The 114,886-nt window shown below is 38.4% G+C and overlaps 6 protein-coding genes and 2 long non-coding RNA genes across 11 annotated transcripts; 2 read left to right on the plus strand and 6 right to left on the minus strand.

Annotated features, from left to right (window-relative positions):
- The first annotated feature begins 5,360 nt into the window (after positions 1-5,360).
- On the plus strand, positions 5,361-29,812 carry LOC145778739 (uncharacterized). Its single transcript, XR_014290461.1, has 3 exons — positions 5,361-5,448; positions 22,149-22,302; positions 29,102-29,812. It is a non-coding gene; the product is annotated as an uncharacterized LOC145778739 (long non-coding RNA).
- Positions 11,536-14,724, minus strand: LOC145777905 (uncharacterized). 2 transcript variants are annotated; one of them, XM_082589261.1, is made up of 5 exons: positions 14,515-14,724; positions 13,731-13,869; positions 13,208-13,391; positions 12,172-12,300; positions 11,536-11,670 (listed from the first exon to the last, which is right to left on the minus strand). In XM_082589261.1, the coding sequence occupies exons 1-5, from the start codon at positions 14,682-14,684 to the stop codon at positions 11,657-11,659; spliced, it is 636 nt and encodes a 211-aa protein (XP_082445387.1). In that variant the 5' UTR covers positions 14,685-14,724; the 3' UTR covers positions 11,536-11,656. The 2 variants fall into 2 exon arrangements, with proteins under 2 accessions (XP_082445387.1, XP_082445388.1); XM_082589262.1 differs by lacking the exons at positions 11,536-11,670; positions 12,172-12,300 and adding an exon at positions 12,766-12,820.
- Positions 29,813-36,201: 6,389 nt separating the features above from the next.
- On the minus strand, positions 36,202-39,423 carry LOC145778350 (protein FAM200A-like). The gene is made up of 4 exons (XM_082589822.1): positions 39,392-39,423; positions 37,073-37,629; positions 36,896-37,003; positions 36,202-36,221 (listed from the first exon to the last, which is right to left on the minus strand). The coding sequence occupies exons 1-4, from the start codon at positions 39,421-39,423 to the stop codon at positions 36,202-36,204; spliced, it is 717 nt and encodes a 238-aa protein (XP_082445948.1).
- A 4,153-nt stretch (positions 39,424-43,576) lies between these two features.
- On the plus strand, positions 43,577-48,533 carry LOC145778768 (uncharacterized). 3 transcript variants are annotated; one of them, XR_014290463.1, is made up of 6 exons: positions 43,577-43,777; positions 44,810-45,139; positions 45,290-45,393; positions 45,509-45,700; positions 46,874-47,026; positions 48,185-48,533. It is a non-coding gene; the product is annotated as an uncharacterized LOC145778768 (long non-coding RNA). The 3 variants fall into 3 exon arrangements; XR_014290465.1 differs by lacking the exons at positions 44,810-45,139; positions 45,290-45,393; positions 45,509-45,700; XR_014290464.1 differs by lacking the exons at positions 43,577-43,777; positions 44,810-45,139; positions 45,290-45,393 and having other exon boundaries at positions 45,487-45,700.
- A 135-nt stretch (positions 48,534-48,668) lies between these two features.
- On the minus strand, positions 48,669-67,080 carry LOC145778767 (A-type potassium channel modulatory protein KCNIP1-like). Its single transcript, XM_082590343.1, has 7 exons — positions 66,841-67,080; positions 65,338-65,462; positions 59,846-59,915; positions 59,380-59,450; positions 58,460-58,567; positions 56,397-56,564; positions 48,669-48,808 (listed from the first exon to the last, which is right to left on the minus strand). Exons 1-7 carry the CDS (start codon positions 66,992-66,994, stop codon positions 48,761-48,763), a joined length of 744 nt encoding a protein of 247 aa, XP_082446469.1. The 5' UTR covers positions 66,995-67,080; the 3' UTR covers positions 48,669-48,760.
- A 13,240-nt stretch (positions 67,081-80,320) lies between these two features.
- Positions 80,321-80,698, minus strand: LOC145778351 (general transcription factor II-I repeat domain-containing protein 2-like). The gene has a single exon (XM_082589823.1). It carries the CDS (start codon positions 80,696-80,698, stop codon positions 80,321-80,323), a length of 378 nt encoding a protein of 125 aa, XP_082445949.1.
- A 2,035-nt stretch (positions 80,699-82,733) lies between these two features.
- LOC145778701 (uncharacterized) lies at positions 82,734-85,387 on the minus strand. The gene is made up of 2 exons (XM_082590255.1): positions 84,051-85,387; positions 82,734-83,841 (listed from the first exon to the last, which is right to left on the minus strand). Exons 1-2 carry the CDS (start codon positions 84,363-84,365, stop codon positions 83,767-83,769), a joined length of 390 nt encoding a protein of 129 aa, XP_082446381.1. The 5' UTR covers positions 84,366-85,387; the 3' UTR covers positions 82,734-83,766.
- Positions 85,388-86,311: 924 nt separating this feature from the next.
- On the minus strand, positions 86,312-99,021 carry LOC145778553 (uncharacterized). The gene is made up of 5 exons (XM_082590059.1): positions 98,866-99,021; positions 96,086-96,237; positions 90,707-90,787; positions 89,613-89,750; positions 86,312-89,268 (listed from the first exon to the last, which is right to left on the minus strand). Exons 1-5 carry the CDS (start codon positions 98,973-98,975, stop codon positions 87,938-87,940), a joined length of 1,812 nt encoding a protein of 603 aa, XP_082446185.1. The 5' UTR covers positions 98,976-99,021; the 3' UTR covers positions 86,312-87,937.
- Positions 99,022-114,886: the final 15,865 nt, after the last annotated feature.

The raw sequence follows: 114,886 nt of genomic DNA on the forward strand, positions 1-114,886 counted from the left end.
TCTACTCAGTTGATGCCTGACAGCTTAGCAAACCCATCAGTTAATTATCTTGTGGAAAGTAATCACTCATCAAATATTTTATCAACCTTTTATGTTTTCTTTGATCCTACCTTATAATTTATGTGTTTGGTCGCTCTGTGTCCTATGTTTTAGCACAGAATATCGAAATATTATCCTCTTCTTTTTTATAAGTGTTTGTCTTTCAAATTTTCCCAGACGGTTTGGAATTACGTTTGCATTAAAAACATACATTATAACGTCTGTGCATTGTTACATCACGTTATTTTGCATTGATGGTTTGAATAGAATCATCTAACGTAAATTTTAACCCCGAAGACACAAAGATGTTGCAATAATCTACAAAGTCTTGTGACCAAAACACACGTTCACTTTTTAAATACTTGGAAACACTTTAAACTATTGTTTATAGGTCTATTTATTCCTCAAACTGGGGTTCGCTGCATGCAGATCTTCTCAAATACTGTCCAATGTCGACCAAATAATAATAATTATGTTTTTATTTGAGCCCATTGCGATAACACACAGTACACTGCGATCACAGATGCGATACAACAGACGACAGGAAGCAGCGAAGTGACATATAGTCTTCGAGTCAGCTGCTCCCCTTATTTTGGCTCGCCATTAAGTGTCTTTGTTGAGACACAGCCACGTGCTCTGGAGCGGTGAATGGGGAGCGATGAACTGAGCTTGCTCAGTAGGCTACACTGCAATCGCAGATGCGATACAACAGACTACAAGAAACAGCGAAGTGACATAAAGTCTCCGAGTAACTCGGCCCCGCATTCAGATCCAAAAACTTCCATACACGCAAACACACACGATCAGCTGTTAAACATCAACAAAAACAATCTCCTACTGAACTTACTGAACGGCTTCTTGGAGGGTTGCCACGTTGTTTCAAACCCACAAAATTTAATTTTTAAAAGGGATTTATTGCTTCCTTGATACTTCATTTGAAGAAATTGCTGTCTTAAATTTTGTTGAAAAATAATAATTAAAATTTTTTTAATTGTTTTACTATATTGGTGGGATGGCACAGAGGATAAAGCGCTCGCTTTCCAATCATGCAATCTTGGTTCGACTCCCGGCTTAAGCTGGTTGTTGAAAACACCGCTCACCTCTACCCAGGGAGTAATAAATTGGGTGGGCATAGTTGCTGAAGGAAAGGCGGCCGAGAGAAACTGGTCACCTTACTCCCGTAAGTACCGAAGACTTAGTACAATATCTTCTCATACCCGACACTTGAAAGTAGAGGACTCACTTTTTTACTATACACGATTATGATGTAACAATCAAATAAAAAAAATTGGGTTTCACACTTCTCACATCATAAAGTGGACTTTGCTTCAGAATAATTTTTTTCGTTCAACAATTATACATTCTAGCATTCATACTTGCCTTTCTCAGTTTTATTATGTCTTTGGAGTTTGGACGAAACAATATCCACAGAACGAACAAGTTGAAAACTAAAAACTAGCAACGAATTGTACTCACCCAGACAGCAAATCATCCGTTTTTACATAGATTCAACGTCTGCAGACGTAAAAAACTTTTGATTTGCTGTCTGGGCAGCCATCAAAGAATGGTATGCCAAGCGGTACTTGTCTTGTTTAATAACACGAGCATACCCGTGGCGTATTGTTTAAGCCGCACAACAATAAAACTCATTAATACTTGATCAAATCATTTCGAACACGCTTCAAAAAGAATAATAATAAAAATAAATTTATAGGTCTTTTAAGCAATTTTCGCTTTTTTCTAATGTTAATTCAACGACAATGCACATTGTTATTGTATCTTATCAAGCTATTGTGTTACATAAACTTGATTATGACGTGAAGAATTCTCAAGTGCAGCTCAGACATTCTGTGTATCATAGCAACATATGGATTACAAAACACCAATATCCCACTGTACCGACCATTATGTATCTAGCTGCATCGATGCAGGTTTGATTTAGATTGCATGCCAGTTGTAAGATCCCAGAACTAACCGATTCTAACTAACCGATTAAATTGTGTCAAACTAATTTGTCAAACTAACCGATTAATTTGATTCAACATTTCACACAGACGTTGAATCAATGTAAAAATGACGGATTTTGCTGCTTGGGGTGGTTTCTTACGCTTCTTAAGCATAGCAGAATTAATTCTTTCAATGATTATATCTCTTTTTGTGATACTGCAATATTACATCTTTCCCAAGATCGGTTTTGTTGTGATGGTAAGGAAATTTACGATAAGACTTATTGTAACAATTCTATGGCAAAGTTACTGTATTTCAAAAAAATATTCACACCAAGTTTTTAGCATCAAAAGTAGCAACTTTCAAGCTTCATGTAGATCAGAGGTGACGAACCTGCGGCCCGCGGGCCGCATGCGGCCCGTCAAAGAATTTTGTGCGGCCCGCAAACAATTTGACAATCGCTCATGCATTAAAGACAAAAGACATCTCAAAGCTGTTTTATGCCTTCACTGGTACACCTTTCCTTTGCTTTTTTCTTGCCCTAAAGTCCAGTGGTTCCCAACCGGGGGAGAATTCCCCACTATGGAGGAATTTTGCAATTTTAAGGGGGAGTTTGGTTTTAGGATTGTAAACCTTTTAAGCCTAGTAAGTTGGCCTAGATTAGAGCGTTAAAGAGGAAATTATTATTAGATTAACTCCCGATTATTTAAGTGCACTGACAATCTGACATGGATGCAATCCATCACGTAGGCCTACTCCTTTTTCATTTAAATACTCCATGGCTTTCATGATGAGGAAACGTAACCAAACGAGCGTTTGAGCTCATAGACGAGCTTAAATTATTTTTTGACTTTTAAATAAAATTGAAATCTGTTTCATTGCTGAATGATGACAGATGGATTAGATTCCTTTCTTACTTGGTTGATATGTTTGGTCCATTGAATAAACAAAATCTGAAAATGCAAGGGAAAAACAACAATATACGGTATATATTCAATTGCCATCTCTGTTTAAAGGAAATTGCTCATCAACATGGGTTATCTGTATCCATGAGCCATTGACATATTGATACAATGGAAATTTACAAACTATAGGCTACTGCTTCCATGATGGTTCAAGGAAGGTTGGAAGAGAGTGATTGATTTATGTCATCGTCATTTGGAGATTGTCTTAAGGTACTAGAAGCAGTGCCGGTCTTTGGGGTGTGCAAACCGTGCGGTCGCACAGGGCCCGCAAATTAGGGGGCCCGCAATTCACTCAAAAAATGCAATAATTTTTGTCATTTCCAATGGAAAAATTCAACAAAGGAATTAGCAACAAGAAAACATAGAAACTCAACGGGTGCAACCTATTTCGTCCCTGAACATTTCGTACCTTGAAAAGATCAAGAAAAAAAACAACAGAGCCGAAGTCGCTGATCGGAGTTGTCGCAAACATTTCAAAATTTCTCTCGATCTTTTCAGGGGACGAAATAGGTGGAAATCTGATTTGTTACTCCAATTTCAGGGTACGAAATAGGTTGCATGTAGAATCAACATAGAGACATAGCTTTATTTCCTAAAAATGCCTAAGAAAGCATGATCTTATCGTTTTGCTATGCCACCGGACAGCACCATTTTACAGTAATATTCATGCCCAAATTTTTGTTGAACATGCTCTCAGAATGCCCCAAATTCAAATTAATGTTTCAAAATTATCTGGGGAGCCCCCCCAGACGGGCCCCTGCCGCTGGGTGTTGATTTAGGCGAACACGCAGTCTGGCTTCGCCCGCCGACCGTCAAACCAGCCCCCTCCCCTTTCAAAATGCTTAGCTACGCTACTGAATTGGATCATTGTCGTTGGGGCCCGCAAAGCATATTCCGCACAGGGCCCGAAATACCCTAAGACCGGCACTGCTAGAAGGCTCTGCTGTCTTCTTCGCGAGGGGAGTACGTTTTGTCTGGCCTCTACATTTCGACCAGCCTGGTTTGGGTGGCCCTTCCAGGAGTAGCTACCAGTACCGTTCAGCACTTAAAGATGCTTTGGAAGCTTTCACCTGCAAGCTTGATAATAAATGAAAGAGAAAAGTTAGAATGAACGATTGAACATGTTCCCATGTTTAAAGAATTATCATTGGTGCTGGTTGTTGATGGCAAAGAACAAGTTCTTCCAGAGTTGGAAAAAGAATTGACTTTGCAACATCTCACAGCATTAGAATTAGAACTGGAATTCATTCGATATTTTCCTAAAATTTATGACGATGAGCTTGATTTAATACAAAATTCATTCACATTGCTGGTGGAAAAACTTCTCGATAAATTGCAGGATGAATTTTTAGAACTCAAAACGGATTCTTGCCCAAGAGACTTAGTCAGAAAGATATCAATCACTGGATTTTGGCCATTGATGTGTAATTCCTATCCCAAAGTGGCAGAGAAAGCTACTCGAAGTATCCTTCCGTTTGCTTCCACTTATCTATGCGAATCAGATTTTTTACTCTTGCAAATGAAAACAAAACAAAGAAACAGATTAGACGTGGAGAATGATAATCGTTGTGCTCTTTCCAATACTCTTCCACGACATTCATGAGTTATCGAAAAAAATCACAAGATTCACACAGACTGTTAAATGCATTGACTCTTAGAATTTTGAATGCCTATTCTTTGAATAAAATGCTTTTCAGCTACGTTCTTTTTTAATTAAATTATTTTAGTTTGAAAAGGAATATTACCAGCTAAAAAGCTTATTTCTAGTGAAAGTTTACTTTATCTTCCAAAACTTAGATTAAAATATTAATGTAAACGAGTTTTTAACAAACTAAGTTTATAGGGGGGAGGATTTAGATTTGAATATCGACTAAAAGGGTCCACCAGGTAAAAAAGGTTGGCAACCACTGCCCTAAACACTAACTTTCAGGGTTTAAAGTTAGAAAATAGGAAAGTTATAAGGTAAAGGTGTCGTCGTCGTGTGAGCGTCTGGGGCCGAGGGTCTATCCTTTTACCACCCCATGATTCACGATGTTTTCGAAGTAAGGTGTGGTGTGTAAAAGTGTGAAAACACTATTCACCAATTTTGGTCGATTCCAATCTATGACGTCATGGAATTTTGACGATTAAAAAGTTGTGTGGCCCGATAACTCATGTGTAATTGACAAAGTGGCCCGCGACAGCAAAAAGGTTCGTCACCCCTGATGTAGATCAAGCAATTAAATAGGCACTGATGCCTCTCATCTTCTGTTGTGGTTCTTCGGTGTCATTGAGGATGAAAAGTTATACAAGGATCCTTTCTTCATTTATATTTTATCTTATCTGTTGCGTAATCAAGTGCTTTGTTTGATAATAATAACGCTTAGTGCATGTATGAAGTAGAAGTATGATACAACCAGCGAATCAAATCACAGGCCTTCGAGAGCATGCAAGTTTTTGTTTAGCAGAATTCGTGTTCTTTCTCGGCCAAATCCTTTGCCGGATACGGAACTAAAAGGTATGTTCAAGCTTATAAAAAATTCCAAAACAAGACTTCGTTCCTAAACTTTTCGTCAAACTTTCGTATGATTCAACTGATGGTCCAATAGGATGCGCGGTGTGACAAAACATTTGAAATGAAGTAAACGATATCACAACAAGTTAGAAAAAATAATTTATTAATATATAGAGCTTTCGCCACACAAGTGTGGCTTCTTCAGTATATTCTTATTCAAATAGAATCAAATCAAGATCTGGTGTGATTTTGTTTACTTTGTTATAGAAAAATGCTTCAACCAAACACACATCCAGTCGTGCCCAACGATGTTGAAGGCAGGCAATGGATGTTTGTGAAAGCAGATGCTATGGCTTTGTAAACATAATTGTAAGAAGATAAAGTTTATGCTACAGCGCCTTTTTACATTGATGCGACAAAAATAATTTGAAGAATAAAAATGTACATCGAGTGCCCCCGGCTAACTATCCAAGAGTCGAATATATAACTAAGATAATGTACTTTTCTAGTAGTTTTGTAGATGTTTTTTTACTATGATGCACGTTTAGGCAAATAAACAAAATTGAAATTCTTCACTTCAGACTTCCTTAAATTGCTGCTATGTTTCTGCCATCCCAGTGCGTTTCAAACAGCATTCAGTCATCAGAAAGCTTGAAGATTTTAATCAGATTACCGGCTGGGAATATAGATGTTAAGCATTTTATTTGATGATGAACACTCCATCGTTTTAGCGTCAAAGAGCGTTATTCATAACCCACAATATCGCAAGGCGATTGATTTTACCTGTTGTGAGATAGTTTTGCACTTTTCGATGTAATACCTTCCGATATGGTTTATAATCAAATGCCACCATTTTTCTGCCTGCTGGCAAACTATAGTTGTTACGTGAACAAAGCATTCGGCCAATCGCTGTTCAAACCATGTTCGTTGCAGATAATAGGCTACAGTTTTGACATCTTTTTTGGTTCCAGGTTGTCTCTAAATAGTTGCTTATTATTAAATTGCGCCCGTTTTAATCGAAATCCAGCACATTTAATTTCGTTGAATGTGTGAAGCAAATTGAAAAAATACTGAAACGCATGTTCTTCAGGGTGTGCGCAATATTCCTGCCATGGGGGCTACATTCTCATGCCGCATGATGGAGCGACAATGATCGTGTTTATCTTCGACGATGTAATTGTCAACAAATAATTAATTCGCAGCTGTAGTTTTATTGAGTTCAGTGTTGAATTTAGTTCCGCTACGCTTCCGTGAGTTCACAGTGACGTCGACAGATTGGCAAACGATTTAGCAAAACAAATGATGAAATTTGCTGGACATATTTTGAGAGGATCGGCAGGACAGCTACATCAATTGGTTATTGAAGGTATGGTGGAAGGAAAGAGGTGCAGGGGAAGAAGGAGGCGAACTTGGGGAGATGATGTAAAATAGTGGGCTGACTTGTCAAGCATCGGCGAAGCGAAAAAGTAGCTGAAGAACATGAAGTGTGGAAGCAATTGACAGCCAACTGGCTCAGAGACGGCAAAATTGTAGCTGGTCACTTTTGAATCTCTTGTTCTCTGCAGTAGCGTTGACAGGAGGTCCAGAGTACTTTTGGGCTCGGGCTTGAGATGATTAGACCGGTAGCCATTCTAACGGGCTCGGGAATTCGAGGAAACCACCTCGTATTCGTTGGTTTTAAAGCGCTGTTCTTAGAAGTGTCTGGATTTGGGGCCTGACAGTCTCATTTGCACCGGGCCTAAATTATCCTTTCAACGGACCTGGTTCTATGAAATAATTTTTCACACTTTTTATTTTAGAAGCAAACTCTGAAACACTGTACTTGTGCAGCCGTTCTTTGACTTCATCATCCATATAGGCCTGCCGATACAGGAACATATTTTTGGTGTAGGTGCAGCCGCAATGATCAAATGAAAGAAATTTTTATTGTTGGCTTACGTGAAACCAATTTCATTTCATGATTAAACCAAATAATCTTGCTACCATAACCCAAAAAGAAGCTTCAAGATCAAGCGGCGCTGACTCCACTCTCGAGGTGTGCGCTTGAGCAACGCACGTTGTGAACTGCTCTCCATTCAGCAGCATCTAGTGAATGGAATAATTCCCCGGCAATAAGACTTCAACAATCGGAAACTTCACTCTGTCAATCTCGGTGCGGGCCTGCGTCAGTGATACAAAGCCTCTACAAGTATGTACAAAACTGCCAGGATTAAGCTATGCAAGAAGCTTTCCCAGTCCGAGAATAAAGATTCAATCAATCAATCAATCAAACAATATTATTACTGAAAGTTGTTTATCAAGTTCATAATAATCTTTGCCATCATTAAATCTATTGAGGACTAATATGAAGTCAATAATGGTTTAGAATTGACATTTGTGGCTCTTTGTGCGTACGTCGGGGCAATTTATAGACTTCCATTGTTAAAAGTAGTAATTTCCTAAAACTGCGTAAATCACTTCACGATTTGAAAAAATCTTTTTTTGCAGACCTGCCTCGCATGGTAGGCCTACAATTGTGACGTAAACATACCATAATACAGACAGATATGGTCATTTAGAAAGTCTGCTTTGTAAACCGTTGAAAGCAATGCTCATCTGAGATAGATGAATCACGCATTAGGCTAATAGAGCCTATTACTTAACAGATGAGCGTTGTTCTCAACGGTTTACAAAGCAGACAGTGTCAGTGCTGCCGTATAGAAGTGAAGCAAACACTATTCACTGGTGTTTTTATATATTAGCCAGCAACTTATGCTAATCATTGACTTTTACTATGTTCATTTGTAGCCTACATATTGTACATGTACATGTTAAATTAATGCAAAATATAACTTTTTTTTGGCTGAGTTGTTTTGTGTGTTGTTTTTATATCCTAAAAATCGGTACCTGAAGATGATGTTAAGTAAGGTAGAAAATTTTATTGCAAGTTACATTAAGGTTTTAATGTTTCATATCTTTTCAGATATTATCGATTTGTTGCTTTTGCATATTTTTTAGGACCTTCTGATGATCCTCCTTTTAGGGTGAAACAGGCTGTAGAGGTTTTAGAGAGTAGTAGCTATATTTGATGTATTTCACTTTGCTTGGCTTTTTTGCTTGGCATTGAGCACTTTTTGCAGTAAATAGTATTTATTGTTTTATTGTATATCTATATAATGTGTGTTATTTTGATCTGCAATTGTAACTCCATAGCGTCACCAAACGAAAGTTATTGTTTGATTAACCTGTTACCGCAATAAAAACTAAACTGCCACAGGCAGTGCTGCAGTGGGATACCTATCTGTAAACTAATGTCGTACGGTAGGCTATTAGAAGTTATTTTTGCTTGATTGAGGAAACTTTTATCCTCGGACTGAAATAGCTTAATTCTGGCAGTGTCACATAAGCCACTTGCGGGAGCTTTACACCACTGATGCAGATCGGTTATTGAGAATGGAAAATTTTCCGATTGTTGTCGCGTTGTTGTTTGGGAATTATTATGGGCCCATCTCGCCTGTTACATTATCCATCCGCTGAATGGAGAGCAGTAAGTTCTTCAAATGTATTGCACAACCTCACATACCGAAGCCAGACGCTTAACCAAGCAACCAGCTGAGCTGTATGGGCCTGCAGTTCAATTGATTTTGTGGACGATATCAATTATTTAGTGAGAGAAATCCAATTTGCACAACAACTTTGGCAGCAAAAGACCAAAAGGCCACTCAAGGCAGCTGCCTAACAATTAGGCTGCAAAAAAACAAGACAAACAAGGTCAAAACAACAAAACAGAATCGATTGGACGAAAATTTTAATTTTTTTTCAGGTCTTAGAATGTCCTGTTGTAGGCCTATGTTAAAACCAGAGCTAAAGTTGGGTTTGAAAAAAAGCCGATTAACTCCCCCCCCCTCCCCTAGTAATTTGATTTTGATCTTCATTCTTGGACTGCAAATGCTTCCTTAAGAGCTTGATCCTGGTGGTTTCGCTTAGTTGTAAAGCAGGCATGTGCAACTTTTTTTTACAGGCGGGCAGAGTACGAAAATTTAAATGATAACGCGGCTGCATTAAATTATTTACAAGAAAATTTAGCATCATTTTCGTATGAAAGTACTAAATAAGGAAATAGATTTATGTACGTCCTATCTTGTCATCACAACTTTTTTGACGTTTTTGCTCTCAAAAACCTGAAAACTTTTCGAAAATGGTGGTGGCATATGCTCTCTGCACTGCAATAGCAATAGGCTACTCTGACGTCTTTTCATGCAACCATTATTTTAAAAACAAGAAAAAAATCGGGAAATAGCGGAATATTGACTACAGCAAAACATTCTCTATTTTCTAGACCTCTGCTATGTTTGTCATAGGCCCGTATTATTTTTTCGTTGTGATGGTCAGAAATAAAAACAAACTGAACTGATTCTCAAGATCAGCCTCAAAATCAAGCCAAAAAACTATTAAAGCTGGTTGATAAAACCGAAACAAACAACCGCCAATCTGAAAAAAAATTACGCAAACTCAAAAAAATAAAAGCCCAAGTTTGTGGGAAAACTGCAGGTTGGCAACACAGAAATAGAATAGATATTGAAGGCTCATTCCCATTCACGCTCCACACACCGCGATGGCACCACTCGAGTGCGCCCGCCGCCATCTTTGTTAGCACAACCAATCGTGAAAGCCTATTCAACCGGTACCTCTAAATACCCATTCTCAGGCATTGTAGGCATTGTCGGGCATTATCAGGTATTGTCAGGCATTGTCAGCTTTTTGGGGGGTTGTGGAGCATTTTCAGGGGTTGTCAAGCATTTTCAGGGGTTATCAGGTATTGTAGAGTAGTCTAACTACTTTCAGGAATTGTTGGGAATTTCCAGGCATTGTCGATCATTATCAGGGGTTGACAGGCTTGTGAGGCATTGTCGAACATTTTCAGGCATTATCAAACATTTTCAGGGGTTGTGGAGCATTTTCAGGGGTTGTCAAGCATTGCAGAGTAGCTACTTTCAGGCATTGTCTAGGATTTCCAGGCATTGTCGATCATTATCAGTGGTTGACGGGTTTGTTAGGCATTATGGAACATTATCAGGCTTTGTCGAACATTTTCAGGGGTTGTCGAGCATTTTCAGGGGTTGTCAGGCATTGTAGAGTAGCTACTTTCAGGCATTGTCTAGGATTTCCAGGCATTGTCGATCATTATCAGTGGTTGACGGGTTTGTTAGGCATTATAGAACATTATCAGGCATTGTCGAACATTTTCAGGGGTTGTCGAGCATTTTCAGGGGTTGTCAGGCATTGTAGAGTAGCTACTTTCAGGCATTGTTGGGAATTTCCAGGCATTGTCGATCATTCCCAGCAAACATTGTACTTCGGCCCAACGTAGTGTGACAGTTGGTAAAATAATGCTCCTCCGTTGGCACTACGTTGTGGCCGAAGTTGACCCAACGTATCTTGCACCATTCGTCGCAGTTGGGACAACTTCTTTAAAATATTTGGGCCAACGTTATCCCAACTCTACACCCAACGTAGTTAATCGTTGGTACCCTACGATGGCCCAACGTATTTTGCACCATTCATCGCAGTTGGGACAACTTCTTTAAAATATTTGGGCCAACGTTATCCCAACTCTACACCCAACGTAGTTAATCGTTGGTACCCTACGATGGCCCAACGTATTTTGCACCTTTCATCGCAGTTGGGACAACTTCTTTAAAATATTTGGGCCAACGTTATCCCAACTCTACACCCAACGTAGTTAATCGTTGGTACCCTACGATGGCCCAACGTATTTTGCACCATTCGTCGCAGTTGAGCCGACTTATTTTAAAATCTTTGGGCCTACGTAATCCCAACTCTACTGCCAACGTAGTTCATCGTTGGTACCTACGCTGGCCAAACGCACTTCGCACCTTTCGTCGCAGTTGGCCATACATATTTTGCACTAATCGTTGTAGTTGAGCAACGTTGGTTAAACTTAACCTGCAATTTCAAGTTGACACTGTCCTGATGATCCATATGCCAATACGGTGACCATCTTCTTATACTGAGCAAATTTAAGTCAATGATGTAAACAAACGTAAAGTTGTTGAAAAATACATTTATTCGAATGGTAAAATGCACCACCCATGCACAATTGACAGCTACGACAAGACATGCACAAAAGTCTAAAAACACAGTGGACTGAGGTACTTCATGCCTCATCAGAAGACTACGCCTGGATGTTACAACGTGATCTGTGACGGCCTCAAACGCAAGTACCTATAAAACAATATGCAACATATGTAAAGAAAATATACTGTACAGTGCAAATTAGATCGTGTTTACAGCACCGTGAAAGAACAGACTCTAATTGCTACATATCTCATGGATATGTGTATGCAACACCCGGTTATTTTACAATAACAAGCATTTTTTTAATACATCCTAACATTCCTCAGTATGTTTTAATTCTGTAATTCGTAGCCTATACGAATACGATGGGCTGGGGAATGGGTATACCGTTATGTTCTATTAACCTCTAACAATAATGCACATTCGTTAATCGTGTTAATGCAGTTTGCTTTCTCTAACCAGTGCAACTTATTATTGTTATCGTTTGATAGATCTTCGAAGTCAAGTCTCTTAAAATGTGTGCATATTTCTTGAAGTTCTGCTCCAGTAATAAACTAATCGCTGGTTTAGTAAATAAAAATGCTTTTATTGCCCTTATTGAGAGAATAGTAACGATTTGTCAGTGACGGAGAGAACAAATGAACATACCCGCAGTACTTTTTTTAGCAAGACGTTTAAGCCGGCCCCCATCGCGGTCTTCCCACGTCTTAAACCAGTCGCCCAGTTTGTGGTCGATTTCTTGTAGAGTGCATGATTTCGTATTGCTCTGGACAACATCTATAAGTAAAGCAGTTTTGTAAACAAATAATGTTACATCGATTTTTATTTTTACACAATCATCTACAGCAGTGGCCAGCAGCTCTTAACCTGTGGGTAATTACTCAATCTGGGGAAGTTTGAGGTCTTCCAGAGGGCAATGAGCAGGACAGTGCAAATTGTTACCAATTTTTAATCAAACTTAAATCATTGTTGGGTTTGGCTATTCCATTCAATTGATTGCCAAAGACTAATAAAATTGGTACGAATGGAATTAATTTTATGCTGCTGTTTGGAAGTCTTCACGAGAAGATGCAGAACAACATGTTCTTGTCGAAGGTTGCTTATTTGTGCGACTTTTTCTCTGACATAAACGCCTTGAACTGCTTGAAGGGCAAATGGACAAGGTTATGGGATTTAATAGACAAATAATAGATTTAAGATGCCCACCATGCTTAAGTGGGGTAACGGGTCAGAAAAGGTTAAGAAGGTTGCTCTACACTCTACTCTACAGTCTGTTTCACGTGCGTGGCACGAACATCTGTAATGAAAATAAAGGCGAGGACATCACCATAAGCATAGCCGCCGAACCCGGGAAGGTCGGCCTTCCGGAGCTTTTCGCAGAGAAGGCCACCCTTCCCTGCGAAATCGGCCAGATCAACTTTCTAATCTCATCTTTTTTATTGCACACGAGTAAACAGCAGGTGTTTTTAAACTGGATCTAGACTGAGGCATTAATCAGGGATAGTAAACAGCAAATTGACAAAAAAGATTACGAAAAAGGTAAACTTCAGATGCTGCAAAACTTATGTTATATCTAAGGTTGTTATTTCATTGAAAATTAATCATGAACAGTGAGTATATATTCTTTCTGGAGACGATATCATACCAACAAAAGGTGAATACAAAACTTAAACAAACTACTTACCTACGACCATGTTCTTTAAGTTTTGCATGGAATCAAAAGAAAACTTTTTCTCTCCACTTAATTTATTTTTCCCCTTCCCGGTCCGCGAGACGTAACTTGCGACTTCGTTTAACAGCACCTGAGGCATCAATCGATTAACCGTGTCGTATAGGCTTCTTCCTCCTATACGACACAGTGGTTTGAACTGCAATAGAACAGATGGATGTTGAAATGCATAAGCCGAGATCGTTGAAACAGCCCCATCAAACAGTCGCGGTGCGTACCAGGCTACCAGCGTACAATGGCATGAAATTTTTGGATATATATTGGTGTGTACCATGTGATTATGTGCGATGAATTGTGCAATTAGCCTGTTGAGGCAGACATTAAATGGTTTAGAATTTATTCATTCAAGTTTAAACTCATTTTAGGCTAAATAGAAAAACTAACTCCCCACACATACAACTCATGTATTACCAAAAATGTGGGTGACTTTAGATAGGTAATGCGCAGTAAGAACTAAGAACATATCGTGTTCACTAACCACAATCTGATAGGTCTCCTCATTCTCCAGCATGCAGCTTACGGTTTTTAATTCCGCTATGGTTGTAGCAGGAAGAGGAACATCCTCATTTGACGTTGCTCTGTCAGAATTGTTTGAAGATAAGTGAACACTTTTCCTTCTGTAAGCAAACGTAAATCCTGTTACAGTGAGCATCTGTATACTTAATATCTACTAGTAGTTGGGCTTAGATTTGTGCTTGTAACCCAATATTGATAACCTTAACCACGATGTCTGGTTGGCTAAAGCTTGCTTTCCAATACAAAGCACTGTTCTTACTTTTGCAACACAACCGCTGTGAGGACAATCATGGGTTCCACTCCGATACCAAGTTTGGTCAGTTACTCGGGAGATGACAATAGGAAGGGAGACTAGATCCGGGTGAGAATCTTTTTCAAGGTGCCACACATGACGATTAGGATATATATTTAAAATGGACAAAAACACTTTAAAGTTTTCAGAAAAGAGGACAGAAAAACTAGCGACAATCAACAAACAAGGAAGAAATTTTTACAGAAGCAGATAATTCTTTATGTCCGCTTTATCCAGGTCAGCCGTTTTCTTCAGGACTGCAGACTGTGGGGGGAAAAGCACTTTGTTTTTTAGGAGGGCAATGAAACAATGCAACAACGTAATCTGTACTAAGTGTACATACTAATCTGATTATGGTCTAACTTGTTTCATATCGTAAAACCTTATAGGAAGTATTACAACAGTTAATCGCTGTTTCATGTTAACAATTATGTTAAACATTAGATAGACATACCTGTGTTTTCTCTTTTCGTGCAAAACACCTTTGGATGAAGATTGTGATTCATTGTCATCTGTTGATGACAATTCAACATCACTTCGTAATGTGTATTCTTTACACCATCTTTCAGCCCTTCGCAAGTCATCTAATATAATATGTATCAAAATATATGTTAAAGCTTTCATAGATAAAACTAAGTCTCATTATAAGTACTAAGTTCAGGTGTCGTGAGTGGTCAGTAAAGCCCATCGCCGCATGCTTTGTATCCGGGCCACACAGCTACTCGAGTAAGATTACTGCAGCAGTAGCGAGTCACTGGCAGCACGATGTGTGAAACTTACCCTTACTTCATTCTAACACCACACACCTAGCAAGAATGAAGTACCAATTTATCATCTTGGTGTGACTCAGTCCGAACTTGAACCCGATACCTACAAACAGAGGGTGCACATTAGGGTGATGACTAAATTTTTTTTTGAGGAAATCGAAAACGCCTGCTATGGGAAACGATGAACTTTTTTATGTGTACCAAGAATGTGAAATTTTTTTTTGAAAATTTTTCAAAAACCTCCCCCACCAATTGATTTTTCTGACGTCACCTAAGTACATTTTTCTCCTTTTTTACTCCTCATACATTGTTTAAACTTGTTACAGACTCCTTACCATACTAAAAAGGTGGCCCACAGTATGGTGCAGATTTTGGAAAAAAAATTGTCGAAAAAAGTCAAGGGGGTTCAGAGATTTTACCCTTTTTGTCATTATTTTTCGCAACAGCGCCTCTAGCGGAAAATTTTTAATTAGTGTAACTTCAAGAATTCTTAAGGGATTTCGACAATTTTTTTTTGTCAGATGGTTTATTTTTGATACTGGGTGACTTGGTAGTTTGTTAGTTGTTACATTTTTACCACTAGATGGCAGTAATTTGTTTTTTTAGTGTAAAACTTGCAAAATCCTTAAATCGACTGCATGATACCCAAATTTATCGTATATTTCCATGTTCTTTTCTTCATATTCATTCAGGCTTCATATTCATTTAAAATTCGTTCCAATTCATTATAAATATCTTGAGCAGATCCACTTTTGCACTTTAGTATTCCAAGTTTGACCTCATTTGTTTCTCTTTGGAGGCAAACCACCTGAAACTCCTTCCCAGACAACCTTTTCCATCAAAATGGAGACACTAATATTTTCCTTCTTTCAACAGCAACTTTATTTTATCCTTTTCGTTGTTTCCAGCTCTTATAACACTACGCCACACACCAGACTGCGATAGAGTAGGGAGAGTAACCCCTTCTTCATTCAGAGTGGAGCACACACCCGATGCTTTGTGGGTGGACAAAGAATGGCGAACCACCATTTTTGTTACTGACAATGTTGACGATCTCCTCTTCTTTTCAAACCCATCTTCTTCTTCTGATATTGTGCTCTCGGAATAACTGGAGGCCCTGTCACTTTCAGAATCACCATCTTTGCTGGACAATTACGTATTGTTGAAGCAGGAGGAATTTGTAACTTTAGCCTTTTTGAAGGGTGTATTGCAGAGAGTGAGGAAGGTTTCAGAGTGGTGTAGCCAACTCTTCCACGTGACTCAATTTGCTTTTTGTAAAGCTCTTTATCTTCGTTAGACAGCCACTTTCCATCACTTATAGTTATATCAAAAATGATAGGTAAGTCTTCTTTAAATTTTTCGTTTGGCCTTCGTTTGGATTTTTCGTATTGTGAAACCAACTTGTCTAAACGGGCATTGATTACCTGTTTCCTGAGAACTGGAAAACTAAATTTTTGCCACAACTGGGTCAGTTCTTCTTGTATTGTTGCCATTCTTACTTTTTTTTAGCTTTTCAGCTTCCAGCAGCACATGATATCGACCTAAAACCTGGTAATTTGATGGCAGCCGAACACAGGTATTCAAATTCTCCATTCTTGGCAGGTCTCGTCGTTTGGTGTAGCTGGAGGAGGGTAGATTTGCAGCCCAAATTCCTTTTTTCTTGGAAACAGCAGTATTCGACTTCAAAAACGACATATTTTTAAAAGTAGCCTATGGTATAGGTTACAGGTAATTCCTAACAAAACTAAAAATGATAATCTTTTTTTGCCATATAATTACGATATTAACTGCTCTGGACAACATTTACAGCTAATTAACAATCTATAGGCCCATTATTCAATTTCGTAACAGTTGCATGGACAAGGATTAACGAAACATTGGTTCACCATGTTTATTACCATTAAACTACATAAAGAATGAGCTACCGCACAAATGAAAAAGGAGTGGCAGAAATCTATCTCACTCATGATATGCAATCCAAAACAACCAGTTAAGCACCCCCAACTCCAAAACCCAATACCGGTAACTAAAAAACTAACCCGATAACTAGGCTAACGTGAATTCAGTTGCATGATAAATTGCATGAGCGTATTATAGGCCCATTAAATAGACTAGGCTACACTATCAAGATTTTATGTACAGTACAACAAGCTGCTAATAATTAATAGATCAAATGATTTCAATTATTCTTTTAAATTCTCAGCAACTTGCAATGCTATTAAAAACTCTTATCTGGTCTAGCTTTATAGACTATCAGTTCAGATATAAAACACTAGTGCCCTCTAGTGACAAAAATATATCAAAATAAAGTAACAATAAACCTCCTTAGCATTCAAAATGAGCTTATTGACAAAAAAATTTACCGAAATCGCTTAAGAATTCTTGAAGTTACACTAATTAAAAATTTTCCGCTAGAGGCGCTGTTGCGAAAAATAATGACAAAAAGGGTAAAATCTCTGAACCCCCTTGACTTTTTTCGACAATTTTTTTTTCAAAATCTTCACCATACTGTGGGCCACCTTTTTAGTGTGGTAAGGAGTCTTTAACAAGTTTAAACAATGTATGAGGAATAAAAAAGGAGAAAAATGTACATAAGTGACGTCAGAAATATCAATTGGTGGGGGAGGTTTTTGAAAAATTTTCAAAAAAAAATTTCACATTCTTGGTACACATAAAAAAGTTCATCGTTTCCCATAGCAGGCAAAAAAAATTTTTTTTAGTCATCACCCTAGTGCACATGCTAACCACTAGGCCAGACAATCGGTATAAAAATGCAGATAATTCAACTGAACAGCAGTGGACACTGGAGAAAGTGCAAAATAATGGTAAATCAAGCATTTTAACACAATTTGCTATTTTATAGAAAACATTAGAACATAGAGTTCGCAAATTAAACTTCAGTCATATAACATGTATATTGTATAATATATTGAGATGTAGCCCACCTGTTTCATAAAGAATAGTAACACTGTATTCTGCTCAATCACTTTTAAGGGTGGCCATTGATTCCAACAAACCTTTGTAGCGCAATTTCGATGCACAAGGTGGCCATTTTGACAAATGTTTTTCACGGTTTGACCAAAGTGAACATACTTCCACAGGCATGTTCCGCTCTTTACAAAATTGCACAACTTGGTACCGGTACATTGCATTAGTAATTATATAACTAACACCTACAGAAAGTTCTGATATAAACTGAAACACAATATGATGTAAAGAAGTGGTTGTCAAAAGCCGGTCCGCAGAAGATCTTACTTTCTCCAAAGCTTATTTTAATGGAAGTGGCTATTTTTCCACAATCAAGTGTTGCCAGAGTTAGGATTAAAGTTAGGAAGGGTTAAGGTAAAGGTTAGAGTTAGGAATAAAATTAGGATTTTGATCTTTGCCCGGGAATAAAAATTTTTCCAAAATACAAGTTTTTGTTTTACATAGCTTAACTTTTCTCAAATTAGGGCAGAATTTCTTATCTGGCAACACTATTCAGGCTATTATTACACTATATAGTGTAAATATAGCCACAGCCTATTTTAATATGGAGTCATTAGCATATTGTCAAATTGTGATCGTACTGTGAAACATGCACAGCTGTAAAACTGACATGTCTCCATGTAAAATTGTTTGATAATATAGGTGAACTTTTTGATGACCTAATTCTGTGCTGTTAATGATATTTTTGTGACAAATTGTGCGTAGTTTTCAAAAATTTTGAAACACAGAAATACATAACCAAATGGGGAATTTTGTCCTTGATTTTGAAAAATTTCAAAGTCGTTGGTGACGAAAATCTAGAATTAGATAAATTTGAAGTTCCAGGATAGTCAAAGCCTGCAATGGAAATTTGCCAGAACCGGAGTTTGAGAAAGCAAAGATCTAAGTCATATATTTCTATTTGAGGAAAAAACTTGATGTTGTCCAGTGTAATAATTGTATGCACTGGCAAGTAAACACAATGCAAACACACGCCATGTAGCTGACAACTGTTGAACTTCAAATATCACTACTTTTTGTTAAAATATATGCTCTTAAGATCTAAATCAAATATAAGCACTTTTTGTAGTATTAATAGTTTACCCTGAAGAATATATCTGAGTCAACTGAACAAACCTTACCTGAGTTTCATGATGTGCGCTACTTGCGTTTTCCTGCACTAAGCTGCCAGCTATGAAATGTGCAAAACTGCAAATGTCAGCCAATACAAAATTACAAATGTCGTCACGCCGTCAGCTTTGAAGGGTTTTCGCGCGTTTTTTACTATCGCACGTCACAGACAAAGTAGCTTCTGATTGGCTCAAGACACTAACAATGGCGGACATTTTTTTTAACTTTCTCAATCGAGATGCGACAAGCGCAGTCTAGTTGTTATAAGATGTCTATGGTTAAAGTGCTTACCTACCAACACATGGTAAAGGGAACTGTGGTACAATTATTCAGCTCAGTGTTGTCATATTTTGTTTCAAAAATAAAATGAAAAAAACGAAAACAAAAAAAGAACCGAGCACGCAAAAATTGCGAGATGAAACTACAGCCCTGATTTGCGAATTAGTGTTTTTGTTCAGAATTAGTGATCCTCATAGTGATGCATGATTTAGAAAAACATTTCAATTTTTTTTTTCCTTAAAACAATAATGTAAAAAAATTGAGATATTACCGTAGTACATCCGCAAATAATGACGTTGGCCCAACGTTTTGTACAACTGCACACCAACATTAGCAAGACCGACTTTCTAATTCTAAGTTTTTTTGCATTTTCATTGTCCCATTACAATTGTAAAAGGAATACAATAAAGCAAACTTAAATAATTCTTCGTAGGTATTATCAATTAAAATATTTCCAAAGTTGGCAAAGTTGGCAAAACTACACTACCCTCAGCCAACCCGAACAACCGTCAGCCAACGTTGGGCCAAAGAAAAATGTTTACTGGGTTATCAGTGGTTGACAGATTTTTTAGTCATTATAGAACATTTTCAGGCATTGTCGAGCAGTTTCAGGGATGGTCAAACATTTTCAGGGGGGGCGGGAGGGGCGGACCGCCCCGGCGGCACGTCTGGGGGCGGCACTTTCAGACGACGATTTTTGATTTTGATTATAATCTGATAAAAAAACGCATTTCATTTTCACACAGGGCCGGATTTAGCTGATGGGGGGCCCGGGGCACTTTTAGATCAGGGGCCCCCGTGCAAAAAAATTGTTTGTGCCTACGGCGCGAAACACCCCCGCGACGTCTACAGTAGCATTAATCCACCACTGCACAGCATTTTTCAGAAACTACAAATCTAAAAGAAAAAAAAAATAACACAAAATCACACTTTTTTCACGTATGGGGGCCCTTTAAAATTCGGGGGGTCCAGGGTACCTGCACCCTCTGCCCCCTTAGATCCGGGCTGGTTTTGCATGCTTTTTCTTGAAGGGGCGGCAAAACCTGAATCCGCCCCGGGCGGCACATTCCCTAGCTACGCCACTGCCGACAATGCCTGCCAGAAAGAATCTAATGTACTTTACAATGTCTGAGAACCCCTGACACCTAAAAATGTTCGACAATGCTTGAAAATTTCTGACATTGCCCAACAACAAGCCTGTCAACCATTCATAACGATTGACAATGCCTGGAAATTCCCAACAATGCCTGAAAGTAGCTACTCTACAATGCCTGACAGCCCCTGAAAATGCTCGGCAACCCCTGAAAATGTTCTATAATGCCTAACAAACCTGTCAACCACTGATAATGATCGACAATGCCTGGAAATCCTAGACAATGCCTGAAAGTAGCTACTCTACAATGCTTGACAACCCCTGAAAATGCTCGACATCCCCTGAAAATGTTCGACAATGCCTGAAAATGTTCCATAATGCCTGATAAGCCTGCCAACCACTGATAATGATCGAAAATGCCTGGAAATCCTAGACAATGCCTGGAAATTATCGACAATGCCTGAAAGTAGCTATACTCTACAATGCCTGACAACCCCTGAAAATGCTCGACAATCCCTGAAAATGCTTGACAATGCCTGAAAATGTTCCATAATGACTACGGTACCAAACCTGTCAACCACTGATAATGATCGAAAATGCCTGGAAATCCTGGACAATGCCTGGAAATTATCGACAATGCCTGAAAGTAGCTATACTCTACAATGCCTGACAACCCCTGAAAATGCTCGACAATCCCTGAAAATGCTCGACAATGCCTGAAAATGTTCCATAATGACTACAGTACCAAACCTGTCAACCACTGATAATGATCGAAAATGCCTGGAAATCCTAGACAATGCCTGGAAATTCCCAACAATCCCTGAAAGTAGCTACTCTACAATGCCTGACAACCCCTGAAAATGCTCGACAACCCCTGAAAATGTTCGACAATGTCTGAAAATGTTCTATAATGCCTAACAAACCTGTCAACCCACTGATAATGATCGACAATGCCTGGAAATCCTAGACAATGCCTGAAAGTAGCTACTCTGCAATGCTTGACAACCCCTGAAAATGCTCCACAACCCCTGAAAATGTTCGACAATGCCTGAAAATGTTCCATAATGACTACCAAACCTGCCAACCACTGATATTGAGCGACAATGCCTGGAAATTATCGATAATGCCCGAAAGTAGCTATACTCTACAATGCCTGACAACCCCTGAAAATGTTCGACAACCCCTGAAAATGCTCGACCATCCCTGAAAAAGTTTTCCCTCAGCCCTTTTTGAGGCGATTTGTGCAGTTTATAGCTGCACAATAAGGCATTTTGTAAACAATTTGTAGCACATATATCAACTTGAGAAAGCTCCAGCGGTGAATACCATCCATGTGCTAACAAAGATGGCGGCTAGCAAGTTGCGACGGTGCCATATAAAGCGCTCTATGAGCCTTCTATATCTATTCTATTTCTGTGGTTGGCAACACAGTTATGTGTTGGCTACTGTAACGACTAGAACATCACACAACTAAGGCAAAAGAGAAAATTGAAAAAGAAAACTAATCTGGAAATAGTTAAAACATCGCACTCTCGAGTTTTTTGGCGCTAAAAGTAACTACTTTCAATTCTCTAATTTTCGCAAACCATCATTTTTCCCGATTAGATTTCTTTTTTCAATTTTCTCTTTCGCCTTAGTTGTGTGATGTTCTAGTTGTTACCGTAGGCTCTCTCTCTCTCTGTAGGTATCATGGCTGATACAGCCCTCGATGTACAATGATGTTCCAGTTTGATCGATCTCGTGCGTCTTGCCAAATTTTAGTAGGGTTTTTGATTTGTGGTTGAAAATTGTGCAAAAATGTGAATCTTTGAGTTCCTCTTGACCGTTTTCCTATTATTTTTCCACTTAAAGATAAATCTTCAAGTTCGTCTTTCCTTATGCTGTGACCCAAGAACTTCAGTTGCCGCATTTCTATAGATCTCATTATCTGCTGCTCCTGGCCCATCTGTTGGAGAACTGCTCTGTTGGTTCGAAAAGCTGTCCATGGAATTTTAAGAATTCTTCGGTAAAACCACATTTCTGCAGCGGATAGATTGTAGGCTACCGTAGGCTACTGCATTCGTATTGTGAAATTGCAAGCCAACAATTCAATTCAATTCAATTTATTTTTTATTGCTGGCGCGAACATGTAGAGAACGGCAAGCAGCATTATTATATCACAAAACTTCAGCGCAATAGCCTATTACACAGCGCGCGAAAATTTAGACTACACTTGCTTTAATGCGAACCATATCAAAAAGTTTTCACATTTAAGCAAGCGCTCAGCAGTTATTCACAAAGTTTTTACGATTTATTACCCCCCGTTACGATACTACCGCCAAGGATGAAGACAATAAAATGTAATTTGAGAAGGGTATGCATAGCCTACAGCCAGGGATGGAGGAACCACGTGGGCCTCCCGGGCCTGGGCCCACCTACTTTATTTTCTGGGTGGGCCTGGCCCACTCACTTTTGAAAGCCAAATATTTTTGAAAAGGTAGCAAAAGATTTGACCAAGATAACCTGCAGTTTTTTGTGATATAGAGAAAGTAATTTTAGCTGCAGCTAGGGTAAAGGATGCAGCAACTTTGTCTCTAAAAAAAGGCACTTAAACCAGGCTAGATGGGGATATTGATGTTAATTCTTTCGAAAAAACGAACTTAAGCTGTTAAAATAGATAAAACATTTACATGAATCTATCAAAACTGATACAGTTTTACCTGAAAATCCCTATGTTTAACGCTACTGCAAAAAGGTCTTTTTCGTGCCACAGACTGGTGAAAAATTACTTAAAAAGCAGATTAACCCAAGAGCACTTGAACCATAGGACGAACAGTTGAACACATTCAGAAAAACTTGATCGATCAAGTTGATCTCACGACAATTTGCCAAGAATTTATTGCTTTCAATGATCGTATTATTAACTTTTTTAGGAAAAAATTTCAAGTGTAATACAGTAGCAGTCACCTATATAGTGACAGTTGAAGAAACCTTGTTGTTTGATACCAGTAGACCTATTATATTTGTATATTGATGGTGCAGCTGTAAGTTGTGTATGCACATAATACTGCAGGCTGTTACTCCCAGATAACTGTGCTAACTGTTAAATATGTGTAAGTTATATACCAGTTCAGTACCGGTACTCCTGGTATTGAAACTTTGTGGTAATTAGCTGTGCATTGTTGATGCCAGTATTATATATGTATATTGGTGCTGCGGCTGTTACATATGCGCACAGCCTACTGTATAATGCTGCAGATTATTTATCCCAGGTGGTATTATAACTGTGTGTGTATTGATTCTTTTTTATTTGTGTGTTCATCGCCATATTTTGTACAGCACTATAAAGCATAGAAAAATAAAACATAGTAACCTTAGCGGGTTTAACATACTTTATTACACACAAAAAATATAACATAATTAAAATAAACTCAAACATTTTCGACATGCCTACGTGTGTCCTCATCAGGAATTAAATCTGCAATAGCCTATACATAAAATGAAAAATCGGAAGATATATTTGACTTTGCATTGCAACTGTAACGACACTCTGGACCAGGGGCGCGGGAAGTAGGGGTGCCCAAGGGGCTTCAGCCCCCCTGGAGCTAATTCAACCCCCTGGAATTTTCGATAATTGCTTCAGCCCCTCCTAGAAATATCTGACAATTTAAGGTAGGCTACATAACGTTGTAAAGGAGGTGAGGCTTATTGCCGATGCCTTAAACTTCGTTCAAGGTGTTGCAGTTGTAATTCGTGAATCGTATCTTCTAAAGGTGACCTTTTATCGATCTTTATTCATGTCTTTTTTGGTTCCGATGAAGTTGCCTGCAATTTTCTGAGTTTGTGTCCTACTCGTTGGTGCGTTCGTGCTTCTGCCCTCGCTCGTGTTGCTAATTGCTACCCTATCCTGTTGCAATGTCTGACCGACATGGCAGAAGATAGTGCAATGAGAGGAGTTGCACGTGCAAAGATATTCGGCTTGGTAAAACAAGCAAGCACGATGTGGCTTTATTTTGCGATTAGCCTACCTGCAGCGGTGAAGTTTTTCAGCCTGCAGAAGCCGTCGCAAGACAGTTCCAAAACAAGAAGATCTCTGCTTCTACAATCTACAGCTTTAGAATCCATCACCATTCTTCACAAACGGATCAAAAATCTCAGAAAAAATGAATCCATTTCCAAGCTTATGGAAGTAGCGAACATCCTTAGCCTACGTTTGCCAACAATCCAAAGACGCCAAATGATCCCCGAGTGAGCAAAACTCCAGTAAAATTTCGAAACACAGAGGAATCGGATGCTTATTGTCGTCTGCGGAGAAAGAGAGTGAAAACAGCAATAGGCTACACCGAAACCCTTGATTTGGTTCAAGCTGAGCTTGATCGAAGATTCGACCAGGCGGATCTGCTTACAGCAGCCAACAGAGAGAAGGCCCCTCTGAGCTGTGCAAACGGTGAGGAAAGATCTGATAGGCTACTGAGATCAGCTTACCCGATGCCATCAGAAAGATCGCCTAAAAACGGAACTTAGCCTACCTTGCTCAGCGATGTTGTAAGTGGAAAAAGCTCAAACTCCACTTGAAAGGTTGCTGAGATAGGCTATTATCGCAACTAAACCCTCAGACACTAGATCTTTGGTGTCACCTTTCACACAGAAGGGGACCGAATGTTTACTACCAGATTTTTTATGTCCACCTACATAAGGGGGGGCAGAAGCTGACAATACTACGGCAGCTTCAGCCCCCCCCCCCCTAGAAACAAATAGTTCCCGCGCCACTGCTCTGGACTAAAAATCACAAACTGAACAAATGATACGAGAATGATTACGAGTAAATTATGCGGTGGGAAACAGATCACATGAAGTGTAGACAACAGGCATTGGATAAACAATTAGAACACACACAAAAGGAACGGTGAGCCACAGGCAAACAACTGCCGTTTCAGAGATGAATTGTTACGTTTAATTCTTAAGGCTTCCATGATCTTAGTCTAAAAATCAGATGTGTCTCGAGAGATGATTTTAAATTGGCCGATCGAGACATTGTCAGTGCACGTTTCACAAGAGGCGATGTGCTCTTTAATTGCACTTTTAGTTGTTATAGGTTTGGGTTTAAGTGCTCCCCGGCCTTTGTCAACAAATATCTGGTTGACATACCAATGTAGGCTATGTGTTGTTTCCTGATGAGGACACACGTAGGCTACGTGTCGAAAACGTTTGAGTTTATTTTAATTATGTTATATTTTTTGTGCGAAATAAAGTAGCCTATGTTAAACCCTCTAAGCCTTAGTAACCTTAGAGTCTAAGGTTACTATGTTTTATTTTTTTATGGTTCAACAAAGCAAACTCTCTACCAAAGCTTTATCACTATAAAGCAATTTAACAATTTTGCAAATGTTTTGGCCAATCGGGCCCAAAAATGGAAACTTTGCGCTGGTTGGAACGAAAGGTAATCATGAAAACTCAATGTAGGCCATACATGATATAAAGTATTTGGAATGCAGCAATGCTAAGGGGGGTCTGGGGGTTTTTGCCCCCCAGAAGTTGGATTGACTTTGACTGCTGCGCGTCTGGGCCCACCTACTTTTAAAATGGTTCCTCCATCCCTGCCTACAGCATACGCTTTCAATATAATGCTGAGTAGCCTAATACGCGGGCAGTGCAGAACAACACTGCGGCCCACTGCCTGCACATGTCTGTTGTAGAGGCTTTGAAGCACTTCCTACTGTGTTGAAGTGTTGTTGTTGGGGATTTATTCCTCTCACTAGGTGCCACTGAATGGAGTGCAGTCCTGAAATGAGTTGCTCAAGCGCATACCCCGAGAGGTAGGCCTAAACCGTGCACCGCTTGATCTTGAGTCAGGCGTGTAAGCACTGAGCTAACTTTTATGAATAAGAATTCTATCGACTTTATGTTTGAAACCTACAATGTAAGACAGGACGCTAGGCTACTATTTCGACCGAACGGTCTCGTCAGTGCAGTAAATGGTACACTAGAAACGAAAGTTTTGCTACTACATAACTAATTCAGCGTAGTGATTTTTCCAATTCTGGTACGCAAAAAACCACATTTGGGAACTTTTACCCATCTTGCCAAAGTGCTCAAACTGCCAGAGCGGTGAGCACTGAGCATGCGTAATAATAATTTAAAAAAACTTCTACTTTTAATTTGGAAACATCATATACATTTCAGGTCAAGAAGAGTTGCCAGACAAAAAAATCTGCGTCAAATTGAAAAAAATTAAAATTATTGGGGAAGCTAAATTGTGATTGTAATAACTAATAGTGTGGCAGTCTTGAAAAATGAAAATTCAAAGAAAAATTTTAACCTGTAAATGTTTGCGTTTGAGGGAATAATGCAGCAGTCCAGAGGTTAGACGTTAGAGAAGAACTCGCAGAGAAGGGAAAATGCAAAGAAACGTTGATTTAGACCAGTGAATTTGGCAGTCTTTTTGTTGTTTGCATTTTCTGAGTTTGATCGCTTAAATAGATAGCCATTAGCCTGCCTAGTGCCCAACCATAGTCACCTTTTCACCCAACCAAGTTGGTTGGTTTTTAATCTTTATCCTCGGACTGACAAAGCCTTGATAGGTTATTCCTGGTAGTTTCGCATACTTATAGAGGCTCTTGATGCAGGGCCGGTTACCGAGATTGACAGAGTGAAGTTTTCGATTGTTGAAGTCTTGTTGCCGGGGAATTATTCCATTCACTAGGTGCCGCTGAATGGAGAGAAATCCTAAATGCGTTGCTCAAGCGCACACCCCGAGAATCGAACCAGCGCTGTGTGATCTTGAGCCGGGCGCGTAACCACTGAGCTATCGGGGTGGACCCTGAAGTTCAAACCCTGCCCAGGCTTGGTGCTGTAACCATCGACTCAGAGGAACATTGTTTATGACTACCAAATCAAATTTCTAAAGGATTGAATCTGGACTGTTGATTCTACTAGTTTTACAACTCCGTTTTTGATTAATTTTCTTTTGTTGTCCAATAGTTTGTAGTTTTGCACAATTTCAGCTCTATCTGACTGATTTTATAATTTTTGCCTAATTTCCATACTTTATGATGCAACAATAATATTTTTAAAAATTTGACCTTCCAAGCTGTTTCTTCTCTTGTTTTTTTTATTTTGTTTCCCTATTTTACAGTAATTGACGTCTTAATTAGGCTGCTTGATCCTTAATTGCAACAGACCACATTTTCTTTTCAAAGCTGAATATTTTTAATTGTGTAGCATTTTAACCTAATTCATTTGTTTTAATAACACTGTTTTAAACTAAAATTATATGATCAAAGTTTGTCTGAATAAAAAGTACATTAATTACAGGCAGGCTACTAACCACTTTGCGTGTTCTTGCCCTCAATTGTATCTTTGTTTTTAATTTTTTTTCTAAAATTGTGTGGTTGCATTGAGGTGGTTTCCTGTGACTTTATCTTTCGGAGTCTTCTGTTACATTGCAATTAATTTTTGAAATTGCCTTTGAAGACTCTCAAAGTAAAAAGTTAGAAAACTTGTTATTTTTTTACTTTTGAATTATATTTTTCATTTGTGTGGCTGGATATGATTTATTCCTCATCAAGATAAGCAACCTTTGATATGGTTTATTTGGGGGTATCATCATCCATTTGGCCCAGCATTAATATGTGAGACCTGGAATTTGTCCCTGCTAGCAGAGTCTGCCAATTTATGCAGGCCCTTCATTAAACTTCCCTGGTTATTGGTGTTAATTCTATTCGGTTTCATTGAACTGATGTCTTCTCACCAACTCAACTTTATTTATCTTTGACAATGTTTACATTTGAAGTCTTTCATTCTTACCAAGCTTCAGTTAATTTCTGTACATCTTTTGTAAACACATTCATTGCAATAATCACATCTTATGGAGTTGCTTTCAAGTCTTTTCCCCCATAGCCTACTGAGCAAGGATCAACTTTGTCTGGGTTTAATTGTTGCCACTAGTATGGAATGCTTTTGTTTTACTCATGTTGAAGTTTGTTATTATTATAACTTGGTAGCTTGAAAATTATTAAAAAGTTTACCAGTTTTACAAGTGAGTGCTTTTTGGGTTTTTTTTTTTAAAACACAAAACACTCTTTGAATTTCGTTGCAGTTTAAGATGATGACAAGTTAAAAAATAGTAAGGTTTCAAAACGAAATTAGTGGCATTAACTTTGGTAGAAAAAGCACCATGTTTACGTTTTGGATTAATGTTAATTGTTACCCTCCCTCGCTTTAGCAAGTGCAAAATGATTCTAAAATGCAACTCTTGCTAAAGAGATTTTGTGTCTAGTCTGACAAGGTTCAACTGTGAGAATTACTCCTTTGAAATTATTATGGAACTGCATGAGTGGATTCGAAATGTTTTTGATAGCTTGACTTTTAAAGAAAATTTCTATAAGCAAAACAACTGTAAGATTTTATTTTATCACCAAATTACCAAATTTCTATTTGACACGAGGCAGCTATCTTGCGAGCGAGTGCCCAAGTCAAAAAATGTGGTTTTGTAATACAATAACATGTCCTTCACTGAGTTCACTCTCAAAACACGTTATTTATTGGTGTCTTTGTGAAAAAAAGACTGTCAGGAATCAGGATGATTAACCTACAGAAGGACATTTTAACACAAAGTGGAGGATTTTGGACTTTGCGATCTTTCTCTTGTTAGAAGTCTGGACATGTTTTTAACTTTCAGTTAAAAAAAAATTCATGTTGCAGTTTTCCCACGAAACACTTTAGGATTGCTGCATGCTGGTTGCGAAGTATACCAGTGTTTACCAATACCATACATACATTGATATAATTAATTAAATATATAACCTACGCAAAACTCTGTTTAGGTCATTGCAGGAAGCAGTGTTATGAATTTTGTTAGGCGACTGTTTTCAACGGGGAGGAGGCTTGCCACACAAGAGGGCACTAAGAAGCCAGTGATGGGCCGAGCAGTGGCATTTGATATTGGTGCCATTGAGCGGAAGTGGCAGAAGAAGACTGAAGGTTTTCTGGACATATTGAAAGCAAAAGGGTCCTATTGGCTCATGATACCAGGCTTTTTCATCTCTCATCACCTGCAATACGTCAATGATGTTCACATGGTAGCCATGGTCAGATACAATGTGAAACTTTATCCTGAAAAACCGAAGGTAACACGAAAACATTTGTAACGACTTCCTCAATTCTATTGATTTTGGTTCCAGAAATCTATTGACTGCATTTCAGTTCACACTTACTGGACTTATGGCTGAACACATGGTCAGCATCTGAGTGCCATGGTACAACTTTCTGGTTTACATGAAATGTTTTCATTTACAATTGGTTAAATTGTGTTTTCGATATGGTTTGAGCTCTGTGTGTGTGATGAAAAACATCTATATCTTCATCACAGTTGTGCTGTTAATTATATTTTGATCATCACAGTAGCACAGGTGATTGCAAGACAGGAACCGATAGCACCTCAAGATCTGTCTGTATGATGAACTCTCTCCACCTTTGTGTCCATCAGAGGAGTGATTTATATTATTAACTCACAAATACATTGCGTTTGTAGTTGATTTGTTCTCAGTTGGAAGGATTAAGTACAGAGTTAGTTACCTGGGATCTTTCTACAGCAAAGTTTGTATTTTTCTCATTGCGTAGATTGATGTTCATGTAGAATACTATCAGTGACTGGGGGGACCTACATCTCCAACAAAACCCGAAAAGTTCTTGGACGGGCTCGTGATGTGAACCGCCACGTTCTTAGTGTTCTTCCGCAGTCTGGGTGTCCCAACTTCTAGGAAAGTTTTTTATCTTTTTTTTCAACCAGGATTTGGCAGACACCAGGCGCGGCTTATTCTCGCAATGAATCTGCCTGTAGTCACAGGTGAACACTAGAACATGACCATAGAATCGACAAGGAAGAAAGAGAGCATAAGCTGTAAGAAAAAAGTGTGAGTTTCGAAAACGGGAAAAATAAAATTTCTAGTCGTTTCTATGGTCATGTTCTAGTGTTTACCGTAGTCACAAGTGTAGCAGGTTAACGCTCTGGGTGTTATTTGTTTAGAAATAGGAAACTTTCAATAAGTTTCATTCGTTTTATTTAGTTAGAAGCAGTCCGGTAGACATTTCGTGTTAGATTTCTGCTGATTTACAATTTCTTTTGAAAAGTAGTTTCTGTTGAAACGTTTACACTGCTTTGCAGCCTTTAACAAGTCAATATTTATATCTCCACAAATTATGTATTTACATCGAGAGTTTTCTAGTTTATTTAAAGAATCAATTATTTTGTCTTTGAATGCAGAAAAAGCGTAACTATTAGGATGACGATATATGACTCCTACAATAATACTTGGTGAGTTTTTTTGCACAATTTCAACCCAAAGATTTTCACAATTGGGTATATCAATCGAAAGGTCTTTTCGCTCATTAAATACATTGCCTTGTTTTAAGTAAAGTGCAACACCACCAGCACTGCTACAAGAATCCTTATGTAGCATGACATAGCCTGGTAAGGAATAATTAAGGAACGAGTTAGGACCAATTTTTGTTTCTGAAATGGCAAGAATATCAGGAGAATGATTGACAAGTTGAATAAATTCTTCAATGTTTTCTTTGTTTTTTCCTAGACTTCTTGTATTAAAGTAAAACAAAGACAAACTACTTTTGAAACTTGTAACAGTTTCTTGCAATTGTTTATAGTTAAAATATTGAGTATTTGGTTCTGGATTTAATTGGTTTGTTATATTTTTTGAGCATTTTGGTTGATTATCCTCAACATTTGATTCCAGGCAGTTGCTGTCGTGTGATGTGTTGCACTTCACTTCACAATCAACATCAATGTTAATTAGGTTAAAATGGTGGTCATTTATTTCACAAGTGTAGATAAGAAGAAGATAAAAGAAAAGAATTTCATAAAACAACGATAAGCTATACTGACACCAACACCGCTCGTCAATGCACATGACTAATTGACTAGGGAACTGTGTTTCAAAAGCTCGAGAAAAATCGCTACTATCACAGCAAACCCGCAGCATCAGGCTACAACAGATCGTTCTGTTTACACTTGTGAAATATATTAATGATGTATTGAATTGCAATCAACTGCTGGGAGATTTTGAAGGTAAGCTACCCTCCTTGTTGTGACGGTGTCCGAACGCAATTTGCTTAGCCCTTAGGGCAGAGTTTTTTTTAACTTTTTTCACCTCAGGACGTAGCCTAGCCTACTTGCAAACCTCTGAAAATGTGGTAGCGCACCTCTTTTGGGATATAGCCTACCGATGTGCGATGTTTCACTTGAATTGCTAGCAAGTTTTTATTACATAGGCTTCATAGTTGCATTATCGTTAAAGTACTGTGTGGTTAATGAAATAAAACGAAAAATGAAGCAAAAACATGATAAGAAATAAAACTTTTTAAATTTTAATAATCTCAAATTATAAACACACAACACGCCCATTGGTTGAAAAAAATTGCCTCTGACCAACCAAATAGCTATCACACCATTGAATAAAGTGAATTATCTGTTTTAGTGCCTCAGATTTAGATAGCACGCACTTTCTATCCCTAATTGTAAAAATAATACAGATTTTTCCATTTTCCTTGCGACTCACCCAGCGACCTTCCACGACGCAGTAGTGCACAGGTTGAGAAGCGCTGCTTGCGATAGCCTTATCTTCTGACACCGTCGAGAGCAGAGTGCTCAGCGGTTGCAAATGACGTCGAAGGAGTAACAACACACTCCTCTGCTAAGTGCCAAGCAGAAATGAAGTTTAGTGCCATTTTTAAAAGGTCTTTTTATCCTATGGGTAATCGAACCTGCATCTGCCGACACAAAAGCGAGTAGGCTACTCAAACCACTAGGTTGATGTTGCTCTACTAAGTTCAGATCAAATTCATAAAACGATCATGTTGCAATCGATGGCACACCTTCACAAACTCGGAATTAACACTATGGCTCGAACAACAAATATTTGTTCTTTAAACAAGGTTTTGATGAAGAGCACTTTTATTCGCTAGCAATTCTGTTGACTGTTCACAATCATGATCAGACTTTCCACATTTTAGAACTTTGCAATGTTACCCAAACTAACAAACATTTCTCCAATTCTAGATAGTTAAACTAGGCTATAGACCACTTCTTTTTATTTCGTGTTTCTAGCCTACACAATTTTCAAGCGATTAGCTAGCTTGCAATTAAACTCGGTGAAAAGTTCACAATTTTGTAAACAAAACGCTCATTGGTTGGTTAGTTTAAATCTTTATCCTCGGACAGACAGAGCCTCCGACAAAGTCTCAAAGGTTATTCATGGCAGTTTCACATAGGCTATTTGTAGTGTAAAGACTTTGAACCACTTACGCAGAGCCCACTACTGGGATTGACAGAGTGAAGTTTCCGATTGTTGTTGAAGTGTTGTTGTCTTTTCCCACCAGGCAGGGCCTCTGAGAGAAATTTTCACTAGGGGTACGAAGAGTCATTCCGGGCCCCCCTCTCACTCTGGGCCCCCTTTGTCTTGGGCAAAACGTGTGATGTTTGCATAGGCGTATTGCACACCATACAACATTTTACTGCAGAATTGGACATTTGTGCGCAATAATAGTAGCCTATCAAGCTGCAATAAAACTTTTCTTTAATTTTAATAGGCTATGCACAAAAATACTTAATATGAAAGAGGATCAATATGTTATTTCCCTCATATGATATAGGCCTACCCCGCAGCCGGTCGTTTGGTCGACAGGACATTTGGTCGACAGGACATTTGGGTTAGGTTAGAGTTAGGCTAGGTTAGGGTTAAGGTTAGTTAACTAACCCTAAAATAAATCGTTCTGTCGACCTAACGTCCTGTCGACCAAATGACCGGGTACCGGCCTACCCTGCCCTGCTGCCAGATAAGATAAGACTGAGCATCATAAAATACAGGGGAGACTGGGGTTTGTTGGAACATTTTCTAGAAAAGTCCATGTAACAACTTAACGCTTTGCAATTCAAAGTAAAAATTTCTCAATAACCTTGACTAACCTGTTCTCTAACATTGTAATAAAAAAAAATTCATCACACATTAAAACATTTCTCATAAATTTAATTTTACCAACAGCAATCAAACGTTCCAACAAACCCCGGTGCTGGGGTTTGTTGGAACACAACACGGGGTTTGTTGGAACATTACTTTTTCTTTACAAATATTTTACAAAAAGCAGTATAATATTGTATTTTGAATAAAAAATGTGGAAAGGTTTATTATGTTTACACTTAAGGTAAAATAGTACGGTATGATGGATTACCATGGCTTTTGCAAAAAAACAATTTTTTGGTCCAATCTGTTTGAAAAATAAATAATATTGTTTGTTAATGGTGATGGACTGATGGTCTAAGAAAATGAACACAATACAAACACAATACTGAATTTAACAGAATTATTGAGGATTATATCTAGCTAAATCCACAGAAAACACAAATTTTTCTTGGCGACGTTTAGTGCCTTTCAGATTGGAAGGTTTCGGCAACTTAAAAACAATATCACTAAGGTGATGTGTGAAATCAGAATTGTCACTGTTTTCGGAGTAAACAAATGTAGGACATTCATCAAGCACTTTAGATTGCCCACAGCGTCGTAAAAATCGAATAGTAACATCACCATCATCAAAAACATCAATAATTTTTCCAACAAAGTGCTGCAAATGCTTCGAAGTGTTGAATTTGACAAGAACAAATTCTCCTTCTTGAATGTCAGATACTGTTTTGACACTGGTGGTGAGTTCATGAGGACATTCTTCTATGCTTGACAGAGATTTTTCTGAAACATGTTCACATTGTTCAGCAGCAGGTGTCATAGACAATTGCTTACAAGCTTTTGTGACAATTGGACTATCTTTCCTTGATTTTTTAGCAGCAAGTTCTTCAATCTTTTGCTTTTCTGGAGTGTCTGTAAGGATCCTTGTTTTGCCACGCCTTCTTCCACCTGTTTGTTTCCTTGCAGGAGCTTTTTTAAATGGCCTAATGCTTTCAGGTGTTACACTGCTTTCCACAATGTTTTGAGCAGGACTTTGCGCTGTTGAAGGGCCTGCTTCTTCTTGCTCTGTCACATTATCTTCCATAGGACGATCAGTGACATCAGCAGGCATAAACTCAGCATCACTAAACACATTGCGATCAAAGGGATAAATTCCTGACACTCGAAAGCCAGATTGAATGTTTGTTGGAGTCATGGCTTTAGAAAATGCCTTTCCAACAACGCCAGGGATGTCATAAATGGTCATTGTCTTGCCAGGATTTTCTTTGATCCAAGAGTCAGCAGCATCATTATAATAACCTTTAAATGGACCATATACAGTCCTATCTAGAGGTTGCAGTTTGTGAGAACAGTGCGGTGGAAATGAAAGAAGAACCACACCGTTTTCCTTTGCATAGTTGATAACATCTAAGCTGATGTGACTTAGATGATTATCTAAGATCAGCAAGACTTTATTGAACACAGTTGAATTAACATGAGACACAAAATGTTTCATAAAAATGAGAAAATTTTCTTCTGTCATCCATCCACTGGGATGAGCTGTGCCAATGGACCCAGTGGGAGATCCAATGATGAAGTGATCATGATAGTTTACCCTTGGAAAGATAAACATAGGTGGAATTGAATTTCCAATTGCATTTATTGCACAACACAATGTGACAAGCTTTCCTCGTTCTGCAGAAACAATAGCGCCTACTTGTTTCACACCAGATGGAGCCACAACCCTACGGGGCTTTTGCACAGTAGTGCAACCTGTTTCATCCAGGTTCCATATTTTGTCAGGGGTGAAAGAATCCCTGTCTAGTACAGAGGAAAGATTATTAAAAAATGTTGTCACATTGTGTCGATTGAAGCTGGTTGCACGGCTAAGTGATGTACTTTCTGGAGTACGCAAGGATAGATTTGGATGCCTCTTCATAAATCCTTGCAACCAGTCACATCCAGCTGACTTGCCTTGCTCCCAAGAGCCTGGAAACTTCAGGCCAAGCTCCTTGGCATAATCATATGCCAGCTTTTTAACCTCTTTAGTTGACAAGCCATAATATAAAGCTGATGCCTTTAAAAGATAATTCATCAACTCAGCTTCTTGATCAGAAGTAAAAACATTTCTGTTATTGAAGTATCCATAATGGGATAAATTTACTTCATCCGGATTACTGTTTGCAGATGGTAAGTTTTGTCGATGCTTTAAGCAATACCTCCTTAATGTCACATGAGGAATATCATACTGTTTTGCAACGGTTCGACATGGTCTTTTTTGGATCAATACTTCCATCATCGCCCTTTCCATAACATCTTTTGGTGTTGTAGCACGTTGTGTTTTTCTCTTGTAAGTACGCATACTGATTATCAATTTTAGGAAGAAATTTTCTTTAATTATTGTTAACAGCTAAAAAGTATTGTAATAAATAATCTTTGTTAGATATATATCATATTGTTAAAACCATTGGTCATTGAAAAAGACAAGTTAAACAAGAATTTTACTTAATCAAGATTATTTGGAACATGTTCTAACTAACCCCATGAGAGGTGTTCTAACAAACCCCATAAGATAAAATGAAATAAATAAGCTAAATTTGCAGATCTGGTCACAATTTAGCAAACTTTTTTTGTACTTTGCAACAGCTCTACCTTTGTAGATAACACAAAAAAACAATTTTTTTAATTATCTTCCTGTTTCCTTAAAGTAGGCAAACTTTTTGGGTGGTACCCAAATCTACTTTTAAACATCAAAAACAAACAAACTCTTTTCCAGTACGAACTACTGGAAGGTTTGGTCTGAGAAAGTCACTGCAAAAGCATTTCAGAGTTTCCAGTCTTAAAATTAAAAAAAATTCTTGTAAAATATTTTCGGGGTGCAAAAAAACGCAATGTTCTAACAAACCCCATGTTCCAACAAACCCCAGTCTCCCCCAAGTTTATAACAACAGAGAATGGCATTGGCCTACCCTAGATTAAATTCTATCCCATGCATCTGAATAATGACATAATGTAAGGTTTAAGTCGCCCCGATAGCTCAGTTGGTTACGCGTGACTTCGTAATTAAACGAAGAAGCTTCAAGATCAAGCGGTGCTGGTTCGACTTTAGGGGTGTGCGCTTGAGCAACGCATTCTAAGGACTACTGTCCATTTTGTGGCACCTAATGGATGTAATAATTCCCAGGTAACAAGACTTCAACAATCGGAAATTTCACTCTGCCAATCTCCGTAACCGGCCCTGCTTCAAGAGCCTTTATAACAGGGGTTCTTAAACTTTTTGAGCCGCGCCCCCCTTTGACGTGCCATCCAAACTTGCGCCCCACCAAACTACAAAATTAGCAAACATTAAAGTGTAATGACTACAGGAATTTATATTTAGCTTTCATCAATGTGAGGGATGTAATTGTTTTTCGGAAACCAAAAGTTTAATTCGAGGCTTTGTAGCTGATAATGCACACTTCAGATCGGCTTCACAATCAATAAGTTTGTTTCGATGTTTTGTTTTTATGTTCAAAATTGTAGAAAAGTCACTTTCGCACAGATAAGTGGACGAAAACGGAAGAAGTGTGCGTATCGCCACGCTACCCACTCCCTTGTATATGTGCAAATATTTAACCCAAAAATCAGTTAGTGGCATTGCTTCATAATCGTCTTTTGCAGTGGAGTTACACTTTATTTCCAAAAATTCCTCTTGCAAACCGTCGGGAAGAATGTCCTCGTTAGCACGAAAGGGATTTCTTGTCATCTTCCATTCTGGAAGGTCGGTGTCACCCAAGTCTGGGAAATAGCGTTCAAATTCTTGTTTCAAAAGCTGAAGGTGAGCCTCCACTTCAGCCTTAAGCTCACCTTTCAGTTCAAGTTGCTTTTTGTCAAGTGCAGTATCTAGGTTGGTAAATGAAGCTGCATTTCCTATTTGTATTCGGCGGTGCCACAACACCAGCTTTGGCACAAATGCTCGAATGGAATCATAGCTATTAATCCGGTTAGCATTTCTGCCCTGCAAGAGCAGATTTAAGTTATTGAGGGCCTCGAAAATGTCCACGAGATATGCCAACTCCAGCTGAAATTTCTCTGATGAAAATGGCAGAAAGAGATCTTGCTTCCCATGAGCTTCCAAAAATAGCATCAGTTCATCTCTCATTTCATACACGCGGGCTAATTGATTACCTTTCGATAACCAACGAACAGATGTAAGGAAGAGGAGAGTCTTATGGTTCGAATCCATATCCTTGCACAGCTTGGTAAACAGTCTCTTATTGACGGCACTGGTTTTGACGAAGTTGACGGCTCGTATGATTACTGTAAGCTTATCTTTCATTGCAGCTGGTAGAGTCCTGGAGGCCAGAGCCTCACGGTGAATCACGCAGTGAGATCCAATGGCATTGGGACTTTTTTGCTTTATCCTGGCAATAAATCCACTTAGTCACATGCGTTTAGTCACATAGTTTGACATCGCTCGCGCCCCCCTTGTGGACCTTTCGCGCCCCCCAGTTTAAGAACCGCTGCTTTATAAGTATGCGAAACAACCAGGAATAGCCTATCAAGGCTTTGTCAGTCCGAGGATAAAGGCATTTAAAAAAACTAGCGGTTTGGGATTTTTAAAAAAAATCCCGGATTTTTCTCAACCCTGCTTTTGCTACCGTACACTAATGCCTTTCCTCCCCAGGACAGGAGAATAACCAACTTTTGTGATTTAATTTAAGGTGCTTTTAACAAAACATGTTTGCACGTAAGACATTAAGTCACCACTTTAGATACCGTACGGTACCTAATTTCTTTCCGGGCCCTTTTGCTACATTACAGGCCCCCAAGGACTAACGAATAACAACATTTATGCTTGAATCAAGTCATTTAGAATGGTTTTAACCAAACATTTTTGAGCGTAAACTATAAAATCACAATTTCGGGCCCCTCAACAACCACAGGCCTGGGCCCTCAAGGGTACGCCGTACCCTCCGTACCCCCCTCTCGTAGGCCCTGCCACCAGGTGCCGTTCAATGGAAAACAGCCTTGAAATGTGTTGCTCAAGCGCATAGGCTACCCCGAGAACCGAAGCAGCGCTGCCTGATTTTGAAGTTTCTTCGTGTAGGCCTAGGCCTACGGTAGCCTACAAAGTCGTAACTCGTAGGTAAATCACTGAGCTGAAGGACGGATAGTTATATTTAATCTGGTGCTGCAACCGTGCCAATTTCTCGACAATAACTTATTTCGATCTTAAGTTTGCATTTTGTCGCTTCTACCTCTTTCTAGACCTTTGCTATGTTGACGTATATTGTTGTCGCGTTGATGTTCAGAAATAGAAACAATTAAGCTGACTGACCACGTGTGAAAGGACCAATCGATCCGCTTTTCCCCTCAAAAAATCACGTGGGAAATCATGGTTCGTAAAATTCAGACCTTGGCAGGAATGGCAGCTTGGCAGCTTGGCGAAGAATTTCTCCAGCTGAGGAGTGAGGATGCTGGTTTCAGGCTGCTATGCTGCATGCTGTGTTTGTAGGTCTCGCAGTTTGGAATCAAAGATGATTGTGTGTATCACTGGTGACTGGTTAAACCATAGATGACTTAAGTAATCTCTGGTTGACCTATAAAATGATACTTTGTTAGGTAATCATATCGTAAACTTTCTGGATTGCGACAAATCCGATTTTGTGAAGAAGTCACAGTAAATGTTGACAGACTATGTTATATGGCAATATCTTGGCATATTATTTCTAAGCGGTGAAGCCTATTTTAGCTTCAATATCTTTTTTACTCTGCACACATTAATGACAGAAAATAATATAATGCCGTACGGTACCGGTATACACTAAAGGTTTACAGTGGCATGCCCTGCGCTGATTAACTATATATTTGCATTTGACAAGGTTGCTATGTTTCAAACAATAACGCAAAAGTTAACAAGAATACGTACAGTTGCTACTACAGTAGTATGAAACGTTAACATTCATTTTGATGACATGAAAGTAGCCTATATGCTATCCTGCTAACTGAAAGACATTTTTCCTATTCAGTGCAGTTTTGGTACCATAGAATTTAGCGTTGCCAGATAAAAAATTCTGCCCTAATTTGAGAAAAGTTTGAAGCTGTTGAAAACAAAAACTTGAATTTTAAAAATTTTTTAGTCCTGGGCAAAGATTAAAACCAGACCTTATTCCTAACTTTTACCTTAACCAGGCCTTGAAATATCCGGCGGACATGACCTCCGGAATGACCTCGAATGACTGCCGAAGCCGACTCATTGGTCGGTCATAAATGACCGCCGCAAAATTCTTGACAAAAATAGAGATAATTCAGCAAAAACCTATTTTAAATTTGAATTGTTACAATTGTTTGTTTAATGTGAACAAATAGGCTACGGAGCTGAAACAATAATAGTACAGGCAATTGCTTTAAAGATCACATTAGAGTGGCGTGGTTAACAAGCTGATGGCAAAAGTAGCCATGTTTACATCATTTCAACGCCTTGCAATGTTGCCTTGAAATAAAGTTGTCTAAACTTTTCGGCAGGATATGTATTCTAATTTTAACAATGAGGATTATTGCGTTACATTGATCGTTTGTTAAAAAGAAACGTAACAGAGAAGCAAGTCTCAGCTGGGTTCCGCACGTGCTTAGACGAATGTGGCGACCTTATTCACGCTGATACTGATAGAAATAGAATTTCTGCACAGAAGGGAGGGTGTTAGACACATTTGTCGTTGCCGGTGGACAGTGCTGAGCTGGAAATTTACGACCCCGCGGAGGCAGTAATCGCTTGGCACAACGATTCTATAATGCGAAAACCACAGAATAAGTGATCGTAGTTGTTTTTGTAATAAGGAAATTTGGATTGTTGTTTTCAATTGTGTTTATTGCGTCATTACACGACTGTCATTAACGCACTGATTTGTTTGCAAGCAATCTGCTCCAGTAGCCTATACTTCAGGGTCGGTTAATTAAGCCATTAACTATTGCAGAGTTATTCTGTTGTAAAAAATCTTCTTCTACAAACACGACTACGCAATACTGTAGTGTGATTTCGTGCAAAATCTCCATGCAAAAAAAAATGTCCGGTTGAGATATTAAATGTCCGCTGAAAGGGCCAGTCCAGTAGGACAGGCTTGACCGCCGGAAAAAAGTACAAATTTCGAGGCCTGCTTAACTCTTCCTAACTTTAATCTTAACTCTGGCAACACATGATTGTTACCATGGCAACAAGTGGGTAAAAGTAGCCACTTTGTAGAATTTATCCCATTATATATTTTTGTGTATTTATTGATCATGTAGGCGTAGCTTACATGTTAGTGAGATACTGTACTTGAAATTGTCTTTCAGCAACTTGATTTTTAATAATAATATTAAAAATCAAATACATAATGCTTGTTTTAATAATAACGCTACGATAATTTACCAGTTTGTATAAAAAATGTGAACTGCAAAAAATAGTAGGCTACAGAACATTGAAACCACTGCAAAAAGACAAAATATCGCTGTAAAGCCCGTGCCCCCCTCCGAGAAGTGGCTGACATCTCCCAAGGAGCATGCCCCCCGATTAAGAACCACTGATCTACACAATTTAACACCTCTTGTTCCTTGCATATTGTACCGTATGGAGAGGGTTAGACAGTGGACACCAACAAATGTCCTAGCTGGTATACGAGTATCTGCCCTTGTCAAAAACTGTACTACAACATCATACATAGGAATCGACAAAAAATGTGGGGTAAAACTATCTTTGTTTTGTTGTTCATACACTTCATCCTATATTGTGCTTGTGTGTATTTGCAACCATTTTTTTCAAAGAACTCTAAAAATCACATTTTTTAACTTAAAACAGTTACTCTTTTTTGTTCTCTTTTTTGTTTGAAAAGATATTTTCATACTCTTAACCGTGTAATAATTTGGTGGTATTGTTGTGTATATTAAAATTACAATAGCGCTTTTTGTGATTGCTGTTTTAAATCCAAAATGCGTCCAAAAATCACTGTCATTCTGGCAGAATAATTCTCTATCATATGTCAAATAAAATGATCTGTAAAGGAACACACATGCAATGACAGAATCCACATACGAACCTTGATAAAAGCACTTTTCGTTAACATATTTATTTTTATGCCGCTTGAAAGTCAGGATGCCATTTTTTATTTTTATAAAAAATGGAGTTTGAAAACATAATTTGAAAACCAAAAAACAAGGTACATAGTTAGCGTAAAAAGATATAACTTACACTAGCTGTGATAACATTATTGATAAATAAATCGGTAATTTTTTTCTGTTGAAATATTTTTGATTGCAAAATATTTGCAAATTTGTGAAGTGGATGCCATTAAGTCTTGGTCTATTCCAATCTTTGACGTATATTCACTTCATAGCATTCATGACCAGGGTGTGGACTTGTATACCAGCTCCCAGCTGTCTGCTTTGTCTAATGGCATTTCTCTATACCAGTTTCTGCATTTTTTTAAAACTTTGCTGTGAAGTATTTATTTGCTGGAAATAAATTATTGAATTTTAATTGCGGCCGTGAAATAATTCAAACATAATTTGGACTGCATTGCGGTTGTATTTTGAGATTTCAAAGTAATATCGGGCTCAATAAATTAGCTTCCTAGCAATCCAGTGCAATTGGTGCCAATGTTAATCACACAAACAAGAAAACGATCGCTAAATAAGTTAACTTGATTAGAATCTAGCGTAACTTCTTTGTTAGATTTGTTGTTAGTGCTGGCTTGTGCATGAGGCCCCACTTGGAGTCGTGACCCACAGTTCCCCAACCACTGATCTACATAATCAAAGCACATTATATACTGAAACCGTTAATTATTTGCAAGTTTTCAAGAAGTATTTTTATATCTTGTTTTTTTACTTTATGTGACGATACATTCTGCTAGTGTTCAATGTTCCTATTGAATATTGATATATGTTACTAAAACAGATACAGATTTAATAACATGCAATAAAACTTGTGTTTGCTAAAGTTTTCACTTTGAAATGGCTAAGAAGAAGAATAATCCTGCAAAAAGACACAAACCAGGAAAATCAAAACCTGTCAATGTTTTCAAAGTAAAGAAGACCAATCGGTCTAAATTGATAGGCAAAGCTATCACTACAAACTTGCGCAAAAATATTGTGGTAAAAAATCAAGTTGAATTAGCGGACAAAAGTTTTGAAGAAGCTAAAGACTTAATTCATGCTGAAAAAAGTGAAGAAATAAAACAAGATTCTGAACAGAAAGTGGCAAAGCAACCAGAAAACAAATATGTTGATAAAGCCGAAATGGACAATACAACTGACCTAATAAGAATGCTATAAACATGGTCGTTGTCTTATGAGAAAAAGTAGATGTCTTGATTTGTTCTGTTGTCATGAGCTAGATTTTTACTCAGTTCCTGCACTCACTATGAGGAGGTTGACATGAGTACTTCTCAATCAAAGTGCTTGATATTTAAAACTTGCATAAAATTGATCATTGCTGGGACTCAACTATGTTGTTTACTTTCTCTATTTATAATGTTAGACAATGGCCAGTCAAGTTATAAAAGACGTTTTTGATATATTTTGTAATTTTTGCAAGATCAATGTATGAACAATAACAAAGGAGACATATAACATGGTCGGCTGGCCACCTTTTACTTTACCACAGACTTGTTTTTGTGGAAAGCTGTTAATCAACCACAACTAAATGTGTCAATAAAATTTAAATTGTTATGTTTCATTTATCGTGAAACGTATTTCGGCTTATTTTGTTTACTCGATACTGGTAGTTAAAAAGTGGATTATGTGTAGTGTTATTGTTTATAGCTACTTGAAATTGTTATGTTTTTTGTCATTTGTTTTGATAAAAGTAGGTCACTGTTTTTTGTTTGGATTTGATAAGTAATCTTTTTGTAATTCTTTACTTTAGGTATCATCTCAATTGTCCTCTGAATTACAGCCCCAATAGCTCAGTTGGTTAGTGCAGGACTTCTGGAACGAAGAAGCTTCAAGATCAAGCGGCGCTGGTTCGACCTTCGGGGTGTGCGCTTGATTCACTGATTCAAATCCTGTACAAATATGCAAAACTGCCAGGATTAAGCTCTGCAAGAAGATTTCCTAGTCTGAGGACAAAGATTCAATCATTCAACAGCTTGTCATTAAACACAAGTCGTGTGTTTCATATATACAACAAACAAGCACGAATGAATTATGTCATCAATTGATTAAAGTATTTGCTGCTGTCAAGTTTGAATCATTCCTTGACTTCTATGATCCTTTTTCCATCAATAATATTAGCCCCTGCTATGTCATGCAATTTAATTTCCTACTGCTTCAAGGTTCATATTTGAGAATTTCAACCGTGCATTGATTTCGATCTGTTTAACTTACAGATTTTAATCTTCAATCAATGTAAATTTTATTAATAACAATCTGTGCGCAACACAAATGTGAAAATCAACTTTACTTGTAACAAGAAGGAATCTGAGCGGGTAACATGCCATTTCAAGGTGATTCTGGAATGAATGCTGTTGGAAACCATTGCTTTCAAAAGGATAAGTGATGTGATACATAAAGTGATTTTGTTGCAGTTTTTTGGTAAGTTTATTTGTCCAACTTCTAACACTTTGTTGCTGGCATATTTTTTAGGTTTATCTCGGTACATTTTAGTTTCATTATTGTGTAGCACCAACTATGTCGAACAGGGTCTATGACTTTCAGGCTCAAACATGTAGGCACCCAAAGTGTGGCGTCAAGGTGATTTCAGCGCTATTCTGAGTTTACTGGGTGTTTGATGGTTGTGACAGCACGATGTATACTTTATTCATGCACATTGCACATACCATTATATCTGATATTCGGCTCATTGTTATTTGCCTGATTATTACATTTCTTAAATTATTGTCTTAAATTTTTCATTACACAAGTTGGCACTTTTTGGAAGGCCTAACTATTGAAAGCAATCTTGCAAGTCATAAATTTCACAAACAATTTGAGACTTTGAATACGTCTTTGTCAATTTCTTTCTGATGGTTCCATTTTGTGATCAGATTGCGCTTTTACGTTGGCACAGTGTTTTTGAATGTTGTACTGTTGTTGCAGATTTCATTGCAAAGCTGGTAAACCAGTTAAGCAAAGAGGTAATCTGCCATTTGCCTTTAGGTTATAGCTTTGTTCCATTGTTATTTTTGCAGAGCTTGTTAAAACCAGTGCATGTGTTAGATGTATCAACTAAAAGATTATGTCAAGATAATACATAATTATTACCCGACAGCAATGTAATAACCGATAGCAAAGCGTTTTGTATCTAGACGGTTAGTAAAATTACCTCAAATATTGAAAATGCTAATTTACAGCATATGATGGGAGAAATGTGCTGTTTGCTAAGTCTAAAAGTTGTATTTTTTATGCATAAACAATAAGTTTTCCGTTGTGTGAACTGCTTTCAACAATTCTTTTTAGCAAACCAATTTTGTAAAACGCATGGACAAAGCTTTCTTTTTGTAGGGCGCACCTAGTACATAATAACTGCAGTTATATTCAGTAGATTTTCGAAACGGTAAGTGAAAATTTAAAGCAAATGAAAGTAAATAGCAAGGTGCATCCAAATTTTTGCATTTATGCTTGCAGGTGCTGGTTGTAGCAGCAATGGTTTTGATTGCCTGGTCATATTCAGTGCGCAAGGTTTTTGCAGCTTTAGATCTTCATTGGAGTATGGTGGAGATGACCTTGTATCAGGGTGAAGCGAAGAATGTAAATTATTTACTTTCTCTGATGTCACTGCAAGTTATTATGAAGTTACAATTTATTGTTTTGCTGTCCTACCCAGTTCCCAACCTCGTTTGATCCTCAGCAGTTACAGTGACTCTTCGTATTTGCGTCATCAAGCCGATGCGTTACGTCACTGGACATGCTGTCTGGTTGTTGTCGACGTCATCAAGCTGAACATCACCGCATTGGGTAAGCACTGTCGCCGTTATTGAGTTCATACGTTGCCTATGTAGCAGCTTATAAGCTAGTCTTTGAATGAGCAGGGGTTATGAGGTTGGCAAGAATAATCTACTTCGTAAGACAGGGAAAGTGCAGTCAGTTTTGTCGATTGTTTCTCAGACCCAGCAAGCATTTGTTCACGGTTGAAAGAAGACTGACTTTATTTCATCGCCTTCAGCTTTTACAAGGAGTCGTCAAACAGCAGCAGATTAGTGAAGAATGAAGTAAGTTATTATTTTACTGGCTAGCGAATCCTCTCAGTCATATGAAGGTGCTGTTCTGGTTGATAGGGCTGTGGGTGGAGTTTAAACAAAAGTATCTACCTCTTAATTTGTTTAGACACAACTCCGCAAATGCCAAAAGTCTTTCGTGTCCGTATTGAGGGGGTGTGGAGCCTTCACACCCGCCAGAAGACGTTGTTAGTGACTTCACAAAACACCATCGAACACCCCCAATCACAGTGACATACCAGGGATTTCAATGAAGAAATCTATGGATTGTCTCTGCCTATGGTGGAGGCTTCGTTTCTTGGTACCATTGTAGGCAAGGAATATAGGAGAGTAATATTTTTCAAAAATTAAAACGCCGTGTCCTAGTTTATGTTTTGTTTTTTTTACTTCCTGCGAGCTTATTTTTGCATTACTTTTTGTCGTTAGGTTAGTCTAGTATCGCAAGCTTGTTGGTTACTTTTTCTAAAACTGCTTGTTTGTGGCCACTCTTCTTGCAGATACGATTTCTCTTCTACAATTAGTAGTCGTGAGAATTACTTATCAACGTGCGGATTTTATCAACTTTTAAATGTGTCTTTTGAGGACGTTCTTTTGTCTAATATTCCACGACTCGTGCTTGTTATTCTTCCCTTTGTTCTCATGTAAAGTTGTAAACTTTCTTTTTGGTTTTGGATTAATAACAAGTTCTTTCAGTTTCAAAGTTGCGTGCTATGTTTTTTGGTTCGAATTTACATTTCATTTTGGATGTTTAGTTGATCAAGACCAACATGGTCCTGTGTTCTGTCATGCTAGACAGGTAGTTACTACCTAATCTAGCCCCTCAAAGAAGTTAGTCGTGTCTGATTGACAAAACGTCGGAATAAATCGGATCATCACCTGATGCATCTTGTGGTCGTATGACTTATTTTACACTTGAAGAACGTTTCATGTTATTAAAGTTTTGCACTTTGCAGACTTTTGATTTATTTGTTTTAAGTAAGTCTGATAAAATAAGACGTCTGCAAGTTGGTTGGCTTGTTAACTAGGCCTAGTTAACAAGCCAAAACCAAGACAAGTTAACTTGTATCAAATCGCTTAACTACAGGCTCTTGAATTAGTTTGAAAGAGCGTTTATTCACATTATCAGGTTCATTAAACAAATCTAATTTATAACAGGCTTAACCAGCATTCATACGTTTGCAATTTTGCTTTAATAATTCTTTGCAATCACCATTTGCAAAGCATTGGTGCTTGAAAAATGTTTGCTACTGCAGTATCATAGCAGATGCAGCCTTTGATGAACTAAGTGCTCAGTGTTTGTAGTTTGATACATGTTTACAAATACTATAAAAAAATAAAACAGGACAAAAACTGTTCTTAATATCTCTAAATGCGTTGCATTCACTCATTTCAGTTAAACCTTTGTTTTTGTAGCTTTTGTTTTGGAAAATTCAGCAGTTTTGTTCTTTAAATTAATCGCAACCCTTGCATGTAGGAAGCAGTCTCTTCAGGTTGTGATGAATCGAGTTTTCTACTGGATGTTGCTGTGACTGGGAAATCCATCGACCTCGACATCCATCGACCTCGACATCCATCGACCTTATTGGATCCACCAACGAGGAACGAAGTCTGTGCTGTGAACGTCGCTGTAAGAACTAAGACCATCGGCTGGTTATAGAACGATGGTTACCATTGGCAATATGGTTAATTGGTTAATAATCATTCTACCGGCAACTGGGCTAATGGAACCGGTCATTAGGTTTCGAAACATGGAAGAAAGTTTTATTTGCTTCCAAACTAGCAACCTTGGTAACCGAACCCGCGACAGTGGTTGCGAATCTACCAGGATTAACCTTTCAAAAAGGTTTTATCCTCAGTCGAAGGTTTGAAACACAGAGTGACCAAATTAAGCCCCCCCCCCCCATATGAAGTCACCAACCTGTTGTGCAATAACTGCCAAATACTCAACGTTGTGTGTACCAATCAAAGCTTTTGTATGGTATCAACAGACAACGTATTGGTTTTTATATGTAGAAATTGCAGATAATTAAAGTAGATAATGTTTACAACAATCTCTTTCTGCTAGCACGTCATTACTATGGTAGTAGACCAGTGATGTTCCCGTTACAGTGCAGCAGGTGAGGTTTATGAACCAATCAGAAGGCTTAATTTAAATTGACTGATTGCAACCATACACGCACGTTAAGGGCTGCTCTCCATTCAGCGGCATCTTGTGAATGGAATAATTCCCTGGCAGCAACGCTTCAACTATCGGAAAACATCACTCAGCCAATCTCGGTAACCTGCCCTGCGTCAAGAGCCTCTACAAGTATGCGAAACTACCAGGAATAACCAATCAAGGCTTTGTCAGTCCGAGGATAAAGATTCAATCAATCAATCTTGAATTATCAAACAAAGTTTAGATCAAGAATCAACTCTCCGGCTGAGTACCAGAAAGCTCACAATGCTGCAGTCAGCTGGTTCATAGAGGCAATTGTCCTATGTTAAGTGTCTACCGGTCAAAATAACCCATCTGCTGCAGATTACAATTACGCTTATCGAGGGTAGCCAGATCCACCTCCGCTTGCCGCAATCGTCATCACTTCTTGCTTAACGCACTACGTGAAATTCTCTAACTTTAGACTGACCCGTTCCACGGTTTAACGTTATTTCTCCAAAGCTTGAAATGCTTCGGTCATACGTTGATTTGGATGCGACTTGGTTCGCGTTTAGGCCTACTTTGTGAATCACGTTTCGGTAAATGTCCAAATCCGTCGGTCTTTCATTGCAAGACAATTTGTTTCAGGAAGAGATGAAAGCGATGATTACATCATGAACCCTGCTTGAAGGTCACCGGTGGCTTTGGATCAACCCAATCTTGGCGCGAACTTGTGGGACACCAGTCAAGCGCCCGTGCGAGTGTCACAGCCTCTTTACTAAAGAAACCACATAATTATCTCAACAACTTTAAACAAACGAAAGAAGATTTTTAAAACTGCATTCCATCTCTTTCTAGCCTTCCTCCCCTTGTGACGTCAACAAGTCACCTTCAGAGGATTAATGCGTGAAGCGTCATGTCAAAGGAGTGAATAGTTCTTTTGCACAATCTAACACAATCAATAGTTCTTTGTTAACAATCTAATATTCTTCACAAAGTATGAACACAGTGGATAACAAACGATTTCAAAGTTCGAGACTCGTCTACAGACGATTATGCGTCACAATAATGGCGTCGTTTCGCGTCATACAGTTGTGGAAATTGTGAACCACTCAATGAGCAGCAGGCTTCACAAACGTTTATTGCTCCAACAATGTCACGCTCTTTGAAGGTGCACTGAACCATATCGGCTCGACCTTTGACCTCAACGATGCCATTTGTACGTCACAACGTGTTTTCGAAGACACCCAGAGATCGAACAATGGAGTGATCCTGAAAAGGACGTAATTAGTATCAAAGGTTCGGTGGACGAAGTCAAGGGAATCATATTATCGTCCGCTTTCAAGTGTGTCGCTTTGATTATTATTTTGCTGATAAAAATAAATTGATTAAAAAAACGACTGAAATAAACAATTTTATTTCAGAAATAAACTTCTTGGCCAAGACGTAGCCGCGGGGCGACCGAGGTCCCATTGGAGCTCAGTCCGTCCGCCCCAAAAGCTCAGTTGGTTAGCGCGTGACTTCGTGAACGAAAAGCTGCAAGCGGCGCTGGTTTGACTCTCGGCGTGTGCGCTTGAGCAACGCATTCTAAGGACAGCTCTCTATTCAGCGGCAACTAGTGGAGAGAATAATTCCCGGGCAACTATCGGAAACTTCACTCTGTCATTCTCTGTAACCGGCCCTGCGTCAAAAGCCTCTACAAGTACGCTATGTGAAACAACCTATCGAAGCTTTGTCAGTTCGAGGATAAAGATTCAAAACCATGCAACAAGTTTTAAAAATAGTTTCGGGGCGTCTGTTATGGTAGCCACTTTAGCAAGTCGAAATTCTGCCACTAAAAATGACTAGAATGAAACCGCCAACCAATCATAAGCTACGGTTTAAGTGACGTAAAAAATGGCGAAAAGAAGATGATTGAAAGCAAATTAAGTGATGGATTGTTTGTTAGCTGGTTGGCTTAAGGGTTAGAGCTAGAAAGTAGTCATTTCATTGACGCGGGTTCGATTCCCACCACTGCTATTGCTCTTTTTCTGTAATTACCAAATAAAGTTCAAAACAAGCATTAACTCTCTGGATGAGTGCTAGAAGGGTCACAATTGGACGGTAGCCTCTTATAACATGTTCTGATTGGTTGGCGGTTGCATTGTAGTCATTCGCAGTGGCAGAATTTCGACTTGTTAAAGTAGCTACCGTATGTTATGAACCCGGATCAGTCTCCGGTTAGAGAGGTCACGGAAAAATGACTCAGTGGGAGACTTGGCATGCCGAAGCCATTTGATGCAAAAGGAGTTGCTTTGTGCATAACACTGGAAAGTTACGCAACATTCAACTTAACTGTTTGCTCAATAAAGCTCTCATCTAATTTTACTTTCCATCTAAGATCATAATTAATCAATTAGGGAACGTTCAAATATTACGTAACGCCTTCGAGGGGGAGGGGGGGTTTATGCAAAGCGTTACGTTAGCGTCACATCGGGGAGGAGGGGGTTCAAGCAAAACGTTACGTAACGCTTTCGAGTACGGAATGGTAGTTTTTTGTGCTGAATTCGTAGTGAAAAAGCGTTACATGGGGGAGGGGGGGACTGAAAAAAGCGTTACGTTGGCGTTACATGGGGGAGGGGGGGGTCAAAAATTCGGAAAAAAGGCGTTACGTAATATTTGAACGTTCCCTTAGTAGGCTACGCAGGATTTTCTCAAGAAGGACCATTCACTTTTTTTCGAAACAAATTGAAGAAATGCCGATTTACTAATAATATCCAGTGAAGTCATATTGTGTAAGTTAGCCTACCATACTTGTGTAAACTGACTGGTAAAGCAGCGGTCGATTACCGACGTGGCAAGAATACGGTGCGATACTGATGAGCCCAGCCTCATGGGCGAAACACGTGTCTGTCGCTGTCTATTCGATGCTACAATCGGCTGCCCAGAAACTTATACTTGTGTAAGTTAGCCTACCATACTCAGCTTGCATTGACGATGATTTTCTAGTTTGCGGCAACTAGTTTACTCAATTGGATAGACTTTGTATTGAAACAAAAAATGTGATATAACTCCCTTGATGTCGCATAGCCTACAACGTTTTACGTAGACGACATAGTTAGCTTGCGCAACCCAATGAACCACGTGTATTGACGGTAGCCAACGTTCGGTGGTTACTGGGAGAGTATAGAACCATAGATGGTAGAACGTTCGATATGACTTGACAGTTTTTTATCAAGAGTAGCCTAATGCTACTTTTCAGTCTGACCAAGGTTTACGGTAGCCGAGGCTACATGTTGGTGAGATATAAACCCTCACCTTCTTTGCGTATGTCACTGTAGCCTACTTTTGGATTGAACTATTAGTTACAGTATGTGAATTTGAAACGCATGATGGTAGGCTTAAACAAATAAGTAAAACTAACCGTTCGATTAACTGGCAATGTCGGAAGATTAAAATATAAATCGAAACTCTCTGTGAAAGTTTAAATATCGAATGCAACTTATTACGGTACTTTAAACAAAAATTATCGCACTCTGAATATATAACGAAAAAGAAGACCTACCCTACAGGTCCGTGTGAGCACGATTTCGCCACCCCAACTCCCTGAAAAATTCACTAGCGGGCCTCTAGTTTTTAGTAAAGGTGCCTAAAGTGTTTTTCAAACCATAGGTTGGGAATTCGAATCAAAAACGTGATTCCACAATAAGTTGCGACTCCATCTTTGACTAAACTGGAGAAAAGGATGACGCAGTGTTTGTCTTTAAAAAAATAAGACTCTGGGTAGAGCTGGACGATATTTCGATACGATACGATATTGTTTCGGCAGCGATATTTATTCACAAAGCTCCGATTTTATCGTTTATAAATGTACTGAAATTATAGCAACATTTTCGCAGGCGCAGTAACACAGACATCGCATGCGCAGACAACCCTCAAGCGTGTGTGCATTGTTTACGCATTACAAGTAGTCTTTGTGATTACGCAATCCTGCTTATTGATTCCCACGTATTGCGTTGTTGCGAAGGATGAAGTCCGGTAAATACGATAGGAAACTTGCAAGCTGACGGAATTTACGTAGCATAGCGTATACCGTAGCATAGTGTAGCGGCCGTAGCCTACGGTAGCTACAGCTAGGTAGATACTTTAATTTGTTTTGCTACTCACAGCTGCATCTCTATTTTGCATCAAAAACTATCAACAAGGATAGCTGCATCTGTACATGGTGGCGAGCTAATGCACTGACTTTTCCTACACTTGCAAAAGTTGCAAGAAAACTTCTGTGCATTCAAGCCACCAGCAGACCTCGAAATTCACGGCGGTCATGTCCGCCGTCACAGCATGTGATGTCCGCGGGAAGTACCATCTAGATCAGTCATATTTGTCCGCCGAGAAATAACACAAGAACTAGCGATACAAATCGTCATTGCATAGTACTAACAATTGTTGCGAGAATATAAGTTCCCCGCACTCTAGCGCGCATCTAGAAAATGTGAATACTGTATCTCTCACCCAGACAACAAAATCTATCATTCTTATATTAATTCAATGTAGACGCAGACGTTGAATCAATGCAAAAATGATAAATTTTGTTGTCTGGGTAGCTTCCATTCAGGCAGGAAAACATTCGATTTTTACGTTGCTTCAACGATTGATGACATTGAATCAGCGTAACAAAGGTGAATTTTTCGCTAAGAATCGATGGGAGTACAGGTACTTCCACACTAATCAGCGCAACTTTGTTCAAGTTTTACGTCACAATGTCTGGCTTTGATCTCCGAGTAATATTGGTAAGGCACGGTTGGTTACAAAATTAGATTATACGATTTCAGTAGGCTATTACAGCAAGATGCAGCAAAATTTGTTAAGTTTTGGTATTACTGTAAGAAAGAAAAGGCCCAGGGAAAATTCACTTTCGCTCACATGACACGCAATTACGCAAAAATAAACTTAAAGAAAAAAGCCTAGTGAAACTTTGCGCAGCAGAACATAGTAGCGTTAGTGTAGAAGTTTTTCCAACTCGTGCCCAGAGCATTGTGACGCAAGAAGCCACACGACCTCGTTCGGTGGAAGTTAATCAGTTATGCTTATGCGGCATATTAAGCAGCTACACGGCGCTTTGACTCTTCAAGCGCACGTCGTTGGTCTGATGAAAGCCTTTCAGAGTGACTTCGCTGAAATTTTAAAAAGCCTTCTAAGCCGTAGCTATAGTTCTCGAATGGCGCAAAATTATCAAGATAAAGTGATTTAAGCATGACGATCGACGCTAAAACTGGTGTGTCCGCCGTGAGACTTAATTTGTCCGCCGAGATAGCTGCTCAGACCGGATACGTTTGTCCGCCGTCAACAAAAACGAATTTCGAGGCCTGCACCAGTGTTAGTAGTGAAAGGGTGTTTTCACTTAGTGGCTCAATTGTTTCCAAGAGATTGTGCCTAAAACCCTGCAATGTCAACATGCTGACATTTTTGTCCAAAAATCTTTAGTTTGCGACAGTTAAATCGCAGCATTGTTTGCAATAAATGTTGTTCATGTCAGTACCAGTGCTCAGTATGTTTTTCATGCAGTTATAGAAAGCCGTGCTTTGTGATTCGCCGTAAAATATCGAAACTTAGATAATATCGTTTTATTTTTGGTAATATCGTATCGAAATTATTTTACCAATATCGCCCAGCTCTAACTCTGGGTTGAATGCAGAACAGCCTAGTTTAGCAAGGTAGTTACAAAAAATTTGACGACGTGTAGTTTCTTTCTGTATGTAAGCCCCTTCTCCTAAAAAGTTTTTAAATTAAAAAAAAAAATTCTCGAATGCAAAAGTATACGCTGGGTGATCCTGTCAACGCTTCTGGATGCCATTATTGAACATCTTCGTCATTTCTTGAAAATTTAATTTTGGACAAGTTTCCTGCTATCAACTGTTGAAAGACATTTTCCAAAAAAGGGAAAGCGTAGTAGGATATTATTTCTTCTGTAATTTCAAAATAATAACATAGATTTACTGGTTTTGCCCAATGCCCCCCCCCCCCCCCCTCTCTACGTAGGTCACTAGTGTGGCTCAAAACTGAGTAACAAACAGGTTGAAGAGTCTGCGATTTGATTTTGATTTGTTTTTTTGTTAGATCTAGACATGATGCAGTATCAAGAAAGTTACAAATTGGAAAAAATGATTCCGCAAAGTGAAAGACTGCGATTTCAAACTGAAATAAAATTTCTCACGTCTACAAAGTTTGCAGTCAATATAAATGATTCCACAGTCGCTAAAACGCTGATTTCAGTCAAAAAAAGACAGAACGGCAAACAAATGACGGAGGTGGTAGGCTATCTGACAGCAATCAAAGTTAGACTTAATAAATTATGAATGCTTTGTTGCAAGCGCTAATGGCTTGGCTGCGTTTGAAAATATACGTAAGTGACAATGTGTTGAAAGGTTGGGTTAGGCCGTATGGAAAAGCGTTATAGCATTCCTGAATTTTGTGAAGAACGGTAATGCGGTTGTTTTGTCTACAAAGTAGGCTAATTTAATACAGGAACCTCCAAACAGGGTAACCTACTTGACGTGGACCCGTAAAAGTAGACCCGAGATTGACAAAGTGAGTTGGTGTTGTCACCTGTTAATTATTTCATTCAGTAGGTGTCGGTGAATGGAGATCAGTCCTGAAATGCGTTGCTGAACTGCATACCCCGACAATCGAACAAACTCCGCCCGGTCTTGAAGTTCCTAAGTTTGTAGTCAGGAACTTGACAAACCGGGCTATTGCTGAAGCATTAAGAGACATAACTGATCAAAGAAATAGCAATTTATGGACCACATCTGTCAAGTAACACTGATATTCCAATCACCCTTAACAATGTAGACCAAGCCCAATACATTCTATGCTTTTCACATTTAGGCCTCTCAATGGCTTGGGCAAACTGTCGTCAGTTACGGTAACATATCTCATTGAGGAAATCTTTCATAACTTGTCAGCTAAAAAAACAACGGTTGTTTGTGATTTTTTTTACTCTTTAGACCAGAGCCGGCTAGATGAAAAGTCGCTCTTGACGCTCGTCACTTAAGCGCCGTAGGCCTACTACACTTGGGAATTGAACCAATGGCGCTCAGTCTTACCATCGTTGGTAACCTGGTGGTGTCCGTCATATAAATTGTAAAAAATCAACTCATTAAACCGATTATCAGATTTCAAAATGAATGGTGTTTTATTGCAATGGAAGCGACAGTTCGAACTTCACTATAAATGTTCAATGGGAACATAGCATAATGGAATTCTTTATTCTGCAGGGAATTGGAAAATGGATTTCTTTCCTTTTAAAAGTTATTAATAGGTATGATTAGATATTACAATGATTGCGATCACCATTTTAAGCTATATGTCCTCTTTTAAGAGGATTTGCCCTCTTTTTTGAAGAAAAATAAATCGTCCTCCGAAAACATTCAAATATGCTCAAATGTCCTCTTTTTTACATTTTCAGTTTTCTTTCTAGTATTTTCAACAGGATTTCATTGTTATGTAACTTTTTGGGAAAGGCTTGTATTTGGTTTCCAAAACGTTTAGCACCAATGTAACATGTAGGCCTACCAATGTACCAAGCAACGATCGTATCATTTTGGGGTTAAATCGCTGGTTTGGATTCATATTTCAATTGAAATTGTTTCTTAAACAAAGCACATTCATCAGCTAGGTTAGGCCTACCATATTTTCATCACCAAAATAGAGGACACATTTTTTAATAAAATTATTGTCAACGGTTACTAGGAACTCTGTGTTCTCGCTTAGTTGCACGCTACAAGGAGGACATCCAATCAAAGAAGTTAAATTCTGCAAATAAATTGGTGGCTTTTTCTAAGATTTCAACACAATGTTTGTGCCATACGGACGTAGGTAGTGGCGGATCCGAGGGGAGGGTGATTGGCGCAATCGCCCTCCCTAAAACACAGAAAAGTAACTTCATTCACGTTTTATTTGCAAGGTCGAGTTAATGTAGACCCCTACACATCATTTTGTTTAGTTGAAATCCCCCTCCAGCTACTTGAAGAATCCGCCCCTGGACGCATGCAGCAATGATCTTGACTTTCTTAGCTGAGTTTAATCAGTTTTGACTTAATTTAGGGTTGCCCTATATTGCCACCAAAAGTTTGAGTGTTGTAATCTATAGCACACGGCAGACGGAGGAACAAAACCACAAGAGTGAAATAAATTAAATTTAACACTTTTCAGTTTTTACCCGCAGGTTCTGCAGTTCTACTAAATAGACAAATGGAAACCCTGTCATGAGACCTTTGCCCTCCTTCGACGCGAGATGTGAAATCGTGCAAGAACGCTGTAACGCGTATTTACTCGCTCAAAATCGATTTACTGGAACATTCATATTAACATAAAATTTTCCATGAGTAGCCTTTTAGTTTTGCGACTGAAAGTTTAGTTTGTGGTCGTGAGACTTAGGCTATGCCTAGTAGTGGGTCTAGACTCTAGAAAAAAACTTTGGGGGGACGACATGATTTCAACGACGCAAAAATCAAAAACAAAATGAACAATGTAGATATTGTGATTTAATACAATGCGGCCAGTTAGGTGGATGAAAACGTGATTGAGCGAGCGAGTACATTTTGCAGAAATTGATAAAATTTGCATTTTTTAATATGTTTATTTTTTGGGGGGGAGGAGGGGAGGAGGCACGTGACAAAGTCAAAACTTAATCAAAACTATAGCAAGCAATAAAAATACAATGCCAGTATTCTCGTGCAGGTGTGATGTAACTGGCGTACATTGCATTTTAAAAAAAATTACTTATTATGCAAAAATGCTTTGTGTCTTTCCAAAAACATTAAAGTGGATAGGAGCTTTTGTCCTACCAATTCCTTTGCAAAGTTATGAAACAACTTACATTGATGCAAGCGTGGTAGAACTTGTCAAAGTATATCTTCCCATTCCCGTCTGGATCAAATTTATGGAAAGCTCTGCTGGAATGTTCCGCGTACCTTGCTTCGGCAATTGCGGGTTCGACACTTGGTCGAAGCAGCAGGTGTATCGCCATGATGACTTTATGTATCTCCTACGTCATAAAACCTTGATTATTTTTGCAATAAACATAATTGTGACATGCACAAGCATTACGATTATGACGGGCTATCCGTAAACGAACGACATTTCGATCCAAAGTTAGAATATGAAACAAATAATTGAAGTTTGAAATGAGTTGGTTTTCATTGTTGACATTTTCTCTGACCAATTAAAATTGTGACAAAGTCAAAGTCATTGACAAATAACATTTTATGTGAAATGTGGGGTATCGTCAATCGTCATCCTTATTTTTCTTTGAAAGTCAATGAATTAATTTGATGAGTTTTAAGACACTGTCTTTCAACAGTGACCGCTGTTCTTCCAGACGTGGCTAAGGTCACCCCTTTCGTTATCGGGCGTCGACCTCGTATTCACGGACTTCAAGTTACCAGCGGTGAAAACGGAAGAACACAGCGATGGCATCCGAGGAGGTCTGTGCTCGGTTGAAACAAAGTTTTTGAAAGAAACTCATCATTATAGTTTTATGTTTCGTGATTAAGGCTTCCGAAACGAAAAAGATAATACTTGCTACAATAACCGATATAGCCTACCAGCACGTCACTGAACGGGAAAACTGATTTGAAACAAAGTTAGGAGGATAGAATTTAACGTTTAGCCAAAATCTTTCTAACACTTTGAAATATTTTTCTTTGAAAGAGTAGCCTATTGAACCTAAGCTTTACTAATGGCTAGTTTTGAATTTAATGACCTTCAAAGAACATGAAACAGGCCAACTAACAACAGGTATTGCAACTTGACATGTAACTAAGAGGTTGGTAGTACCTGAGGTCCAGTGATTACATTTTGGCAATTCGGATTCCTGAAACTCTCGTGTTGAAGAGATGTAAAGTAAAGTTAGTTTAAAGTTGGAAGTCAAAGTTATATCGGCATCGATTCGTTGTTGGTTCCCACGTTGGCGAAGCCTGTGTTCAGAGGCCGTTGAGAGAATAATTTGGGCCCAGTACCAATGAGACCTTTGGGTCCTAAATCTCATAATATCGAAAGAATTCGAGGGGGCTTCTTTAAGTTCCCGGGCCCCTTGGAAAGAATACGGGACCTTAAAATCATCCCAGATGCAAAAGTACCCGCTGTCAATGCTAGTGTGTGCGGAGGCCTATATCGTTGTGGTTTGGGTTCCTTTCAAATTGATGACGAAACACAAATTCTTGGACTTTGAAACAAGAAAAAGAGAATTTCGATATAGGAAAAAAATTGCCTTTAAATTTTAATGAGCCAATAATAGACTATAACAAAGATTCCAGTTATAATTCATTGGTACCATAGAAGGATCAATGGCATCAAGATTGATCGGTTGCTCGACCAACCAACTTACAAGTTAAGCTGAAGCTTCAAAATCAACGATCGATAAAATCCAATGAATAGGAAACGAGTGAATAAAAGTTATAAGCTCATGCGCAGGATTGGAAAGAGTTCACGCCGGGATGCAACAGGGTGGACAATTTCAATGTAGAGAATAACATGCTTTCAGAGAAGGTATCTAAAAAAGATTCCCTAACTGTCAAGCAAACTGTACACGCTAAATTTTCTTTTTTGCATTTTTCATCAAATTATGTAACCCTTCATAAAAATGTGGTCATTGGTGGACCTACTTTAATCCCATTTGACAAGTTTAGTCACTTGTGACACACGACGACGAATAATTAAGGAAGCCTCTACAAGTCTACATTCTACAAGTATGCGAAACCATCAGGAATAACGTATCAAAGGCTTTGTCAGTCCGAGGATAAAGATTCAAAACCGACCTAAAGTAATATCACCGGATGCATCTCATACGTTGTGGTTTGTTGGATTAGTTTAAACGCTGGTGGATGAATTCTATCACTTTGCCATGGTTAACGTGCTACTTGTAAGTTAGTAAAGGCTTACCTCTATTGTTATGTAGCCCACATTGTTGATGTCATAGAGTTTGAAGATCCATTGTAGCTTTTCTCTCAATGATCCTCGTGAAAGCAATGACAATGTAGAAACAAATTCCTAAAAAAATCCATCCGAAATATAACAACTTCCAAACTTAATGATAATTTATAAGACAATTTTGGTGAAGTAACTTCCTTGAATGAACCATAAGCAAATAAAACCAAGCAACTACAATAGTAAAACCTTAACACTTCAAAAATTATGAAACCATTAAAAATGAATCTTTAAATAACATCCTCATTCAATTTTCAAAAATTAGTATTGATATTCTGTTTAGCTTGCTACTTGTATGTGAATGCAAATGATTCTAAATTGTCAACAACAGTGATTTTCCACTGGTATTCCGCGGAACACTGGTGTTCCATGAAAGATTGTCAGACGTTTCGCAAGAAATTTATTAGCCTGACTAGTCTTCCATGGAACGCCGGCCGAAAATCATAATCACAAGAGCTTAGCGTTTATCTTTATGTAATTTCTGCCCAAATACCAATTTGTGCTTATCTCAACAGACCCAGACATCACACTGAGAAAAACTGCAAGCAAAGAAATTGTTGTTGTGTTGTTTATTTTATTGCATTATTATACAATTTCGTTTCGTGTTCCACATGATTTCTTTAACGTATAAAGCGTTCCGTGACTCAAAAAAGGTTGAAAAACACTGGTCTACAAAACAAAATAGTCATGTCATTTTTTTATTACTTTTTTTTGTCACTTCTAATTAATTTTTGCAAAATGGGGGTTCGACTTTTGTAAGCGCTTAATGGCGGTACCTGACAACTCTGAATTTGGCCTTGGGAAGGCCTCAACTTACGGTGTAGCTTATGTTGAGGCCACTGACATGTAGGCGTTGACACTATCGATCTTCTTACCTCAAAATTGACATATCCCTCCTCATAGTGAACAAAGGTATTGAAAACCAAATGGGCGTACAGCTCAGTATCTGTAAAATCACATTTGGATTGAACAAATAAGTTCATTAGAGTTTCTAGAAATAGAATTGCTTTCCAGACAGAAATTAAAGTGTGGTGTAAATATTTCTGTATTCTGCTCGTGTTCGACACATGCACGGACATCAAAGCAGCAGCGATAACTTTCTTTTTTGTTGTGTGAGCTAATCTCTATTAATGCTTGCTAACTCTTTTTGACTAAATTTTTTGTATAAGTTATTAAGCGGATGGCGTCCCATTGATCAAGGTGATGATATGATGGGTCAAAATCAATTTCAAGATGCGTATGGTTAGACTGATTTCAGTGACAATAAATTAATTTGCATGTTTTAAAAAGACTCATAACATTGCGCATGCGCAATTAAGGAACTGTGATCACTTATCTCACCTACACCTGGAAAGAAGCTTCGATAGGTCTCTGTGAATGCATCTTTGTTAAAGACACCGTGAGGAAAGTCCTGCAACAGCCAAATGTTAAATCAAAGGGATAATTGTAAAATGGGAGAAAAATATAAATAAAATTGAAAGAAAAGTTTTGAATTACACAGTGTTGTACGCGTCATTGAAATATATTGACGGCGTCAGCGCGAATTGCCTAAAAACTTGACGGCGTAAAGTACTGCGTAAGCTCTTAAAGAAATTGACGGCGTCAGTGTCAGCGCTAATTTCTAGCGCTATTTTTTGCCAGCGTCTTATAAAACGGAAATATATCAACCAAGTTTAGGCTAACAATAGCTATAAATAAAGAGCAGGTGGGCATATTATGTTTTGAGACTGTATTGTAATTAGCTGCTTAGCTTATTAGTAGGGCCATATTAATTTGACTTAAAAAAAAAAAATTTGACTTTATTTTTATCAAATTTTGACTTTATTTTGAACTAACGAAATTGCTTATTTATAGAGGGTACAGTTCTTTCTTGAATTAATACCACTTACCAAAACATAATGATGTGTCGGTTTCAGACCCAAACGTAATATTTTGTCGAAAAGTCAAGGTGTTTTATGGATTATAAAAAGTTCGTTGTGTTTTATAGCGATAGGAAATTCTCCACAAATCTAACTTTTGCTGAAGACAGAAGACGATTTAGGTTGCTTAGGCATTTTTGTATTACAGAATGTCAGTAGGCTATTCCTAAAATCAAAACTGTTGATCTTCGAAAAGACCATATTTGTGAAGAGGGAGTGTTTTATAAAAATTATTTAGATACGTAACAATGAATAAACCATGGACAATTTGCGCTAAAAGTTACTGCTGATCCGTGGTCATTGTGACATATTTCCTGCTTTTATGAGTTAATATGGTTTAACACTTTGCTCCTCAAAGGGAGGCCAGATTTGGCCCCCCCCCTCATATTTCCTTTGATTATTTGAAGCACAGTAACGCCATGCACTTGGCTTTTCTTGACTTTTCCTAAAATTGCCAGGCGGTTCTGATGATATTAAATTTGATGCTAACAGTTGTGTAGTTTTTTTGTAAATTCAAGATTTTGGTGAATTTTTGCTATTTTTAGCTAACTTCCAGCAAAGCGTGAAATAGATTACATTGCGATAACAAGCCAAAAGCTCATAATTGCTTCGTGAATCCATATGCGCGAGCAGAGAGAAACGTCCTCTTGTTTTCCTTTGTTTGGTTTGACCTCAATAATACAAAGCGCGTTATTTCTTACGCTACAAAAAAAAGCCAGTGATCACAAAGCTGTTAATTAGAAAAAATAATAGCAAACGTTTTTTGCGTTATCAGCTCTACAAAGAAGAATAGCAATCCACGATCAAAATAGTAGGCTATGGAGGCCACAAACTATTCAAAATAGTTATTTCAAGTAGATAATATTCATTGACGAATAAAAAACGTTACAATAAGAAATCTTGGGTAAAGGCACGAAAACCTGGTTTCGAAATAAACGTTCTATGGAAATACTCTCATTGACAAGCATTGCAATTGCGGAAATGTATGACTGCAAATGCTTTTGGGAGAAGCCGGAAAAATAGCGTTTTTGCAAACAGTAATTGTGAGATACACTCAAAATTATGAGATAGGCTCCATTTACACGTAGCAGCTAACTCGATGGCGTCCCTTCCCTGCTTTATGTCGCCTACTTGTTTTTATGTCCTGCATTATTGTTTCACCGTGCACTGCGTGTTGTTCCAAAGAGCGCAAAATAAAGATGATAATGCCTCATGTACATTACAAAATATTTTGTAATGTAGACAAGGCATAAAGTTAGGCGTCACATTAGACAAAAAACAAATCAGCTTTCTTGATCATTGATTCAACATCTGAATACGTTGCGCCAATGTACAGTATAAAAGGCCGGCTATTGTGAAGATCCGCCATTTATAAACGATCCGATTATACCAAAAGTGAGACAAACTAGTGGATCAAAGAATGAATAAACAATGCTGAGGAAACTAAATCTAAGTGACGAACAATACCGATGTCTTCATTTATCTTGGAAAAATGCTGCCTAAACTTATCAACAAAAAATACAGTAAATAACGGCAAGGAACCCGAAAGCAGAATTTGCTCGACTTTGGCATATAAATCTTTTAACGAGGTCCACTGCACCAATATCGCTCTTTTCATGGGCATAGAGCTCTTGAAATAAAGTATCTTCAACGTCCGCGATGCCATTCCTGGATTTTTCGCTTTCTGTCTCTGATCCCTCGTTCTCAATACATGGGTGATCACCATTGGGCGAACTTCTTCCGCGTGTATTCCAGGGAGCCATTCCAACCAACGCAAAAGCCGGTAATTCGGATGAGTCGCGTTGGCCAGAATACATTGTGAAACTCTTATTGTGTAACGAGATTTTCCATGAAAAAAAAATGACGCATAGCGCTTGACGCTTAAAATCGGCAAAATACTTGACGGCGCTATCACTTCCGTCAACTGAAAAATAAATTGACGGCGCTAGCCTCAGCGTCAACAAAAAGTTGACGCCGTCAAATGACGCCGTCAAATTGACGGCGTCAACGTACAACACTGGAATTACCGGTAATTCGTTAACTGCAACAATTCGGGCACATTGCAAGAAGCAACTCATTGAAAAGTGTTATTTTTCAATGAGTTGCTTCTTGCAGTCGCTAGCTCAGTGGTTACGCGCCGGACTCAAGATCAGAAGCTCAAGATCAAAAATACGCTTCTCCTACACCTATGCATTCTACCATTACAGCGCCAAAACTACTTAGCCTACGTCATAATATACATTGTAACGTCAGTGAATTGATAAATTAACCTAATTTTTCATGACCTTGCTGCTCAAGGGATTGAATGAAACTTTGATCTTGACCGTTTTATTGTGCATTTTTTGTATAACGTTGATAAGAGCGCAGTATCCTTCCATTTGCCAAAAACTAGCCTACTGTTGGACAAACGAAAATTTTTAGCAAAACTGCAGATTGGATAAGACCTACAATTAGAGCAAACAAGTTTTTACCGAATTAGATTAGAATTACGGTACCGACATTTCGCTCTAATTCGTCGAATTAGACAACTAGAATTATCTAGTTGTCCAAGTCTGGCTGCATTGGTCAATAGAGGATGCAAAATTGTTGGTTGACTACTTTTTCTAAGATTGGGTTGCCAGATTCGGGTTAAGTGGTTTTCAACCACTTGTGAGCTTAGCTCCAAAAGAAAAGAACGATTTCTTTTCCTCGTTTTGTGATAAATTCTTTGGCCTGTTCTATAAAGATTGTATGAAACAACTCAAAGGTAACTCGAAATGACGTTGACAGGGGGGCCAGCAGGGAGTACTTTTGGACCCACCTCGAGATGATATTAGGGGCCTATAACCTTTTCAATGGGCCCGGGAACCTGAAGGCGCCATCGCGTATTCTCTTGCGCGCAATATAGTGCAATTTCTTAACAATGTCTTGATTTGAAACCCAAGGATCTCATTGGTAAATGGCGCAAATTATCCTCTCAAATTATCACCTCAACACCCATGGTTAGGTTACCGTACTCGTGTAAAATCTCGTTTTACTAGTCGGTTGAACTGACAAAGATAGAGCTAAGCAGTTAATCTTACAGCACAAAGTTTTAAAGATTCTAACCTGAGTTTCTTCTGGAATAAATATCTGTTGGAAAAGTCAATAAATGCAGCCGAGAAATTAAAGGTTGGCACGGCTTAAAATCAAAGGTAAGAACAAGAGTTGAAAGTAATGTAGCAGAAAATCTTAAGAAATTCATTTATGGATTTGCATCATTCATAATTGATTTCAACATCGCCATTCGCTCCAGTAATTGGGCCTTCCAATGCCATACATGAGAATGCAGAGTGTGTACATTATGTACATCTTTGTGGATTTTAATCGCGTTACCATAGCAACCGGTCACAAAGCTTGACGTCAGAAACGTTTACTGAAGCGTATCGTTTGGTTTTAAATGATTCCTGAAGCTTTTTCAATAAACATTCAAGCGTAAAAATCCACTTCGGCGTTATTAAAAATTGATGACAGGTTTCAAAAGGCTTGAAAGATATTACTGCGTCATATAAGCACTAAACAGTGCAGCGGAGACTTTCAACAATGTTTATTCCGCTCGATTACAGCGCAAGACTTGTTTCAAATGTTCCTTCTGTCACAGGCACTTTTGATGGCTCTTGGGGGAGGCGGGGAGCAACGCAAACTAGGTGGTCCTTTTAATAAAGCTTGCCTAAAATTGCAACAGTTGAAATGTCAGTTATGGACTACTTAAACCACAGCTCTGACATTAGCTGATATATATGGCAGTAGGCCAGTGACGATCGGTGAGGAAAAGCAAGGAAAGCAGTGCTTACCTGAGCAAAAACTAGGCAAAATATATTGACTGAATTCTAGGTTTAACTTATTATTTTTATCACGTCTATTTTAACGTGAAAATTACTGTATTCGTGACTAGAATTACTCGTAACGCTTGTGAGTAGTCTAAGTCCTCACCAAACCGCATGTCTTGCCTATAAATGCCAATTGACGCAAACGCTTCTGTCAGAAACAACCACTGAAGCTCCAGGTAAGCAACTATCAAACTTGCTTTCCCAGATTCAAAAATGTCAAAAAACGCCTTCGTTTTAACCAATCCTCACCCGTTTTGCAAAACGTCACCAGCTGCTTAGCCAATCAGATGTGTTATGGTTATGGTAGGTTAGTTGTGCTTTCCCAGTGACGTCAATGCGTACATTCGCTAGAGCGACTAGACTAACTCGTCAGAATGGTATCTCGTCACGGTACACGCACAGCATCATAATGCCAAAAAGCTTGTTGCTGTTTTTTGATGTCTCCTCGCCATGTACTTTAGCCTACTGTACTAGCTTTCATAGTCATGCCTTTGCCCTTTTTACAGCGTTGATATAACGTTACTTCGCCAATGAACGTTCAGGTGCGGATGCAATATTTAGTTTGTTAAGCTTCTATACGCAGCAGGCAAACTTATCCAGCTTTTTGTACAAATTGCTTGCGGTTGTAATGTTTAGGCCTAAGTGTTAGTTTTTGTAGTGTAGGCTTAGCTGAATATCTGAGAATGCACATTCATGACAAATTAAACATTTAGACAACTATTATTCCATGTCTAACACAGGATTTTGGTCCTGCAACGTTAAAATTAAGATTGTTCATAACTTCTAAACATTAAATGGATGTATGATCACGACATAGGCGAAGTACAATTTGACAGATTTTTATTTTTGATTTGTTTTGGTAATGCTCTCAGAGCGCACCAAATTGGAAGTGTTTTTCAAAAATTTCTACAAAAAAACTACCCCAGTCAGCAAATCAATTATTTTTAATATTGATTCAACGTCAGCTGACGATGTTTGGTGGCAAGTAGCTCTCAAACTCAAGTCAAATATCAAACGCTTAAAAATATTCTTAACTAGTCTAGGAAAATTGAGAGGTGACACTCACGTTTTTGAAACGTCTATAAATCGTTTTAAGTTCTTCTTTTGTAAACTTCGTCCTTGCTAAGATTTTGTCAATGCTGTCAGGGATGCAGTGCACAGTTCTTGGCTCCACTACCCCAACCGTTGCATCTGTGAACAGTGACCAGTGTTGTTGAGTTATCGATATCGTATTGTGACAAAACATATAGCAATGTTATAAAACAATGGTCGGAAAAGGTTTTAAGCTGAACTGATTCCAACTACTGTTTGAATTTAAAGTTGAACCTTTCTTCAACCGCAACCGATACGGTCTTGAATCTCTTGATCAATCCGATTCAATTCAATTTTATTTTTCATTGCTGGCGCGAACATGTTGAGAACGATGAAGTAAACACACGAATTTGGCACCACCAAAAGGAAAAGATGACAAAACCAAAAGGTTTAAAATATGCATCGATAAAACATTGTTTGGGAAACATAATCTTAAAAATGCACAGCCACCAAACCTGGAAAAGAACGAAAAAATAAAACTTTTATTTCGTCGGTTGTAAAATAGGCCAACAATTAACACTTGCAAGTGCAACAAGGGCAATTTAAATTATACAACACACAAAAACAAATTGAAAAAGTGACAAGATTTCCAAAGTTTTTACTTCGAGTGTCTCTCATTCAAAAACTTATTTGTGATGTCATAAAAGACTTAGCAAGGTAAAATTACTGGAAGCCGGCTCAGTGTGACTGTGCGGATTCAGAAAAGAGTAAATAAGAATAGAGATATTGCAAAATACAGACATGCTCCTTCTGTTCACATGAAGCAGATGCTAACCCGCTGGCGCTCAAGTTGTCGTGCAATGTCCCAAATCTTATCTGTAAACTGAAATAACTTTCTAATAAACACACGGATCAAAACGCTTTTGTTTTCACACTAATTACACAACCACTAGATTATTGCACATCCACCTTGCGTTGCAGTCTTCTAGCTTGCTCAATGCTCAGCCAACTCTCTAGTCCGTAGTGTAGGAAAATACGATTATCTCAAAACTTTCAGTTATATTTTTAAGACAGAGTTTAGTTTTGTTTTTGATATTCTTTCGATTTCTAAGCTTGTAGTTGTAGTTGGACAATATTAGCTGGACTTTGACGTTAGTGTTTAAAGAATGCTATTTCCATGTTCAGGTCAGTGTTTTGACATGTAGAGAGAAAAGAGTAAAAAGTTCGTCTGTTGCGAGAATAGCACGGTACAATTATACACAGTACGAATAAAATAGCGCCATAGCAATTTAGATATCACAACAGACAGGAAGCAGCGAAAGATTGTATCAGTCATCGAGTTAGCTGCTTCCCTGTTCTTAATGTGACAAATGTCAAGCAAGTAGGAATATGAAAGAAAAGCGAATGACTTTAAACAAAAAAAAATTTACATGTTTCTTTAGTGTGTTGATTCTCAATTAAAAGTTTACTGCCAACTTCAACAAACAATCCAGAAAACGAATTGAAATTGACATCACTAATTTTCGAACCCACCCACCTTTTGTCCAACACTTCAAGAATGGCAGATACTTATGAATGCGGTTGAACAAGACCATAACAATGCAAGAACATGTTATCGCTATTCCAATCTTTTCTGTTTCCCACACACTACTCGCTACCATGTTGCCGACACGAATAACCGCGAACGACATCGAATGCAGCTTCTAAATCCACAACTTTATTTGCCACCACCAGATTTCGAGTAACAATTGTTTTGTAAAATCAACTCGTCACTGTATTCAGTTTACTGTTTACTATTTAAGCTGAATCTAATAACAAAAGTTAAAATTAATCACATTTTCAAACACCCAACTTGGTTACAAACTCACAGCAGTCTGCAGAATATGCAGCTATAAACCTACAATGTACAAAACGGGCTGCTGACTAAAAATTAAGAGGTTGCCTATTTAACTGAAGACCCTAATCTTGATGTTCTAATACCAGAGAGCAAAATCCGTTATTTTTAAATTGATTTAAATCGATCTCCAAATGTTGAAGCAATGTAAAAATATCTGATTTTGCAACATTATGGGTTCGGTTTGTTGGTGAAACATACTCTCTAACATCACTTAATTCTTTGGTAGTGCAGATCACACATTTGTTATTGGAAGTTGCTTTAAAAATCTTTTCCTCTACTTCACAACTCTCCTCGCTTTGCCTGATCCATGCTTAAGCGGCCCATCCAGCGAATTACTTATTTTTTACATTTTCCAGTTCATATTTAGCCTTCATACGTTGAATCAATGCAAACAAGAAATGATTTTCTGGCTTGCACCCCCCACCCCACCTCCTTCATGTTCTCTGCTAATTGAATTACGTTACTGTTGCATTATTTAACCTAAAAGCTTACTTTTCGCATGATCATATCAATCAAGCAATATCACCACAAAAGTCTGTCTCTGCTTTTGAACCATAAGCGTCCAACATCCAAGCCAGCAAGCACTTTCTTTTCACATCGATAAAACGTCTGTAGACGTTGAATCAGTACAAATAGAGGCTGATTACTGGAATATGCCCTGTGGCCTCGTTGTGCGATACTCTTCTATGTGGCTCTCTACAACATCAATCCAAACTAAAATTGATATCTTCGAAGAAAAATTTCTAACTCGAGTTAATAACATGTCACACTGTCACAGCGCTCGTGGGTGTGCAGCGCGCCGCCACCGCGCGTGCATTGTTCTCAACCGACATCTCACCTGCGGCTGTTCTCAAATTAACTGAAGATATATTTTCAAGAGCAGTGTGGGGTGATAATATGTTAAGTTGGCACGTTGATCTGGCAAAGTGTCTGCCACTTCAGCGGAAGGCCACTAAATTCGCCGAATTCAACTGCATCTTTATTTTTTAATTGTTTGGTCTTTTTCAAAGAAAACCAGCTTAGTGGCCGAGTGGTTATCGCTTTCGGCTCCTGTGCTGGTAGATCTGACTTCGATTCCAGGTCGAGTCATGCCAAAGACTTTAAAGACGGCACCAATTGTGTTTCATCTTGCATAACGCAGTGAGAATAAGTCGGGTAATAATGTGACGACATTGTAAACTTGATATGAAATTCAAAATGAGCCCTGTTGCAAGAAGACCTTAGCTGTTGTAGAGCGGCAATAAATAAAACCGTAACACTATTATCAAAGAAGAAAAATTGTTTCGTAATTTGCAACAGAGGTTTGTACTTGTACCATGGCCACCTGGAGATGCGGCCTGATTTGTCACATTTTGCAGATTTTGATTACAGCTACTGCTAGTGTTTGACTGACATTTTTTGAGATGTTTACTTTTTGCGGTTTCCTAATGACAAAAAACTTTTTTGTTGCCTTGGGGAAGCAGTAGCAAATGAGAAAAAGTAAGTTGAAAAGTGTAAAATCAGACTGTTATTGAAAATTAACAGTCTGACTAAAATCTACAAAATCAAATTTTCTTTGTTTTTCATCATGCGAGGATGTTAAAACCTATTGTGTCATCTGGGGAAAAGAATAAAGAAAGCGTAAAAATCTAATTTTTAGAAAAGTTCATTTAAACGTTCGCCCAAAGTTAGAAAAACCTGGAAATTTCTGCAAAATGTGACAAATCAGGCCGTATCTTTAGGTGGCCATGCTTGTACATTACGTTTTTGAACCACAAATATTTAACGTTTTACATTTATGCTTACAGGTTACAATCATCCCTTGTGGCAAGTTAAATATTAAAAGTTCCCCCTCTGTATATACAGGGTGACCCAAAAAGATGCGTACCCATGTTTTATTCGATTTTTTCACATTTGGAACACATCTTGGGAAAGCCATAAATTGACTAAAAATTGACAGAAAAAGCTGAAACTCTGGTCAATGGTCTTCCATAAACTGAATAATGTGTGGTTGTAATTTGAAATAAATAGCTTTTCAATCAAAGTCACAATTGAATTTTCATGGGTACGCATCTTTTTGGGTCACCCTGTACTTGCACAAAAATGTGGTCTATAAGCTTGCTCTCTGTAATGCTTGTACCTGTGATGTGGTGCTTTGCACCTTGCTCTCAGCTAGAAATAAAATGTTAGGGGGGCAAAAAAGCATCGGGGGGGGGGGGGACAAATATTATAATGTTGGAAAAAACTACACACTGAATGCAGCCGAAAATTTATGAAACGTCATTCAACATGTGATATAATGTCATTAAAACGTTGTTATTACATCGAAAACATATTTTTTGGGAGGTAAGATAAAATTCTGGAGGGGGTTGCTCCCCCAAACTCTCCGTCCGTGGCTAAGTCCTTAGCTTGCACCTCTTGTCTAAAACGTGATATTTTCCACTTAATCTAAAAGCTTGGGTTGGAAATACTCTAGCACTGAAAACAAATCTGGTATTGAGCGGTTGTTGGGTCCACCCAGCTTGACTCAATTACAATAGATTCCACTTCACCAACAAAACAACATTTTCTTAGGCAAACTAGTTTTCCGACTTCACTCCATAGCTTTAACATGAAAAATTTGTGCTATACAATTACCAAGAAGCTAGTTATCGCTACTTCTACCTGCACTGAACGTTTACCTGGTGTTAGTCTGTGATCTGACTTAAGCTGTGTGTGACGTCACCATGGCTGACTTACCACTGATTTTTTTTTATGCGTAAAGGTAAAAAAGTCGTATACCTTGAAAATTACCACAAATAAATCTTTCATTTCGAGTTAATTGACGGAATCTTTGATCATTGCATGGTGGCTTATCAAGAACGCGGTTTTGTTTCATGACAATGATCTCCATCATAAACAATGAGGCCCATGCATCATTTATGAACCACTAAAAAAAAACTATAGCTTAATCTCGCGACAGCTAGCGATAAATATTTAAACTGAATTTCAGTAGCTCGGAAAGAAACGTTTTGAAGGTTCTGGTGCGAATATGAAAAAGGAAGATTTTAAATTGATTTTGTCACAGACTACTAGCGACATCTTGCGTCAGATGGATTTTCATGATGACCTTCAAACTGAGATATGACAGAATCAAATTTTAGCCTTTCATGCAGAAAATGTGCAATTAAATTGCCACCTTAGGCCTGCAATGCATTGAATCCATGTTTCCTCAATTAATGTTATCCTAATATTAATGTTATCCTCAATTAATTGTTATCCTCAGGCAATATATATATTTTTTGTGCCACAAGAAAATTTCAATTCGATGGTTTATTTAATTGGGACACAGACAGGTCTATGAATGTAGATTAAACTTAATTCAGCTTTGTTTAGCTTTTGTACGTTTTGTTGCCTGTGTTTTTGTACACGGCCAAGTTTATGACTGTGGAGTTATTAGATTACACTACCTTAGAGATTGTAAGTAATGTTGCATTTTTGAAAATATATTTGCAAAGACAAAATTTGGGCAAATTTTGAACAATTTGGGCAAATCTTGTTCGCCCCCCCCCCCCCCCCCCCCAAACAAAAAAAAATTAATTTACTCTCCCACGGTTATGCTACTTTGTCATACAAACTTGTCAGTACAGGCACTTATATTATTACTTTTTTGTGCAGTAAAGTTTAAATCGGCCTTGTTGCAAGTGTTCATTGTACAGTAATTTGTTTTTTAATATCAATGGCTAAACCCCTTTTATTTACTGAACTAGTGTGCCTGCCTCTGCACACTAGTGTGTATGAATGTGTAGTTAGATTTACTAACTTATGATGGGGTGGTGGCTGACTAAATGACCGCTTATGGTCTTTCGCTATCAAGCAATAGCTGTAACTTACAAAGCATTGTTTATGTGGCGCTATTGCAACAAAAATAAATTGACTTGACTTCATCATAGATTGTTACAAAGACAATTCTATTTTTGTCCCCCAATACTTGAAAACTCAATTTCGTTAAACGTACCGTAAAATAACTTCCATCTAATCTTCAATCATTATTTTGAAAATTCATTTCACACTTTCATGAACAGCATGCCATCCAAAGATGCAATGAATTTGTAGCAGATCAATTTAAAATGTAATTTCCATAATACGTTTCCTGTGGGAAGTGTAACCCACAGCCACGATACAAAATTATCAAGCAATAGATTAACCACCTTTTGAAAACTCGTCACAGCCTAAACCTGGATTACAAGTAACTGAGCATTGAAGGTGTCACTGGAGAAATGGCCGTTGCAAAAAAATAACCACTTTATCTGGTCCAGATCTTTACCAGATTTAGACCAGATAAAGCAGGCCCGTAGCCAAGGGGGGTTCTCAGGGTTCCCGGGAACCCCCCCTTGAGCCGAAAAGGTCCACATTTTGGAGAAGGTGTAGTGTACATATAATCACAGGTTCAGCTGAAACCTTCCAGATAGTTCTAAATCAGCTAAAAAGAGGTTTCTGGAAGATAAATGGAAGATTGAAAACATTTTCGTCCCGGACGCGTTAATAATGAAAAATAAAATGATTGATTGTACGATAGTAAAGTCTTAAACTTTGATCATTGCTACCTCATAATGCCTTGTGTTGCGCTAGCGAATGTGACGTAAGTTGTTAAACTCGTATTTTCTCGGTTACAGAGTTGATTGATTGATTGATTGAATCTTTATCCTCGGACTGGGAAAGCTTCTTGCAGAGCTTAATCCTGGCAGTTTCGCATACTTGTAGAGGCTTTGAATCACTGACGCAGGCCCGGTCACCGAGATCGACAGAGTGAAGTTTCCGATTGTTGAAGTCTTGTTGCCGGGGAATTATTCCATTCATTAGATGCCGCTGAATGGAGAGCAGTCCTTAACGTGCGTTGCTCAAGCGCACACCCCGAGAGTCGAACCAGCGCCGCTTGATCTTGAAGTTTCTTCGTTCCAGAAGTGACGCGCTAACCAATTGAGCTATCGGGGCGGATACGTATTAGTTAATAGTTAGTTACGTAATAGTTAATCTTTCTTGCATTCTACCTTCTGGATAATTCTATTGATAAAATCTTATGAATACAGTTCTCGTGATAAAAGATAATTGACGTGAGAACAAGCAACGGAATCATGTACGCGTATTGGTTTAGTGCAGTGGTTCCCAACCTTTTTGTTGTCACGGACCTCTTTAGACAAATTATTAATTCTGCGGACCCCTACCTAAATTTTGCCTGAAACTCAATTAACATGCTATTGACTATTGTAATAATTATGCTACTCAACTACTGTACTATGTCACATTGCATTGCTGCTATGACTCTTGCGGCAAATATTAGGTTAAACAGTCGCTCAAATAAGAAAATGAATGAATCGTTCAAGAAATGTCAGCAGTATGTTTCTCGGCAGCCGATTTGTAGCAAGAATTGACAGCGATAGACACGTGTTTCGCCCATGAGGCTGGGCTCATCAGTATCGCACCGCTGTACTAGTGAGTGCTCAGCCTTGTGCTGATAGCCGGGAAGAACGCCCCTTTCTTCACAAAATGTCAGCAGTATTTGATTATTGCGCAATTGAAGAAGAAGAAGATTTGATTATTAAGGTGACCCAAAGTACCAGGCCGAAACTTTTTCAACGTAAGCAAATTTAATGAGAGAAATGAAAGTAAAAAGATCGCTTTTCGTTTTTTTTTCCAAAATTCATTAAGGTAATCACGGACCCCCAAAGGCTTTCTCACTGACCCCCAAGGGGTCCGCAGACCCCAGGTTGGGAACCACTGGTTTAGTGGATAGTGTGAGATATACTTTAAGCTGAATTACAGTTAAATTCGTTGAAGCTTACATGTATTTGGGCCATTGTCCCATGGACCATTTTAAAAAAAAAAAAATTCCATAGACCATTGGCAATTGATGTCCATTATGTGAACCAATAAAATTCTCTTTGGACCACCAGTAGCGCAAATTGTGCAGTAGCTTACATGACCTTATAAGGGTATCTGCCCTCTCCCCTCCCGCTTCCGGCGCCCTTGTCGGTTCCACTGTAGATGTGCTATTGTTAATGTGAAAATTGTTTGTACCGGTATTTATCTATTTTGTTTTTTTATAATTGACAATTTGAAGTTTGCTGGTACATGTACTGCCGCTTCTTATGATTTTGCTTGCTTGTGGACACACCAAGAAGAAAGCGTTTTCAAAAGGTCCATATTTTTGGATTTGGGAACCCTCCCTTGAAAATGTCTGGCTACGGACCTGGATAAAGTGACTGTCTGGGTGATTTCTTTGGTTGAAGAAATAAAAATATGACAAAAATGAAAGAGATCTTATACATCTAAAAAAAACATTTGATATGTTGCGAGATCGCTTACAATTAAAAAATAGTTTTTCAAATTCTTCTTTTGAATATATCGTGATTACGAAAACTAACCCATATGTCAAGCCAAGAAAAGACAAAAGTGAAAAGAAATTTAAATAAATCTTTGGAAATTGATAAAATATTTTATACACGCAATTCAGCGGCGGATCCAGCAAGTAGTCTCAAAAGGGCAATTTCAACACAACACAATGATGTGTAGGTTCACATTAATTCGACCTTGTAAATATGCCGTAAAAAAAGTTACGTTTTTGTGTTTTAGGGGAAAGGGGTGTTCGCGCTAGTCGCTCCCCTTAGATCCGCAACTGACGCAGCTATGATTCCTCGAATCCGAACTACAATATTTTGAACACTTTTGAAAACCATGCACAGCAATCTCAATACATTTCGGCCAAAGATTGTTTTGTTGTCATTCTTACTTAATAAATAACACTAAGAGGTTAGATTGTTGTGCAAATGCCAGCATTTGATGAATGCAAAATAGCAGAACCATTCTATCAAAGTAAAGTCCTGTTTTAACCCAAATGTCGGCTGCATAGCCGAGTAGTGATAGCCCTGGAACGGCACTCGAAATGGCGTCAGTTCGACACCGCTCAAGAGCATACTGCTGTGTCTTTGGCAAGAAACTTAAAGGCCTGCTTGAAGGCGGACACGATGATTGGCTTCCTTGCCACTTAATCTAAATCTTCAACCACAAGACGTAAACCTGGACACGGCAAGCAAATAAAGCTTGTTTGACGCAATTCAAAAAATTACAAAGAAAACTGTTCACTTTAAAACGAGTGTTGCTAATGTAGATGAATAAGTTGAAACTACAGTGTTTCCAGACATCCTTATCCTAACTATGTCATTACCAGTTCTCTAAATATTATAGACCTGCATTAACGTATTGTTGCGAGACACTTCTCTTTCAAAATTTTATTGCCTACTGGGAAACACTGCAGCGTTTGAAAAATTAATAAACATATAAGCATATCAATAAATAAAACAAGCAGGTTTGGCAAACTCAATAAAATTCATTAATAAAGCTTTCGCCGCTGTATAGGCGGCTTTATCAGTACTCTTATTCAAATAAAATAATTTTTTTGATTCAGGCACCAAACCTGCTTATATTATATTTGCTGATATTGTTCGTTTTGCTGCGTCCTTCAACATGGATCCTAATAAAATTTAAATCTGCGATTCTCCCAACAACGAGAAGCCAGAGCAGAGGTTTAAGAGACACCTGAACCACTTTATTACTCATACATATCAATACCTTTATTTTTTGATGACGTTTCATATCTTTGCACTATTCTGAACAGCAATAACAATCCCAAGAAAGTCAATAACATTTCGAAGCCTTGTAAATCTCCAGTGAACTTCATTTTTTGGATTAGCCAAAAGTTTTACAACCGATATCGAGACCAATTTGTAGCAGATAAAGATATTTTAGCAATTTCTAAGCTGAGTGCATTGTTGCAAATGGCAACAAAATCCGCCAAACACAAAACTACACTAGAAAACTAGTCAACAGCTAAGAATACACAAAATAAATCAATGCATCTTTAAATTAATTAAAAATTGATTTGAAAGCTATTATTAGAATTAACGATTCATCATTGACTAACTTCATGTTTGCAGAAGATCTGTCTTTGAAAATAAATTTTGTGAAATAAAAGAAGACATGCAACATAATCGATCTTGATGGAGAGACAAGACTATAATTAATTTCCCTTTATTTCTCGGCCAGTAGCCGATTATTAAGTGAAGAAGAAGTTTTACTTTTAAAATCTTTGTCTCAGTAGCTTACTTTTACTCATTGCAACTTATTTAGACGATAAGTGTTGAGCAAGGCGTCGATATGGTGTTGCGACCATTCCATATTTTAAACTGAATATTTTGTTTCCCTATCAAGCACGTTAGGCTATAACGTTCTCGTTTTGTTAGTTCTTTTTCTAGATCTCTGCTATGTTTAGCATACAGTGTTTTTTCGTTGTGATGGTCAGAAATAAAAACAAACTGAACTGAATCGATATATCTACCACTCGTTTCTCGCCACTGATAGGGTGATCACAGAACACGTGTTGAACGTGTTTCTACTTTCCACCTACCCAAGACATGGTGTTGACATTTCCACTGCAAGCGTCAGTTGCCGCGAGCCATACAAGAACCATCGCCATCAGGCATTGTGAGATTGCCAAGTTTAACAAAGGAAGATATGTTTGCGAACAATACTTGCAATCAAAAAACAATAACAAAACATTAACACTCCGCGTGCGAGCATGTTCTGTGGAGTTGGTTCCGTCAATAAGTTGCTGTGTAGTGCCATTTGCCGTTAAACAGCAGGTAGTGTTTAGCCTACTTATCTGTTTTATCCCCTTTAATAGTCAGTCGTGCAGACTAACGAAACGTCAAAAATAAAAATTAGTTATCATTTCAACATCTTGTGATAGTCTAGTGGCTTTAGTCTATAGTCACCGGAAAATCTCACCGTATTTTGCGACTCTCGTTGACAAAATATGGAGTTTAAGTGACCGTTAGGTGATGCCAAAGGCGCACAAACAATCTCGCGCGATGGCTTCCTACAATGGTTCAACTTCAAGTGTCCGCCTCTGAATCGGTAGACATGGGTTCGATGCCTTGTTGGGTCATACCAAAGACTTTGAGTGTCATTGAATATTATTCTTGCTTCGCACTGAGCAAAGAAATACATTCAAGGTAATAATAAACTCGACTTCGCTGGTAAGCTACTGTCTGCTTTGTTTAGCGCTGAGAGCACTGTAAATCTGCGATAGAAACAGCACCAGATTAACATGAAATTAACTAGGCTTTTAACTACGTAAAGTTAAGATAAACTTTTGAAGACACAGCATCAGAAGCAAACTTTTCGCTCATCAATCTTTAGAAAATGTTTAGATTTTAATTTATATGAAGTTTTACGATTCTAAGTCCACAGATCAAACTCACCTTTATCCTCTGTGTCCTCCATCAGCGAGACGATGAATCTCCCGATCCGCGAGATACTTTGGCACAATCGTACATACCAGGTCGTCCGCTTATCGCGATTGTTCCCGGAAGAAGCGACAGACGACAACTCAGTCATTGGAATCTTTTCTGATAAGCATTGTGACGGTGAATGAGGTTTCTCGTCGTCGGATAGTTTGCGTCTAAACGCAGCACCAACAGGAAGTGACGTCGTCGATGTTTCCGCTGTAAAAGCGCTCGACTTTGTTTCCTCTTCATTCTCACATTCAGGCGAAACATTTTTACAACATTTGGCGCCGTTGCTTAGCAACAAAGAGGCAGTGTCGCTGTCATCTGATAAAATTCCACTTTTGTAGTTTGCTGGTTTGAAGCCGTCTCCATGACGTGATGGTTTTCTGACAGTCAACGACGGAGAAAACTTATCAAAACTTTTTGATTTCATTTTTCTATTCACAGGTAGGGTTGCCATAAAATTCACATAACTCATTTCTGCAACACATTGAAAGCTTTCATTGTTTTACGTATGAAAAAGCCTTGATTGTTACGAAGACAGTTAGAATCGCTCAACTATCGTTCAGCAGAGGACTTCAAGGACTGCTGCTAACCTGGTAAAGAAGATGCTTTACTAGAAACAAGCTTAGCGTTTTCAACCATAGTGATTAACAGAGCCGTTGAGAGAAAAATGTTGGCCCAGCACCAGCAGGTAACGAATAAGAAGCCTTCACCCCCCAAACAAGACATTTTTAAAGAAAACAATACAATACAGTAGAACTCTAAAGAAAAAAAGGTGTTTTCTTCGTTCTTAGCCCTCTTGAAAAATTTAAGGTCCCTAAAACGACCCGGTCCCGGGTCTAAATGTAAGCCTACTCCTGTCAACGGTAGGCTACTGGTGATCACTGATCAGGCATGAGTCGGTTGTTGAAAGCCTCCTATGTAACCGTGCTATATTTTAAACTGATTGTCCTGATTTGGTATCATGCACGTTATAACGTCCGTGTTTTGTCGCTTCTACCTTTTTCTAGACCTCTGCTATGTTTGGCATATATTGTTGTTTGTTGTGATGGTCAGAAATACAAACAAACTGAACTGAACTATGCAATGCTTTCCAGAATTAAGCTTCATAAAATAAAGTAAATAAAACAAAACATCAGTAATTAACATGCCAAATGACATCACAAACAACTTTGAATATAGATTTGCATGGCCATGGAACACAAGCAGTACGGTACCGTTGACAGAGAGTGCTTTCGAACCTGTGATAATATTACGGCCAGTAGGCTAACATTTTCTGGGGGCCCGGGAACGAAAAAAACACATCGCATTCTTTGGATATAGTGAGCTTTGCTTAGAAGTGGTTTTGCTTGGAGCCCGAAACCCTCATTAGTGCCCGGCCGAAACTATCCTCTCAACGGCCCTGGCCACAGGTGGAGCATTTTATTCACAAAGTTTGATTGAGTTATTGCAGCGAAGTAAAAACGATATTAACAAAAGAAGCAAACAAAAATGTTATACCTTCACTCAGCCTGCAAATTTCAATATCCTGCGAGCAGAACCGTTGAGAGGATAATTTGGGCCCGGTATAGGCCCACCAATGAGATTCTCAGGCCCTAAATCGAGACATTTCTAAGAAAAACGAACGATATCCAAAAATATGCGCTGGTTTCTTAAAGCTTTCGGGCTCCTTGGAATTTGGAAAGGTTACGGGCTTTTTAAAATTACCCCGGGGCCGGGTCAAAAATTATTCCGTGGCCGGGTCCATAGGCGTAGCCAGGGGGGGCGAAAGGGGCCATGCCCCCCCCCCAAATTTTCAAAGTTTGGATTCCAAAGTTGAGCCCTTTGTTGAAAATATAATAAAACTTGTAGAAATTTATATCATTTTCCAAAACATCTGGCTATTTACGCCCCCCAAAACTTGTTTTAGACACACAGAAAGACACCAATAAATTTTGCAAATCATAAATCGCACAAAGTTTACGCGATTTACGCTTCTTTTAACTAATCTGTGGAAGCAATTTCAGAATCGCTTACTCTGTTGGGTTTTTGTGTAGTTTTTGAGTTTTTGTGTAGCTGAGTTTTTGGTGTTCTTTAATTTTAGCCGCAGTTTTTGCTCGTTTGTGTGCAAGACCTACCTTTAATAAGTTAATAGCTGTTTATCTGCTAATAAATTTCATACAAATATTACCCTAAAAGTGTTTCCAGAAAGCGCTATAATCCATTATTTGAGTGTAATTTTGCAAAAATCCCTCCACCAGTTCCCTTGCTTAACCCACCAGGATACGCCACTGCACATCAGGTGGCGATGTCTTGAATCAAATACCTTGTCGTTCTCTTCGATCTATCAACTATTTGGGCCACCCCAAATATTTTTTCTGGCTACGCCACTGGCCGGGTCCAAAATTACCCCCTGGACCCCCGTCAACGCCACTACCAACAGACTGATAACGTCATTTTGCTTAGAACAATTGTTAACGCACACGACAAAACGCAGATTGATAATAATATTATAAGTAAAAGGTCTGGTCAAAATTAGATATAACATGAAATGAAGATGAAGTTCTTTTTAGGGCCCAGCGAGGCCACCGAACTAAGGATAAACTTTTACCTTGTAACCTTAACTTTTAATCTTGACCATGAGCAATTGCTTGGTCTGCAAACTGTAAGTAAACCTGCCTCAACTGGACTAAGCTTCCTCGTAATCTTTTTAGCTGATTGGAGAGTGCTTGCAGTTGTATACTGGTCGAAAAAATTGATTTTGACGTAGCTATACATAAAAGTAACAAAAGTCAAATGGGTTAATCAATAAATTTTGCAAAACTCAATAAGTTTATAGAGTCAGGTCTCAGTTCACTTCGTAGGCTACAATTTAAAGATTTTCATTTTGCAATAAATTGCTCATTTTGCACCATTTTAGTCTTTGTTGAAGCCAAACGAGTTTATTTAGAAAAAAGCAACAGATCAACTGCCTGACTGTCTGATGTTGTGAGTTTGTGACTAATCGGCTCAATTTGTTTCCAACTGTTCTTCAGCCTGTCTCAATAACAACTAGGCTGCATTATATAGCGAAGCCCCGCAGGCTTCTGCTGAATGCCATGTTTAACAAAAGCATTCGTCATAATTACGGACAATGGCAGCGATACACTTCGCTCGAGCTCAAAACCAAAGGCGCGACTTTAAAAGGGTTATTGGAAGATACTTTGAAAGTTTCCAAACAAAACAGGATTTATATTTATCATCAACAAAATGGAGCTTGGAAACTCTACTACTGGACTTCAAACTGATATTGTGATGTCATAATCGCCTTTCGGTTGGCAAATGACCAGCAAGGGGCAGCTGTAGAAATACATTCGTGCGGCAACTGTCTGCTTGTTTCTAAACCTTGTACACAGTTCGTTTATTTTAACCTTGCTTATGTTATTGCTCTGATAGCTTTAACGCTAATTTAACAGAGACTGCATGAATACATTTAAACCACACACAGATTAAACCAACACCACCAATTGTAGCCTATATAGCAGGGGCGGGCAACTTCTCCAGTCGGCGGGCCTGATATGGGAAAATGAAGTACTTGGCGGGCCGGATTTATGAATCGCTACATTAATCGCGTTTTTATCTACCTAGACAAGGAATAAATCGTATTTAATGTAATGTAAACTTTAAGTTTAAAGCATAGAGACCAAAAACAGTATTTAATGAATTTATTAACAATTAACGTAATGTACTTCAATAGCTGCTGAAGTCAATGAGACATCTGTGGTCGATCAAATTTACCGTTCTCTGGCTGCATGTCGGACATAGAAACCCTCAGTAAAGACTGCACGTGAACATCAGTGAGATTGTATCGCAGCTTTGTCTCTGTTCGTGGTCGAAAATGTTTGCTCGCAAATGCATGTAGACCCGAACAGAGCAAGTAGTTTCATGGTCATCTTTCTCAGGTTGGCAAGCTTGGACTCATTCAGTGACGCATAAAATTTATCAATGCCGTTAGATTGGGATATCTCTTTCAGGGTAGAGTCACACTGCAAATCAATCAATTCCAGCTGTACGGCATCGGGCACTTTTTCAAACTCAGGTGCAAAGGGTGATGACAAGATATCAAACTCAGCAGAAAGTTTCTGAAAGTCTGCAAAACGACGACCAAATTCATTGCCTAGTGCAGATGTCATATTGGTGTACTTCTCAATTGTCATCATCTGGGGTGCCATAGTTTCGAGTGTTGGAAAGTGCGTTGTGATGTTCTCATTGAGCTGGCGATATAACAGTTTTAGCTTCACCCTGAATGCCTTCATTGTTGAGTACATTTCGTAAGCAAAAGTGCCCTTCCCTTGAAGTCTGGTGTTCAATTCTTACAAAAGACAAAGAAAAAGAATGGAAGGGCCCGTTTATGACAGAACATGACATGCTTGTCACTCGACTAAATACCGAAAACAAAGAATCAAAGAACACAAAGAATAATAATAACTGTCACTATTATTTGACGTAGTAAGCAAGCAGTGGGGTATTGCGGCAGAGTGTGGCCGCGGGCCATTTTCATTTAAAGACCGGAAACTGTCTGCGGGCCGCTCAAAATCTCGTCGCGGGCCGGATCCGGCCCGCGGGCCGTATGTTGCCCGTCCCTGCTATATAGGCTATTGTGTTTCAAAGATGCGGCACGCGACACTGACCCGATGCTCTCCTGTTAACTCATCTGACAAAAAAGTCAAATATTGTTGCTTCCTCTAACTCCGTCCACTTTGCCTACAATGTTGGACGCTGGGGGCTCTGCTTCCTACTTGGACTGACGAGGTATTTCGTTGTTGGCAAATGCTTGCACCAAAGCAGTTACAGGTTATTTCTATCGCTCTTAGTCGAATACAACTGAGCGGTGTGCGTCCGAACAGTTTAAAAAGCAACCCCAAGTGAAAAAACTTGAAGCTTTGGTTTGCTGGTGCAAGAGAAAGCAGTTTTCTCGTTTGTTTTTTTTTCCCACAGGAACAATGCTCGTAAATCGTAACAGCTAGTTTTGTGACTAAAAAATCGATTTTTAATTTGCAAGCCGGCAACATGTTGTAAAATGCAACCAGTTTTTTTTTATTGTACATTAACTTTTTAATGCAACAGTAGATTTATTGCCAAGACAGATTGGCAGAATGATGTCATCTTCTGGATGCGTTGTTCAATTCTTATTAAACAAATCAATAACGTTTAGTTTTATTGATTGTTAGTTTCATGAACATCAGCTGTTTCTGTCATCTTTCAAAACCATCTTGCCAGCAATAGCGTTGATGGGAGGTACTTTTGAACCCGGGAGCTTGTCTGGATATAGTTAGTTTTTCTTAGAAGTGTCTTGATTAAGGATGACGAAGGTCTCATTGGGACCGGGTCCAAATTATCTTTTCAACGGCCTTGGTGACGTCAGTTACTTTTGTAATCTGTCAACTCCATATTGCCTTGCACTCATTACCCATCAGAACCCATCTTAGTGTTGTTTAGTCTATGAGAGCCAAAGTTTCGAAACAGGGCTCTACTAAAGTTACCACGGTACTTCAAACGCCCTCCATTCTATCACAGGCAGCACCTTCATTGTAAACTATGTCTATGCCTTTACACTATCACAACTTACGCTGTTTTTGATGAACCAGATGCTGAGCTCGTAAACCTCTGGTTTTAATTAGTCTACGCCAAAATAAGCTAGCCTACACACGGAAGCCAGAACCATTAATCCCATGTCGTGTTGCGGAGCTATAATATTACTTGACATTTCATTTTCTACTCTCGCTGTAGAAAATCGATGTTTAACTTCGCGAACCTAATTTGCTGCAAATGAACTTGGTCGACCTGTTTGTCAATATGTTTGAAGTGAAGTTCAGCATCACATTCAGGGATGGAGCCACGGGGGGAACTTGAGGGAGCAATCGCCCCCAAAATATTTTCTTGACCCCAAATGAGTTTTAATGCCATTGCGTTTGAATGACATTGTATTACAACTTACAAGCATGATTAAAATGTTTGGCTGCATTCAGTAGCTATGTTTTTGAATGAACTATTTAATGCAAGCATTGAAATATTTTCCTTCCCCAACAGTTGCTCTTGAGTCGAGCGCTTAACCACTGACCTAACCGGAAAGGTTTTGTCTTTCCTGTTCGTTTCATTTCACATGTTTGGAAAGAACAGACTGACAAGATCCCTACCGATGACTGAAATCAATACTTTCAACTCTGCACTTCATTGCGAAACATGAACTTTACAGAAACGATATCATTAAATTTATTCGAAATGAAATCCCCAGACATTGTAATGGAAGCACAAGTCGCACTCATGGATGAAATATCTGACAATTTGCTCACTCATCTGACATCATCACAACAATCAAAATGGGCGTTCGTCTCGCATCAAGGCCTGATACAATAACCACTATGTATAAGATACAGCCATGCTTCGCTCCTGTTATTGACAACCCCGAATTGCACAAATCAACGACGTACCTAGCGACGAAACTGAGGTTTGCGCCAAGAGGCGTATTTGTAATCTGTTGGTCGCTGCAGCAGAAGCGTTGTATTGGCAGGTAGACACTTTGAACATAGAACAATTTTCTCCATGAATAGTCCAGTCGCTGAATGATTTGACCCAGAAAAAAATAATACCAAGCTGAAACTTTGTCAGGAGGTTCGATTGGTGATGTGGAGTCACCAAAAAAAAAGCCCCATGATTCCCCCTTGGGAATAGTGAGTTTTGGCCATTTTTCCATAATGGCCGCAGCCCCCATAAGCCAAAAATTCGAAATCGTCTAAAATTGATGTTTTATATCTCATTCGAAAGATAATTTCATACTGAATCACTTTTACAAAAGAACTATGGTCAAAAAATACTCACATTTGAAGTTATTAGCCATTAAACGCGGACTATAAGGCAGAATCCACCATTAGGCTTTAGCCTGGTGGATTTTTGTGAGGAGTGACAAGCAATGAATTACTCCATGGTTAAACCAGAGCTGACGAAAAAGTGTACAATTTCACATCCGAAGTTACTCCTCAAACTGATTTAGGAAAACTTAATATAGGGCTATAAACAAAAAGTCTCCATAAAAGTGGAAAATTTAAACCAATTGTAGGTGTAGAAATTCAAAAATTGCTGAATCTATAATTTTTGGAATATTTTATCCTGACCTACTCCCAAACCAATATTAACATATTTTTGACATTAAAATACACCACACTGAAAAAGTGTTGACCGGTAAATAGCAAAATTGTAGAAATTATGTTAAAAAAATATGAAAAATGTTTCATATTTTATATTAGAATAAATCAAAGATATTCCGTCCATCATCATCGTCGTTATCATCATCACTTGATTCGTAAACTTCGAGTATCTAAAATTAATAACATTGATCTTTATGAAATATCTGATCTGACTGCATGTCACCTGACATAGCCTATAAATAGTTAAAGTCACTCCAGTCATGACTTGAAGTTGTTGTAGCCTAATGAATTATGGCGTTATACACTTATTTTCATCTTAATTGACTAAAAGTTTGATTGTCCAAGAAATTAGAAAACATTGAACTGAAGAACTGTTTACCTCTTTATTTTCACATCCTTCACCATGACAACCACTGCATGCTGCTACACAACTGAGGCCATGCTTCTTACATGAACATCTCTTTGTACCACACTGATTCTTCGTTGATTGGCATTTGCATCTTATAACCTGCAGGAGACACTCTGGAGCAACTTTATTGTCCGTCATTATTGGAGAATAATTGTTGTCTTGAAGTTTCCAGCCCCACTCCTCTTCCTTTGACTCTATTTCCCTATTGCTTAAAAATTTCCATATGGTTACTTGATTATGTGCACGAAGAGCATGGTAATAAGCTGCTCTGCTTGTTGGTGGCATTTTTCTGGTTCCAACACACCCTGGGTTGCCATCTCCATATACTTTCTATCACTACCGGTATGTCCAAAGTAAAATTAGTAATGGAAGGTACTATATGAAATAATAACTTATTACAGGGATGTTTAAAAGATCAAGGAAATTATCTTAAATTGCCTCTCTTCTGCGTTAATTACTTAAAATGTTGCACCCTTATTCACAAATGCAATGTCTTTGAGATTCGTACTAAAATGCTGATTTGTTATGTGGTTCTTTAATTTTCTGTAGGCTACTAGGGTAATATAAAGTGATCTTCAGTGAGAAATACATATGTATACACTATACAATAACTGACTGAGCCAATACTAACCTGAGATTCGTTAAGGTTTCAAATTTCTTTCCACCATACATTGCTACAAAGGTTGGTTCTGCTAACATTGCAATTTGAGCTTGGTCTTCCCAAACATCGCTCATTTTTATGGATAAACCTTTAAGTTCATCAGATTTTTTCACAAGCTTGAGAAAGCTTACTTTTCCTTTTCCAAATGGAGCCGAAACAGTATCACAGCCGGACCATGCATGAATAAACAGAGGATGCTCTCTGATTGTCTCCAGTGGTGGTGAAACAGTTTTCATGCTCCATCCCTTCTGAGCCCTTTCTTGGAAAAATACAACATCTTGATAATCTCCCTTCCAATGATACGGTAACATAACAATGATGTCTGTGTCGTCGGCTACAACAACAATAGGATTTCGTTTGCTTGCAGAAAGATTGATTGCTGTTTCCACAATTTCAGTGTCAGCATCACCATCGCAGTTACCGTAGTTACTTGCTGTCCATCTTTCTTCAAACTCTCAGAAATCAGATCAATAGATTGAGCTTTGTTGTGTTCATTCGAAAGAAAACAATCTTGTGTAGCTGGTACAGAATTGATAGACGCCACTTCAACATTTGGACACTTTTTACTAGCAGTTTGTCAAATATGTTCATATGACTTTGTACAGTAGAAGCGTATTTATATCCATCAAAGATAACATGGGCAGAACCATAGTGTCTTCTAACATAAGATACATAGAGTTGAGCCAATTCAGCGAATGTTGAGTCTTTCAACCATCTGACTCTGTGAAGTAGGGCACCTCCATCAACAACATACAATTTGGTCCAATTACCAACAGCTTCTGTATCATTCATTAGTGCTGTTCTCAAAACAGCTTTATCAGCTTTCCTCATAAGTCCATCCTTCAACAGTGAAGGAGGATATGGTATCATTTCGAATGAAAAGTAGGCTACTTCTCAACACCGTCTTCACGTTCTGCAATAGCGGCCAGTAACTTATTGTAAAATGAATGATTGGAATGACATTTACGTGTTCCTTGTCTATCTTTACAAAAATTCCAAGTACCTCAAGTGGTTTAATGCAGGTTTTGTGTTGAATAGTTACAGTTGCTAAATTTTGACCATCCAATGTTTTTTGAATGATTGCTCCTATCTCCTCTGATCTCTCACAATTAACCAAATCTTCTCCAGATATAGAAACCCAGCCGGATGTCAAGGAATGCAGATGCTCATCAGAAAAAGTAAATGGATTGCGTTGTTCAAGCCAATCTCTAAACATTACATACGGTAACTTAATCATCATAGTCGCGCTTGCGTCTGGAGTCACCCATATCTATGTGCTGTTCACTTGACTTTATATCTAGTGCGGAAAGCACCAGGCTAAAGCCTAATGGTGGATTCTGCCTTATAGTCCGCGTTTAATGGCTAATAACTTCAAATGTGAGTATTTTTTGACCATAGTTCTTTTGTAAAAGTGATTCAGTATGAAATTATCTTTCGAATGAGGTATAAAACATCAATTTTAGACGATTTCGAATTTTTGGCTTATGGGGGCTGCGGCCATTATGGAAAAATGGCCAAAACTCGCTATTCCCAAGGGGGAATCATGGGGCTTTTTTTTTGGTGGCTCCACATCACCAATCGAAACTACTGACAAAGTTTCAGCTTGGTATTATTTTTTTCCGGGTTTGACCATTTTTTTCAGTTCAGCGACTGGACTAGAACCAGCTGCAGTCATTGTGAGCCTTCTGATACTCAGTCAGAGGTGGGAATCGAAATCACGTAACCGAAATGAGTTCCTTTACCCTAAAACCACTGGGCCACGCTGCCGACGGCGAAACGTTCACTTGATTTACTTTGATAAAGCTTTGGTAAAGAGTTCGCTTTGTTGAATCAAAAACAGACGAAACAAAGCAAGCTTAACTTTAATCGGTTTAACATAAAGTGTCACACACAAAAAATAAAACATAATTAAAACAAACATTTAAACGTTTTCGTCACGTACTTGTGTCCTCATCATGAATTATAAATCTGCAATATACATAAAATGAAAATTACATCAAATGTAGGTCCAGAAGGTCCTTACTGATGATCCCCCTTTTGGAGTGAAACAGGCTGTAAAGGCTTTAGAGAGTAATAACTAATAACTATATTTGATTTAATTCGCTCTGCTTGGCTTTTGCTTGGCATTGAGCACCTTTTGTAGTATTAATAGTATTTATTGTTTAAACTGAAAATTATGTAATTATTTTTCCTGTGGCTCGTCTTTCCTTCTGTGTGTGTTCTAATTGTTGTCACATGATGCGTGTATTTGACACTTCACGTGATCTGTTTCCCGCCGTGTTATATACTCGTAATCCAATCCCTGTCGTAATCATTCACAACTTGTCCAGTTGTGCTTTTCAGTTCGGAGTGTCGGTACAGTTATAGTAGGAGTGGGCTATATATGGCTATATATTGTCTTATAATTTTAATTTTATGTATATTGCAAATTTACAATTCATGATGAGGACACAAGTACGTGACGAAAACGTTTAAAAGTTTATTTTAATTATGTTATATTTTTTGTGTGTGATACTTTATGTTAAACCAATTAAAGTTACTTTGTTTTGTCGGTTTAATTTACTTTCTATCAGAAGAATGTTCACAATATCACGTGCATGAGTCACGTGACTGCAATCAGCTGACTCAATCTCGCCTTCTGATTGGTCAATAAACTTCACCTGCTGCAGCGACCTGCATATTACAAATACGCTGCAGAGAGAAGGCAAACGTGACCATGACCGCATTTTCGCACTAAATGTCACGTTTTTAACGTCAAAAACAAGTTTGAAACTTTTCAAGAAGGATTTCCTCGCGAGAACCACAAAATGCAAGAAAGTAGAACAACTGCAAGGTCAACGAATGATGTCATGGTGATTTCCCAAGCTGGAATGATGTCATGGTGATTCCCCAAGCTGCCTATTTCAAAAGAATTTGTTTGGTACGGACACTGCTTGACGCGAAAGGACACATTTCGTGATAGTGGTGTAGCAAGAGCAAGACGGTAATGCCCCTGATTGGCTTGATGGTGCGGGTAAGGTGACTGGGTAGATTGAAGGCGTGGCGACTGCATTTAAGTTGGGAAGGTATTTGAAGATTCAAAATTCACAGTTGTCATCAAGAGCCATGCATCCTCTCCTAACCAAGACAGGAGCTGCGACCAAAACGTGAAAATTGACCTACAGTAGTTCGTCAACTCTGTGAATCCACTAAAAATTCAGGATAGTGGTTTATTACGGAATGACTTCCTTCCCGTCGCTTTCTTCGGAACAGGACTTGCCACCAATCTTCTTCCGGAAAGATCCGGAGGGAAAAAATGGGAGAGGAGTTGAGAGGTGGAGGAAAGAGGAGATTGTGACAAAGACATATCAGAGGAATTTGGTTGTGAAGAAAACAATTCAGAAGAAATCGATGACGAATGATGTGGAGATGGAGTTGATGAGGAACTGGAAGATGTGGTTTTGGAAACATCTTGGGAGTCTTGAGATTCGCTGGAATCTTGAGATGCAACGGAAGACAACGACGAATTAGTTTTAGAGAAACATTGTTTGTTTTCATCTGAATGAATGTAGCTGATAGCAGAAGTCGACTGATTGTTATGCAACAATTCGCCGCGAGCTTTCACGGGGCGAGTGGTTTTCCTGGCTGATTTCTTCACCTTAGCGCATGCTGGAATTTCATCAGGAGAAACTGCATTGAATAGCGACTTGCTTCTCTGCCTGGGAACACTGCCCAAGCTTTTGTTCCTTCCGGCACTGTCGTAAAGGTTGGCAGAGTTCGTTCTTAACTGCTTTAGCATTGCAGTGCCACACTGCGGAATAGAAGGTTCCGCGATAGATATCACTGGATTTGTTCGATCACTGGGGGATGTCACGCCTTCTGTTGACGTGTTAGCCTTCTTAACAGAACCTCCGCTAGAGTTTGCCTTGTTACATTCCAAAGATTGTGTAGAGTTCCAGTAAATAGAATTCCACAAGGAACCATGTTTGGTCTGATCTCTAGAAGAATCGAATTTGTCGTTGCTTCTCTGTGGTGTAGAGAAATTTTCTGAGCTAGGTTCAACTTCCTGTTCACCTGGAGTGCCAGAAAATGCCTTATCTGCTGCCTTATCCACAGGATCACAGCGCTCCAACAGTGCAGCTTCCTCTTCAACTGTATCCTCTTGATCGTTCTCTTGGGATCCACTCAAAGATTCAAAACAATCTTCTGGACTGCAAGCTCCGGCTTGCAAGTCATGAGGTAGTTCTAACAATGGATGACTAAGATGCTGCTTCATGAGTGCAAGTTTAATTTTCATGATTCGATTTCTTTCGGTCTTTCTTTTTAAACTTAGTGAGGAAACTTTCCTTCGCACAGTCACTCTTTTACGAGGCACTTTACTTCTACTTATAGTCTTTTTCGATCTCAAGCAATTTGTGGATTTATTTTTTGATCTCCCGGTCTGTGAAGATGAGGAGCTCGAGGTTCTTCCACAACTCCCGATGGACTTTCTTGCAGTTTGCTTCTTCTTCGATTGCAGGATAGATTTTGTGCTTGTCGAAACATCTTCTAAACATTACAATGTTAGTCTGATACAAATTATTTACTAGACATCAAGATGAATGATAAGTAGTTTTAGAAGATGTTTTAATTAGCCAGTTTATAACTAATAACTATAGAATATTCTCCCTTGAGAAGCTTTTCAGCATCAGTAATGGTGTCAGATAACAAACCAATGTTATCTCCAAAGTTGGTGGCAGTAATCAATGTTGCAAGATATCTTGGCGATATATTTTGTTTCAGTGTGAAACCCACTGAAGATAGCAGCAGTCAAAATTCTACTAGGGTAGTTTGCTTAACTTGCCACAATAAGTTTTTAGGAGTTGGTGACTACAACGACAACGTAGACTCACCAGAAGTGCTTGGTGAAGTTCCACGGTTTTGCTTTAGGGGAATCTTGTGGTCCTTCAATAAATGCACGACGCACATTTTTAAGTTGGTGAGGCTTCTACCACATCGGTTGCATCTGTATGGTTTAGCAGATGATGTATCTGAAGGAAAACGATATAAACTACTTATTGTAAAAATGACAACTTGCGTTCACTGCAATGGAAAACCATGAAGAAGTAAGTTTTTATCGTCGCGAACACCTGTTTGGACTTTTTAGGATCTACAATGTAGCATTCATCAATTGCAAAACGTGATACAAAACATGCAACTAGGTAATGTTCTGTTATCAAGCACTATTGTTAGTCTAGACCAGGGGTTCTTAACCTTTTTTCTTTCATTACCCACTTCCGCTACTTAATAAACCTATATTCCCCTCATACTTTTAAAACTGACTGAAAAATCAAAATGAATCCTAGTAACCTGTGTGACATATCCCAAAGCACAATGGTATTTAACAAAAAGAACAATTTCAATGAGAAAAATAACATTAAAGATTGTCCATTAATGTCAATGCGATTTTTGTTCTTGCTTTTCAGCGACGATCGAGTCAATGTCAGGCTCTATTTTTGAGATTGCACAACGCAAATCTGATTCCAGATGAATTGTAAAACAATGCACTAGGACTCGGTGTTTGTTAAAAAATATTACTTTTGTGACTAACTAATCAGATTTACTTCCTTGGATATTCGAGTAAAACTTAAAACAATTTCCCACTTCCAGACCAGAAAGAATTTCCCACTGCATGGATATTCAGTAATTTCCCACTGGTGGAAAATTTCCCACCGTTTAAGAACCACTGGAGTACACATAGAACAACAAACCCAACTTCAAATTACCCACTTGAAATCCTCAAATTCCCCACTAGTGGGTAATTACCCACAGGTTAAGAACCCCTGGTCTAGACCAAATCGTTTGCTAATGCCTTTTTAAGAATTGCCAGGTCGTCCGCATTTGCCCATTCGGTGGAAACAGCTTGACAGGTCATGGGTAACTTGAGATGTCGAAACAATATGAACAACCACACATCTTATAGTTTATAAAACTCATAAACTCAAACCATTCAAAGAAAAGTATATCTTCATCTGTCCGGGTACAGGATGAGGAGTCTTCTGATTGGAAGATGGAGTTGACACGTCACCTGCAAGTCACAATAATATTTGCAATATGGAGAAATAGGTTTTAGTCTAAAAATTGGCATGAGTATTGCTTGCCAAATTTAACTGAAATTTGGAGTAAAATTGCGGAAGAGGTCAAGTTATTCGTTTTATAGAAGACATTCTCCAAAAAAACGAAGCACAATTAGGTAACACTCTGGTAAGAGTGGGTCTGCTACTATTCGGCTAGTCCGATTCGGCGAGTTCCCTATTCGGCGAGAGCCTTTTTCGGCGAGTGCCTTATTCGGCTAGCTTTTGAAATTTTTGAAAGGAAATTATCGGGTACGTAGCCTAATTATAATTGCCGTTTTTACATCGTTTTAACATCGCCAAACGTTGAAATCGTGCAGAAAGGAATAAAAATAAAATGTTTGAACTATTAAATTAAAATTCGTTATGTCAGTTCAGTTGAGTTGTTTTTATTTCTGACCATCATGTGAAAAACAATACACGTCAACATAGCAAAGGTAGAAGCGACAAAACGCGAACGTTAAAACGTGCTTGAATTCGTCATGTCAGTTCAGTTGTTTTTATTTCTGATCATGATATCAAAAACAATGCACGTCAACATAGCAAAGGTGTAGAAAAAGGTAGAAGCGACAAAACGCGAACGTTAAAACGTGCTGGTGACCGAAGTAAGTTATTGAGTTGAATAAAAATTGGCACGGTCGCAACACCTTCAGAAAAATTTAAGATATGAAAGGAAAATAAAAAAAAGAAAATGTTACAAAAAAAATCATGTTTAATATCTGTATAAGTTAGTACTTTTGAATAGTTAAAATGATTAGTTTGGATCAACAAATGTGTGACCTACAGCTTGGATTGAAAGGAAATTATCGGGTACCGTAGCCTAGTTATCCCTACCAGCAGAAATTGCCGTTTTTACATCGTTTTAACGTCGCTAAACGTTGAAATTGTAGAGAAAAGATAACTTTGCTGACTAGGATACGTTGAAACTGAGAAACATTCACAGAAGCCTTTTGATTTGTTCCAAGAACCCATTTAGCCTAACAGTTCATTTGTACATTGATTCAACGTCTGAATACATTATCTTAAAAATGCAACGTTTCGAAGGGCTTCTGTGAAAGTTTCTGAGTTTCAAAGTATCCTAGTCATCAAACCAAAGTTATCTTTTCTACACGATTTCAACGTTTAGCGACGTTAAAACGATAGGCCACACATTTGGTTAACCTTTTCATTCTGTTACTACAAAGTAAAAATGAACTGTTAGGCTAACTGGGTTCTTGGAACAAATTTTTGCTGGTAGGGATAACTAGGCTACGGTACCCGATAATTTCCTTTTCAATCCAAGCTGTAGGCCACACATTTGTTGATCCAAACTAATCATTTTAACTATTCAAAAATACTAACTTATAGATGTAAACATGATTTTTTTTTGTAACATTTTCTTTTTTTTATTTTCCTTTCATATCTTAAATTTTTCTGAAGGTGTTGCGACCGTGCTAAATTTCTTTCAACTCAATAACTTACTTCGGTCACAAGCACTCGCTTTTGTCGCTTCTACTTTAAAATCAACTGAACTGACATGACGAATTCAAGCAAGTTTTAGCGTTCGCGTTTTGTCGCTTCTACCTTTGCTATGTTGACGTGTATTGTTTTTCACATGATGGTCAGAAATAAAAACAACTGAACTGACATGACGAATTTTAATTTAATAGTTCAAACATTTTATTTTTATTCCTTTCTGCACGTTTAGCGATGTTAAAACGATGTGAAAACAGTTAGGCTATGGTACACGATAATTCCCTTTCAAAAATAAAATTTCAAAAACTCGCCGAATAGGGCACTCGCCGAAAAAGGCTCTCGCCAAATAGGGAACTCGCCGAATCGGACTAGCCGAATCGGATTAGTCGAATCGGATTAGCCGAATCGGACTCGCCAAAATGGGCCATTCCGGGTAAGAGTTGTATTGGGGTCTGCTACTATTCGGCGAGTCCGATTCGACTAGTCCGATTCGGCGAGTTCCCTGTTCGGCGAGAGCCCTTTTCGGCGAGAGCCCTTTTCGGCGAGTGCCCTATTCGGTGAGTTTTTGAAATTTTTGAAAGGAAATTATCGGGTACGTAGCTTAATTATCCCAACCAGCAAAAAATTGTTCCAAGAACACAGTTCATTTTTACATTGTAGTAACAGAATGAAAAGGCTAAACAAATGTGTGGCCTATCGTGTTAACGTCGCTAAACGTTGAAATCGTGTAGAAAAGGGAGCTTTTGCTGACTAGGATACTTTGAAACTGAGAAACATTCACAGAAGCCCTACGATTTGTTCCAAGAACCCATTTAGCATAACATTTCATTTGTACATTGAATCAACGTCTGAATACATTATCTTAAAAATGCAACGTATCGTAAGGCTTCTGTGAATGTTTCTCAGTTTCAAAGTATCCTAGTCAGCAAAAGCACCCTTTTCTACACGATTTCAACGTTTAGCGACGTTAAAACGATAGGCCACACATTTGGTTAGCCTTTTCATTCTGTTACTACAATGTAAAAATGAACTGTTAGGCTAACTGGGTTCTTGGAACAAATTTTTGCTGGTCGGGATAACTAGGCTACGGTACCCGATAATTTCCTTTTCAATCTAAGCTGTAGGAGTGTAGGTCACACATTTGTTGATCCAAACTAATCATTTTAACCATAGGCGCCTAAGCCGTGGGGGCCAGCCCCCCACGCATATTTCCGCGTGGGAGCAACTTTTTATGCTGCATTGATACATAAAACAATAGATGAACTAGCGATCGGCAGCAGGAAAACATTTTTAAATGCAAACCGCAACAGCTTCGCAGTAAATAATCACTAGAACGAGTAGCGATGCTACAATCCCACTCCAGACAAAAAAATATGTCATTTTTACGTTGATTTAACGTCTGCAGACGTTGAATCAATGTAAAAATGACTAATTTTGCTGCCTGTGACATACCAAAAATCTACCATTTTGCGTCGATTCAATGTCATCAGATGTTGAATGCACCCAAAAACAACATAATTTGCTACGTTGACGCAGCGTGCGTTTAACTTAATGCGCTTGCAAACAGCCTCGCTGTCGCTTTGAAAAGTTGAAACCTCTGCAGAGAATTGTCGCGGCAGTGAATCGGTTGCTGTGAAAATGAACTTGAAGTCTCGGCCCGAGGTTACCACTAACCAACGTAACAAGGGCTGGTACAAACCGCACTGCCCACAGTCGCACAAGCGGCATAATCAACACAACAACGGCCTAGCGCAAACTGCATGGCGCACACACGTCCGTTGCCATAGAAACCCGATCAAAGGCGGGGAATATGCGCATCTTTTGTTTCATCTGCAACACGAAAACGGGCGTATTACAGCGAATTGAAACTTGAAAGCTGGTCAGCCATAAGTTGCAATATTGTAGTGAAAAGGGAGCAATGTCAAGTCAAAAACTTAATCAAACGTCTCTCTGTAACTATTTTTCAAGGGTTGTTTACGGATGTCAGCAACTTTTAAATTTATTAAAGGTGACGTGCTGTTGAATTGCTGTAAACATGAATGATTTTGCTTTCAACAGGTATATTTTCAAGCATATGATCAAGTTAGTATTTTCATTCCATTTACAGTATACGTTTTAGTAAACCTTTTCGTCTCTTGTTTCATGCTAATAAGTCTAGTTTGTTGCTAAACTTTATGTTGCGCTTAGCTTAAAGAGTCGCAGTCCATCAACCGCTAGCCAACGCAGACGCATAGCATGTGTTTTGGTCGAGCTTTGTTTATAATAATTAACGGTAGGTCGAACGTAGCGATAACTCCGAGTGTGGCAATAAAAGCAATCCTAGTGTGGCGACATAATTACGTCATCCATCTGCGTGACATTTCGCTGAATTTACGTTGCTGCTGATGAAACACGCTTTCGCCTCCACGGCCAAAAAAATAGTTAGGCGCCTATGATTTTAACTATTCAAAAGTACTAACTTATAGACATTAACATTACTTTTTTTGTAACATTTTCTTTGTTTTATTTTTCCTTCATATCTTAAATTTTTCTGAAGGTGATGCAACCTTGCCAAATTTCTTTCAACTCAATAACTTACTTCGGTCACCAGCACGTTTTAACGTTCGCGTTTTGTCGCTTTTACCTTTTTCTACACCTTTGCTATGTTGACGTGAATTGTTTTTGATATCATGATCAGAAAGATAAACAACTGAACTGACATGACGAATTCAAGCACGTTTTAACGTTCGCGTTTTGTCGCTTCTACCTTTGCTATGTTGACGTGTATTTTTTTTGATGTGATGGTCAAAAATAAAAATAACTGTGGAACTGACATGACGAATTCAAGCACGTTTTAACGTTCGCGTTTTGTCGCTTCTACCTTTGCTATGTTGACGTGTATTGTTTTTGATATGATGGTCAAAAATAAAAATAACTGAACTGACATGACGAATTTTAATTTAATAGTTCAAACATTTTATTTTTATTCTTTCTGCACGATTTCAACGTTTAGCGACGTTAAAACGATGTAAAAACGGCAATTGCAATTAGGTTACGGTACCCGATAATTTCCTTTTAAAAATTTCAAAAACTCGCCGAATAGGGCACTCGCCGAATCGGACTAGCCGAATCGGACTCGCCGAATCGGACTCGCCGAAACGGGCCATTCCGACCTTTACCAGACAGTAAAATCTGTTATTTTTACATTGTAAAAATAAATCAATGTGAAACGTAAGTTGAATCAATGCAAAAATTGACAGATTTTGCTGATTATCCAAGGAGCTGGGGGCCTAGCCCTCAGACCCCCCAACGCTTTGCCGTCTTCTCTGATGTGCACGATCCACATAACTACAGTACAAAGAAACATACATTTTTTCCTTTTTTATTTCTTTGTTTGTGTCAGACAAAAATCCAAGTCATGTTACTGCTACCTGAAAAGTGTTTCGATGCTCGCACTGGTTGTTTAATTTTCGTGGTTACATGTGAAATATTCACCGGACCGCAAATATATTCGAATTGTCAAAATGGACCTTGGCTAACATTAGTTGAGTAGCCCTGACATACGGTATATGTTTTGTAAGTTTGCAAATCATCAAGCAATCAAAAATCATTATTGTTCAAGAATGTGCTTGTCTGCATGATCTGATAAGATTATTTTGACTTCATGAAGGTTTCGATAGGTTAAAGTGTTTTACCTATTTAGAAGTTTTTACAAGAGTATGACTAATTGACTATGTATTAGTTAGTCAACATCAGTTAAGCAGCCTCCTTTTAATTACAGGATATTTGATAATTTTCTGCTGCAATTTGACACCTACCAGTTTCCTTAACAGCAGCTCCACTATTAGCTTGGGTTGAATTTGCTTCGGGAGTAGGTGGGTCTGGCGAAGGAAGTGAACTAGACACCTCAGGGGAACAAATATCAACACCATCTTTTGACTGGTTTCTCTTGTATTGCCTCTGAAATATTCTGCAACAAAATAGTTATATTCATTTGTCAAAACAATTACCTACTAAACCTTATCAGAGTCATTACCAGAAGCCATGTTAGTAGTATAAACATAATCAATGAAAAACAAACGTAACACAAAAGTTTAAAAAAATGAAATATCTTCTGACAGGTGTCAAACCTACAACAAGGCCTGATATGAACGACTTGGTTACAAGTCTTGTAATACAAACGAAATGAGTAAGTTCAATCATGCTAGCAGATCGAAATCAATTTTTAGCTTTAGATGATTGAACTAACTCCTGCGAAAATAAATTCGTTTGTATATAAACATAAGAGTTCAAATAAAATTAAAGCTTTTATAAAATGTAATATGGAGGCCACCTTGAAAATAAAATTCAATAGCTGGCCACCTTGAAACCATATGAAGATATTGAAATATGACAATTATTGGCATTAAGCATTTAATCAAACTAGAACATTAAAAAATAACAGTTAACCTCTCAAGTACATGTAGCTCCACACAGAGTGAAATTTACATGCCTTTTGACTCTTTTTTCCTAGTTTTTATTTTTAATAAAATCCTGTCATTTCTTAGCACAAATTCTCTCAAAAAAATCACACCTTCTAATAGGCTGTAAAATTACGTTTCGCTGAAGTCCGAAATTAAAAATTAAATTCAGTCTCATTGTCTCACAACAATCACTCAAGTTTCAAATCATCATCTCAACCAACACTTCTAGACAACTTTCCACTTTCACTCTACTACACTGAAGAGATCGGAAGATCGAAACACTGGCCTTTGTCCGTAGTTACTTTTCATAATGTCTTTTTAGACATTCTTTTTGGGTCAATAATGTCTTTTTAGACATTACGGTACTTTTAAAGAAATAAAAAAGAGTCAAAAGGCATGTAAATTTCACTCTGTGTGGAGCTACATGTACTTGAGAGGTTAACTGTTATTTTTTTATTCACTTGTTGATCCATTCGTATCAGTTTGTATCCTATGTGGATCCTTCTCTAGTATCATGGGCCAATCCTATAGATGTTTGCTGGTACACCCCTTCATTTTCTTTGAATTTTAGAACATTAAACTTTATAAATTTTTGTGTGTTTATTGACGTGACAAACAGGGCAAATATCAAAGGCATCTTGACACTAGTATGCAATCTCAAACTAGTGTTGGGCGATATATCGAATTTTCGATACGATATCTTTTCAATATCGATATTTATTTCAATATTGTTCGATAACTCGTAACTGCAAACCCCTACAAAAACGTTGCCGAAGCCAAACGGCAAAAGTTGAAATTGCCTCGGCAATTGCTGTGAACGTTTATAACAAAAAAAAAATTGTACCAAACATGGAAAACAAGAAGCAAAAAATATGCTGGAGTAGTCTATCACGACCGCACTGTTTGATTTGTTGTGATGTAATAATAACAAAAGTAGCGATAAAGCGAGCAACGCGATACGCACGCTGTTACGGTAATTCACGTTGAATAACTCACGGAGAGGAAAAGTAAGTTAATTTTGGGTTGATTCAACGTTCGAGTCAGCACAAATCGATTTAATTTTCCCGGCTGGTTATAGTGGTTATATTGCGTAACAACAATTATGCCCAATACGAAATTTACGTTTGTTTTACATTAATTCGACATCTAGCGACGTTGAATTATTATAAAATAACGTTAATTGCTCGACCAAGTACCGGTAACAAATTAATCGCTCCCTGCGAGAAGATTGCCTCGATTAAGGTATGCACTGACATAATTTCGACACAGTTGGGATACTGCGAGCAACACAAAGTCTGTTTGATGAAGAACTAGATGTCAGAATCGGAATCATCAGATGCTGTATCGGAGGATGAGGTTGTCGTGTCATCACTGGAATCGGACACATCAAGAGGCTCATCGCTTGGCTGTAAATCTACATTCTACACTGCCTTTGCCGTTCGCAATGAAGCGTCCATGTTTTGCCGCTTTCGTGCTTTGATAGCCATCCACACGCCTCTTTCGCAGAGCTCCATCAGGGTGTTGACTAAAGAGCAAATCTATGGCTGTGGCATAACGACTGGGAGGAATGTCTAACTCTAACCTTACAAGCGCTCTTGTGGCCTCGGCATTTTTATTGCCGACGCTAATGCGCCATTCATGCATCTGCGTCGGCACTTGCCGACACTAATTTCGAAAACTGAGACACTCTTTTCTTAATTAGTACAAAAATATCGAAAAGTATCAAAATATCGAGTTTTTTTCAAATATCGTATCGTTTTGTTTTTTTCAATATCGCCCAACATTATCTCAAACTAGTTGTTGAGCAGATGTGAAACATTCACAACTTAAAACATTCACAACTTAAATTATTTTTACCCAATGTAATTTGCTTAATGCATAAATGTCAACTGCATAATTTAAATCTGAAAATATTAAACAAATCTTTGATGGTTTTTTAATGGACACCAAACGATAGTATGATACGATACTGTATCTTGGCAAGGCAGTTACAGACAAGATTTAAACTGGACTCAAAAATTGAGATCTCAAAAATCAACTTCTTTGCGTTTTTGTGCAAAATATAAAATCACTGGACCATTCGGTACAGGTTTGACAGAAAACGACACAAAAATGTGTAAAATTGGAATTCTTACCCTGGATGTTTATTCTTGAGATGAAACAAAGCAGGAATAATGCGATTTTTTCCAGAAAATTTTTCATAACACATTTTGCAATGGAGTTCTTTTACTGTAGTGTTACTCATTTTTGCAATAACAAACAGAACACTAGTCTAGACAAGTGCACTGAGAATACCTGAATAAGTATTATTATGATAATGAGTCCTGGTAACTTTGCCAGGGAATGACAACAACCAGATGCAGGAACTGTGCAAGAATTGCAGATCTACCAAGTGCAACTAATAAAAAGATGTTCTTGAAATGCGTTGTATAACCCACACTTCAAATTATGAAACCAGGGTTTTTTAAACTTTAACAATTCTTATTTCCACAGTCAGGTGCTTAACCGACTATATATTTCCATTAGATATCCTGAATACTGAAAAGTTTGGGTGTTCAGCAGACTACTATTGTTTCTAGCACTAGTTGCAACTTAATTTGATGAAAGTGAAAGTAAAAGCAATGACAAACAGGTTGATTTATTGCTTCATTGACGTTTTGCGCACCATGACAATGCGCTTCCTCAGAGCGAATAACATACAAAATAAAATTTACACAGTTATATCCTGCAGTGCGGTTGAAGGCAAGAAAAAATGAAACACCCATTATTTTAAAGGTTGGCCAAAAGATGTGTGAGCAGTAGGGTGTGCCACTTTGTAACTTTTTTTTCATAACCAAGGTCTCAACCCATTTTGGGATTCCTTTTAAGACCAAAAATTATCCCAAAAATTTTTTGGGAAAAATGTTCGAATTTAGTGGAGCCACAGAGCACTTCGGGCAAATTCGGAGCAAATTTGCCCAAAATCGCTATATCTGACTGACCGATAAGGATAGAGAGTTGATTTTAGGCTCTATTGAAAGGTAATCATCATGTTTCTATATGCTGTAAAAGAATATTTTTCTCTAAAACAAACAGAAATTAAGTTATTGCCAAAAAACTGATTTTCGCTGTATTTTTGAGCATTTTTACTCTATTAGATAGTATTGCCTTACACTTTGTATAGGTTTTAGCAGATTTTTTTATTAGTAGTTTGGTGTTATACATTACATGTTAATAAGTGAGTTTATTCTTATCAATGTATAGTAATTTCGTTCTCTTCTCATGATCATATTGCCCTTGCTAAGCTAAGGCCTGTCAACGAATGGTACTAAGTAAATAAAAAAAATGTGCATGTTTTTTTACTAATTAAAACAAAACAACAAAGGTTCATACAGCACAGACGATAAAGAAATTTACAGCAGAGTCACAATATCATAAATTACAGTCCAGATAAAGTGGAAGCAAGATCAGCATTTAGCAAAGTTTCTTTCCTTAGGTTCGGAACCAATCTTCTTACTTCTGGGACTGTTTGAAAAAGTGCAGATTTCTGGGCCTTGTTCTGGATTAATTTGTTATGATATGTCTTTGCTAACAAAATTGCCCTTTCTGTTTAGCAGCTATATAGGAATCATTTTTGCTCCATGTTCTAGCATGCTTTTCAATGAAAGCACAATCTAACTTGCTCCTGTGTGGAATGAGCCAAGAATCTGGTCCAAGCAAGTTATTCATGTTGGCTGACATTGTTATTTCTGCAGGTGTGACTAATTTTCCCAAGTTATTCAACGATGATTCAGAAGCCGGTTTATATTTTAGCAATGCTTTACGACATTTTTCCTTTTTTTGCACAGACGATAATGCAGAAAACAATACTTTGTGGGAAAAGATTCTAAAACGTTTGCTCGCAAAATCGGACAGTTTATGAAAAGTAAATTTGATGTGGACGTTTTTCCTGTTTATAAAACATTCAAAATCAGTTCGTATTTTCAACTAAAGTCCAAGACGCCTTCGCCTCTCTGTTCAAATGTCGTATACAGTTTTACATGTCCGTGTGATTCGGCATTGACATACATCGGTATGTCCACCAGACATTTGACCACGAGAGTACGGGAGCATTTGAACTTTAGAGACTTAAAGAAAAGTGCCATCAAAGACCATATTATGGAGTGTTCCTTTTGCACAAATCGAAAATTCTCTGCTGACTCATTTAAAATTTTACGCAAAGGCAAATCCCAATTTGACACAAAAATTCAGGAAGCGCTATTAATCAAACGCTACAACCCAAATTTAAACAAACAATTATTTGCTGGTGGCGCGTCCTTTCTACTAAACATTTACTAAGTTAGATGGATCACGTTCCCTGTGGTGCTAATTCGTTTGTAGTCATGTAGTTGCCTTTTTCTAATGTAATTTTGTTTTCCGCCCGTCTGTTTGTTTTCTACACTATTGCTTTTAACCGCTGCATATTTCTTGATGCTTACAATTAGTTAGCTAGTTACCTTCAAGAAGTTGAAATTTATTGCATTTTATTAATATTTTCAGATTCCTGATGAGGGCTTAGGTTAAGCCGAAAACGTTTGAATGTTAAACTATTTTGTAAATATGTAAAATATATACTGTTGTAATGCTCAACCCTGTGGTATTGTTGTGTCTTGCCTGTCTTTGGTATAAAAAATACAAATGGTTCACTAAGATACCACAGATGTTGCATAAGACGGTTTATCATTGCTGCAATGAACTTTGAAAAAGACTCTGGAAGATCATTCTTTTTCTTAAGTTGAAGAAAAGTTTTAAGCAGATGGAGATCGTTATATGGAGCAATGGAGCATCAAATGGAACAGGTGCTGTTATCCATGCAGGAACATAAAATAATAATATCAACAACAAGGAAAGAGATCTATGTTCGTTTGCTTCTTCCTCGGTAATTATATATATTGAGTTGAACAAACTGAAGAGAATACAGAGCAAGCTTTAACTCACACAGTAATTTGGCCATCCATCGTGCATGGCTCACTGCATCAATGCCTTTGATCACAGGGGCTATCATGTCATTGGGAATGGGGATATGATGTATTCTCTTTAGTTTGTTCAATCAATATAATTACCGAGGAAAAAGCAAACGAAAATAGATCTCTTTCCTTGTTTTTGGTATTATTTTATGTTCCTGCATGGATAACAGCACCTGTTCCATTTGATGCTCCATATAACGATCTCCATCTGCTTAAAACTCTTCTTCAACTTAAGAAAAAGAATGATCTTCCAGAATCTTTTTCAAAGTTCATTGCAGCAATGATAAACCGTCTTATGCAGCATCTGTGATATCTTAGTAAACCATTTGTATTTTTGGTATTGTTTTCTGCATTATCGTCTGTGCAAGAAAAGGAAAAATGTCATAAAGCATTGCTAAAATATAAACCGGCTTCTGAATCATCGTTGAATAACTTGGGAAAATTAGTCACACCTGCAGAAATAACAATGTCGACCAACATGAATAACTTGTTTGGACCAGATTCTTGGCTCATTCCACACAGGAGCAAGTTAGATTGTGCTTTCATTGAAAAACATGCTAGAACATGGAGCAAAAATGATTCCTATAGCTGCTAAACATTCACTTGAGCATATGCATGTAGTCAATTACGCTGCAGAAAGGGCAATTTTGTTAGCAAAGACATATCATAACAAATTAATCCAGAACAAGGCCCAGAAATCTGCACGTTTTTTAAACAGTCCCAGAAGTAAGAAGATTGGTTCCGAACCTAAAGAAAGAAACTTTGCTAAATGCTGACCTTGCTTCCACTTTATCTGGACTGTAATTTAAGATATTGTGACTCTGCTGTAATTTCTTTATCGTCTGTGCTGTATGATCCTTTCTTGTTTTGTTTTAATTAGTAAAAAAACATGCACATTTTTTTTTATTTACATAGTACCATTCGTTGACAAGCCTTAGCTTAGCAAGGGCAATATGATCATGAGAAGAGAAGAAAATTACTATACATTGATAAGAATAAACTCACTTATTAACATGTAATGTATAACACCAAACTACTAATAAAAAAATCTGCTAAAACCTATACAAAGTGTAAGGCAATACTATGTAATAGAGTAAAAATGTCCAAAAATACAGCGAAATCAGTTTTTTGGCAATAACTTAATTTCTGTTTGTTTTAGAAAAAAATGTTCTTTTACAGCATATAGAAACATGATGATTACCTTTCAATGGAGCCTAAAATCAACTCTCTATCCTTACCGGTCAGTCAGATATAGCAATTTTGGGCAAATTTGCTCCGAATTTGCCCGAAGTGCTCTGTGGCACCACCAAATTCAAATATTTTTCCCAAAAAATTTTTGGGATAGTTTTTGGTCTTAAAAGGAACCCCGAAATGGGTTGAGACCTTGGTTATGAAAAAAAAGTTACAAAGTGGCATTACTTTCCATATTAAATTACGTAAAAACTTCTGACATTAAAGAAAAATTTGAAGCAGTACCGTAAAACGCCCTAACTTTAGCCGTTTTTTTAACTGCTTTATCAATTATTTCAACAATAGTATGTATATTTGAATAAACATAAAATATGTGATAAAAACATGAGACTGGTTTATTCTTCACAATTTTGCTATTTTAAGACTGATCATAGTTTTCTAGGTCACTTTTTTTTTAAAAAACCTTGTGTGGCTAAAGTTAGGAACGAAATTCTAACTTTAGCCGCATAAATTAAGCTGCTTGAACTAGCCATTTATGGCTACTATCTTTAACTTTAGCCACCAGGAAAGTTTTAAAAAACATGAAACACGATTGCTACTGACACTTTAGCTGTTTTTTTTGCATATAAGCAAGGGGGGCGGGAGGGGGGGGGGTAAAAAACACTTTTTAATCAAAGTTTACAGCAGAAACACATAAAATCAATCACGGTTTGTGAATACACTGAAAACCAACGAACAACAGACAGAAAATCAGTCAACAGTTTGTGCATGAGAATTTATGTAAAAACTACAAAACACTTAACGTATGCAAAGGGGTAAAAAGTTGAGAAAAAAATCGATAAAAATCGCAGAAAGAAAACAGCAGAAACACAGAAAATGAATCACAGTTTGTGAATGTACTGAAAACCAACGAACAACAGACAGAAAATCAATCAACAGTTTGTGTAAGTACTTAAGCAGAGGTGGGCACCCGCTACTTTTAAAGTAGCGCGCTACCCGCTACCGCTACTTGGGCCAAAGTAGCGCGCGCTACCGCTACCAATTTACAAAAGTAGCGCGCTACCCGCTACCGCTACTCGGGCCAAAGTAGCGCGCGCTACCGCTACTTTTTCCGCTACTTTTGTCTAAAATGACACTAGGAAACACTCAAGTCCCTATATGGACGCAAAAATGACCTTGAAAACGAATGTTCGTTTACGCTGTCATGTTGACATCGTTATAGAAAAACATTCTAAGGGAAATTTATTGTTACGCATCTTTCAAAAACACGAGCATTTTAAAATGAGAGTCACTAAGTCCTGCCCGCTTTCGCTTAAGCACATCTCTTCCAACAGAGAAAAGTCTCTCTATCGCAGCACTGGAAGGAATGGGGTGTTGTATTTAATGAACAGATGTTTTAACTCGGTATTCGAAAAGCTCAAGGACTTGCTCTTGTCCGAAAAAAAGGCGTCCACAATTGTTGCTTCCTTCTGCACCGACGTTTCACGGGATGGCGCAAACACTCCAAAAAATAGCCTACATCCTCGGAGTCATGACTGGTGTTGGTGTCATTCTTCTCGGTATCAACCAGGCTTGATGTCTCCCGCAACAGTCGAATTACATCTGTCTTGACTTTTTCTCGCAGTGCGTCAGCATCATCCGTGGAAACGTAGTGCAGAAATTGTAGCCACGACGTCTTGAAGGAGAGATGAAGACATGATGCCATAACGCATTTCATGTTGTTGAAGCACTTTTTGAATCGTTTCTTCACCCCTTCAAGGAGTTTCACTTTCAACTCCTCACAGGTCACAAAGATCAATGATCTCGGTCAACTTCTTCCCGCAAATTGTGATGGTTGGAAGCAAGACTCCGTAGCCTAATATGCCTTGGACTCGCCCTGTAGAATGTCTAAAGCCTGGCAGATAGGCTTCATCACGCGGAGATATTCGCCGAAGAAGTTGACGTCAGCTAGAAAACACCGAAACTTTGCAACCAAGCCGATTAGGCTATATAGCTGCTTAACCACGCTAGTATTGCAAAAAAAACAAGCATTTTTTTTTTTTAATTTAAATTAAAAAGTAGCGGTAGCGGGAGTGCGACTGAAAAAAAGTAGCGCCTCTCCCGCTACTTTGGAATAAAAATAGCGCCGCTACTGCAGCCGCTACTCCAACTAAAAAGTAGCGCCGCTACCGCTACTTTCACCAAAAAAGTAGCGCCGCTAGTAGCGCCGCTACAACAGTAGCGCGCTACTGCCCACCTCTGTACTTAAGGAAGACCTAATCACCACATCGACAGCATTTCAGACTTAATTTCAAACACTCCCCTATCATTGTACGATATGACACATTCGCTTGAGACCTTCTCCATAACATCATCATAAGGATACAAAAGACTATCTGGCGATGTCGGCCATTTCCAGCCAGTTGATTTACACTTTTGCATAGCATTGACAACTATGCCACCATCTTTAATTTCCATAACTCTTCCAGGAAAATTAGAGCCTTCATAGCGTACAATAACCATTTCCTCAAGGGTGAAGTCTCTTTGTGTAAAGTTTGAACAGTCATGAGATGGTTTTGTGTTGCTGTCTTTGTGTCTGTCTGTCTCTCCATCTGAGTCACTGGGTAAGTGTTCGCTCTCTTGATCTGATTCAGAGGTTCTGGAAGATTCTCCCATGACTTCATTTTTTCTCACCTTCTCAGGTGGAGGTCCATACTCTACATCATCACTCCCCCCTACTGATCTCCCAGGTACAACGTTAAGTTTTTTGCGCCGCTGTCTTGAAGGTCCAGCAGAATCTTTGGACCCTCTGAGGACCTCCAGATGCTCAATTATGACACTGTCAATCGCAGTGTTCGAATCGTCTGCTGAAACTGGCTTTTTTGGAAGCTTTTTTTTTCAATACCTCTTCCCTGTTTAGAGGTACAAGGCCACAAGCTCTGAAGCCTGCAACCAAATTGTCGAGATTCAAATCTTCCACCAAAGCTTTTAGCTTTGATGGAAAATAGTCTTTTGGTAAAGTGTTGAACTTTTTACCAGCATTTGTCTGCTTCCACGCAGAAGTAATGGCTCTCCATTTCTTTTTCAGTGGCCCGAAGAATGCCACATCTAAAGGTTATGTAAGGTGGGTTGAGTTGGGGGGCAAGCAAATGAAGCGGATATTGTTCTCGTTGCACGCTTTGATAACTCTCTCACTGAGATGTGATGACAAATTGTCCCCAATTATGCTTTTCTGCCCACTCTTCCTACGAAGAAAGGGAAAGCAGATACTGAAGAACCAGTCCTCAAAAGCCAGCTCATCAAACCACCCACTTGATGAGTATGTGTACCTCGCACCTTTTGGTCCAGTGGTCCACCTTCTTTCCATTATTCATACAAATTTTTTGCTTTGTAAACTGTGTAAGGTGGCAGTAAGTACCCATCAGCTGCACCAGAAAACATTACACTAATATTGACCTTGCTGTGGTTCTTGACCATCTCTGGATAGCGGGCTCCCCTACGCACTACGCATTTCTTCTTGCCCGGATCGTCTGACAGACCAGTTTCTTCAAAATTTACAATATTCTCGGGTGGCACACCTGCCAAACTTACAGCAAGTTCGTCAAAGTAAGCATTTATGCATTCCTCATCAACTGCTGCTCTTCTGCGAGTAATATTTGTCACCATCCTCTTGCTTAGTTTATTTTGTACACAAAATTTATTAACCCACTTTTTCCCAGGAATATTATTCGCCCATCTGCGATTTTCAACCCCCAACCTATCTAGGTAACCTTTAGCAAACATGCGGATATCTTGTGCTGCTACCGGAAACCCCCAGTCTCCCAGAATCTCAATGCGTTTAGCGAGACGATTTTTTTTCATCGGCGAATAGTTCTATAGGTCGTCCATAAGAGGCAGTGTGCTTTTCATTTATTTTGTTCCGTAATGTCTGTCTATTAAGCCCATGTTTTTCTGAAGCAGTTCTCAAACTCATTCCACCAGCAACATCTTCTTTAGCGGCTTCTATTGTTGCATCATCAAATGCTGCATATTTTCTTTTATTAGACATTTTAGTTATGGTATTTACAGGTAATATAAGTATCTGAAATGTCAAGAAAGTATAAATAAAACCTTGGTATACCATCACTGAACCATATGAATATAGATTAGGTGGCGGCTAAAGTTAGGGTATTTTGTCTGAAGTCGAGGTCCTTACTTTGGCCACCCATAATATTTTTAGTTGAAGTTGGAGTAAGCTCATCAAATTTTAACATGTTACTCTCTGCCATATTACATATCTTTCTAACTCACTGATTTTTTTCAGGATACTCGGAAAGTGCATGAACCGGAGTCAGTTTTTCAGGGTGCATTTTTCCCGGTTTCAGCGAGTTTTAAAAATTATTGATTAATAATCCCCCATATAGCTGGAGATTTCACCAAACACCTTTAAACAATCCACATAGTCCCTACTGAAGTGTATATGCAATATAAATGTGATAAGCAAAGCAGTTCTGCTCCAGTGCCCTTTGACATCACAAACCCGGTTTTGGCTAAAGTTAGGGTCCCGTCTAAAGTTAGGGCGTTTTACGGTAGAGACTAACAGAAATTTAAGACAAAATTAAATTACAATAACACAGTTGGAAACGTTATGGTTATTTAATTACATTTCAAATTTCTGTTGGTCTCCACTGCTCGAATTTATGCTGAATTGTCTTAGTCTGCTTTACTTCAAATCTTAAGTAGTCCATTCCTGTGGATCCACTGGTGCTAATGAAAGGGCGATAGGCTTACAAAGCCACCAAAACATTAGCTTAAGTAATTGAAAAACACTATTTTAAACACATGTTATATCAATGTATTGTATTGTATTTTAAATTTCACAACAACATGTATTTTAAATTCACAACGTACACAATTCACAATACACAATTCACAACGTTTAATTTCACAACGTACATGTATTTTAAATTTCACAACAATTTACTACGGTACCAGATTGCTTCACCAACCTTTTTAAATTTGTCAAAGAGGTTCACAGCCTGTCTACAAGAAACCATGATAATGATTCTCTAAACATTCCATACTTCTCAAAAACGCTTACTCAACATTCAATAGAATTCACAGGTGCGAAAACATGGAACGAATTTCCTTCTTCCATTAGAAAGACTGATACAAAGTCACTTTTTATTCACAAACTAAAACAACATTTAAGCAAAACGAAAACGCAATAGAAAGACAACGTAGACAGGCTTTCTTGCATTCTTGTGAAGATTTTAGTAGAAATCCGAAATTATTTACAAAAGATTAGGCTAACCTAACAATAATATCGATTGCTTGTGCTGTACTTTTATGTTTGTACTCCATAGAGTCCATAATCAACATGACACGTCGCAAAAGGGGATGAGAGCTTCATCAACACCATCAGGACATCATCATCTACCAGCTCATCCATTCCATCACCCACCAGGACAAGAAACAATAACTTACACTGGATATCAAACCTCAATCGTCTTAGGCTACTGTGTGATGTGCAGTCTAACCATAGAAAGAGCTCAACGCCTGCTCTCCTGGGCCACATTGAAACGGGCTTTTGCCTGAGGGTGGGTTTCTTTTATGTCCGGTTTTCTTTCTCCATCCTATTATTATTATTATTATGACTGCTCATCCACATCAATATTGGAACTGGCAAATTCAATCCACAACACTTTTCATTAGGCTGTCATTCAATACTACATGTGTGCTTCTCTGTTTTTGTTTTATTTTTTGCTATTTGTTTTTTTGGGTTTTGTGGCCGTGCTAACTACTGATATATACGGTAGCCTACTACATAATTTTTCATTCAGGCACGTTTTAAACCTTTCAAGGTTTTGCCATCTTTTCCCGTTCGTTAACGTGCTGGTAGGTTTATATCGATTTTTGTAGTTAGTATCTTTTTCGTCCCGGACGCGTTAATGACGAAAAATAAAATGATATGATAGGCCTAATGTAAATCTGATAACTTTGGTTTTGCTACATATTGAAATAGTAAAGCTTTGGTAGAGAGTTCGCTTTATTGAACCATAGACAAGCGTGTGAGAGAGAGTGAACTGGGTACCTCTAAATACCCATTGTCGGGCATTGTCAGGCATTGTCGGGCATTGTCGGGCATTATCGGCTTTTCGGGGGGTTGTGGAGCATTTGTAGGGGTTGTCAAGCATATTCAGGGGTTGTCAGGCATTGTAGAGTAGTTACCTTCAGGCACTGTTGGGAATTTCCAGGCATTGTCGAGGATTGCCAGGCATTGTCGATCATTATCAGTGGTTGACGGGTTTGTTGGGCATTATAGAACATTTTCAGGCATTGTCGAACATTTTCAGGGGTTGTCGAGCATTTTCAGGGGTTGTCAGCCATTGTAGAGTAGCTACTTTCAGGCATTGTCGATAATTTCCAGGCATTGTCTAGGATTTCCAGGCATTGTCGATCATTATCAGTGGTTGACAGGTTTTTTAGGCATTATGGAACATTTTCAGGCATTGTCGAACATATTCAGGGGTTGTCAGGCATTGTAGAGTAGCTACTTTCAGGCATTGTTGATAATTTCCAGGCATTGTCTAGGATTTCCAGACATTGTCAGAGGTTGACAGGTTTGGTAGTCATTATGGAACATTTTCAGGCATTGTCGAACATTTTCAGGGGTTGTCGAGAATTATCAGGGGTTGTCAGCCATTGTAGAGTAGCTAATACTATCAGGCATTATCGGTAATTTCAAGGCATTGTCTAGGATTTCCAGGCATTGTCGATCATTATCAATGGTTGACAGGCTTATTGTGCATTGTCGGAAATTTTCAAGCATTGTCGAGCATATTCAGGGGTTGTCGAGCATTTTCAAGTGTCAGGTCTAAATTTTGAACCTCATATTAATGTGCTCCACAAGAAACTTTCTATATCTGTAGGGATATTGTCGAAACTCAAATACATTCTTCCAAACAAAACATTATTACAATTATACTACGCACTGGTACATTCTCATATCGTACATGGGATAACGATTTGGGGTTCATGCTGCAAGACACAAATGAACAAGCTTAGCACCTTACAAAATAAGGCTGTCAGAATAGTAGCAGGTGGTCTGATCATGTCACACCTTTCTATAAGAAACTTACCATACTCAAGCTTAAAGATTTGTACGAACACGAAATTGCTAAATTCATGTTTAAATTTGATACGGATGTATTGCCTCTGCCTTTCGCACACTACTTTGAAAAAACCAAACTCATGTATAATGCACGTCTTACTAGACACTCTTCCAATGATTGTTATTTTGTCCCACGTTACGTCTAATCCCGACTCCAGCGCAGCATTAAATATGCCGGAGTGAAAGTCTGGAACTCCTTACCAACGAGCTTGCGTAAATTGTCATTTTATTCTTTTAAAAAACAACACAAATATTCACTCATCGCCAAATATTAGCACGATTAATTTTGTATTACCTTTATGCTACCGATAGACTACTAAATATATTTCTCTGTGACCATCTTCTAACACCTTGTCTCAATTTTCGTTATTGAATTATTCTTATCGCAATTTTAGAACTTCTATTAGAATCTGGGGTATCTGCTTGACTCGAAGACCCATGGTCTCTTCGCGGATTCCTGTTGCTGGAAATTCCTTTTTTATTGCTGTATTTATTGTATTATATTTACCTACAACGAAATAAAATCAATCAATCAATCAGGGGATTCTCAGGGGGTGCGTCTAAATTCCCATTGTCAGGCATTGTCGGGCATTGTCAGCTATTGTCATGCATTGTCGGCTTTTTGGCGGGTTGTGGAGCATTTTCAGGGGTTGTCGAGCATTTCTAGGGGTTGTCAGGCATTGTAAAGTAGCTACTTTCAGGCATTATCGACAATGCCTGAAAGTAGCTACTCTACAATGGCTGACAACCCCTGGAAATGCTCGACAACCCCTGAATATGTTCGACAATGCCTGAAAATGTTATAGCCTACAATGACTAACAAACCTGTCAACCACTGATAATGATCGACAATGCCTGGAAATCCTAAACAATGCCTTTAAATTATAGACAATGCCTGAAAGTAGCTACTCTACAATGCCTGACAACCCCTGAAAATGCTCGACAACCCCTGAATATGTTCGACAATGCCTGAAAATGTTATACAATAACTAACAAACCTGTCAACCACTGATAATGATCGACAATGCCTGGAAATCCTAGACAATGCCTTTAATTATAGACAATGCCTGAAAGTAGCTACTCTGCAATGCCTGAAAACCCCTGAAAATGCTCGACAACCCCTGAATATGTTCGACAATGCCTGAAAATGTTCGACAATGCCTAACAAGCCTGTCAATCACTGATAATGATCGACAATGCCTGGAAGTCCTAGACAATGCTTGGAAATTATTGACAATGCCTGAAAGTAGCTACTCTACAATGCCTGACAACCCCTGAAAATGCTCAACAACCCCTGAAAATGTTCGACAATGCCGGAATATGTTCTATAATGCCTAACAAACCCGTCAACCACTGATAATGATCGACAATGCCTGGAAATCTTAGAGAATGCCTGGAAATTATCGACAATGCCTGAAAGTAGCTACTCTACAATGGCTGAAAACCCCTGAAAATGCTCGACAACCCCTGAAAATGTTCGACAGTGCCTGAAAATGTTATACAATGACTAACAAACCTGTCAACCACTGATAATGATCGACAATGCCTGGAAATCCTAGACAATGCCTGGAAATTATCAACTCTACAATGCCTGACAACCCCTGAAAATGCTTGACTACCCCTGAAAATGCTCGACAATGCCTGAAAATGTTCTATAATGACTACCGGTACCAAACCTGTCTATCACTGATAATAATGATCGACAATGCCTGGAAATCCTAGACAATGCCTTTAAATTATCAACAATGCCTGAAAGTAGCTACGGTACTCTACAATGGCTGACAACCCCTGAAAATGCTCGACAACCCCTGAAAATGTTCGACAATGCCTGAAAATGTTCTATAATGCCCAACAAACCCGTCAACCACTGATAATGATCGACAATGCCTGGCAATTCTAGACAATGCCTGAAAATTCCCAACAATGCCTGAAGGTAGCTACTCTACAATGCCTGACAGCCCCTAAAAATGCATGACAACCCCTAGAAATGCTCCACAATTCCCCAAAATGCTCCACAATCCCAGAAAAAGCCGACGATGCCTGACAATGCCCGACAATGCTGGACAATGCCCGACAATGCCTGACAATGGGTATTTAGAGGTACCGAGTGAACTGGCAATCCTGAGAAGAACGGAAAGGTCAATGGTGAGAGCAATGTGTGGGGTGAAAACGAGAAGGGAAAAAAGGACTGAAGAATTGTTGGATATGCTAGAGATCAGAGAGACCATAGACCAAATGGCAAGGGCAAATGGAGTAAGATGGTATGGACAAGTGATAAGGAGGGAGGAAGGAAGTTTTCTTAGAAAGGCACTAGATCTAAAGGTGGATGGGAAGAGGAAACGCGGTCGTCCAAGAAGAACGTGGAAACAACAAGTGAAGGATGAATTTAAAAAAGTTGGACTGAAGGAGGAAGATGCAAGGGACAGGGTGAAATGGAGAAAAGGGATTAAAACAATTGCTGCGCGGAAACAATCGGCCACCCTCACTAGTGGGGAACAAACCGACGATGGATTATGATGATGAGACAAAGAAAACAAAGTAGCTTAACTTTAACCAGTGTAACAAAATGTATTACACACAAAAAATACAAGAAGTGGCTATTTTTCCACACTTGTTGCCATGGTAACAATCAGGTGTTGCCAGAGTTAGGAAGGGTTAAGGTAAGGGGTAGAGTTAGGAATAAGATTAGGGTTTTGATCTTTGCCCAGGACTAAAAAAAGTTTCCAAAATACAAGTTTTTGTTTTCAAATGCTTTAAACTTTTCTCAAATTAGAGGAGAATTCCTTACCTGGCAACGCTATTGAGGCTATTATTACACTAGGCTTACACAGCCAAAATATAAAATACGTATAACATTAAAATAAACTTTAACGTTTTTATAACGTAGCTACATTAAAATAGCAAAAACAGTGTTTCCATAAATTTGAGATGATTAGCCAAATCAGCCAAGTATTCAGCCAAAAGTACGGTATCCTAGCACGGTACGATATTGCTTCAATGCAGGAAACCTGCAAAATAGCCAGCTCAGGGCTTCCACAACTAACCAGTGTTGCCATCCAAGTTTTTTTAAAATAAACTAGATGAAGCTAAAAAAAAAATCAGAATAAACCAAATTGAAGCAGAGGTAAACTAAAAAATAAACCAACATACAATACTGATGACAAATTGCATTACGACACATGAAGCTAAAAAAAGACCAGAATAAGCCAAATTGAATCAGAAATAAACTAAAAAATAAACCAACATACAATACTGATGACAAATCGCATTACGACACATGAAGCTAAACAAAAAAGACATGAAGAAGAGAAATTGAAGCAGAAACAAACTAGTAAAATAAACCAACAAATCAAGCAACGCAGAACTGCTGAAACAAAACGTTTTGTTCGAGTGAAATAATCACTGCAACGAACCGAATACCTGACTTAAAGTATGTTAAAAAAACAAATATAAACCAAAAAAATAAATAATAAACTATAAACCAAATCGAAAAAAATAAACCAAATGGTTGCAAGACAAAAAAAATTGGTTTTAAAAATACTAAAATAGTAACACTGCAACTAACTCTTTCTGGATTTCTTTTCTCTTTCTTTTGATTCCTAAATTTTTGATTTCACACTTTTGTTCATTTCCTCATAAATTTTCTCTTTCATCATCTTCGCAAGTGGAAACTCTGTAGCAACTTAAAGTTAAACATGACAATTCCCTGAATTTTATGGCCTGAAAGACCAGATAACACCCCCAACCAATCAGAATATGTCGTGAAACATGTCATGACCGTCCAATTGTGACTATTCTAGTATTCAGCCAGAGAGTTGAACCTACTTTTGTTTGTTTGTTTGTTTTATTATCTTTATCCTGCATTGCGGGAAAGCGGACTTGAGCGCTATGCATCGGTCTACGCCTTCCGACGTACACCTGACGGCAATGTCTGTTTCCGGTTATTGTCTTCTCTATTTATGACTTAAATTTGGTACTACCCATTACTCGAAATCGATCACTGGGTAGAGGCAATTATCGTAAAGTTTCTTGCCCAGAGAAACAACAGCAAGTGCGGGTGGATGGAGTCGAACATGCAGGCTCTCGACTGCGAGCCCAACGCGCTAACCACTCGGCCACTGCTGCCGAATTTTGTCTGGTAATTAGGTTACAGAAAAAAAAAGAGTTACCTCTGGTTCGAGTGGAAATTGAACACACGTCATTGAAATGACCAAATCCTTTACCTCTACGGTCTACGCCAAGCTGTGGAAGACGAAACGTTGACTTATTTATTTTTCATCGAATTTTTTTTGTTTTTCTTTGCTTTCCTTTTCGCTCAAGCGCACACAACTTGTGATTGGCTGAAACGCTGTTCATATAACTTCTGATTGGTTCAATGATACATTTATTAAAGCTTTGGTAGAGAGTTTGCTTGTTGAACCATAGAGAAATAAAACAAAGTAACTTCAGCGGGTTTAAGTTACTTTGTCAAAGTCAAACGAGAGAAGCGGGTTTAACATGATTGGGCTCGCAGTCGAGTGGTTAGCGCGTTGGGTTCGCAGTCGAGAGCCTGCGTGTTCGACTCCAGCCACCCGCACTTGCTGTTGTTTCTCTGGGCAAGAAACTTTACGATAATTGCCTCTACCCAGTGATCGATTTCGAGTAATTGGTAGTACCAAATTTAAGTCATAAATAGAGTAGACAACCGGAAGCAGACATTGCAGCGTGGGTCAGGTGTAGGCTACGTCGGAAGGCGTACACCGATGCATAGTGCTCAAGTCCGCTTTCCCGCAATGCAGGATGAAGATAGTAAAACAAACAAACAAAAATGTATTACATTCACAAATATAACATATAACATTTATTTTA

The sequence above is a fragment of the Aplidium turbinatum genome, chromosome 10 (assembly GCF_918807975.1).
Source record: "Aplidium turbinatum chromosome 10, kaAplTurb1.1, whole genome shotgun sequence".
Taxonomy (NCBI): Eukaryota; Metazoa; Chordata; class Ascidiacea; order Aplousobranchia; family Polyclinidae; genus Aplidium; species Aplidium turbinatum.

Excerpts from the sequence above, each read along its gene's own strand:
- LOC145778553 (XM_082590059.1), bottom strand. The coding sequence starts at position 98,975 with ATGAGTAACACTACAGTAAAAGAACTCCATTGCAAAATGTGTTATGAA. Across the intron at positions 96,238-98,865 it reads CTCAAGAATAAACATCCAGG|AATATTTCAGAGGCAATACA; the intron begins GTAAGAATTCCA and ends ATTTTGTTGCAG. Across the intron at positions 89,269-89,612 it reads AACTTCACCAAGCACTTCTG|AAGATGTTTCGACAAGCACA; the intron begins GTGAGTCTACGT and ends TGTAATGTTTAG.
- LOC145778767 (XM_082590343.1), bottom strand. The coding sequence starts at position 66,994 with ATGTCGTTCGCGGTTATTCGTGTCGGCAACATGGTAGCGAGTAGTGTG. Across the intron at positions 59,916-65,337 it reads TTTATAGACGTTTCAAAAAC|GACTTTCCTCACGGTGTCTT; the intron begins GTGAGTGTCACC and ends TGGCTGTTGCAG. Across the intron at positions 48,809-56,396 it reads TCTACCACGCTTGCATCAAT|GATCACTCCATTGTTCGATC; the intron begins GTAAGTTGTTTC and ends CGTCCTTTTCAG.
- LOC145778350 (XM_082589822.1), bottom strand. The coding sequence starts at position 39,423 with ATGTCCGCCGGATATTTCAAGGCCTGGTTAAG. Across the intron at positions 37,630-39,391 it reads TATTTCAAGGCCTGGTTAAG|GATAAAGCAAAAAAGTCCCA; the intron begins GTAAAAGTTAGG and ends ATTTATTGCCAG. Across the intron at positions 36,222-36,895 it reads GGAATTTTTGGAAATAAAGT|ATGCATGGGATAGAATTTAA; the intron begins GTAACTCCACTG and ends GTCATTATTCAG.
- LOC145778701 (XM_082590255.1), bottom strand. The coding sequence starts at position 84,365 with ATGCCACCAACAAGCAGAGCAGCTTATTACCATGCTCTTCGTGCACAT. Across the intron at positions 83,842-84,050 it reads AAGGATGTGAAAATAAAGAG|ATACTCGAAGTTTACGAATC; the intron begins GTAAACAGTTCT and ends TATTAATTTTAG.
- LOC145778351 (XM_082589823.1), bottom strand. The coding sequence starts at position 80,698 with ATGGCACCCCAGATGATGACAATTGAGAAGTACACCAATATGACATCT.
- LOC145777905 (XM_082589261.1), bottom strand. The coding sequence starts at position 14,684 with ATGAAAGCTTTAACATATATTTTGATACATATTATATTAGATGACTTG. Across the intron at positions 13,392-13,730 it reads AGGAGACCTATCAGATTGTG|TTCAAACCACTGTGTCGTAT; the intron begins GTTAGTGAACAC and ends GTTCTATTGCAG. Across the intron at positions 12,301-13,207 it reads CTTAAAGAACATGGTCGTAG|ATGTTGTCCAGAGCAATACG; the intron begins GTAAGTAGTTTG and ends CTTTACTTATAG.